We start from the raw sequence: 144,179 nt of genomic DNA, 5'->3' as shown, positions 1-144,179 counted from the left end.
GCACTGTGCCCGTCCTCCGCTTCCACGTCTGCGCCGGCCTGACGTCACACCGCATGGCCGCGCAGGAGGACGTGAGTTACGTCAATCGCACGGCGCCCGGTGAGAAGGAGCGCTGCGCTGGATGGGTGAGTGTGTATGTCTGTCTCTCTGTCTGTCTCTATCTATGCTTGTGTGTGACTGTGTGTGTTTGTGTGACTCTGTGTGTGTGTCTGTCTGAGTGTGTGTCTCTCTGACTGTGTGTGTGTGTGTGTGTGTGTGTGTGTGTGTGGGGGGGGGGGTGGTATAACCAGCAATCTATTGTGGGGAGACTTTGACCCATTGTGGGGAACCTGCAAGGGAACCTGTGGCCTAATGTGGGGAAACTACTACAAATGTGCGGAGTCTATGCTACCTAATGTGGGGAGTCTATGCTACCTTATGTGGGGAGTCTATGCTACCTTATGTGGGGAATCTGTGCTACCTAATGTGGGGAAATTGCTACCTAATGTGGGGTAACTGGTACCTACCTAATGTGGGGGAACTGGTACCAAATGTAGGGAATCTATGCTGCCTAATGTGGGGAATAGATGCTACCTAATGTGGGGAAACTGCGACCTACCTAATGTGGGGGCACTGCTGCCTACCTAATGCTCCCCCCCTGGCAGTAGCACCCTCATCATCCACCAGCAACACCCCCCCCCCAGCAGCACCTCCATCAACATATCCTGATGGTGGATGATGGCGGTGCTCCTGCCAGGAGGATGATCCTGCTGATGTATGATGGGGGTGATACTGCCAGGGGGGATGGCCAGTAGCACCCTCATCATCCTCCAGCAACACCTCCCCAGTAGTAGCACCCCCATCATCCACTAGCAACACCACCAATACCCCCCTCGTGTTGTAATAGCATCAGCTAACGGATGTTGAGGGGTGTTACTTTGGTTGTGGTATTATATTCAGAGGGTGCACTGTATGGCAACGTTATATTCAGAGGGCGCAGTTTGTGGTAGTATTATATTCAGAGGGCGCAGTTTGTGGTAGTATTATTAGAGATGAGCGAACTTACAGTAAATTCAATCCGTCACGAACTTCTCGGCTCGGCAGTTGATGACTTATCCTGCGTAAATTAGTTCAGCCTTCAGATGCTCCGGTGGGCTGGAAAAGGTGGATACATTCCTAGGAAAGAGTCTCCTAGGACTGTATCCACCTTTTCCAGCCCACGGGAGCACCGGAAAGCTGAACTCATTTATGCAGGAAGAGTCATCAACTGCCGTACAGAGAAGTTTGTGACAATTTGAATTTACTGTATTTTGCTCATCTCTAAGTATTATATTCAGAGGGCGCAGTGGGTGGCAGTATTATATTCAGAGGGTACAGTATGTGGCGGTATTATATTCAGAGAGTACAGTATGGCAGATTTATATTCAGGGGTACAGTCTGTGGCAGATTTATATTTAGAGGGTACAGTATGTGGCAGATTTATATTTAGAGGGTACAGTAGGTGGCAGATTTATATTTAGAGGGTACAGTAGGTGGCAGATTTATATTTAGAGGGTACAGTATGTGGCAGATTTATATTCAGAGGGCGCAGTTTGTGGTAGTATTATATTCAGAGGGCGCAGTTTGTGGTAGTATTATATTCAGAGGGTACAGTGTGTGGTAGTATATTCAGAGGGTACAGTATGTGTTGGTATTATATTCAGAATGTACAGTGTGTGGTAGTATTATATTCAGTGGGTATACTGTATGGAAGGTTTATAATCAAAGAGTATAGTGTATAGTAGTATTATATTTAGAGGATACAGTGTCTGTCAGGTTTATAATAATAATTGTTTTCATATAGAGGATGAGAATGCGCTGACATAGTGAGGAGACGTCTGGGCGTCACATTCTACAGACAGAAGTTTTAGCTGGACCAGGCGGTATGTACCATCTGAATTAGATAAGGGAAGACTATAGAGAAGACGTCACCTGTAGTCACTGATATCATTGTACATTCTCCTCTCTATGTCCTATCAGAGCTGTAGTCACTTGTCAGTTCTACAGTTAGGTCAGTGAAACTACAACTCCCAGCATAACCTCACCACTGCATAAAGGGGTACTCTACTGGAAAAAAAAATTTTTTAATCAGCTGGTGCTACAAAGTTAAACAGATTTGTAAATTACTTCTATTTAAAAATCTTAATCCTTCCAGTACTTATTAGCTGCTGTATAAGCGATTCACAGAAAGTTATTTTCTTTTTTAATTTCTTTTCTGTCTGACCACAGTGCTCTGTGCTGACACCTCTGTCCATGTCAAGAACTGTCCATAGTAGGAGCAAATCCCCATAGCAAACCTATCCTGCTCTGGACAGTTCCTGACATGGACAGAGGTGTCAGCAAATAGCACTGTGGTCAGACTGGAAAGAACTACACAACTTCCTGTGGAGCATACACCAGCTTATAAGTACTGTAAGTATTAAGATTTTAAATAGAAGTAATTTAAAAATCTGTTTAACTTTCTGGCACCAGTTGATATAAAAGAAAATGTTTTCCAGTGGAGTACCCCTTTAAGTAATTCTGGGAGCTGTATATTTCAATAGTGAAAACTTCTTTAACACTTTCCTATTCTGTGGCAACTGGTATATCTGATTATTATACTGGAATTTCTCACAATGCGCTACAACAGTGGTGTCTGTCACAACAGGCTAAAAACTTACTGGGGGGAGGGGGTAGGTATGGGGGTGACACCATTTTCTACCGCACCGGGTGACACCAACTCTAGCAACGCCACTGATCATTGGTAGGGGGAGTCTGCCGATTTTTCATCTTACAGTCAGTGTATGGGCCCTGACCTGGTGTCCGCTCGCTGTCTGTAAGTAGTGCTGCCAGATCTCTTGTAACTTGCAGATCATCAGTCGTTATACCCTGTTCTCTGGCTAATCTTCTGTCCCTTACTTTGAAAAATTTATGCCACGCCAATTTGCGTGCAAATAAGTGTATATCTTTTGTCCACACAAACGAATCATAATTTGTTGTCGGGACAAATGAAAGACCTCTACACAAAATGTTCAGTTCTGATGGTGTAAGGGTGTGATGAGACAGATTGATGACCTGTGAGGACTGTTCTAAGCTGGGTACCTGCCTCGATATGGTCGCTCTCTTAGTTGGTATGAATCCTTGGGTGGCTCTAAAAAACCCGATGAGGACGACTGTGATGAGTAGGGCTGTCCTGAATTTGTATAAGTTTGGGACGGTATCTGGTTTTGTGGTGGTGTACCCATGTTTCTTCCTCCTCCCCATGTTTGTTGTGGCTGGCCACGATACTCCTGTGGGGGGGGAGGTCTATGATAGGTGTTTCTGGGTTTATAATAGCCCCTTGGACGACGACCCCTTTGTGATGGACGCCCCCTATCTGTCCTTCCTATATTTCTTTCTGTCTCCGATACGGACATATCGGAGACAGAAAGAAATATAGGAAGGACAGATAGGGGGCGTCCATCACAAAGGGGTCGTCGTCCAAGGGGCTATTATAAACCCAGAAACACCTATCATAGACCTCCCCCCCCACAGGAGTATCGTGGCCAGCCACAACAAACATGGGGAGGAGGAAGAAACATGGGTACACCACCACAAAACCAGATACCGTCCCAAACTTATACAAATTCAGGACAGCCCTACTCATCACAGTCCTCCTCATCGGGTTTTTTAGAGCCACCCAAGGATTCATACCAACTAAGAGAGCGACCATATCGAGGCAGGTACCCAGCTTAGAACAGTCCTCACAGGTCATCAATCTGTCTCATCACACCCTTACACAATCAGAACTGAACATTTTGTGTAGAGGTCTTTCATTTGTCCCGACAACAAATTATGATTCGTTTGTGTGGACAAAAGATATACACTTATTTGCACGCAAATTGGCGTGGCATGAATTTTTCAAAGTAAGGGACAGAAGATTAGCCAGAGAACAGGGTATAACGACTGATGATCTGCAAGTTACAAGAGATCTGGCAGCACTACTTACAGACAGCGAGCGGACACCAGGTCAGGGCCCATACACTGACTGTAAGATGAAAAATCGGCAGACTCCCCCTACCAATGATCTTTCCTGTATCGATGTTTTTAAAGATTTGGTCGCCAGAGACCTTAGATCCATTTCCAGGCTGTCCATTCGACCACGATATAATCTCTCCTATTATGAGAGGAGGGCCCTGGACCACCTGGAAAGGGATAAAAATGTCATCATTAAACCCTCAGATAAAGGGGGAAACGTCGTACTCTTAGATCTTAACCAATATGAAGAGATGTGTTTTCGACTACTGAATGACACCCAGACGTATGAGATTCTTCCCAGTAATCCCACACGGATATACTATAATGAACTAAAACATCTTCTAGATGCAGCTAAATTTGCTAACATCATATCACAAGAGGAATATGACTTTATGCTGCCCAGAACCCCCACTATACCTACCTTCTATGCACTCCCAAAGATCCACAAGGGGGTAGTCCCCCTTCGGGGCCGCCCTATAGTGGCGGGAATTGGGGGCCTTGGGCAGAATATTGGTATATACCTTGACAAAATACTTAGGCAATTTGTCAGTTCTCTACCTTCTTACACTCGTGACACTCTTGACTTATTGGGTAAACTAGAAGATCTCACAGTAGAGGGGGAGACTTTATTGGCCTCAATTGATGTTGAGGCTTTATATTCTTCAATCCCCTACACTGTGGGATTGGGAGCGGTAGCCCACTTCTTGTCGTCACGTGGCCTACAACATCAGACACATAACCAATTTGTTCTTGATCTCCTCTCCTTCATACTCACCCACAATTATTTTTTATTTAAGGGGCGGTACTTCCACCAGCTTAGGGGCACTGCGATGGGGAGTCCATGTGCCCCATCGTATGCAAATTTGACCCTAGGCTGGTGGGAGGAAACCATCGCATTTGTGGGTGAGCAGGAGACCTTGTCAAATCAGGCCACTTTTTGGTCTAGATATATTGATGACATCCTTGTATTATGGTCTGACACTAAAGAAACTTTTGATAAATTTGTATGTCATCTTAACAAAAACCAAATCGGTTTGAGTTTTACGTATGAGATTCAGGAACAGAAACTAGCTTTTTTGGATGTCTTGATAAGTAAGAATTTACGAGGCAGTCTGGACACCACCGTATTTAGAAAAACTACCGCCACGAACAGCCTCCTGAGATGGGAGAGCTGCCACCCGGAGCCCCTCAAAAGAGGCATTCCGCGGGGGCAGTATCTCCGTCTCAGGAGGAATTGTTCCACTAGGGAAGAATTCCAACATCAGGCGAAAGACCTACGGAATCGATTCCATCAACGTGGTTATCCAGATCACATCCTGAGGAAAGCATACAAATATGCTCTATCCCAGGACAGAACATCCCTCTTGGTACCGAGACCCAAAAATGAGGGGAGCAATTTCACACGTATAATTGGCACCTTTGACCACATGTCCCAAGAAGTGAGAAACATCATAGAGCGACATTGGGATATATTAAAAATGGACCCTGACCTGAGAGAGGTGATAGGCCCAAGACCGTTGATTACTTACCGTAAGGGTCAAAGTGTAGGTGACAAAGTAGTTCATAGTCATCTTTCAACCATTACACCACAAACCTGGTTGGATGTAGGAAGAACAGTGGGATGTTATCAATGTGGCCACTGTCGAGCCTGTACTTTTGTACTGAAGACCAAAACCTTTGATGACACTATATCAGGGACACAGATGCCTATTAAACACTTTGTGAACTGCAGCTCAAAAGGGGTGATATATTTGGCAAAATGTATTTGTGGAGAGAGGTATGTGGGAAAGACAATAAGAGAGTTTAGACGCAGAGTATTGGAGCATGTGGGAGATGTCCGTAATAACAGGAATACCCCTGTAGCTAACCATATTAACCTAAGACACAATGGCGACGCATCAGTAATTAAATTTATTGGCATTGACTTGGTCAAACCATCACAGAGGGGTGGAGACTGGGATAGAGCCATTCTGCAACGTGAATGCAGATGGATCTATAGACTTCAAACTATGGCCCCAGGAGGTCTAAATGAGCAATTGTCCTATACCTGTTTTATTTAACTGCATGGAGGAACGGGCTTACTATCTATCAAAATCCCCGAGGTGGCAGCATTAGGTAGAGAGGGAAGGTCCCAGTGGGCCTTATGATTTAGAAGCCACCATTACAGCTAGCAGCTAGGGATAAGTAGGGCGTATAGGAGGTTCCTGACAATCCGGTACCGCCCTTTTTAGGGCGTCCATGCCGATTAGGCATAGGTTAAACAGACTAGATCATAATAGGGAACAGTTAGGTCTCACTAGGCCCTGTACTATACTCTTCTCACCTCCTGATAGGTCTCCCCACCCCCCTAATCTTTAGATAGTGAGCCACCTCTCTTAATTCCCCCTTCCCATATTTCCATCTAATCATAAGAGAGCTGAGATTATACCATGGGTAGTTATTATCACCGCTTGAACTCCTCTACTTATAATTTGGAATCTCAATATGCCTTTTACTGATGTCTCGTCATTCCCATACTAGGATCTAAAAAAGTAACGTCAGATGATACTCCAATTTTTGCCTTTCCCCCCTCCCCTCATTTCCAACCCCCCCTTTTTCCCCCCCCCCTTTTCTGTTTACGTGTTAGTACCACACCTGTGTCCCTACCTCCGGCCGTTATACACTAACAATTAGGTATCATACCAAGACTTCCGTTAGTTAAATGCTCCATAAACAAAAGAACAAATATAAGATCTAGATATAAGATATATTCCGTTCTATAAATAAAACAAAAGGAATTAGTGGTAGCTATACTACATAAAAGCTGGCACTTGAGTTCTGTTTGAGAAGGAGAAGGGTTTTTCATATGTATGTACTATCTACCCGACATATGCTTTTGCGGAGAATAGTTTGCCCATAGTTACTAGTCTAATGGTTAACCTAAGTCAGGATTGTGGCTAGTATAATAATTTATTCTACTTAACGTACCTCTGATACCTACCGCACCTGACGTCTGAACATGTTCCAATCGTAGGAACGGAGTTCTAATGATTGACAGGGAGGTAGCGCCCCTATTGACGGCGTCATGGGGAGCGCCCACCGCTGACGTATATAAGGTGCGCGCAGGCTTCAGGTAGACGCCGGCGTGTTCACCATACACGCACCAGCTCCGGACACAGCTCCGGCACTCGCTGCCATTGCAGCGTTTTATGCGTGCATCTCTATCAACAAACTGTAAGTGCGTCTGTAACTATATTATGGTCTCCTTACTATACACCTATGGCGTCTCTATAGTTATCTAACTTGGGCATATTGCCTTTACAGCACCCGGTGGTCTCTCAAATTAGCCCAGTATCCACACTTAATCGTGAGTACAAGCACTATATCCGTCAGGCACGATCCCTGGTGAGTTACAATATGTTGCTAAGGGAGAATTTTATGTTTATTCTAGGTTGCGTCCAGGACCCTGAGGGGAATGAATGGTGGATTACTGATCGCCTTAAGCTTCTAGAGAGACACGGGCAGTGATAGTCCATTTTCCTTTTTTTGCATATCATTTGGAGTACAATGTATCTGCTCTCCATTCTATTACTTGGATATATATGAACACAATAAGTTGATTTCTAGTCCCCTGATGAAGTGGTGGGAACAAATTTACTTATCAGTTCCACCCATGGAAACGCGTTGGGACAAGGGACTCTATAACAGTTATTCTAAATACAATTATTCTGTTCGTTCAGTAATAGTGTTGATATGGTGACATGTTGACAAGTACTAAGAAGCAATTTGACAAGTATCAATTAGCCTTGTAGTGACACGAGGCTGATACATGAGCGCCATACGCTAGTCAACTAGTTCTCTAGCGTTTTTTTCTTTTTTGGTTGCACTATTAGAGCACTATTATTTGGTTAAGATTTTTAAGCATATAACTATTAAAAGTTACATTTTAATAAGGCACCTCAATCCTTCACAGGGATCAATTTTTCTTCTTTATTCTTTTCTAGCATACTGAGATTCCATGTCGGAATTTCTTCCTCATCACTTCATCTTCCTGCCTCGCTTGGATACTTTCAAGATATGGACTTATGAAGACGTTCCCCTTACAGTTCCTATTTTATTGAACTTTAGACTTCGGTATATATTAACTACAGGATCACTGGTTCACATTTTATCCTCTCAACAACAAAGAAAGAGGAGGTGGACTTGAGTATCTCACCTTATATCACTTGTGTGGTTACCTGATTGGTGCTTGTAATGATAGCATGTTTGGCTGCACTGTTTCAAGTTCAGTTTTCTGTAACCTATTGTTATTAACCTTTTGTTTGCTGCTATTTAGTAAAAGAAAGAGTGCATGCATAATGTTCGTCTCCTGTCCTCAATAAAATCCATATTTTCTGTCATTAGGACTAGGAAAATCTACAATTTTTTAAACTAACATGCTAGTGTTGCCCCATACTTTTCATTTTCACAAGAGGTAAAAGGAAAAAAAAGACCCCCAAAATTTGTAACACAAATACCCCATATGCGGACATAAAATTCTCTGCGGGCGCACAACAAGGCTCAGGAGTGAGAGCACCATGTACATTTGAGGTGATTTGCACAGGGGTGGCTGATCGTTACAGCGGTTCTGACATAAACGCAAAAAAAGAAAAGAAAAAAACACCCACTGACATTTTGGAAACTACATCCCTCACGGAACGTAACAAAGGGTATAGTGAGCCTTAACACCCCACAAGAACATAACCCATATGTGGATGTAAGTGCTCTGGGGGCTAATTACAATGCTCAGAAGAGAAGGAGCACCATTTGGCTTTTGGAGAGAGAATGTGTCTGAAATTGAAGGCCACGTGTGTTTACAAAGCCCCCATGGTGCAAGAACAGTGGACCCCCCCCCCCCACATGTGACCCCATTATGGAAACTACACCCTTCACGTAATGTAATAAGGGGTTTGGGAGGATTCTTCTCCTATTACCTCTTGTGAAAATGAAAAAAATGGGGTAACACCAGCATTTTAGTGAATTTTTTTTTTATTTACACATCCAAAAGTCATCAAACACCTGTGGGGTGTTAAGGCTCACTGTACGGCTTGTTATGTTCCTTGAGGGGTGAAGTTTCCAAAATAGTATGCCATTTGTTGTTTGTTTGTTTTTTGCTGTTCTGGCACCATAGTGGCTTCCTAAATGTGACATGCCCTCCAAAAAACATTTCAGAAAAATTTGCTTTCCAAAAGCCAAATGTGACTCTTCTGAGCATTGTAGTGCGTCTGCAGTGGATTTGATGTCCACACATGGGGTGTTTCCATACTCAGAAGAGATGGGGTTACAAATTTTGGGCACATTTTCTCCTATTACCCCTTGTAAAAATGTAAAATTTGGGGAAAAAACTGCATTTTAGTGGGAAAAAAAATTCATTTACACATCCAACTTTAACGAAAAGTCCTCAAACACCTGTGGGGTGTTTAGGCTCACTGTACCCCTTGTTACATTCTTTGAGGGTGTAGTTTCCAAAATAGTATGCCATGTGTTTTTTTTTTTTTTGCTGTTCTGGCACCATGGGGGCTTCCTAAATGTGATGGCACACACCTGGCCGGAAGAAGCGTCGGCTGACGCGAAATTAGTTGCCACCTGTGGTGTGCCCCTGCATCTGAGAGCGGCTGCTCTCACTCCCCGCTACATGGATTATCATCATCCTGAAATGTCTGCGCCAGCACTTACTTTCAATAGATTTTTATTAAATAGGTTTTTTGGTATAGAAACAACATAAATCAGTCTGTGCACGCAGTGCACTCCATGCACCAGCACTTATGGAATAAAACATCCTATTTGAGCGGGACTTCAAACATGGTGAGTGCGATTCATTTCTCAACCTTGAGAGTTTTGCATGACATGCCCCCCAAAAACTATTTAAGAAAAACTCACTCTACAAAATCCCATTGTTGCTCCTACCCTTCTGAGCCCTCTAGTGCACCCACAGAGCACTTTACGTACACATATGAGGTATTTCCTTACTCAAGAGAAATTGGGTTATACATTTTAGGGAGATTTCTCTCCTTTTACCCCTTGTAAAAATTTTAAAACTGAGTCTACAAGAACATGCGAGTGTAGAAAATGAAGATTTTGAATTTTCTCCTTCACTTTGCTGCTATTCCTGTGAAACACCTAAAGAGTTAACACACTTTCTGAATGTCATTTTGAATACTTTGAAGGGTGCAGTTTTTATATTGGGGTCATTTATGGGGTATTTCTAATATGAAGACCCTTAAAATCCACTTCAAATGTGAACTGGTCCCCGAAAAATGCCGATTTTGAAAATTTTGTGAAAAATTGGAAAATTGCTGCGGAACTTTGAAGCCCTCTGATGTCTTCCAGAAGTAAAAACATGTCAACTTAATGATGCAAACATAAAGTAGACATAATGTATATGTGAATCAATATATTATTTATTTGGGATGTCCATTTTCCTTATAAGCAGAGAGCTTCAAAGTAAAAAAAAAATGCTAAGTTTTTCATACAATTTAGAAATTTTTCACCAAGAAATTATGCAAGTATCGACAAAAATTTACCTCTAACATAAAGTAGAATATGTCACGAAAAAGAATCTCGGAATCAAATTCAAAAGTAAAAGCATCCCAGAGTTATCAATGCTTAAAGTGAGTGGTCAGATGTGCAAAAAATGCTCTGGTCCTTAAGGTGAAAATGGGCTTGGTCCTTAAGTGGTTAAAAAGCTTGTTTGTTTGTTTTTAATGGACCCTCAGAATAAATAGTACATGTCATTTTTACCGTAAAGTGCACTGTGTAAAAACGAAACTCTCCAAAAGTTTCAAAATTTTGTTTTCCTGGGGCCGAGCCTGACCGCGGAGCTGGATGGTCGCTTGAGAGAGCGCCTCTACACAGCCGAGACCTAAACTTGCATAAAAGAGCCCTTTCCACCCCACAAAATTGCCAATAAAGACAGGAATCAGACAGGGGAAACCCCTGGCTCCGTGAAAATTAAACAAAAACCAATCTGATATATACGTTGGCAAAAAGCTTACTCAGAGCCCAGTGCGCGCTTCTAAGATGGCGCGGCTACAGCGAGTGAGGCTGAGCGTGAAGACGACTGATGTGGACAGCGTTCCTGCAGCCTCCTCTCCCGCTCGGTGATTAAGAAGACAGTCCATCAGGTGGTAGCGAAGGCGTTACAAGGTGCGTTGACCCGGTGCTTCAGGAGTTGGCTGAAAAAGCTTACTTAAAAGAGCTTTCCTGCTCCTGGAGGACCAAGAAAATCGCAGTAGAAGGAAAAATATGAGAATAAAGGACACCTGAAACCTACGCTGCCGAAGCTCTGCTTTCTGTGTCTCACCAGATCTTCGCTTCACTCCTCGGTGAGGACCGGGCTGCGGTCATTGTTGTGGATAGAGTCCACAGGGGCTAAGACCGAAGCCCTCTCCCAAGGACCCACCCCCAAGGACCCACCCCGTGATGTGATCTGCGGGCTTCTAAGCTATGTGGACACTGCAGCGGTGATGTCCGCTAACAGAGAGGCCAATGAAGTACGCTTCGAGAGTCACCCGCTACAGTTATTCCAAGACATCTCGCCGGCAACCCTGGCCAAACGCAGGATCTTAAACCCGCTTTTGCAGCAACTACGATACATGAAGATCTCCTACACCTTGCTTTATCCATTTGGCCTCTCCGTAGTGAAGGAGGGAAGACGCCTGGCTGTATGCTCACCAGATGATCTTAAGAAACTTTGGGACTTTCTCACCATTTCACCGATGGATATCCCCTCATGGGTACCTGTACAGATGAGCCTCCGTTCACCTATCGCTCTGAAAAATCACAGCTTGGTCTACAGCGGAGAAGCTGAAGTCGCCTAGGACCCGCAAGGCTGCTCAGAAGAATCAGGGATCGCAGGCGAAGGAGCTGACCTGAGGGGACTCTCCTGCTCTTTGTTTTTTGCACCCCTGACTAGGAGCTCTCGAGCTAGCCACAATCCCCTTACCGAGGATGTCCTAGACGAGGACTCATTTTGTTGCCTTCCCTCACTAGTGTTTTTATTTTTGGTTTTTGACCACCACTGTCATTCGCATGGACTGTCCCTTTTGCCCTTAACCCCTCGCCACTACCCTACCCCTTCTCCCCCCCCTTTTTTGTGTTTTTGATGTTTTTCGGGTCCCCATTTGTGCCATACTTAGCACGGGTGCTGGACTGCCAGATTTCTTCCAAGTACGCTGCCCCCCACCCCCACCCTTTCAGTGCCATCTGCACTCTCTGGTGTCGCAGTAGGACCCTCCTTGAGACACTGTTGCCCTGGCCGGCTGAGGCTGACGACTGGACTCTGCTGGACACTGTCATACACTGGTGTGGGAACCCAGAATTGGTGTGTCCGGGAGGTCCTTGGGGGGGATTACTGCTGCTGGGGAGGTGTTTATTATTTTCATGCTCAAATGTGAGGTATGTCATCTGTACTGCTTACACTGTAAGGCTCATGCAGTTATTTCCTGATAATGCATATTAGGGAGGGTGATGGGACTCGGGAGGTGGGCAGAGATGTTTGTCGTGGTTTTCCTGTGCATTTTCTTTCGCATCAATTGCCACACCACCGCCCCTTACTCCCCCCCACCTCTCCTAACCTCCCCCCCCCCTCCTACCTCTATCCCCCCCATTCCTTAGCCTGACCATGCGGCCTAATTGATTATCAGGGTGTTTTGGGCACACTATATCCTATGTTAGTTTTTTGTGATGATACTCTTGTAGCGTCTCCTTTATTGGTGCAGGTTGGGGCCGGCTGTCAGTTTGGGATTCTTGGCGTGCCCCGTTAATGCCTTTAGTCTCATTTGCACTTATTAGTTCTTTGTGTTGTACTTCCTCTTCCCTTTCCTGACTTGGCTTCCTTGCTGCAGGTTTTTCCTTACTGTTCTATTTCTGCACCCCTTCTTGCTTTGGTCTTCTCTCATTTGTTTTCCTTTTCATGACTCCTCTTCCCCTTTCTTACCCCCCCCCCCCCCCTCTGCTTCCCCCTCTTTCTTTCTTCTCTTTGGTCCGGCCCTCTTTTTCTTGTTATTTTGCTCCTCCAGTCCTGAGCTACCCCTTCTTTCTTCCTGCTTTCTTCTTGTGCTCTGATAAGGGTAGGTGGTTATTGGCGGTACCCGATATACATGTTCTATCATCTTGGGCCCTCTCTCTCTACTTGATCTATGGCCTTCCTGGATCTTTTGACGTACAAAGTGAAAGGCTTTAATTCACCTGCTAAGAGACACAGCATTCTCTCCTTACTGCAAAAGGATAAGCTATTAGTGGCCTTCCTGCAGGAGACACATTATAAACTAGGACGTATACCTAATTTGCCTACTAACTATTTTTCTCTTTGGTACTACGGTTGGAGCACGAACTCATCTTCTAAGGGCGTCTCAATTGCACTGCATAAGGATGTTCCCTTTCAAAGATCAACATGACACGGGTGATGGCAGGGCTCTGTTTCTAAAAGGTAAGATTGGCTCCAGGACATACACCCTTGCTTCGCTGTACCCCCCTAACAGACATCAGGTACACTGGCTGCTGTGGACCATTGAGGAGTTGAGGGCTTTTGCTGAGGGCCCCAGTCTTGTGGGGGCAGACCTCAATGTGGCACTTGACCCCAAGTGGGAGACGTCCCTGAGACGCTCAGCCGTCTCCTCGATGACCCTCCGCACCCTTCGAAATAAACTCAATTTCCTTGGCTTGGTGGACGTGTGGCGTAGCATGCACTCTGGTGACCGTACATATACATTTTTCTCTGCACCACACCGAAATGCACAGCGCCTGGATTATCTCCTCTGCGACTATAGCTTACTCCAATCTGTTACCGCCTCAGATATAGGCCCCCGCACGTTATCAGACCATGCACCCGTTCAGGCAACCCTCTCCTTTTTACAACTGCCCCTGAGGGATTGGACTTGGAGACTGAATGATTCCCTACTGGATCATGCCAGTGAGGTTACCACCCTGGATGACCAGCTTAGGACATTTTTTGACATTAATACAATGCCAGATGTCTCCCTCACCACTGTATGGGAGACTCACAAGTGTTATATGAGGGGTCTCCTGATAGCATTAGGAACTAAACTAAAAAAAGACAGGTCCATGGCTATTGATACGCTATTGGCTAAAATATCCTACTTGGAAAATAGGGATCATTCTTCGAGTCGGAGATTGCGGGGGAATTAACGAAGCTCAGGGAATATCTGAGGGACCTACTCCATAGCAAATATGCCACGAATGTCACTCGCTTCAAACAGAAACTTTTCCTTCATGGGGACAAGGGGGGCAGACTCATGTCTGCGATGATTAAGAAGCGGAAAGCTCAAACTTTCATACATGCAGTAAGGTCAGGGGATGGACGTCAGTGTTCAGACACAGCATCTATTGCATCGGCCTTCTCCGCATATTACACCACATTGTACAACCTATCCCCAACTAATACTACACCCATAGACTGGGGCCGGATGGCCTCAGCCTTCCATATTTCAAAGCCTTTAAACATACCCTGCTTCCACGTATGTGTAATAATGCACTACTCGCTGGGGTACCCTTGCCATCTCAGGCGCTTGAAGCGTATATCACTATCATCCCCAAAGAGGGTAAGGATACTACCCTTTGTTCTAACTACAGGCCCATTTCTTTGCTCAATTTGGACGTAAAGATCTGGGCTAAGCTGCTTTCACTCCGGATTGGGTGGCTCCTGCCGGGTCTTATCCACATTGATCAGACGGGGTTCGTCAAGGATAGAGAAGGAAAGGGACAATGCTCACCTGATTACACCTGATTTACCCCACTAGACATACTGACACGCCCTTTCTTCTCCTATGGAACGTATGCCAAGAAGTCGTTGATAGGGTTGCCTTGGATTACCTTCACCACACCACATGCTCAGATTAAATTTCCCTCCCCTTTGTACAGGCAAAACAGGATTAATGGCACGCTGTCTCCTCCCTTCTCAATTCGGAATGGGAGGAGGCAGGGGTGCCCTCTTTCTCCGACCCTGTACATTTTAGTTATGGAAACGCTTTAACAAGCCCACCGCCGGGATGACGATATACGTGGACTTACAGTGGGGGGGCGTACACACCTGACAGCAGCATTTGCAGATGACTTACTGATCATGACCATTAACCCGCAGCAATTGCTTCCTAAAATACAGTCCCTCATTGAGCAATATGGCACTTTGTCTAATTTCAAAGTAAACTACACCAAATCAGAGATTTTGAACGTCACGATTTCCCCATCCCTGGCTGCCTCCCTGTAATCTTCATCCCCATACTGCTGGCCGTCGAAGGGCATTAAATACTTGGGTGTCATTTTACCTAGCCTACTAGCTGACCTTTTTAGCATCAATTATCCCCCTCTATTTAATGGAATAAAAGCTCAGATTGAACAATATAAGTTACCCTATCTCTCAAGGATGGGACGTATGAACCTTCTGCAGACCTATATTATCTCGGGAGTGCTATACACCCTGAGGATGGTTCCTATAGTTTTACCTAACCATCACCTTCAACAATGGAAACGAATGTTCCACACGTTTTTGTGGTCCGGCAAGAAACCACGCTTGCCTTTACGCTCTCTTGACACGGGGAAGGGGGACAGGGGGATGGGGTCCCTGATGTATCCCAACTATACAGGGCCATACATTTACAGAGATGGGCGGAACTAGTGTCAGAGATGGGGTCATTACCGGAACACTCTCTAGAATATCATCACTTGACCCAGACAGTAGGTTTGGCCTCCAGAGCTCTCAGCCTCCCCTCGACACACTCTCTCCCCCTGACGAAAGCTACTTTGCTACTTAAACAGACTCATGACGACAAACGCACAGGCAGGGATACTGGACGTAGGGCTCTCTCCCAGCGATGCCTAGCTCACTTATACCCTACGTCAACACATCCTCAGTCGATCTAGGTATAGACGATATTTGGTTACAGTTGGACAGTGTCCCGCTTAAGGGCTTAATTTTTACCACTGCTATTTAATCAGGAGGGCTTGTGCTGCTATGCTAAAGGTGTGTGTCCTTGGGGCTGATCTTGATTGGCTGGAGAGGGTGGTGTTAGTTGCCCCCCCGATCAAAGCTCACTTTCTGCTTAGTGCATTCTAATATGGTACAGGAGGCTGAGTCCTCGGTCCCGCTGTTTTTACTTTCCTGGGAAAAAGAGTTAGATGTGTCGCTTACTAAGGAGGAACATAAGGAGGTGCAGAGACATTCCCACGGCTTCTCCAAATGTGTCAAACTGCAGGAGGGCCACTACAAACTTCTAACTAGATGGTACCATACACCGGAATTGCTCCATCATTGGGGCCTCGCCGCTACAGACAACTGCTGGCGGTGCCAGACCGGTAGGGGTTCTCTTTCGCATATATGGTGGTTCTGTCCAATCGTTGCCCCGTTTTGGACGGAAGTAGGTAAACTGATTTCTCTCATACTGGGCAAATAGATTAGGCTGACACCCCCGTTGGTGGTTTTGGGACTCTCCAATGCAGATTGTAACCTACATAAAAAGTCGTTGGTGGCCCCCTTACTCTCTGTGGCAAAGGCCCTGATACCCCTTTTTTTTTTTTTATAACAATAGTTTTTATTGAGTATAAAAACATCCAAAACATAGACATATTACATTCAATTGTGATGAAAGATGGTACATTCTTGAATGAAAAGTTGCAATACAGTGAATGACACCCAGAATGGATGTTCAGGAATCAAATCACAAATGGCCTATGTAGGAAAAGAACAGATTAACTTGTGAGGTAAACAATAAACCTAAACAATGCACCTAGAAAGCCAGTAAGGCATATTATAACAAGGTCATAGTTCAAAATCTAGTGGATGAGTGGGTTCACCAAATGAAAATATAGGAGGGTCATTACCCATACAGTTATGTCGCAACAAGTTGATCAATGCAAAATCCTGAACTATAAATCTAAAGTTGGACCGTATTGTAAGGACTTTGGAGCCATATATCCCATCTGGTGAGGAAACCCCTATCTGAGTTTAGGGCGCATGAAACTTTGTACTCGTGCCAGCAACTGGAATTCATTTCTTTTTTAATTTCTGTAATTGACGGCACCCTCTCAGTTCTCCAATTTCTAGGTATAATGGGGGACATTTACTAATCTAGTCTATTCTGGGTATGCTAATAGACCAGCGTATGTGGTAGTCTCCGGTCTATTGTGCTCCTAATTTATCAAAGGTCTCACAGCCCTTGATAAATTCTGTGCTCAGACTTCAGGGTCTACAGCTTAAACTGCATTTAGACCTGCTCCAACATGGTCTGACATTTCAGCGTATTTTGGGCAGATGCGACTTGTCGCACAAAAGTCGCACTTGATAAATTCAGCACCAATGCATTTTCCAATGCATTTCCGTCTAAAATAGACTTGCATGCATAATGTTCTAAAAATCCTCTAGAGCAAAAGTCGCAGAAAAGTCGCACATATTTAGACTGCGACTTTCTGTGCAACAAATTTAGACCGGAAAAACCAGTCTAAATCCTTTGATAAATCTCCCCCAATGTGTCTGGCTGCAATTAGAGAGTGTATTATAACAGTCCTATGAAAGTGAGAGTAGGCATGTAGTTCCATATTCAGAAGGGCCGTTGCAGGGCTAAGTATTATCGGGAACTTTTTTTGAGGTTTCTATGTGGCTGGCGCATTTAGTATGTTTGTGTATTTCTGAGAAAGCTTGATTCCATTGATGATTCGTAAAGTGGTTTTGGAGTTTGAGTTCCCACTTAGTAACATGTTGGTTGGGGGTAGGGGAAGAAGAAGTCACCAAGAATGCATAATTCCAAGTAATTCCTTTAAGCAAGGAGGAGGGATTAGAGAGCTAATTAAACAGTTCAGAGTTATTTACATTGTGACACTATTTTAAGGAATCAAGGGCATGGCGGATCTGGAGATACTTGTAGAAGTCCCTATTATTTATAGAGTGCTTACTGTGCAGTTCCTCAAAAGCTACACATGTTTTGCCGTCCCAGAAGTCTGACAGCGTGTGGATGCCCCTGTCAGACCAATGAGAAAAGTGAAGGTCAGGAATAGAAGCTTCCATTATGTTGATGGGTAAAGAAGGGAGATTGGTGTGACATAAGTTATTTGGAGAGAGATAAGACATGGTAGATCACCCTTGTAGTTGGGTGAGGACTTAAAATCGCAATATTAAATAAAGAGGCTGCCAAAAGAGTATTTTTAATCGGACCATTTTTCATGAGGGAGGTCTCAGTCGACACCCATAGTTTAGTGTCATCATGTAGCCACAGTGGTTTATCACTACAGCCCTGTAGTATTGAATAATGGAGGGGCATCCAATGCCTCCCTTTGTGAATGTAGGAAATAATGAGGTTGCTTTAGTTCTCAGTGTTTTATTGTGCCATATATATTTCATTACTACCGATTGTAATTTTTGGAGATACGAAATGGGTACATATATCGGGACATTTCTAAAGGTGTACAGGATCTTGGGTAGGATAATAATTTTAACGGCAGCGACTCTACCTAGCCAAGAGACTCCTATGGCAGGGATATTAGAGGTGATATGCTTTTTATTACGCAGGAGGGGGAGTAGTTTCCTTCAAATAAATTAGAACTAGGATAGGTCAACTTTATCCCCAAATATGTTATGGAGCCCTCAGCCCCTGGAAATGGGTAGCGGTATTTCAGTACCCTAACCGTTTTAGCAGGTAGCCCCAAATTGAGAATGTGGGATTTGTTACAGTTAATTTTGTAGTATGAGACATTACCAAACTTCTCAAGGTCCTGGCATATGTGGGGAAGAGAGGTTAAAGGATCTCTGCAAATCATGATCACGTCATCCGCAAAAAGGCCTATGCGATGTTCTATTCCTGCAGCCATAATTACTAAGATATAGGGGTTAGATAAAAAGTTTTTTTGCCAAAGGCTCCATTACCAGGGCAAATATCAGGGGGGACAAGGGACACCCCTGATGAGTGCCATTTGTAATTTGAAAATTGCTGGACAGGAACCCCGAGGGAAAAACTGAGACTGAGGGATGAGAGTATAAAGCCAACATTGCCTTTTTAATATTTTAGCACCAATATAGTGAGGGGATACATAAATAATGGACCTAGTAAAAAAGGTCCTGTGGTTCCAAGCCACAAACATACAACCTATCCAAAGAAAGGAACCACTACAGAAAGCGGACCAAGTAAAATTGATTATATTTTATTAGGTATACAAAAAACCAATGCAAACATTGGAAAAAATGAATAAAAAACACAAACGGCGTGGACACAGCCTGGCCTCCTGGACAAAGCCCCGCTTGGGCAAAACGCGTCGGAGGTGTAGTGGGTGACTGGGGAATCTACAGGGGGGTCTCACTTCTTACCTTTACCTCATCAGCAAGTCCGTTTCACGGTCCTTTGGGCCGGTGTTTACTTTTGTGCTTTTAATCCATCTTTATCCTGTTTGCATCTGTAACGCAGTATTTATACTGCTGTTTAACATATTGCATATTTGCACACTTGTGCTGGGTTACGCTCCCTTTTTGGAGGTTGCTGCTAGATACATCTTGCACTTTATATTAGACACGTTAGTGCCCATTCAATTCTTTGCATATTTTTACACGGTTTGTGTGTATATATATTTATATATTCTCTCTGTGTCTGCACTGTATTGCTGGATTTGCACTGGACTTTTTCTGCTTATACTTAATTCATTGTTTCCCCCCCCCCCCCCCTCTCCCCAGTCCCCCACCTTTTTGTCTGTGTCCACGCCGTTTGTGGTTTTTTTTATTCCTGTTTAATATTTTGCAAAAACCTGAATTTAGTGAGGACTGCATGTAGGTAATCCCAATGAACCCTGTCGAATGCCTTCTCCGCATCAAGAGTGAGAAGCAGAGAAGGCACCCGACAGGTCTCCACTTGATAAATTAAGTTGAGAAAATGCCTAGTACCATCAACCGTTTGCCGTTGTTTTTTGAAGCCCACCTGATCGTGGGAAGGATGTTGTTCATCCGATTAGCTAGTATTTTGGCATATAATTTAAAATCTATATTTAGTAGAGAGATCGGTCTGAAATTTTCAGGCCTGTCCGGGGATTTACCTGGCTTAGGTAGCGTGCTGATAATGGCCTTGAGCATCTCAGGGGGTATGGTGCCTGTATGGAATATTTCATTAAAAGTGGCCAATAAGTGGGGGGCAAGAATAGTTTGAAATTTTTTATAATTTTCCCCAGTAAACCCATCTGGGCCAGGGGATTTATTCGGTTTTAATGAAGATATTGTGTCAAATAGTTCCTCAACAGTTATAGGTGTATTTAATGATTGAAGCATGTCCGTGCCTATTTTGGGAAGGTGTAGATCAGCCAAGAAGTATTACATAGTTAGTATGGTTGAAAAAAGACATACATCCATCAAGTCCAACCAGGGAATTGAAGGGAAGGATGTAAGGGGATAAGGGGAAGGGATGTAGTTTTATAATTCTGCATAAGCATTAATGTTATTTTGTTCCAGGAATGTATCTAACCCTGTTTTAAAGCTGTTAATTGTTCCTACTGTGACCAGTTCCTAAGGTAGACCGTTCCATAAATTCACAGTCCTTATGGTAAAGAAGGCGTGTCGCCCCTTTAGACTAAACCTTTTCTTCTCCAGACGGAGGGAGTGCCCACTCATCCTTTGGGGGGGTTTAACCTGGAACAGTTTTTCTCCATATTTTTTGTATGGGCCATTTATATACTTATATACGTTTATCATATCCCACCTTAAACGTCTCTTCTCAAGACTAAACAATTGTAACTCCTTTAATCGCTCCTCATAGCTAAGATGTTCCATGCCCCATATTAGTTTAGTCGCGCGTCTCTGCACCCTTTCCAGCTCCGCAGTGTCCCTTTTATGAACAGGCGACCAAAACTGAACAGCATATTCCAGGTGAGGCCGTACCAATGCTTTATAAAGGGGGAGTATTATGTCCCTGTCCCTTGAGTCTATGCGTCTTTTGATACATGACAATATCCTGCTGGCCTTGGAAGCAGCAGCCTGACATTGCATGCTATTCTGTAGTCTGTGATCTACAAGTACACCCAGATCCTTCTCTACCAGTGACTCTGCCAGTTTAATCCCCCTTAAGACATACGACGCATGCAGGTTATTAGTACCCAGATGCATAACTTTACATTTATCCACATTGAACCTCATTTGCCAAGTGGATGCCCAGACACTTAGTCTATCCAAGTCATCTTGTAACTTATGCACATCCTCTATAGACTGTACTGTGCTACAAAGCTTGGTGTCATCTGCAAAGATAGAAACAGAGCTGTTAATACCATCCTCTATATCATTGATAAATAAATTAAACAACAGCGGGCCCAGTACAGAACCTTGGGGTACACCACTAACAACCGAGGACCAACCAGAGTACGAATCATTGACCACCACTCTCTGGGTACGATCCATGAGCCAGTGTTCAATCCAGTTACAAACTAAAGTTTCCAAGCCCAAAGACCTTAACTTACCTGTCAGACGTCTATGAGGGACAGTATCAAACGCTTTAGCAAAATCCAGAAACACTATATCCACAGCCATTCCTCTGTCAAGGCTTCTACTCACCTCTTCATAAAAGCAAATTAGATTGGTTTGACAACTTCTATCCTTAGTAAACCCATGCTGGCTATCACTTATAATACAATTATCCCCTATGTATTCCTGTATGTAATCCCGTATAAGTCCTTCAAACAATTTACCCACAATGCACGTTAGACTTACCGGTCTATAATTGCCTGGCGAAGACCTAGAACCCTTCTTGAAGATTGGTACCACATTCGCCTTGCGCCAGTCCCTTGGCACAATACCAGACACCAGAGAATCTCTAAATATCATGAACAAGGGTACAGATATTACTGAACTTACCTCTCTATGAACTCTTGGGTGTAGTCCATCCAGGTCCTGGAGATTTGCTTACATTTACTTTACTTAACTTACCTTGTACCATCTCTACATTAAGCCAGTTCAGTACATTACATGATGTGTTACCAGCACTGACCTGTCCAATGTCAGCTCCTTCTTCCATAGTATATACAGAACTAAAGAACCCATTCAGTAGCTCCGCCTTCTCTTGATCGCCCGTGACAACCTCCCCATTATCATTATTAAGGGGTCCTACATGCTCTGTCCTTGGTTTTTTTGTATTTATATATCTAAAAAAATATTTAGGATTAGTTTTGCTTTCTTTGGCCACCTGTCTCTCATTTTGAATTTTTGCTGTTTTTATTACATTTTTACAGATTTTATTAAGCTCCTTGTACTGTTTAAATGCTATAGCTGACCCATCAGATTAGAATTTTTTGAAGGCTATTTTTTTGTTGTTTATTGCTCTTTTAACCTCATTTGTCAGCCATGTAGGATTTAGTTTTAATCGTTTATATTTGTTCCCCATTGGTATATATTTAGCTGTATAGTTATTTAGAGTTGATTTAAAGATGTCCCATTTACCTTCTGTATCAGTATTTGAGAACACCTCCCCCCAGTCTATGTCCTGTAGTGCAGCTCTCAGCCCAGGGAAATTGGCCTTTTTAAAGTTATATGTTTTTGCCTTTCCCCGTCTGTCTTTGTTTTCTACATTTTAAGTCAAAAGTAACTATATTGTGGTCGCTATTACCAAGGTTTTCCCTCACAGTTACATTACCAACCAGCTCTGCGTTGTTGGAAATGATCAGATCCAACAAGGCATCACTTCTTGTTGGGTCCTCCACAAACTGGCCCATAAAATTATCCTGCAATAAATTTAGGAATTTTCTCCCCTTTGTAGTTTTAGCCAGCCCCCGGCCCCAATCTATATCTGGATAGTTAAAATCTCCCATTATTACCACTGTACCTGCCCGGGCGGCCCTCTCTATTTGTTTATACAGCCGACCTTCTATCTCTTCAGTGATATTAGGGGGTCTGTAGATTACACCAAATATTATTTTTTCAGTATTTCCCTCCTTTTGTAATTCTACCCACAGTGATTCCACCTCCTCAGAATCATCACACACTATGGCATCGTTCACACTGACTTTCATACCACTTCTAACATACAGACAGACTCCACCACCTTTTCTGTTCATTCTATCCTTGCGAAACAATGTAAACCCCTGCAGATTAACAGCCCAGTCATGCGAGGAGTCCAGCCATGTCTCAGTGACCCCAACTATATCAATATGTTCCTCCAGTATCAAGGCCTCAAGCTCCCCCATTTTATTTGCTAGGCTTCTGGCATTTGTGAACATACACTTTACATTTCCATTAAGTTTTACACATATAGTCTCACTAATGGGATTTTCTGAGTTATTGGGGTTGATGTTATTACTTGAGTTATAAGGGCTAATTGTACTATTTAAGTTATTGGGGCTAATGGGATTTTTTGAATTATTGGGTCTAACATTATTATTTAAGTTATTGGGGCTAATGGGATTTTTTGCGTTATTGGGTCTAACATTATTATTTAAGTTATTGGGGCTAATGGAATTTTTTTAATTATTGGGATTACAATTTTTCAGGCTACATTTATTTTTACGGCTGGTTAGTAACCCATGGATCTCCTTATCCACTGCTCTTAACCTCCCCCCACAGGACTCCTCTCCACCCACCATTATGTCCTGACCCCTCTCTAATCTATCCATCCCACTGTCTGCTTTCTTTGCTTTATTATCCTCCCCCCACTCACCTAGTTTAAATACTCAGCCACCCCTTCTAGGATTCTCTCCCCCAGCACAGCGGACCCCCTTCCATTCAGGTGCAAATTATCCGTAGAATAGAGTTTGTACCCCAATGAAAAGTCAGCCCAGTGCTCTAAAAACCCAAACCCTTCCCCCTCACACCACGACTTAAGCCATGCATTTAACTCCCTAAGCTCCCGCTGTCTTTCCTGCAATGTGCATGGCACAGGAAGTATTCCAGAGAACACAACCTTAGAGGTCCTTCCCTTCAGCTTGGCACCTAGTTCCTTGTAATTATTCTTCAAGGACCTCCACCTACCATGTATTCTGTCGTTGGTTCCCACATGGACCACGACAGCTGGGTCATCCCCAGCCCCCCCTAAGTAATTTGTCCACCCTTTCCACCACATGCCGAACCCTGGCACCAGGGAGACAGCAAACCATTCGGTTGAGGTGGTCTTGGTGACAAATTATTCTATCCGTCTTCCTGATTATAGAATCCCCTACCACAACTAACTGTCTTGGCCTACCTGCGTTACCATCCCCCACACTACTAGTTGAGCTGTTCCCCCGGCTGTTAGGGAGACCAGTATCCACTAGGGTTGCCATCTCTGATACTGAGGCCCTCGCATCATCGCCCAACTTGGCAATTTTACTTGGGAGATCAGAAGCAGAAGTGACCTTCCTTTTCCTTGCCCCCTTTCCAGTCCCTCTAACTACATTAACCCAGCTCCCTACTTGGGCCTCCTGGCTAGTTTCTCCAACCTCCATTTCTACCCCACTAACTGCTTGCTCTGTAAGATTGTCAATCGCCCTCAATGTTGCATTTTGCTCCTCTAGATCTCTAATACGAGCTTCCAGGTGGGCAACATGCTCACATTTGTCACAGCGGTATTCACCCTGAAGCTGCTGCTCCAGAGATGTAAACATGTGGCACAATGTGCACTGAAGAAAACCTCCAATCCTGCTGTCCATATCCTTGGTGACAAACAGCTGTTATTAACTATTAAGAAAAACTACTTTTATCAAGGGAGTGTAATACTTACAGTTACAGTGGGTCCTGCTTACAACTCCTGCTTTTTAAACTTCTGCATATAAAACTTCTCAGATGTTAACACTTAAGAATACAACACTTTAGAATACAAACCAAAGCTTCAGTGAGACTCAGCCATAGCAAGGCTCACAGAGTATCCCAGTTAGTTTTATACACCTGAGAGCAGATACTCAATTAACCCCTCCCCCAGGTGTGCTACAGACCAGAGGGGGGGGGGGGGGGGGAATGCAAGGGTTATGCAACTGCTGGAGACACCCTGGTTGGAAAACAATGATCCACAGTATCTGCACCAACCCAAACTTGTTTTAGACTAAATTCAAACACTCCAAGCTTACAGACTTACACTCAGCACATGTACTTCTGCGTATAAAACTTCTCAGATGTTAACACTTAAGAATACAACACTTTAGAATACAAACCAAAGCTTCAGTGAGACTCAGCCATATAGAGGGAATTTGGGGTTGAGGCATTGAAGTGTCCAACTTCAGGTTATATAACTTTCTGTAGTAGTCAGCGAAAACATTCGATATCAATTGGGGGGGGGGGGTTCATGACCTTTTCTCCTTTCTGATTAAGTAGAAAAGGGATCTTAGACCTAGCTAGCTTGGATTTGAATCTGTTTGCAAGAAGTTTGTCCGCCTTATTTCTTTGCCAATAGTATTTAGTGTTCGTTGTCACGATGCCGGCTGGCAGGTAGTGGATCCTCTGTGCCAGAGAGGGATTGGCGTGGACCGTGCTAGTGGACCGGTTCTAAGCCACTACTGGTTTTCACCAGAGCCCGCCGCAAAGCGGGATGGTCTTGCTGCGGCGGTAGTGACCAGGTCGTATCCACTAGCAACGGCTCACCTCTCTGGCTGCTGAAGATAGGCGCGGTACAAGGGAGTAGGCAAAAGCAAGGTCGGACGTAGCAGAAGGTCGGGGCAGGCAGCAAGGATCGTAGTCAGGGGCAACGGCAGAAGGTCTGGAAACACAGGCAAGGAACACACAAGGAACGCTTTCACTGGCACTAAGGCAACAAGATCCGGCGAGGGAGTGAAGGGGAAGTGAGGTGATATAGGGAAGTGCACAGGTGTAAACACTAATTGGAACCACTGCGCCAATCAGCGGCGCAGTGGCCCTTTAAATCGCAGAGACCCGGCGCGCGCGCGCCCTAGGGAGCGGGGCCGCGCGCGCCGGGACAGAACAGACGGAGAGCGAGTCAGGTAGGGGAGCCGGGGTGCGCATCGCGAGCGGGCGCTACCCGCATCGCGAATCGCATCCCGGCTGGCAGCGGAATCGCAGCGCCCCGGGTCAGAGGACGTGACCGGAGCGCTGCCGCGGGGAGAGTGAAGCGAGCGCTCCGGGGAGGAGCGGGGACCCGGAGCGCTCGGCGTAACATTCGTCTGTTTAAGAAGTTGGTACAACTGAAAGCGGATGGTAGTCAGGTCTTTCAATAATGTGGGGTCTCTCGTGGATTTGTACTCTTCTTCTAGGGCTTTGATTTTGTTGAGGAGGTCTGTCGTTTTGGCAAGCCTCATTTTTTGGGGGGCTGAAGCCAATTTAAGACATGTGCCTCTCAATACTGCTTTATGGGCACACCAGTTAGTGAATATATTAGTGTGACTGGATATGTTCAATGTAAAGAATAGTGTTGAGCATAGGCATAGGCCATATTCAAATTCGCGAATATTCGCGAATATATGGACGAATATTCGTCATATATTTGCGAATATTCGCATGTTCGTAATATTCTCGTTTTAACATATGCAAAAATTAGCATATATAAAAATTAACATAAGCAAAAATTCGCATATACGAAAATTAGCATATGCAAATTTTCGTATATGCGAAAATTCGCACACCAGTCTCACACAGTAGTATTAGAGCCTTCTTTACACCACTCAAGCTGGAAGCAGAGAGGGGTGATCACTGTGATGTGTACTGTGAATAAAAAAAAACAAAAAAACGAATATTCGTAATTACGAATATATAGCGCTATATTCGCAAATATTCACAAATTCGCGAATATGCGATATTCGCGAATAAAATTCGCATTGCGAATATTCGCAAGCAACACTAGTAAAGAATTCAACCAATTCCTTTTCGATAGTGCTATAAGTGGCTAGGTCAGAAAGGAGAGAGTAATTAATCCTCTACAATGAATTTGGAGGGACATTGAAGTCTTCCGTGATTGCAATAGTCACTGGTGCATGGTCAGACCAGGTTATTACTCCAACAGAGGAGGACGTCACCCTCTGAAGTAGCCACTTATCAACCACGATCATATTAATACTGGAATAAATATTGTGGGAATGGGAATAAAACGTGTAGTCCCTATCATTCGCATTTAAGGCCCTCCATGAATCATATAAGTCTTCCCTAAATAAAATGTTATGTATGTCGGTGTGTCTGTCATATGGCTTGTTTGGACTTTTATGCATTGAGGGGGACAATACTTCATTAAAATCCCCAGCTAGTACCAAGGCCCCGTAGCGATTTTTAGAGAATACCTGCAGTACATGGGAAGGAAATTTACCTTGTTTCTTATTAGGGGCATACAGTGCAACAACAGTGTATTTCACTGAATTGATTTTGCTGTTTAGCAATATATACCTAGAATAGGCATCACAAACAAAATTGATAAGTGTAAATGCCACTGTGTCCCTAATTGCTATAAGAACTCCTTTCTTCTTTTTACTGTTGGGAGTAAAATAAACATGAGGGAATCTCTTGTTCTTAACCCTATGAGTATCAGCCTCCAGCAGATGGGTCTCCTGCGCAAAAATGATGTTGCATTTTAGCTGGTGGCACTCTCTCCAGAACAGGCTACGCTTAAAAGGGCTATTAAGACCCTTTACATTTAAAGTAGAGATTTTAAAGACCATAATTTAAGTCCCCTTAACGCCGCTTCCATGCCAATGATTGTCCGAGACATACAACCCTGTGAATCCCTCCCATCCAACCAGCAGTCATCAGTAGTACAAAACAAATCATAAATAATAAACAAACAATAAACAATTGCATTCTGGTAGAACAGGCCCGAACCCAAGGGTTCACTGTGGCCAACGAGGGAATGGACATATGAGGTATAACCATAGTCACGGGAGGATAGAGAATACTAAGCATAGACCATTATCTCACCCTGACTTATATATCTACCCAATTCTAACTATATTGTGAGTTCTAGCAAGCACAAAATGAAACGGTACATTACATTTTTCACCCGACATTTGAAGATGTGCTGTCGGACAGTTCATAACACTGGGAGACTCATTGTGCCGAAGGTTGAGGAGTCTGAATCAGCAACCCTAGAAAGGGAATAGAAGAATTGCAAAAAGAGAGAGAAAAAAAAAAACGATGTCACAACCTCATTGCAGTTTCCCCTGCCAAGAGGGCTGGGACAAGTGGTGTCCATGGGAGGGATAAAGGGGGGAAGAGAAAAGGAAGGGAAAGAGGGGAAGGCAGGTGAAGAGATTTGAGTAGGGGATGGATAAGAGGAGGAAACTGAGGGGGGAAGAAGAAGAAAGAGGTAGGTAGTGAAGGGCAGAAGAGCTGCCACAGCAGCGTCTCATTCGGAAGTACATTACTACCATGTCAGTTGAAGTAGATCAGAACAGTCAGTCAGAAATAGGCGAGGATCTTCAGGTTGGTGATCTTGATCGGTGGTGAGAACCAATCGGAGTGCGGTTGAAAGATCTTGTCGGTTTAGCTCCCATGGTTGTCCATTCCTGATTCATGGTGGGGGGGGGGGGGGGGTGCTTATCTTTGGGAGAGTCCAGCATAGAAGCTTTGACCAGGTCAGGAAACCATTTGTTATGTTTAAACCTATTTCATATTTAGTACATTGTTGTATCTGCCATCTCCATTAGTGTCAACATATGGTCTTAATGTGTTCATGACAACTCTCATCTTTCTACTTTAAGAGTTATTCAGAAAACTTTATAGCTCTTATCATTAACTCTATTGCAGACAACAACTATATATATATATTTTTTTTAAATATTATTATTATTATTTTGTTCTTAAAACTTGTCACATTTGGCAACTTGGCACACTTGGCAACCCCCGTCTTGCTTCTATTAGTCCAATGAAACACCTTCCTCTCAAATTCTGTCAATTGGACAAAATGTCTTTGATTGTGTCGTAGAGGCATGTCTAGTAGGCAGCGTTCTCTCAGTAAGAGGTACACTATACAAAAGTAGTCCCTGATAGACTTTTAATAGGGCAGCAGGGGAAGCACTTTTAGGCCCTCTGGTGGCAAGGCCCAGTGTCTAATCAGACCTAAATCTGGGTGCAATATTTGTCAATATTTTTTTTGGGCAATAAGTGTATATTCTTATTTACTTACTATGTTCATGCTTATATGAGATATTTATCTACCTATCTATTGTTAGAATGAGTGACTTCTAAACCTATTCGAGTATCCAGTGGGAATATGTCCATGTGGTTTTGCAGCTTTAGGGCTTCAGAAAATAATTTCACACAACTGATATGTTTTACGTATTCTGCTTTAAATTATTAATGTAATAATCAGTATCTCCTCTAAAACTGTATCAGTTGATTATTCGTATTCATCGTAAGACAACTAAAGTCTAGCAAAGTATATACAGACAGTAAAAATATGTATTGTACATGCATGTGTGTCAATGCGTGCTCCCTCTTCACTATAGCTAATGTGTTGTGACAGCTGGACACTAGTAATTAAAGTTGCTTGGTTACTGGAAATGACAGGCAGTGTTAACAGCATGTATCCGAAAGATGGTCTCTACCCCCAGGTGATGAAGCTTGGTCTAGTTCTGAGCAGCAGGGTCATCTAATGGTGTCATGAATCAGATGTTTTATAGCATTTCTGCACTGATATTTAATACAATTACAATAAAGCATAACAAAATGTTAAAAAAGCAAAAACTAAATTTAAAGCAGCCGGTTATATTACAGTATATATAGTAGATTGATGTAACATTAAACCTAGAAATGAATGTGAAAGTGGACTGTAAATAAATCTGCCCAAATTGTCTACCAGTCTGCAGATGCAGCTGGAGGAGTGGGCGGTCTGGGCACCTGCTTGAAAATGCAAAAACTTGTTTTACATAAATTTGGAGTTCCCAAACATAAGTTTCCCTTCAGTTTTCTTTAGGTCTGGATGAAGAACCAACCAAGCAAGGTAAAAACTTTTAAGCCTGCTTAACTGTTTGGCAACTTTTATGTGATAGCTTTTTATATTTTTGTTTCTGGAATGTGACCAAAAATGTATTTTTTTTGTTTTTTGTTTTTTCATTTATGCCATTCACCATGTGGGATCAATAACATTACATTTTAAAGAAAATCTGTCTTCAGTGTTACCTGCATTAACCTGTCGGTACAGACATGTAGTGCAGGTGACACTGATGACAACCATACTTACCTTGTTCCGTGCTGTGGTTCTTCCGAAATCTTCCACCATATCTTCCACTCCGTGCCCGACTTGGAGCATGGGCGGAGCTTAATGACGTCACCGGTGCTGTTTGCTAGCAGCGGGACCCGGCAGACAACAGCAGCGGTGACGTCACTAAGCTCTGCCCATGCTGTATGTACCACCTGTATGTACCAACAGGTTAGTGCAGGTGACACTAATGTAATATGCTGGCTATATTACATAGGCTACATCTGCTTAAGGCTATGTTTACGGGACGGAATTTCCTGCGGTTGCGCACAAATTCAGTTCAGCAAAGCTTGCGGCTGAATTTTCACTGAATTTCTGTGTTCTTTAAACACAGAATTCTGCCGAAATTCAAGCCCCATTGAGTTCAATGGGATTCCACTTGTAATTCTGCAAATTTTGCGGAATTGGAAATTCTGCTGTGTGAATGGGACAGTATAATCCCATTAAATAATGTGCTGTAAATTCTGGCAAAATACTTCCACAGAAATACGCACGGAAATTCCACTGTGTGATTGAGCAGGTTTAAAGGAGAACTACGGGATTGAAAATTTTATCCCCTATCCTAAGGATAGGGGATAAGTTTCAGATCACGGGGGGTCCGACCTCTGGGGCCCCCCACAATCTCCCGTACGGGGCTGCGGCTCTCTGCATAGAGAGCGCGTGTCGACCACCGCACGAGGCGGCGGCTGACACGCGCCCTCCATTTACTGCTATGGGAGAGCCTTCGGCAATTTCCGGCTCTCCCATAGTAATGTATGGAGGGGGCGTGTCGGCCGCTGCTTCGTGCAGTGGTCAATACGCCCTCTCTAACCAGAGAGCCGGGGCCCCGTACGGGAGATCGCGGGGGGCCCCAGCAGTCGGACCCCCCGCGATCTAAAACTTATCCCCTATCCTTAGGATAGGGGATACATTTTTCAATCCCGTAGTTCTCCTTTAACAAAGATCTTAAATACAAAATATTGTTCAAACCATAGCTAGTATCAGAAATCGAAAGTAATAAAACAGTACATATGGCGTATTACCATACAGTCATTGATAACAACAATATATACATTTATTTCTATTATAAAAATGTATTTCTATAGGTAAATACTGGTGCACCAGTATAATAAAAATATATAAATCAAATAAAAGAAAAGAAAGTAGGAAATAAATATATAGAAAATGAATACGGTTTTATTTTACTCTGTGCTGAAACAAAGAATCATTCTAAAATCCTGTAAAACTCCTTTCAAATAAAAAAATATTAAATATAAACTGTGGAAGGAGGATACAAGTGACACAGGCATTCTGACTGCACCGATATTATATCTCATATACTGTTGCACTGTTTTTAATAGGCTGCACCTCATTTTTCAGTCTTGTCTTATTTGTCCTTGCTGTCACCACCTACCACCCCAGATACTGGCTGGAAGCCAGCATTTCACAGCAGAGCAAGGGGGCAGCCAAAACTCCGGAAAGAGCGCACACAGGATCTATCTGTGCGCATGGATGGATGAATCAAGCTCATGATCTGTGAACATTTTCCTCCCTCTCAGCAAAGAGACAACTCACTTCCAGAACCTTAGGAAAACTGGAAGCTCCAAGAAAAAAAGAGCAACTTGGTGATGGAAAAAGATGAAAGCCTCATAGAGGTAGATTACTCCGGGCTAAATTCTTAGTCTTTTTTTGGATAGAAGAATTGTTCTTGCAATAACTAGTCCATGTTTTTGGGTGATCCCACCCGTCCTGCTGGAAAACACTTGCATTACTAATTTGCTTCTGTGAACGAATCAGCCGCTTTGTCGCAAAAAGGTAGGACAGACAACGCTGTGCCTATAGATAGCAAAAGTGTCCTCTAAAGAAAGCCTCATATGATGGAGTGTTTTGTGTGGCTTGGGATATGCTGGCTCATGTTCCTACATCCCTGTTTGGTGCAAGCAAGGACCAAAAACACAAAAGCAGGTCTGGCTGAGAATCCAGTACCAGGAACCTCTAAACCTCCATTGCCTACAGAGACACCTGCAGAGGCCGACAGGTGTAGGGGCTACTATGATGTGATGGGTCAATGGGACCCACCATTTAACTGCAATGCCAGCAGTTATTTGTACTGCTGTGGAACCTGCGGATACCGTTTCTGCTGTCAGTTCAAGCATGGAAGACTGGACCAAAGTATGTGCTCCAACTATGACACTCCAAACTGGGCTAATCCGGGGAAACCACCTGCCCGAGGGGAAGACTCCAGTGAAGACCCCAGCAAAGACAAGACTAACATGATTGTGTACATCATTTGCGGTGTGGCGGCCCTAATGGTGCTTATAGGAATCTTCACTAAGTTGGCTGTGGAAAAGACTCAACGGCCCCAAACTGACATGAATGTATCTAGGTAAGGAAATTGTTAATGGTACATGTCAGCAGTTCTGTGTTTACACCTGTTTAGCCGAGTTGTGTAGGTTCGGGCTCATATAGACTTTGGTTAGTGTTTGGTGTGCGACTGATGGTTACATGGCAATAATGTGCTTTTAAGTCACATTTTGGCATAGGTAACACAAAAACTGTTTTGTAGGAGTATAGCTATGATAGCAACTAACTGGAAGGTAAGAGTTGCAATCGATTTAAATACAATGGTCATGTTAGAACAACATGGTGGCTTATTGTAAAATTGCGGCATTAGTGTGTAGGGTTTCCCTTTGCTAAACTAGGTCACAGGCGACTTTACATCTTTTGCAAAAAATACAGGGATATCATGGTGGAACTTTGAGGGGTCGTGTTGCAGTTCTCAGTGAAAATGCAAAATTGACAGAAGTTTTCGTGGTAACCAAGTGGTTAGCTGTACTGCAAAAAAACTGAGTGTGTTCTCAGCCTTAGGCTACGTTAACACAGGGAAAGTTCTGCTATTCCGCTCAAATTACGTTCTGCAAGACTTCCTGCGGATTATATGTCGTTTTGTGGGATTCTGGCGGAATTTCTGTGTGCTGAAAACGTTGAAAACACAGAATTCTGCCGAAATTTAAAGACCCATTAAGTGTAATGGGATTCCGCAGTGGAATTCCACAAAATTAAAGACATCTTCAATGTTTTTGCGGAATGTCTGCGGCAGAAATTTTGTAGCGGAAATTCCGCCGTGTGAGTGGGACAGCGGAATCCCCACTGAACATAATGTACAGTTCATTTTGCGTGTGTAAGGCCATAGCCTTGGGCCATGTTCACACGGCTTAAAATGTGTGGAATGTCTGCTCGGAAAACATTCTGCACATTTAAATAAACCGGCGGGCACTATGACCGCTCCGAAATGCGCAGGCTCATAGACAGCAATGCATTTACGAGCGAAATCCGCAAAAAAAAGAATAGACACGTCTATTCTTTTTGTAGACGCCGGAATTGGGATGTCACGGAAATTCCACCCTGTGAACAGTGCAGCAGAATCCCATTGTAATCAATGAGACTCTGCTGCAGCGGAATGTCCATGCAAAATATTCTGGAGGAATTCTGCACAGACATTCCGTCCTGAGAACATAGCCTGAGGCTGGCCATATCACTTCAGATAGCTGTCAGCCATCAGCTATCTTCTGATCCTCCCATATACATGCACACTCCGCTTAGCCAAGTGTGCATGTGTTCTGAAATAGGAAAGGGGAGATGGCGACTACATGATGTCGGAGATTCTAAGCTATTTCATGCAGGATTTTTGACAGAATCTGCTTCTAACAGATTTTAACATGTCCAATCCTTCTGTGTTCAGGATTGGACGTGTTAAAATCCGTTGGAAGCAGATTCTGTCAAAAATCCTGCACGAAATAACTTAGAATATCAGACATCATCATGGAAACCAAATGGACTCAATTAAAGTAAATGGGGGTCTGCCAGGTGCTGTTGATGTCTGGCATGTATGTGGGGATTTGCCCCCACTGTTATTTTTGTTGTTCTGATCAATGACAGAGCGGAACACTGGAGAAAAATACATTGGTGTGAACGCAGCCTATTTTGTATTAATACCTTTATAGTACTAGAACAGTGTTTTTCAAACGGTGTACCTCCAGCTGTTGCAAAACTACAACTCCGCATGCCCGGACAGCCGAAGGATGGGGTTGTAGTTTTGAAACAGCTGGAGACACACTGTTTGGAAAACACTGTCTTAGAGGGATATGAGTATTATACTGGCAACATTGTATATATTATAGTTTATATTATATCGGTACCTTTATAGTCCTAGAACAGTGTTTTCCAAACAGTGTGTCTCCAGCTGGTGCAAAACTACAACTCCCAGCATGCCTGGACGGCCGAAGGCTGGGGTTGTAGTTTTGAAACAGCTGGAGACAGATTGTTTGGAAAACACTGTCTTAGGCTGGGTTCACACCACGTTTTGTTAAATACGGTTCCCGTATACGGCCGGGAGGTGGGGGGGCGGGGCTTAATCACGGCGCCCGCACTCAACCGTATTTGGGAACCGTATTTAATGCATGTCTATGAGCCGACCGGAGTGAACCGCAGCCTCCTGTCGGCTTAGTTTTCGGCCGTATGCGGTTTCCCGACCGTAGGCCAAGAGGCGGTCGACCACGTTTTTGCCTGCGGTCGGGAAACCGCATACGGCCGAAAACGATGCCGACAGGAGGCTGCGGTTCACTCCGGTCGGCTCATAGACATGCATTAAATACGGTTCCCGAATACGGCTGAGTGCGGGTGCTGCGATTAAGCCCCGCCCCCCTCCTCCCAGCCGTATACGGGAACCGTATTTAACAAAACGTGATGTGAACCCAGCCTTAGAGGGAAATGAGTACTATACTGGCTACATTGTATTTATTATAATTTATATTATATCGGTACCTTTATAGTCCTAGAACAGTGTTTTTCAAACAGTGTGCCTCCAGCTGGTGCAAAACTACAACTCCCAGCATGCCCGGACAGCCTTTGGCTGTCCGGGCATGCTGGGAGTTGTAGTTTTGCAACAGCTGGAGACACTGTTTGGAAACCACTGTCATAGGGTGCATTCACACTGCGGAATCTCCGCTCGCTGAATTCCACAGAATTCCGCCGCCGTAGGTGCTTCGGCGCTAGGGCCGCGGGGCACTGAGACATCACCATTGACTGCTATGCAGTGCTCGCAGAATCCGCACAAAGAATGAACATGTTCTTTCTTTGCGCGGAACAATATCAGCGGTGGAAATTCCGCAGTGTGAACGGGTCTGGCGGAGACCCATTCACACCAATGTTAAGTTCACACCTCAGAATTCCGCTCGCGGAGTTCCACTCGTGGAATTCCGCGGGAATTCCGTAGTGTGAACGCACCCTTAGAGGGAAATGAGATTATGCTGGATACATTGTATACATTGTGCTTATTATATTTTACCAGGTGTCTGAATGTAGTCATTTTTGACCTATACATTTCTATTGATCGCCCTTATCGCATATTTTTACCATTTACCAAAATGATATCAAACAGTTGTAACATTTTCTTCTGCATGTGTGTTCATATTTAGCTGCAATTATTCATAGTTACCAGTCAAGGGACATTTGCATGTTATGGGGTTGTAAGATGTGGTCAAAGATGGCTGCATTATATGAAGATATGATGTATGTCAAACCACTATTGCTGTTACAGTATTGTCTTCTGATGACGTCTGGTTATTGTTAGTGTAAACGGTAATATATGTTTGTAAATAAAGCATTATTTTACTTATGTAAACTGTATACTATTTATAAAAATAATTTATAGTGTATCTCTTATTAACCAGCTCCAGTATGGAAGACTAGGACACAATGTACAGGAATGAGCAGTCCGGAGCAGGGACTGTGTTAGGAACCTGTTGTTAAAGGGGTACTCCACCCCTGGCATCTTATCCCCTATCCAAAGGATAGGGGATAAGATGTCAGATCGCCGGGGTCCCGCTGCTGGGGACCCCGGGGATTGCCGCTGCGGCACCCCGCCATCATTACTGCACAGAGCGAGTTCGCTCTGTGCGTAATGACGGGCGATACAGGGGCTGGAGCAGCGTGACGTCATGGCTCCGCCCCTCATGACATCACGGCCCATCCCCTTAAGGCAAGTCTATGGCAGGGGGCGTGACGACCGCCACGCCCCCTCCCATAGACTTGTATTGACGGGGGCGGGCCGTGACGTCACGAGGGGGTGGAGCCGTGACGCAACGATGCTCCGGACCCTGTATTGCCCGTCATTACGTGCAGAACGATCTCGCTCTGCGCAGTAATGATAGCAGGGGTGCTGCAGCAGCAATCCCCGGGGTCCCCAGCAGCGGGACCCCGGCGATCTGACATCTTATCCCCTATGCTTTGTATAGGGGATAAGATGTCTAGGGGCGGAGTACCCCTTTAAAGGGGTACTCCGGGGGGGATGTTTTCAAATCAACTGGTGGCAGAAAGTTAAACAGATTTGTAAATTACTTCTATTTAAAAATCTTAATCCTTCAAGTACTTATAAGCTGCTGTATGCTCCAGAGGAAGTTGTGTAGTTTGCTCCAGTCTGACCTCAGTGCTCTCTGCTGACACCTCTGTCCGTGTTAGGAACTGTTGAGAGTAGAAGCAAATTCCCATAGCAAACCTCTCCTTCTCCGGACAGTCCCTGACACGGACAGAGGTGTCAACAGAGAGCACCGTGCACAGACTGGAAAGAACTACACAACTTCCTCTGGAGCATACAACAGCTGATAAGTACTGGAAGGATTAAGATTTTTAAAGTCACACAAGTACACACAAAGTGTAATGTAACTGTGTCATTCCTATTGATGCAATATGCCGTCATTCTCCGTTCAGTGTTAAACAGAGCTTTTTACCAATCCCCCAGAACAAAAGAGCATCAGCTTTATGTAAAGCTCAGAAGTCCCTTTTCATATTCTTACATGTAGCTGCGTAGGAAATCCAGCACAGATCCATTAAAATCAATGTTGTAGCACAATACACAGCTCGCGCCCCTGCCCCAATAATAAGACGTTGATGGTATATAATTATGGCATCAATGTCTCTGGTGGGAAAAACCCTTCCAGGGTATTCTCATTTTACAAATAAAGTAGTGTGTTTTTTATTTTTTTTACTTACATTTTTAGACTTTTAACTTTCGATATATTACAGCAGTGTTTCCCAACCAGAGTGCCTCCAGCTGTTGCAAAACTACAACTTTTTTGCAACAGCTGGAGGCGCCCTGGTTGGGAAACACTGCATTACAGGCTCTCTTTACTCTTTTGGTGATTTAGCAATGCTTTGTGCCAGTTTTTTGGTTAAAAAAAAAAAAAAAAAAGTTGTACATTTTTGTGCAATACATTTCTACTTTTTTCCTTTCTAATGCTGCACTCATCACTTTTTTAGAAAGTGGGTGGGTCATGGTGTAAAGGGGTTGACGCCTCCCATGGCCCAGCAAATTTACTTGTATATTTACTTATTTGTAGTTTTGAAACAGCTGGAGACACATTGTTTGGAAAACACTGTCTTAGAGGGAAATGAGTACTATACTGGCTACATTGTATATATTATAATTTATATTATATCGGTACCTTTATAGCCCTAGAACAGTGTTTTCCAAACAGTGTGCCTCCAGCTGGTGCAAAACTACAACTCCTAGCATGCCCGGACAGCCTTTGGCTGTCCGGGCATGCTGGGAGTTGTAGTTGTGCAACAGCTGTAGGCACACTGGTTAGGAAACACTGCTGTAGACTGTCAAACAGGAACAGACATCAGAGGCCAAATTTGTATATCAGGGATATCTTAGACCGCATACTATTTAATGGCTGACAAGATTTCTTGTTTTACCAGGTTGAAAACAATGAATGCTGGGAAGTGTAGTCCAATAGTGGAATTATATGTGGGGAAGGGGTTGGTTCTAATTTCTTTTGCTGTCTGAGTTTCAATAGAAATTCGCTGGCAGCCTGGGCTATAAATGTACAGAAATTTTTTGGGCAGCAACAATCTCTAATAATTAACATACGTGAATCTTTTGTATAGTTATTTTAATGTTCGGGTGGCTTTGACGTATTATATTTTGAAAATGAATTTAAAAGGAATTCAAAATAAAAAGGGAATGTTTCTCTATTGTTTAATAAGTTCATTTTTTTTCTGTTAACCATATTTTTTTTTATATATATTATTTTAGTATAGTATTTTTTTTTCACATCTCCTCACATCTCCTCTGCCCATTGACTTTAATGTTATTTCCACTGTCCTGTTCACACTGCGGAAATTCTGCTAGCGGAATTCCCGCGCTGAATTCCGTTCCGCTTGATGAAAGAACATGTTCATTCTTCAAGCGGAATCCTCTAGCAGAAATCAGTACAAGTCAATGGTAAAAAAAAATTCCTCCCAACATCGTTTTCGTGCGGAATTTGTGCGAAAATGGCTGGAAAACCCTTCACTTCTTTCTCCCCCATTTCCGCGCGCAATTCTGCGCAAATTTCACACAAATTTTGCGCGAATTGTGTGCGGAAATAAAATTATTTTTTTCTGCCCGCAAATTTTTCGGCGTGAATTCCTCATGATTTACTCTGTGTGAACGAACCCTTAGTAAGATAATACTAGATCCACCACCATTCACAGCGATGATCTGCACCCCCCTCCCCTGTAGAATGATTTCTTAAAAGGTCACACACCGGGTATTGTCTGAAATTCACCTGAATGGCACAGCCTCTGTCCATTGTTGCCTATGATCATGGGTCCTGCCGTAAACCATATTAATAAATGCTGTTAAAAACAGCTATGGCATCATGGCAGCCCCTCAAAATAATGCACCAAAAATGTAACTAAAAAAATTTGTTTAGATTAAAACAGTTTAGAAAAAAAAAATGTTTCAGTACCTGACTCTAATCAGGAAAAAACTCTATGCCTAATACATCCTCCCCGCCCATCACCTGATAGTCACTCCCATTATTAAAGGGGTACTCCGCCCCTGGCATCTTATCCCCTATCCAAAGAATAGGGGATAAGATGTTAGATTGCCGGGGTCCCGCTGCTGGGGACCCCGGGGATCGCCGCTGCGGCACCCCGCCATCATTCGCTCTGTGCGTAATGACGGGCGATACAGGGGCCGGAGCAGCGTGACGTCACGGCTCCGCCCCTCATGACATCACGGCCTGTCCCCTTAATGCAAGTCTGCTCTGCTTCTTAAAATAGCACATTACAGAAAATATAAAATGAAAGTACAGATAACATTTACAAAAATAAGGATATTTATAGGCATAAAAATTAAAAAAGCTGAGTCGTCAGTGTACATTGTTCAATCTTGCCATTTTTCGTTCATTTTTCGTTCAAGTTTTCCCCTCATATGACCCTTTTAAAATAGGAAATGAGTGCATTGTGATAGCAATAATAGAAGTTTATAAATTGATTCCAGGACTATTCATTGTTTTTGCTTTTTTGTCCAATCCTTTATGCTGCTGGGACTGCATTTGGTTGCCTTTCATTTCTACATAATTTTTGTGATAGGAAAAACCCATTTTTTATACACTGGATAAAAGAATTCTTAACTTGAGGATCCTCATCTCTTATCCAAAGTGGAGAGTGCTTACAAGTAACATTTCTCTGAAGTGTAAGGACCCCTTATATAGGACCATATATAGTAGAAAGAGAAGGAGAGAACAGAGCTTACTACTGCCCCGTACCTCCACTTCTACAAAAAATCCCACATACGGTGACCATATAATGGTAGATATCAGCTGTACACAGGCTCTGAAGATCATACAAGTGATTACATACAGTTACATTGTATTCTCTGTTCAAAGTCATTTACTTTCCTTTTTCTTCTCCATCTGGTCCAGAATGTCATGACGATTAATTCCGGCCACAACTTATCTCCACAGAACCTGAAAGACAAACATTTTAAGCTCTGTGCTTTTCCAGCACCTATAGTGCTCCAAACAGTAATAATGCCCCCCTGTAGAGCTTACTAGCCCTCCTGTATAGCCCCTATATGGCAGAAGACCACGACCGAAGTTAGTTATCAACACAGTCCGACTCCCAGTGGTGGCTGTTCTGTTCTTCATTGGCGGGCAGCAGAGGATCAGGTGTATTCTAACAGACGTGACTTTGTAATGACATCACTCATTATATCATAAAATGTATGGCGCAACCAAAAAACACTATTTTTGTGGGGAAATTAAAAAGAAAAACGCAATTTTGCTAATTTTGGGAGGTTTCGTTTTCACGCCGTACAATTTACGGTAAAAATTACGTGTGTTCTTTATTCTGAGGGTCAATACGATTAAAATGATACCCATTATTACATACTTTTATATTATTGTTGTGCTTAAAAAAAATCACAAACTTTTTAACCAAATTAGTATGTTTATAATCCCTTTATTTTGATGACCTATAACTTTTTCATTTTTCCGTATAAGTGGCGGTATGGGGGCTCATTTTTTGCGCCATGATCTGTACTTTTTTTTGATACCACATTTGCATATAAAAAACTTTTAATACATTTTTTATAATTTTTTTAATAAAATGTATTAAAAAAGTAGCAATTTTGGACTTTTTATTTTGTTTTATTTTTTACGTTCACACCGTTCACCGTACGGGATCATTAACATTTTATTTTAACAGTTCGAACATTTAGGCACGCAGCGATACCAAATATGTCTATTAAATTTATTTTTTACGCTTTTTGGGGGTAAAATAGGAAAAAACGGACGTTTAACTTTTTTATTGGGGGAGGGGATTTTTCACTTTTTTTTTACTTTTAATTTGACATTTTTTTACACTTGAATAGTCCCCATAGGGGACTATTCATAGCAATACCATGATTGCTAATACTGATCTTCTCTATGTATAGGACATAGAACAGATCAGTGTTATCGGTCATCTTCTGCTCTGGTCTGCTCGATCTCAGACCAGAGCAGAAGACGCCGGGAGCCGGACAGAGGCAGGTGAGGGGACCTCCGTGCGGCGTTCTGAGTGATCGGATCCCCGCAGCAGCGCTGCGGGCGATCAGATCATTCATTGAAATCGTGTACTGCCGCAGATGCCGGGATCTGTATTGATCCCAGCATCTGAGGGGTTAATGGCAGACGCCCGCGCGATCAGCAGCCGGGATCAGCCGCGCATGACACGGGCATCGCTCCGATGCCCACGGTTATGTACAGGACGTAAATGTACGTCCTGGTGCGTTAAGTACCACCGCACCAGGACGTTGTACATTTACGTCCTGTGTCCTTAAGGGGTTAAGAGATATAACTCATTTTGCCATCCACAGACCTATATGACGATATGTTTTTGCAAGACCAATTGTACTTTGTAATGAAATCACTAATTTTACTATAAAATGTATGGCATAACCAAAAATATATAATTTATGAGGGAAACTGAAAAGAAAAACACAGTTTTGCAACTTTTGGGGGGATTTTTTTTTTATATGGAGTGCACTTTACAGTAAAAATGATATGCCATCTTTATTCTGTGGGTCAATATGATTAAAATGATACCCATGTTTACATGCTTTTCCATTATTGTACTGTTGTTTAAAAAAAAGTCAAGCCTTCTAAATAAATTGTATTCTGACCCCTACAACTTTTTTCATTTATACGGGGCTGTATGAGGGCTAATTATTTTTTTTTCCATGATCTGTAGTGTTCATCAGTACCACGTTTGCACACAAATTACTTTTTGATCGCTTTTATATTCAATTTATTCTGGGTTGTGATGTGGCCAAAAATGCGCAACTATTATTTTACATTTTTGATGTTCACCACATGGGATCATAAACATTACTGTAAATCTTAGTAGTTCGGACATTTTTACATGCAGTGATACCAAAAATGCATGTTTTTTATTTCTTTTTATTTTAAAAAAATTGAAAAAGGGAATGATTTAAATTATTAGTTTACTTTCACTTTTTTTTAGGTCCCCCATAGGGAACTTTTACATGCAATCATTAGATTGCTTACACTGTTATCTGCTGGTGATCTGCTAGTTGAGCCTGGCTCAGCAGGCTCTATCAGCAGATTGAAGCTGGGACCCACACGGAGCAGGTGAGAAGACCTCCAACAGGTGAGCAAACTGATTGGACCCCCACATACCTGTTGCAGGGTATCCAATCTAACCAAAGATATGTGACCAAAGTTGCTTTTCAACTCGAAAAGTAAATTGCGTTTGGTGCCAAACACTTTAGTATACCTCCTATCAAATAAATGCACCAGACGTGAAAATATAAATAAAATAACAAGCTTTATTAAACATTTATAATAATTGGATAAAAAACATAAATAATGAGAATCAGCAATAGCCAGAAAAATGTGCTATGATCTAATGAAGACTATTCTCTTAAAGGTTTGCCGTTACCAGTTAAACACATACTGCAGAACAGCACTGCGACATTAAGCACACATAGAAAAGGCAAACAAAAAAATAAATGATAATAAGAGAAGAGAGACAACGTATACAGGTGATCTATTGGTGCACTGTGGGAGCCTGAGAAACCTAGAGACAAAAGTGTGTTGGTATGAGGCCTGAAAAAATTAACAAGTACATCCACAGCAACATCACTGCACTAGAAAAATACACCAACCCACGGAAGGGAAGAGAGGATAAACACGCTGCCACAGTGCATCCGGAGTCACCACGTTATACTCACATAAGAGATCACACACAACCCCTACGCCGTTTCGCTACCCGCTTCGTCAGGGTATCCAATCTGTTTAGGGGGACAGTGATTGCGGCACTTAAGTGTCATGATTTTGGCAGCTAAGGGGTTGATGAAGGAGAACAGCAAGAACGTCGTTCTTTGTCATTGACTACAAATGCACGGCTGCTGACAGCTCCTGCACTCACTTCATAGTTGGTCTGCTGCTCAGGATGTAAATGTACTTCCTGGTGCAGTAAGTACCAGGGCACCAAGACATATATTTACGTCCAATGGGGGAGATTTATTAAACCCTGTGCAGAGGATAAGTGGACCAGTTGCCCATAACAACCAATCAGATTGCTTCTTTATTTTTTAAAAAGGCCTCTAAAAAATGCAATCTGATTGGTTGCAATGGGCAACTGTCCACTTTCCCTCTGCACAGGTCTTTATATATCTCCCCCAATGTCCTATAAGCCTACCTGTCATAGTGCAAAAAAAAAAAAAGTGATATGCTACTCAGTACCTAATTCTGATCATGTACGTATAATTTTTGTGTGTCTCCCTAACAAATAGCATTTATATCTTGCTCACTTGCTTTGTTATCTTGCCTTGTGGAGGGGGTGTGTCCGTCCGTCTCCCTCACTGTGGATGACTCACCTGCTCTGAGTCTGGGAGAAGCCAGACAGTCTGCAAATCATTGCACAGTAGTTTTTATGCATACATTTCCTATCTATTCCTAGTAAAGCTGGATGCTAATCAACATATTTGTCACTATGTTTCTCATTCAGCTTTCACAGACTCCTGAATGTCTGTTCAGCTTCTTTGTCACTCAGGAGTCAGAGAAAGTTTTGGCTGTTCAAGCATGCTGGGAGTTGTAGTTTTGCAACAGCTGGAGGCTACATAGCTGGAGAATACACAGTTCTAAAACAGAGTTTTACAAAGATTGTACCCCCAACTGTTGCAAAACTACAATTACCATCATAGGAGTTGTAGTTTAGGAACAGCTGAAGGCTGCAGTGGTGCAGCAGTGATCTCCTATACTGGACAGCAACACACTTTACAGCCGGATTCAGTATACCGCAAAATACAGAGTAGTCTGTCTGCATAAAGATAGATGACCCCTAGTGGCGGCTATTTTCATTTTTGACAAATATTTTTTTTTTTTAAATAAATGTACATAAAAAAAACCTCATCTAATCAGTAGTACTACAAAATATAAAAAGTTTTTCATAATGACAGTGACTCTTTAACCTGTTAATAGCCATGGACTTCTATGCCATTAACGGGGTATGGCGCGGGCTCCCGTCTCGTGCCCGCATCATACCGGCCCGCCCCTAGCTGATTCCTGTAGCTGGGGGCTGGCGTTAATAAGCGATACGGGGCAGTTGCTGACAGCGGCGTCTAAAGGTGCCTTTATCCCGTCCCTGGTAGTCCAATGGGGTAGATTGCCCCCCCTGCAGCGCGATCGCGTGGGGGGGGGGGGGCGGCGATCCACTTCGGAGGTAGCCTGAGGGCTTACCTCTCCTGTAGTGCTGACTCCTGCGCTGAGGATGATAAAGCCAGGGCAGGGGTCGATTGACAACTCATGGGGCCCCCGGTAAGAGGGGATCATGTGGGGCCTCTAGGGTTGCTACCTTTCTTGCGCAAAAATACCTGCCATTCTAATTTGCATAATTGATTATATATGCGTGACATCATATTAATCCCCCTCTGATCCCTCTGTGCCATTATCATTCCAGTCTTTTCCCCCCTGTGCCAGACTCTTTTACTCCTTTCAATTGATCCCCCCTCTGAACCCCATATCATAACCATTCCAATTGATTCATCCCCCCCACCTTTTCCACTGATCCCCTTGTGCCATATCCATTCCAATTGATTTATCCCCCCCTCCCATCAATCCCTTTGTACCATAACCATTTTGATCCCAACCCCCCCCCCCCCAACATGCCATACTCTTTTGCTGGGCCAGGGCAGTGGGGCTAAGAGCACATTATTTTATTCTGTCCGCAGTGGGCAGGGACTCTTTCCTAAAAAATACCGGCTATTGCCTATGTTTCCTACAAAAATGTTTTAATTAAATAGTTTAAGCCTAAATAAATATCTTTGTAATATATGTTAATTTTAAAAAATCTCGTTTTCACAGTTTATTTTACTTTTGAAAACCTGGCCACTAGGTGTCACCCTGTGGTCCAGGAATCATTCCCTACCCCCCCCCCCCCCCTCACGTTGAGCACATTCGGACCACTGCTGGCCGGGCAGCGTGGTCCAGCATGGTCCGAAATGCTCGTCCTCAGCTCGCTCTCTGCCTGTATATGAAACAGGCAGAGAGCGAGCACAGTGCTCGTGCGCTCGCGGCACGCGTTATTTAAATATCCCCGCCCCCTGCATCTCCCTCTTCTCCATTGAGCTTGTGCACGCGTGACGCCTGTTTTTTAAATTTCCCCACCCCTGCATCTCCCTCTTCTCAGTGCAGGAAGACGGGCGGAAGACGAACGGCCAGGCTTCAGATGACGCCACGCCGGCTGGCCACGCCCACTTCCTGCCCTCCGGAGAGAGCTCAACTCTGAGCTACCAAAGATGTTATTATAAAGGTATTTTAATGGGGATTTAAATAAAAATGAATGCGGGGATGGATGTAGTTAGTGTCAAGGAAAGATGGGGAGGGGGATTAGGGAAAGTTTAGTTAATGATAGCTACTCTTTAAAATACCGGCTGTGCCAGTAAAATGTCGGCTGGGTGGCAACTGTAACAAACCTCCTCCTCATGTAATCTCCTTACTACTGGGGTGACACACTGTAACAAACCTCCTCCTCGTGTAATCTCCTTACTGCTGGAGTGGCACAGGGTAACAAACCTCCTCCTTATGTAATTACCTTACTACTGGAGTGGCACACTATAGCAAACCCCCTCCTCATGTAATTACCTTACTACTGGAGTGGCACAGGGTAACAAACCTCCTCCTAATGTAATTACCTTACTACTTGGGGTGACACACTGTAACAAACCTCCTTCTCATGTAATTCCCTTATTTCTGTGGTGAAACACTGTAACAAACCTCCTCATGTAATCACCTTACTACTGTGGGGACACACTGTAACAAACCTCCTCCTCATGTAATTACCTTACTTGAGTGACATGTGACCTCTCCTCCCGCTCAGCCCCACCTCCTCCACAGCATCACACAGGTCCTTTAGCGACGATCTCTCTTCTCCACAGCTGAGCTCCGCCCCCAACATGTAATGGTGACATCATCACAGGTCCTACATCTCCTGCATCTTGCAGTATGGGCCAGTGAGGAGACGGAGGGAGGGTAAGAATAATCCAGAGGTCGGTCCTGCAGGACTAATGTAACAGGGATGGCGTTCCTCCTCTGGAAAAAGAAAACGAATGCCGTTCCTGTGCGTTCCTGCAGGACTCGAGCTCTGGGTCCTAGTGCAGACATGTTCTGCCAGCGCTCCACTGTCAGGTGAATTTTCCGTGCGGACATCCGCTCATGTGAACATAGCCTAAGGGTCTATTCACACAAGCAGAATTCCGCCTCAAATGGAAGCCCAATAGACTCCTATGGGATTTCACACTTCTGAATTTCCGCATGCTGAATTTCTGCACCAATTCCACACAAAATCCGCACAAGCCAGAAACACCAAAGGAAGCGAAAATGGAATTAGTGCGAAAATTTCGCCCGTGTGAATAGACCCTTTAAATGTCAACCTACTATGTGGCTCTGTGGTCTCTGTGAAATCTACAAGATTTCAGGATCAAATACATATAGCGATGTAGAAGGAATAAAAAAACAATGCTAATATATATGTTTAACATGTTTAACATAAAAAATGGGATTTGAACAATAAGTCATTTTATGCTGACACATTCTTATTAAGGGCACAAAAAAAGACAGTATGAGGCCTGGAAATAACTAAAGGTCAGAGGGGGAGTATAATAGATAATACAAAGAAAGAAATAACCATGTGAGAGGCGAGTTTATAAGAGACGTGGCTGAAACAGTGTAATTATTACCATCTGCATGACACTATGTAATCGAGGGGGAGAGGAGGACACGTTCTGGAGGGGGGCTCCTAGCAACAAAATGAAGACTTGTAATTTACCAGAAGGTTATACATTTAATATGTATTTATCTCACTTTACATCAAGTGCTACAAGAAATAAAGATACAAATGCGAAAAGAAGAAATTAATGGGTAAATAGTTATGACAAATAAATAACTCATTTAAGTTAACTCCGTGAGAACTCAGAAGTATTTGTTTTTCTATTTTCAATGATGACAGTTTATCAACTTGACAGAGTTAGGCTGGGTCCACACTACGTTTTGTCCCATACGGGAGCGCATACGGCAGGAGGGAGCTAAAACCTCGCGCTCCCGTATGTGACCGTATGCGCTCCCGTATGTCATTCATTTCAATGAGCCGACCGGAGTGAAACGTTCGGTCCGGTCGGCTCATTTTTGCGCCGTATGCGCTTTTACAACCGGACCTAAAACCGTGGTTGACCACGGTTTTAGGTCCGGTTGTAAAAGCGCATACGGCGCAAAAATGAGCCGACCGGACCGAACGTTTCACTCCGGTCGGCTCATTGAAGTGAATGACATACGGGAGCGCATACGGTCACATACGGGAGCGCGAGGTTTTAGCTCCCTCCTGCCGTATGCGCTCCCGTATGGGACAAAACGTAGTGTGGACCCAGCCTTACTGTGTATGCTGGAATAAAATAATTTGTACCCTTTTTAACCTTTTAAGGACTCGGGTTTTACCGTTTTTGCACTTTCGTTTTTTCCTCCTTACCTTCTAAAAATCATAATGCTTTCAGTTTTCCACCTACAGACCTATATAAGGGCTTGTTTTATGCGCTACCAATTTTACTTTGTAATGACATCAGTCATTTTACCAAAAAATCTACAGCACCACCCAAAAAAAAAAAATCATGACAGCTCAACCAGCTCGACCACCACACCTGTGCACGGACCCGCCACTCCCGTTCCCGGCTTCACTGTGGAACAATACCAGGAAGAAAGCGTCCAGCATCCAGGTTGGAGTAAAAACAGGGTATTCTTTATTGGATCACTAGCTGAGTTTTTCCTTCCTAATCCTTGTTGGGGAGAAAAATAAACAAAGGAGGAAGCTTTTGACTTCATATCCCGTCCTCATATATTGTTGTCATATCCCGACCTCCTATCCCGTCCTCCTATCCCGTCCTCCTATCTCGACCTCCTTTCCTGTCCTCCTATCTCGACCTCCTTTCCCATCCTCCTATCTCGACCTCCTTTCCCGTCCTCCTTTCCCGTCCTCCTTTCCCGTCCTCCTATCCCGTCCTCCTATCCCGTCCATCTATCCCATCCATCTATCCCGTCCATCTATCCCGTCCTCCTATCCCATCCTCCTATCCCGTCCTCCTATCCCATCCTCATATCCCATCCTCCTATCCCGTCCTCCTTTCCCGTCCTCATATCTCGACACCCTTTCCTGTCCTCCTTTCCCGTCCTCCTTTCCCGTCTTCCTTTCCCGTCTTCCTATCCAGCCCATCTATCCCGTCCTCCTATCCCATCCTCCTATCTCGACCTCCTATCCCGTCCTCCTATCATGACCTCCTATCCCGTCCTCCTATCTCGACCTCCTATCCCGACCTCCTATCCCGACCTCCTATCCTGACCTCCTATCCCGACCTCCTATCCCGTCCTCCTATCCTGTCCTCCTATCCTGCCTCCTATCCCATCCTCCAATCCCATCCTCCTATCCTGTCCTCCTATCCCATCCTCTTATCCCGACCTCCTATCCTGACCTCCTATGTCGAACTCCCATCCCGACCTGTAATATGTGTACCAGTTATTGAAATATCTCCAGCCGTACGGAAGTTATGTGGGAACATACATTTCCCCTTGATTTGCATGGGACTTTAAACAAAAACCCCGACCCTCACAAATGGGGGTAGTTAAGGGTTAACTTAACTATCCTATATTTTAAGTGGACATATAAGTAACATGTGACCAAGTATTATCGAAATATCTCCAGCCGTTTGGAAGTTATGCAGTAACATATATTTCCCATTGACTTGTATGGGACTTTAAACATAAGCCCCGCCCCTGGCAAAGGGGGGGTGAGTAAGGGTTAAATCACCTATCCTATGTTTGTTGTAGACATATAAGTAACATGTGTGCCAAGTTTCATGTTAATATCTTTAGCAGTTTGGACGTGATGCTGGAACATACACACATACATACATACACACACACGTTGAGTTTTATATATATAGATTTGCATGTACATGATAAGTTCTCTGACGTGTTTCACGCTTTTGCGCTTAGTCATAGAGTAACATATATTACGTTAAACACATATAAATACTAAAAATCCAAGTAACATGTCAGTGACATCAAAAATGGAAAAAGCCTGTCAGGATCCGGATAAACCGAATAGCTGAAACGTATTCACAGGCTAAGTTGCATGTTTTGCAGTACGATAACACAATTTGGAGATAAAATTGTTCACATGGAAAAACAGTATCTTCTTATGCCTGAGTACAAATATCTAATGTATAATTCTATCTACATAACTGTATTTCTCAAAATAGCAATACTTGAACCACAACGTGAACTATGCCAAAAGAATAAACTGATGTTGATGTTCATATTGCAATAGAAGGAGAGAAGGTTCTGTACATACTCTATTACACATTGTAATAAGTCATTATCAAATCTAATCTATGATTTAGGGTGTCTTGTATTTCGAACAAACATCCAGAAGGTTTCCCTATTCAATAGTCTTCTTTGTAGATCACCTCCTCTTATGTTGTCTCTTTTCTGTATGGACTAATCTTGACCTTGTTGTTTTGGGATGAAACTGTAATATCCAGAAAATCTACTGCCTCCTCACTAATATGAGATGTAAACTGTAAATTGAATTTGTTTGTATTAATGTAACTCATGAGGAATTTAACCTCCGTTCCCCTCCACACCAGTAGCAGTTCATCTATGAAATGACCTACCCACTGGATGTGGTGGGGAAAGGGTTTGTTGGGGGTGAAGATGCAGCAAATTTACCAAAATATCATATAAATATTTGCCAATGAAGGTGAATATTTTGCGCCCATGGGGGCTCCTCTGGCTTGGAAGAAAAATTGACTATCAAACATAAATAAATTATGTTGCAATAAAAATTTGAACCCTATGCAAATAAATTCTTTCAAGCCAGGGGAGTAACAACTAAAATGGTCAAGACAATATTTTATAGCCTTCATTCCCTATTCCCATGGTATGGATGGATAAAGCGCTACCACATCACACGTAGCCCATGCAAAGACAGGCTCCCATGCAATGTGATCTAGTACATTGATAACATGCTTTGTGTCACGAATATAGGTAGGGGTGATTTTGGTGATCGGTTGTAAAAAGTGGTCCACTGACTTACCCAATCTCTCCACAAGGGAGCCTATCCCTGCCACGTTTTTTCTCCTCACCTTTTAAAAATCATAACGCTTTCAGTTTTCCACCTACAGACCTATATGAGGGCTTATTTTATGCGCTAGCAATTTTACTTTGTAATGACACCAGTCATTTTACCAAAAAATCTACAGTGCAACCCCAAAAAATTATTTGTGGGACAAAATTGAAAAAAACAAAACAAGAAACACCATTTTGTAATTTTGTGGGCTTCCGTTTCTATGCACTTCACTTTTCGGTAAAAAATGACACTTTATCTTTGTTCTGTAGGTCCATACGATTAAAACGATACCCAACTTATATTGGTTTGATTTTGTTAACTACTGTTAAAAAATTTAAACTTTTTGCACGAAAACTAGTACGCTTAAAAATGTCCTGTTCTCACCCCTATAACTTTTTTATTTTTCGACATATGGGGCGGTATGAGGGCTCATTTTTTGCTCCATGATCTGTGATTTCCGTGATTTCCATTTTTCTTTTCAATGGGAAAAGAGGGGGGGGACTTTTATTAGGGAAGGGGTTAAATCACATTTGTTAACTTTTTTTTTAATACTTTTTTTTTACACATTTATAACCCCCATAGGGGGGGCATAGCATAGCAATGATCAGTGTTATGGGCGCTCTGCTGCTCCAACCTGGATCAAATGGAGCAATAGATTGCCGATCTTACAGCGAGGAGGAAGGTAGGGACCCTCCTCGCGTCCTGTCAGCTGATCAGGACACCGCGGTTTCACCGTGGTGATGCTGATCAGCCTGACTGAGCTGCCAGGAAGCATTTTCTTTCATTTTAGACGTGGCGATCAAAGTGGGTTAATCGGTGATGTCCGGTATTAGCCACGGGTCCTGGCCGTTGATACATAGTTACATAGTTACATAGTTACATAGTTAGTATGGTTGAAAAAAGACATACGTCCATCAAGTCCAACCAGGGGATTGAAGGGAAGGATGTAAGGGGATAAGGGAAAGGGATGTAGTTTTATAATTCTGCATAAGCATTAATGTTATTTTGTTCCAGGAATGTATCTAACCCTGTTTTAAAGCTGTTAATTGTTCCTGCTGTGACCAGTTCCTGAGTTAGACCGTTCCATAAATTCACAGTCCTCACGGTAAAGAAGGCGTGACGCCCCTTTAGACTAAACCTTTTCTTCTCCAGACGGAGGGAGTGCCCCCTCGTCCTTTGGGGGGGTTTAACCTGGAACAGTTTTTCTCCATATTTTTTGTATGGGCCATTTATATACTTATATAAGTTTATCATATCCCCCCTTAAACGTCTCTTCTCAAGACTAAACAATTGTAACTCCTTTAATCGCTCCTCATAGCTAAGATGTTCCATGCCCCATATTAGTTTAGTCGCGCGTCTCTGCACCCTTTCCAACTCCACAGTGTCCCTTTTATGAACAGGCGACCAAAACTGAACAGCATATTCCAGGTGAGGCCGTACCAATGCTTTATAAAGGGGGAGTATTATGTCCCTGTCCCTTGAGTCCATGCCTCTTTTGATACATGACAATATCCTGCCGGCTTTGGAAGCAGCAGCCTGACATTGCATGCTATTCTGTAGTCTGTGATCTACAAGTACACCCAGATCCTTCTATACCAGTGACTCTGCCAGTTTAATCCCCCCTAAGACATACGACGCATGCAGGTTATTAGTACCCAGATGCATAACTTTACATTTATCCACATTGAACCTCATTTGCCAAGTTGATGCCCAGACACTTAGTCTATCCAAGTCATCTTGTAACTTATGCACATCCTCTATAGACTGTACTGTGCTACAAAGCTTGGTGTCATCTGCAAAGATAGAAACAGAGCTGTTAATACCATCCTCTATATCATTGATAAATAAATTAAACAGCAGCGGGCCCAGTACTGAACCTTGGGGTACACCACTAATAACCGGGGACCAATCAGAGTACGAATCATTGACCACCACTCTCTGGGTACGATCCATGAGCCAGTGTTCAATCCAGTTACAAACTAAAGTTTCCAAGCCCAAGGACCTTAACTTACCTGTCAGACGTCTATGAGGGACAGTATCAAACGCTTTGGCAAAATCCAGAAACACTATATCCACAGCCATTCCTCTGTCAAGGCTTCTACTCACCTCTTCATAAAAGCAAATTAGATTGGTTTGACAACTTCTATCCTTAGTAAACCCATGCTGGCTATCACTTATAATACTATTATCCCCTATGTATTCCTGTATGTAATCCCTTATAAGTCCTTCAAACAATTTACCCACAATGCACGTTAGACTTACCGGTCTATAATTGCCTGGCGAAGACCTAGAGCCCTTCTTGAAGATTGGTACCACATTAGCCTTGCGCCAGTCCCTTGGCACAATACCAGACACCAGAGAATCTCTAAATATCATGAACAGGGGTACAGATATTACTGAACTTACCTCTCTAAGAACTCTTGGGTTCTCGTCCATCCAGGTCCTGGAGATTTGCTTACATTTACTTTACTTAACTTACCTTGTACCATCTCTACATTAAGCCAGTTCAGTACATTACATGATGTGTTACCAGCACTGACCTAGCCAATGTCAGCTCCTTCTTCCATAGTATATACAGAACTAAAGAACCCATTCAGTAGCTCCGCCTTCTCTTGATCGCCCGTGACAACCTCCCCATTATCATTATTAAGGGGTCATACATGCTCTGTTCTTGGTTTTTTTGCATTTATATATCTAAAAAAATATTTAGGATTAGTTTTGCTTTCTTTGGCCACCTGTCTCTCATTTTGAATTTTTGCTGTTTTTATTACATTTTTACAGATTTTATTAGGCTCCTTGTACTGTTTAAATGTTATCGCTGACCTATCAGATTTGTATTTTTTGAAGGCTATTTTTTTGTTGTTTATTGCTCTTTTAACATCATTTGTCAGCCATGTAGGATTTAGTTTTAGTCGCTTATATTTGTTCCCCTTTGGTATATATTTAGATGTATAGTTATTTAGAGTTGATTTAAAGATGTCCCATTTACCTTCTGTATCAGTATTTGACAACACCTCCCCCCAGTCTATGTCCTGTAGTGCAGCCCTCAGCCCAGGGAAGTTTGCCTTTTTAAAGTTATATGTTTTTGCTTTCCCCGTCTGTCTTTGTTTTCTACATTTTAAGTCAAAAGTAACTATATTGTGGTCGCTATTACCAAGGTTTTCCCTCACAGTTACATTACCAACCAGCTCTGCGTTGTTGGAAATGATCAGATCCAACAAGGCATCACTTCTTGTTGGGTCCTCCACAAACTGGCCCATAAAATTATCCTGCAATAAATTTAGGAATTTTCTCCCCTTTGTAGTTTTAGCCAACCCCCGGCCCCAATCTATATCTGGATAGTTAAAATCTCCCATTATTACCACTGTACCTGCCCGGGCGGCCCTCTCTATTTGTTTATGCAGCCGACCTTCTATCTCTTCAGTGATATTAGGGGGTCTGTAGATTACACCAAATATTATTTTTTCAGTATTTCCCTCCTTTTGTAATTCTACCCACAATGATTCCACATCCTCAGAATCATCACACACTATGGCATCGTTCACACTGACTTTCATACCACTTCTTACATACAGACAGACTCCACCACCTTTTCTGTTCATTCTATCCTTGCGAAACAATGTAAACCCCTGCAGATTAACGGCCCAGTCATGCGAGGAGTCCAGCCATGTCTCAGTGACCCCAACTATATCAATATGTTCCTCCAGTATCAAGGCCTCAAGCTCCCCCATTTTATTTGCTAGGCTTCTGGCATTTGTGAACATACACTTTACATTTCCATTAAGTTTTACACATATAGTCTCACTAATGGGATTTTCAGAGTTATTGGGGTTAATGTCATTTTTTGAGTTATAAGGGCTAATTGTACTATTTAAGTTATTGGGGCTAATGGGATTTTTTGAGTTATTGGGTCTAACGTTGTTGGGACCAACCCGCTATGAGGTGGGGTCAGCTCGTGACCCCTGCGTCCTTTAGAGGTTAAATATATACATATATTATATACATTATGAAAGGGTGAAAGGGGTACTCCCACAGAAAGTGTTGTTTTTTGTTTTTTTAAATATGCCCAGGCTGCTTGCTTAAAGGGGTACTCCGCCCCTGGCATCTTATCCCCTATCCAAAGGATAGGGGATAAGATGTTAGATCGCCACGGTCCCGCTGCTGGGGACCCCGGGGATCGCCGCTGCGGCACCCCGCCATCATTACTGCACAGAGCGAGTTCACTCTGTGCGTAATGACGGCCGACACAGGGGCCGGAGCAGCGTGACGTCATGGCTCCGCCCCTCATGACATCACGGCCCGTCCCCTTAAAGCAAGTCTATGGCAGGGGGCGTGATGACCGCCACGCCCCCTCCCATAGACTTGTATTGACGGGGGCGGGCCGTGACATCATGAGGGGCAGAGCCGTGACGTAACGATGCTCCGGCCCCTGTGTTGCCCGTCATTACGTGCAGAGCGATCTCGCTCTGCGCAGTAATGATAGCGGGGTGCTGCAGCAGCGATCCCCGGGGTCCTTTGGATAGGGGATAAGATGTCTAGGGGCGGAGTACCCCTTTAAATAAACAAAAACTGTACTTACCTCCTTCGGTCCCACGTAGCTCCAGTAATATTTGTCTTGGTTTATGTTCAGACACCATTGGATTTAAGTTGTGTCTGAACAGTTTAATGTTTCCTGGAATAGTTACAGCTTTTTTCTTTTTACCCAATGACATTGCAGGTGTGTCTAGATATCTCCAGCTCAGTCTAGGTTCTGAGCTGGTGATTGACATGCTGCTATGAAGTTGCTACTGTTTCTGCCTTAGCATTCACTAGCATTCTTTGAGATATTCTGGGTTTTTAGCCATGGTTAGATATCATGCTCGTAGTAGATTTTAATTTTTGTTAGTCGTTTTTTTTGGATTAGTATGTCCTTTCTGCTAAGTAGCTGTTCACACTGTGTGTTTTCTTGTATCCATTTTCTGAGTTTTTGTAACTAGAAATCCCTGTTACCTTTTCATGGGACTCTGGGGACTTGAGAATTAGTACAAGATATCTCTGTGCTCCATGATGGACTCTGGGAGATCTAGTATCAAGATATTCCCGTGTTACTGGAGGTTTTCTGGGGGATGGAGTTTTTGTTCCTGTTTGTTCATGGAGTCCATGCTGACTCATCCGTTTCCCAGTCTTGTGTTCTGGACTTAATCTATTTGTTAGTTATCTATGTCCAGTGTGAACAGTGTATATTTATATTTATATCATGTTTGGTTGATCTGATCTTTAGAGTTTGTTAGTACATGCACTGATCATAGAGTTCATGATCACTGAATTAGTGTTTCCTTTGGTCTACAGAGTCCTCTGTGCTTACTTACTGATCTGTGTCCTCTGAACTTTATCTGTTTATGTTAGTTATCTGAGTCCAGTATTTATAGTTTTCCTTGTTCCTGTAATGTTTCTGGTTCGTGACCGACTGTGTATTATTATGTGTTTTTATGCCACTGCACTTTAGCGCACGGAGGGACCGATGCCCAGTTGTCGATCCATCGGTTAGAATGGATGGGAGAGTGTTTTTAGGGTCAGTTTAGGACTCACTCTCCCTGTCTCCCCCAGTTGGTCCTAACAGCTCCCCTCCAGAATGTGTCCTCCTCTCCCCCTCAATTACATAGTGTCATGCAAATGGTAATAATTAATCTGTTTTAGCCACGTCTCTGATCAACTCACCTCTCACATAGTTATTGCTGCTCCTGGTCTCAGCTGCACTCCACTTTCTAATGCTGGGGATTCATATGTCACATTGCTGCTCAGCCAATCACTGGCCGCAGCAGTGATAGGCAGCAGCAGTGTACAGCCTCAGCAGCAGTGTTCCGCCAGTGACTGACTGTTCAGCAATGTGACAAACTGACCACAGCACCATAAAGTGGCGCACGTTGCAGACCACGGCTCTCAGGCACCGTTCACACTGCCTCCAGGTGTCAACAAGGCACTTTTTTTTTTTTGGTGCCTTAACGGGTGTTATTTTTGATGAGGCACAATGGGAAGCAATGAGTCCCAACAGATCCCATTTACTATAATGGGGTCCGTCGGGCAGCATTGTTTTATGATGGGAGTTGCGGGAGGAAAACGTGGCATGATGTATTTTTCCTTCGGTTATTCTCCCCGGGTTTCCCGACGGACGTCACACTGCCGTGTCACAACATTTCTGTCAGTCCAGAAATGAGCCGACCAGAGTCACTATCTGGCTCATTAAAGTGAATACGGTGTGGACGGGTGCGGTGGGTATATGGCATTATTTAAATTCCCCTGCCGGATCCACAAAATCTCGTGTGAATGCCCTTAGCTAGACTTTTATTATATAGGATCATTTTAAGCTAATTATGTTTTTTCAATCTTAGTATTTTAACCATTTCATGCTTAAGGATACCCTGGTATGTCCTGTCAGGTTAGGTTTCCACACATGTTTAAAGTGTATTCAAAAGGAATGGAAAATAGAAAGGACTTCTACTTCCTTCTGGATACACTTCTGACTTTGGCTCAAAAACTGCAGTGGTAGTTTTCCAAAAAATGCCAGAAAAAAAAACTGTGTGGAAACCTATCTTGAAAGGTATAGTGGGCTTGGAGCCAAGCTCTGTAGAGGGAAACATAAAAGAGCATAAAGGGTAAAAAGGAAAAGACAAAAATGCATAAACAAAAATTGTGGTTAATATGCTTCAGTTTTTTATTTACAGAAAAACTTTTAGGTGCCTATAAGTAAATGCTAAGAGTAAAGTGGCTCTAAAGCAGATCAATAAGTTCATAACAAGGAGAGAAGCATGATATGCTGATCAAATACAATCTATGTGATAGATATCCCTTCTAGATGCTCCCAAATATATTGTAAACTTTTAACTCACCATGTTTTACCTTTTGACATAACTATATGTGATCTGTTTTTCTTGGATGTTTTAAAAAACAATAAAAATATTGTTATAAAAAAAAAAAAAAGCATGGTGAATACTAAGTAAGAACACACTTGACAAATGTTGGGAAGGAGGATGATAAAAGAAGGCATAACAAAGTGGAGCATGGAGGCTTGACCCGATCTGGCATACCCCAACATGTTGGTTAAAAGGATTTTTCCACCTAACTAGGACTATTTTATAAGCTAAACTTAAAGGAGTACTCTGCCCCTAGACATCTTATTCCCTATCCATGCCGTCACGAGGGGGCAGGGCCATGATGTCACGATTCCCGCTGTATCGCCCGTCATCAGCCACAGAGCAAACATACCGTATTTTTCGTCCTATAGGACGCACCGGCGTATAAGACGCACCCAATTTTTAGGGGCAAAATCTTAAAAAATAAAGATTTTGAACCCAATAGTGGTCTTCAACCTGCGGACCTCCAGATGTTGCAAAACTACAACTCCCAGCATGCCCGGACAGCCGTTGGCTGTCCGGGCATGCTGGGAGTTGTAGTTGTGCAACATCTGGAGGTCCGCAGATTGAAGACCACTGCATAGGAGGTAATACTCACGTGTCCCCGCCGCTCCGGACCCGTGATGTCGCTCCATCGCTGTCGCCGTGTCCCCGTCGCTCTGGAACGTCTCTGCTGCCGGCCGGGTATCCTCGCTCTCTCCGTCGCCACCATCACGTTGTTACGCACGCCGACGCACGTAAGCGACGACGTGATGACGAGGAAGGAGAGCGCCGGCATACAGGGGATCCCTGAACGGAGAAGACACCGAGGAGGCAGGTAAGGTCCCCCCCGGTGTCCTGTAAGCACTAACCCGGCTATTCAGTCGGGCTGTTCGGGACCGCCGCGGTGAAATCGCGGCGGTCCCGAACAGCCCGACTGAACAGCCGGGTTAGTGTCACTTTCCCTTCAGATGCGGCGGTCAGCTTTGATCGCCGCGTCTGAAGGGTTAATACAGGGCATCACCGCGATCGGTGATGTCCTGTATTAGCCGCGGGTCCCGGCCGTTGATGGCCGCAGGGACCGCCGCGATAGGGGTGTATTCGCCGTATAAGACGCACCGACTTTTTCCCCCCAGTTTTGGGGAAGAAAAAGTGCGTCTTATACGGCGAAAAATACGGTAGCTCCATGCTGCTGATGTACGGGGGTCCTGCCTTTGGATAGGGGATAAGATGTCTAGGGGTGGAGTACCCCTGTAATGAGCAAGTCCAGTTTCGATCAGGTGCAGGATATGTGTTAAAATTTTCGTGACTCCCGAGCCTGAGACTTGCACAAGATTACAGCGTTCAAGATATGGACTTGGCGGAAGTCTCATGCAAGTGTCAGACACATATCCTGTCACTCAAGCGAAACTGGACTTGAACTTTAATGTGGGGAACACTCACCATGTCTCCCCTCACTCGCGCTCTTCTACCGCATTCCTGGCCAGTTAGTGCAGTCACGTGATCAGCTAGGCTCCTCCCCTTCATTGGTATTGTGAGGGGTAACCACTACCAGTTGATGACAGGGCCATGTGACCCCCTAACCTAATTCACTCTTTCCCCATCTTATCATTCTCATACCTTCATATTATACTCATATTCCCCTACCTCTATCAGTGTTGTATTAATGCTTAGTAGTACTGTTTAGTAATAATGTATTTTAAACTTCCATCATATCCACCTGTGTCATTATTCTCCCATTCTGCTAACTTTTTTTTGTCATTTTGTTTTGAAGTCCACATTAGGGTAATTGTGGTGTCCCTATGTGGAACAACCTTGTCCACCTGCCCTATCAGGTGAATGTCATTTTATGGTTTCTGCTCTTGACCACAGCTCCAGGTTCAAATTTAATATATTTTGTGATTTGTTCTGAATACATTTTTCATTGTTTGTTTTTGTTTGTTGTCCTTGCATTTTCTCTGTCAATTTTATATTTGAAGGAGAATGCACGGGGAATCACATGTGCGCTTTGGCTAATCAGGGCCTCCTGTCCTTCTTCACTAAGGTCTGTCTAGACAGTGAGGAGTTAGTTAGTAGTGTAGGGGAGAGGAGAGTGAGTGGAGGTCCTGTCAAGACCTCTGCTGTGTGACCTGTCCCTCACCACATAAGGACAGGCCCAAAGACCCATTTACTAGGATCCCTCCGAACAGGCCGTCAGTCCTGTCAAGTCTAAGTTTTGGAGAGAACAGAAGAGTCTCTTGGGCGCCATAGCCAAACCACGGATGAAGTGAGTCAAGATCCTCTGGCCACCTCTATCCACTAAAGTGAACCCTGGCGGAAAGCACCCACTTTGGATTTTACTCAGTGAAGCAGCACAAGGCAGTGATAGCTCCCAAGTCAAATCTAAGTCAGTCAAGTCTAGGTCAGTCAAGTCACATCAAGACTAACTAAAGCAAGTCTGTCCAAGTCAAGTTTAGAAAAGTCTAAGTCATGTTTCAGTTGAAAAGGACTACAAGCTACAGAGTGCTCATTGCTGCAACTATGGTTCCCTACTGCATCCTTCATCCAAATTGCACTACTACTGAACTGTACTGTCTGTACCATCTTGCTGCAATTCCTGAAGTTAAGTTACCTGTGGTTTCCTTAAAGTTTCATTAGAGGTATTCTTTACTTGGCACCGGCAACCGCTTTACCTTGGAGTTTGGTGGGTTAACACTTGTGGCGTCATGAACATTCACCTCAGTCACATCACCCTACAGTCTACATACTGTATGCGCCATTAACCCCAGCTCACAACATACTTACCTCCAGCATAAAAGAGTCTGTCTAGATCAAACAAGAAGCAATACAGAGAAAGGAACAAAAAAGGCCTATATCTGTAACTCAACCATAGTTGACTCCCACCCCCCACCCCGCCCCCATTTTATTGCCAAGAATAGTGTGAAGAGTACAGCAGAACGGTACCTCTGAGCCCCAGAGGGGTACGCATTGGTCAGTGTTACCCAAATTAAGTCTAGTTTATAAAAATGTGCTAGTTAGTTAGAAACCTCTTTTACTTTGTATGATGGGGGTGGGTGGGGGAAGTGTGAGTTCAGGGATAGTACTGTAAGCGTAGGGAAAGGATCTCAAATGTAACACCCGAAAAGCAGAAGAGTAGGGAGGTGATTTGTTAAAGGGGGATTCCGGGTCAATACATCTTATCTCCTATCCAAAGGATAGGGGATAAGATGTATGATCTCAGGGGTCGTGCCGCTGGAGACCCCCACGATCTCGGTGCAGCCTCCTGGGACCACGCCCCCTAGTGACATGAATGACATGAATGGAGGGGGCGTGGCATTACATCACTAGGGGCGAGGCCATGATGTCACGTCCCCAATCTTGGAGGCAGTGCCCAGCACAGAATGCCGGGGGCTGCACCGAGATCGTGGGGGTCCCCAGCAGCGGGACCCCTGCGATCATACGTCTTATCCCCTATCCTTTGGATAGGGGATAAGATGTATAAACCCAGAAACCCCTTTTATCGGTCAAGAAGACCACTTATTTTGTTCTTCGGGATCAGGACTGCATTTTATGATCACTACAGGTCCTAAAATAGATGTGGGCTTTACCTGAATTGGGAGTGTGCAGTTGTGCTTTGCCAGTAGATAGGTAGAAGGTTGGACAAGTGTTTCAATTAGGGATCAATGGGAAGGGAGGGTACCTATAAGAAAAGAGAAGATAGTCTAGATAGAGAACAGGGAGTTATGAATGGGGCTAATAAAACTCTTATGACATTATGAGTGGGGTTAAAATGAAAGGGGTTGTCCCATAAAAAAGTAGGTATCGGTATGTACAGATGCATGATGTGAAAATAACAATATTTTCCAATGTACCAGCATTTCTGAAATGTCCTTTTTGAAAGATATATATAAATTTTTGCGCAATAAGTAAACCATGAAAAATTGTGTATTCAAATGCACTGCAACCATTTAACCCCTTAATGACTCTGCGATTTTTCATTTTTTTTCTCCTCGCCTTTTAAAATCCATCACTTTACCAATTTTTCATCAATTTTCCATCTATAGGGTTTGTTGTTTGCGGGACATATTGTATACTTTAATGGGGTACTCCGGTGAAAAACTTTTTTTTTTTTTTTTTTAAATCAACTGGAGCCAGAAAGTTAAACAGATTTGTAAATTACTTCTATAAAAAAATCTTAATCCTTCCTGTACTTATTATCTCCTGAATACTACAGTGGAAATTATTTTCCGTTTGAAACACAGAGCTCTCTGCTGACATCATGAGCACAGTGCTCTCTGCTGACATCTCTGTCCATTTTAGGAACTGTCCAGGGTAAAAGGAAATCCCCATAGCAAACATATGCTGTTCTGGACAGTTCCTAAAATGGACAGAGATGTCAGCAGAGAGCACTGTGCTCGTGATGTCAGCAGACAGTTCTGTGTTTCAAAAAGAAAAGAATTTCCGCTGTAGTATTCAGCAGCTAATAAGTACAGGAAGGATTAAGATTTTTTAATAGAAGTCATTTACAAATCTGTTTAACTTTCTGGCACCAGTTGATTTAAAAAAAAAAAAAAAAAAAAAGTTTTTCACCGGAGTACCCCTTTAATGGACTTTTTTTAATCACTTTTCATGAATTCTTTTCTGCTATATGAAATGACCCAAAATGCGCAATTCTGGAATTAGCTTTTTTCCTGACTATGCAGTTTATTCAACATTATATTTTAATAATTCAGACATGTACGCATGAGGTGATACCATATATGTTTATTCATTTTTTTTTTACATTATTTTATTTATAAAATGGGAAAAGGGGGGTGATTCAAAATTTTATTAGGTGGAGGGGTTATACACATTTATTACTTTTTTACAATTTTTTTATTTTTTTTTAGTCCCCATAGGGTATTCATAGCTAGCCTGCCAAAACTGGCTGGACCCACAGAATAAGATCGGACGGCATAGAGGAAGGTAGGCAACCTCCCGCTGTCATTTAAGGTGATCAGGACTGCGCGATTACCCCGCAGTAATCCCGAACACCCATTTGAAGGTTTACAATCGTCGCTGCAGGCTATTAGCTGTGGCCCCGGGCTGTAAGGATTTGCTTTATCTATATTAGTTATCTACTTTTTTTTTTTTAATTCTAACTTTTTCCTATTTTTGGATGGCATTTTGGGGCTTTAGAACCAATTACCAGGTTTCCATAGAGTTATGGTCTCAACATACAATGGTTTCAACATACAATGGTCGTCCCGGAACCAATTAATATTGTAACTTGAGGGACCACTGTACAGGGATGTAAGTTACATTACTTAAAGGGTTACTATAATTCTGTGAAAATAAAAGTACAATCCTGTTGCCCGAGACTAGCGCTGAAACTCACATGTTCAGATGGACTGTATGATGTCCTATCCCAGAAGTCCCTTTCAAGTCTATGGGACTTCCGGGATGGGATATCCAGCAGTCTGATCATGTGAGTTTCGTCACAGGTCCTCAGTCAACAGGATTACACTTTTATTTTCACCGTATCCTGCTGCCGACCAGAATGATAGTAACCCTTTTAAAAACAGCACTTTTGTACTTTTTTTTTTTTTATAGAGATGTATGTGGCACACATTTCATTTTACCAACTTGCTTCGTGGGATAACCCCTTTAACAGTGTTTTTCTATGTCTCAACAAAGTAAATTTCTTAAAGGGCACCTTCTACACAGTATCATGTACACCATATTGGAGGATGTATGTTACGCCGAGCGCTCCGGGTCCCCGCTCCTCCCTGGAGCGCTCGCAGCGTTCTCCTGTTCGCAGTGCCCTGGTCAGACCTGCTGACCGGGTGCGTTGCGATAATGTCCCAAGCCGGGATGCGATTCGCGATGCGGGACGCGCCTGCTCGCGATTCGCGCCCACTCGCGATTCGCATCCCGGCCCGCTTACCAGACTCGTTCCCCGTTTGTTCTGTCCCGGCGCGCACGGCCCCGCTCCCTAGGGCGCGCGTGCCGGCTCTTTGCGATTTAAAGGGCCGGTGCGCCACTGATTGGCACCTGGTTCTAATTAGTGTCTTCACCTGTGCACTTCCCTATTTATACCTCACTTCCCCTGCACTTCCTCGTCGGATCTTGTTGCCATTGTGCCAGTGAAAGCGTTCTTTGTATGTCCCAAGCCAGTGTTCCAGACCTCTTGCCGTTGCCCCTGACTACGACCCTTGCTGCCTGCCCTGACCTTCTGCTACGTCCGACCTTGCTCTTGCCTACTCCCTTGTACCACGCCTTCTCAGCAGTCAGAAAGGTTGAGCCGTTGCCGGTGGATACGACCTGGTTGCTGCCGCCGCTGCAAGACCATCCCGCTTTGCGGTGGGCTCTGGTGAATACCAGTAGCAACTTAGAACCGGTCCACCGGCACGGTCCACGCCAATCCCTCTCTGACACAGAGGATGCACATCCAGCCTGCCGAATCCTGACAATGTACATGGGAATGCATCAATGATATTGTTGGCCCATTGTGTGTTGTGTATGTGAGCTGTCTGTTTTAGCATGATAGAGACAGATCTGGAATTTTTTACTGTTACAATGGAACAATGTCAGTCTCTGTTAGTGATGACCGGTCAGCAACTAAACAGGGGTAAAAATAAGCCTGTGTATCAGGATTGTGGGCATACCTTTTTATCTCCATAACACTTTCCAGTGTAGAGCTTTTCATAATTGTCTCCAGAAGGAATGGTGAAGACTGTGCCGGAGGCGGCCCCCAATATTCATTATCTACAGGACCACCGAACATTTCAAGGTTCAGTGCTCGGGTATGTTCAGCAGCCCCATTGACAGTGAATGGAGCTGTGGCCACGCAGGTGCGGTCCGTACCATTCATTCCAATAAAAATTACGCCCCCCCCCCCCCTTCTCGAGATTGGCAGGGGTCACAGTGGTCAGACAATCAGTGATCTGCTTGTTATCCCTTATCCTGTGGATTGAGATGGGGGGAAAAAACCTCTATGTTAAGTGGCTTTGTGATAGAAGAGGCAAATCTGGAAATTCTTTTAGTCTAGTGTTTTTTTTTTGTGTTTTTTTTTTATATTTAAATGTAGATCAGTGGCAATTTTTCTCAATATGTTTATATGGAGGTTGACTACTAGAGGCACCCTTCTCTTATCCCTCTGTAATCCAAGAAGCTAGCGTATTTTTCGTCCTATAGGACGAATCGGCATATAAGACGCACCCAATTTTTAGGGGCAAAATCTTTAAAAAATTAAGATTTTTAACCAAATAGTGATCTTCAACCTGCGGACCTCCAGATGTTGCAAAGCTACAACTCCCAGCATGCCCGGACAGCCGTTGGCTGTCCGGGCATGCTGGGAGTTGTAGTTTTGCAACATCTGAAGGTCCGCAGATTGAAGACCACTGCATAGGAGGTAATACTCACATGTCCCCGCTGCTCCGGACCCGTCACCGCTGCCCTGGATGTCGCTCCATCGCTGTCGCCGTGTCCCCGTCGCTCCGGAACGTCTCTGCTGCCGGCCGGGTATCCTCGCTCTCCGTCGCCGCCATCACGTCGTTGCGCATGCCGACGCACGTACGCGACGACGTGATGACGGGGAAGGAGAGCGCCGGCCATACAGGGGATCCCTGAACGGAGAAGACACCGAGGAGGCAGGTAAGGTCCCTCCCGGTGTCCTGTAAGCACTAACCCGGCTATTCAGTCGGGCTGTTTGGGACCGCCGCGGTGAAATCGCGGCGGTCCCGAACAGCCTGACTGAACAGCCGGGTTAGTGTCACTTTCCCTTCAGACGTGGCGGTCAGCTTTGATCGCCGCGTCTGAAGGGTTAATACAGGACATCACCGCGATCGGTGATGTCCTGTATTAGCCGCGGGTCCCGGCCGTTGATGGCAGCAGGGACCGCCGCGATAGGGGGGTATTCGCCGTATAAGACGCACCGACCTTTTTCCCCCCAGTTTTGGGGAAGAAAAAGTGCGTCTTATATGGCGAAAAATACGGTAATTCTTTATGTATCTGTTCATCTCTATTTAGTGGATTGTATTCTTATTGTAAGAATGTATTTCCCATTTATAGCAGGTGTTGGTTTCTATCTTTACTCTTTGAACACATATCATCAGATATGGATCAGATATGGCTATCTTTCTCTCTTAGCAGCCAGGGCCTTAAAAACAAGACTGCAAAGGTCCACTTAGATTGCACCATGACTAAGGGCATCAATAGCCTAAAACGCGTTGGAGTCTGTATCTTGTATCTATTTTATGGAAACAGGCTAATTTTATTTTATCTTGAGAGATACTAAAGATTCTATAGATTGTTTCCTGCACCTCCGTGAACCCACTTGACACAAACTGCCTTATGTTGAAATTGGAATTGTATCAAATTTAAACTGGAGCAGTCACAATTGTATTAATCTAAATTTGTTCCCAGCTGAAAACCTGTGAGCAACATAGCAGGAGCTTGTGAGCCATGGGATGGGGACCCCTGCCATAGATCAATATTGAAGTAGAATAGATTGAAGTAGATCAATGTGTTTGCTACTACAGTATGTATATTACAATATTACAATCTTTTTTGGTTATCTATATGGCTGAAAAAATATAAAACATTTACTTAAGCCAACACTGTTTAAAATTTTCCATTGTCTTTAACAATTCCTTTTTGACTAGTCCCTGGAACTCATCCCAAGGTCAATAATTACAACTTAATTAGAACTATTGTTTTTGTCACTTTTATCTTCTGCCTAATAATGATATGTATGTGGTACATGTGATCTACTTTAACTATAGCCTGTAATTATGGTGTCATATATTGTTCCTCACTTGACTGCACCGTTACATAACACGTTGCACCTAGTAACACCACCTACATTCTACATAGGTCTCCTTGCAGTGGTACTGGTTCCCATGTTACTAGGTGACAGCTGCCCACATACCGCCAAGTGATATTTGTTGGATATAGCACGATTTTTTTACAGCTGACTGCCTGTGTTACAACTTAAAGGGGTATTCCAGGAAAAAACTATATATATATGAACTGGCTCCAGAAAGTTAAACAGATTTGTAAATTACTTCTATTAAAAAATCTTAATCCTATCAGTACTTATGAGCTTCTAAAGTTAAGGTTGTTCTTTTCTGTCTAAGTGCTCTCTGATGACATGTGTTTCGGGAAACACCCAGTTTAGAAGAGGTTTGCTATGGGGATTTGCTTCTAAACTGGGCGTTTCCTGAGACACATATCATCAGAGAGCACTTAGACAGAAAAGAACAACCTTAACTTCAGAAGGTCATAAGTACTGAAAGGATTATGATTTTTTTAAAAGAAGTAATTTACAAATCTGTTTAACTTTCTGGAGCCAGTTGATGTATATAAAAAAAAAGTTTTTTCCTGGAATACCCCTTTAATACTAGGTAATACAGCTACAGTTACCTTTTATGCGCTGCACCATGACAGTGGCAATATCCTCGACATTCATCTGCATTTTCTATATTAGTAACGTTATGGATTCACTTCACTCATGCTTTGTATTGTTTACTAAGAGGTTACATACTAATTAGAAATATGTATTGAGGATCTGAGATCAGTGGTTCTTCCCATTTCAAGAACTAGTTCCTCTTAGTGAAAAATATTTTAAGTACTCCTATGGTTATACAGTATATAGTGGATGTTTAAACAGTTTTTGTTAGTTTGTACTTACCATATGTATAAAAGAAAACTGATCATGTACAGTATTGTTGCACCAATGCAGGTTTCTTTTGTATTTTTTTTAAATGTTGCTATGTTAACTAGTTCCTGTCCTTAAACTTGGAACTGTAAGTATGTAAGGGTAAGGGTGCACTGTAAAGGTGGTGACTAAATGGGGTACAGTAGTATAGATGTTAAATTAGCATGTAGATAAGGTGTTTTCATCCACAGACCCACCAGTCCCTGTTGAAGATTTCTCAAGAGAAACGTGCGTCGGGTTTCATGGGTCTCCTGACATTACTTTCCTCTGTGGTAGGGTATCTTTTTTTTTTTTTTATTGGCACATGTGCGTATTTGTATTTATTCATGTGTATTTATGTCCACATTAGCTAAGGGTTTCGTGCTTATTTTTACGGCATGGGCACATCGCTTTTTTGACTTAACATCTTATTATATATACATATATAATTTCTATGATGTTTAATGTTCTCTTGTTTGTATAGGGACTGTATTTAAGTGTTTACCCTTTGTAACATTTGTCACAGGACATTGTTGCCCCACATGGGTTCCTGCCATTTTCTTCCCTTTGTCTATTTTCATTATATTGGTCTCTTTTTCCATGACCATTATGTTTTATCCATGAATTTATAAAAGTCATTTTATTTTTATGTAATTACTTAGTCCGTTTTTTTTTTTTTTTTGCTCTTTGGTTTAAATTTGAGATATTTTGTGTATTGGACGTTTATTAATTTGTACCCTTTTTATAGGGATTATAGTATATGCTCCTTTTACAGCCCAAGGTTGCTGACTAGGTCTATGTGGTTCTGGGCAAATTTTTTTATCCAAACTGTACCCATAAACTGGGGTACAAGTTCATGTGCTGCACCTCAGGGATATAGTACTCACTACTCTTCTCTAATGAGATCTAGAGAGAGGGAGGAAGGCGCCTCATGTGCGGGATCAGTAGATCTTGTAGGTGGGGGTAGGGGACGGTAATTCCCAAGCCGCTTACCAAAGTTGGTTGTGCGCCCACACACAACAAGGTAAAGAGCAGAAGAGATGTAGAAGAAGGTCCACTGCAGCCCTCCTGGGTAAGAGTAAAATCAAAACTGAATGACCAGGGAGTCAGGAGTTTGTCTGGTGCAGAGAGGAACCATCAGGCAGCCAAGTAAAATCAATGGATTTATTAGATGCAATGCGTTTCGCTGCGCATGCGCAGCTTCATCAGGCATGACAAGGGAAGGCTGGTAACAGATATATATACCTCTAGGAATTAACCATTAGAGTACTTTTTGAAAGAGTTGTTACATAAAATTACATATCCACATATGGATGTGACAATGTATGAAAAATGTATAAATAGATATAAATAAATATAAATAGGCAGACAAAAGTCACAAAAATAATAATGAAACAATAATGTAAAAGCACAATGGAATCATATAAACATATATATATAAAATATAATTATCGCATGTGGTGTGAATATACCACCACAAGCGATTCAAGCAATCACACCGCTTAGTCACCGGTGCGGCATTCAACAACGCAAGTTGGAAATTATTTCAAAAAATATATATAATATAAAGAGATGTGGACCTATAAGGTGCTATGTATGTTAATTCAAAGAAAGAAAATTGATTTGTATATCGCTGCATTATTAAATAAAAAATAATAAATAATAAACAGTGCGGTAGACCAAATCGCAACTGACCAGAAAATGATGTATGAACACTACTTAGAGAAAGTGAAAAAAATGAACTGGAATGACTAGTGCGGTATTGAATACAGCACCCGGCGAAAACGCAGGGTGTGAATATTCGTAAAGAGATCCAAATTCACAAACATTAAATAAATAAATAAATAAATAAAAAATACAGAAGTTTCTATATGCAGAAAGAAAGAGAAGAACAAAAAACGGAACTTAAATAATAAACCATAAGGAATAATAAATACACAGTGGGGCGCTCCAGGGTGAACAGCACAGAAGCAGCAACAAAAAAAATAGATCGAGATATAATATTTTGGAGATTAATCCATTGAAAGAAATGGAAAGTTTTTAAACCCTAATTTATCAGATCATTTAACTGTATCGATACATTCATTAAAACCTTGAGGGTGCAAAGTATGTAGTTTGTGTGTAAAAAAGGAAGAAAAAGTATCAGTTTGGATAATCCATTCACAACAAAGGCAGCGACTTTTTTTTACAAGGAAAACAATATGGTTTGATGGAACAGGTATTCTGTGGAGTAAGATGTTCGGAAAATCTACTGGGGGCTAATAAATTGCTGAGATTTTTAGAACGTCTGTAGGTGACATTAGGAACTGGGGGAATTATTTGGTTTAGAATTTTATCATTTTGAATAATGGGCCAGTTTTTAGTTTTTAGTTAGTATTTTTCTGATATCAGAAAAATACTAACTAAAAACTGGCCCATTATTCAAAATGATAAAATTCTAAACCAAATAATTCCCCCAGTTCCTAATGTCACCTACAGACGTTCTAAAAATCTCAGCAATTTATTAGCCCCCAGTAGATTTTCCGAACATCTTACTCCACAGAATACCTGTTCCATCAAACCATATTGTTTTCCTTGTAATAAAAAGTCGCTGCCTTTGTTGTGAATGGATCATCCAAACTGATACTTTTTCTTCCTTTTTTACACAACAAACATTTAAAATAAAAGACTCACTAAATTGCGACACCACTTTTGGTATCTATCTATTAACCTGTGGTTGCGACCGCCAATACGTTGGCCGCACCACACAAACGGTGCGCTCCAGGATGAACAAACACAGATGGAACATAAAACATGGTTTTTTGTTGCATAGTTTGTCCCGACACTTCACTCTTCATCATCAAAAAAATACCGAAACTTTGAAATTAATTATTCTAGAAACTATCCCCATTCATTTACCTAACAGAATACAAAGATTAAATAATCGTGAATCCTTCTGGATTCACAAACTACATACTTTGCACCCTCAAGGTTTTAATGAATGTATCGATACAGTTAAATGATCTGATAAATTAGGGTTTAAAAACTTTCCATTTCTTTCAATGGATTAATCTCCAAAATATGATATCTCGATCTATTTTTTTTGTTGCTGCTTCTGTGCTGTTCACCTTCGAGCGCCCCACTGTGTATTTATTATTCCTTATGGTTTATTATTTAAGTTCCGTTTTTTGTTCTTCTCTTTCTTTCTGCATACAGAAACTTCTGTATTTTTTATTTATTTATTTAATGTTTGTAAATTTGGATCTCTTTACGAATATTCACACCCTGCGTTTTTGCCGGGTGCTGTATTCAATACCGCACTAGTCATTCCAGTTCATTTTTTTCACTTTCTCTAAGTAGTGTTCATACATCATTTTCTGGTCAGTTGCGATTTGGTCTACCGCACTGTTTATTATTTATTATTTTTTATTTAATAATGCAGCCATATACAAATCAATTTTTCATTCTTTGAATTAACATACATAGCACCTTATAGGTCCACATCTCTTTATATTATATATATTTTTTGAAATAATTTCCAACTTGCGTTGTTGAATGCCGCATCGGTGACTAAGCGGTGTGATTGCTTGAATCACTTGTGGTGGTATATTCACACCACATGCGATAATTATATTTTATATATATATGTTTATATGATTCCATTGTGCTTTTACATTATTGTTTCATTATTATTTTTGTGACTTTTGTCTGCCTATTTATATTTATTTATATCTATTTATACATTTTTCATACATTGTCACATCCATATGTGGATATGTAATTTTATGTAACAACTCTTTCAAAAAGTACTCTAATGGTTAATTCCTGGAGGTATATGTATCTGTTACCAGCCTTCCCTTGTCATGCCTGATGAAGCTGCGCATGCGCAGCGAAACGCGTTGCATCTAATAAATCCATTGATTTTACTTGGCTGCCTGATGGTTCCTCTCTGCGCCAGACAAACTCCTGACTCCCTGGTCATTCGGTTTTGATTCTTCTCTAATGAGAACAGTGTTCGGCAAATGTGCAACTGGGAAAATACGCTGCAAATTCTGCACCGAGCATACACACATGGGTAGCTGGTGCCAGCTCTGTTTGTTGAGTGAGATTTGAGGGCGGCAAGCATGTGTTTTAAAGTCATTTATTTTTGTTTTGAATTTGCGTATATGCAACATATTAACATACACTGCTCAAAAAAATAAAGGTAACACTAAACAACACAATGTAACTCCAAGTCAATGACACTTCTGTGAAATCACACTGTCCACTCAGGAAGCAACACTGATTGACAATCAATTTCACATGCTGTTGTGCAAATGGAACAGACAACAGGTGGAAATTATAGACAATTAGCAAGACACCCCAATAAAGGAGTGGTTCTGCAGGTGGTGACCACAGACCACTTTTTTTCCACTTTGATTTTGAGTGGGACTCCATATCCAGACCTCCATGGGTTGATAAATTTGATTTCCATTGATAATTTTTGTGTGATTTTGTTGTCAGCGCATTCAACTATGTAAAGACGAAAGTATTTCATACGATTAGTTAATTTATTCATTAATTCAGATCTAGGATCTGTTATCTTAGTGTTCCCTTTATTTTTTGAGCAGTGTATTATTTCACATTTATTTATTATTAATGACCTTTTTTTTTAAAATTTTTCTTTTTTCACATTTATTTATTTTTTATTTTTCCACTTTTTATACACATATAATACAGTGCAGTACACTTCTATACTGCACTGTATTATGCCTATGTTTGTTACACTGACAGGCATAGTACAGCTGATCAGACTTTACTTCAGCTAGAGTCTGATCAGCTACTCATTGGCGCCCCGCAATCACTTTGGGAGGCGTTGATGAAGAGCTGAGAAAGACCCCTTCCTCTATCACCCTATAGATACTGTGGTCACACTGACCGCAGCACCTATAGCACACGTTTTTAAGTGCCAAGATGGGGGAAGGAGAGGCAGGGAATATAAGCTAACAGAAGGTTGGTACGAGCTCCAGGGTGATCTGTACTGTCTCTTACACCTTTATCTTCTGGGCCACTGAAGGCCAGATTGGCCTGGAAGCACAATGATTCAGTATGATTGTGAATATCAGCTGTCTATGACAGCAGATGTCATCTTTAGCTCCAGGAAGAGCCGGCTCTGCCTAATGTGGTAAGTACCCCCGCTAATTAGGATGAGCAGTCTTGTCCAGGGGCAGCAGCATATTAAAGGGGTACTCCGGTGGAAAATATATATATTTTTTTAAATCAACTGGTACCAGAAAGTTAAATAGATTTGTAAATTACTTCTATTTAAAAATCTTAGTCCTTCCAGTACTTATCAGCTGCTGTATAATACAGAGGAAGTTTTTTATTTTTAAATTTCTTTTCTGTTTGACCACAGTGCTCTCTACTGACACCTCTGTTCATGTCAGGAACTAACCAGAGCGGAAGCAAATGCCCATAGCAAACCTCTCCTGCTCTGCACAGTTCCTGACATGGACAGAGGTGTCGGCAGAGAGCACTGTGGTCAGACAGAAAAGAAATTCAAAAAGAAAATGACTTCCTGTGGAGCATACAGCAGCTGATAAATACTGGAAGGATTAAGATTGTTAAATAGAAGTAAATTACAAATCTGTTTAACTTTCTGGCACCAGTTGATTAAAAAAAAAAAATGTTTTCCACCGGAGTACCACTTTAACCCCTTAACGACGCAGGACGTATATTTACGTCCTGCGCCGGCTCCCGCGATATGAAGCGGGATCGCGCCGCGATCCCGCATCATATCGCGTCGGTCCCGGCGCTAATCAACGGGAATAGCCGGGACCCGCGGCTAATACCACACATCGCCGATCGCGGCGATGTGCGGTATTAACCCTTTAGAACCGGCGGTCAAAGCTGACCGCCGCTTCTAAAGTGAAAGTGAAAGTGACCCAGCTGCTCAGTCGGGCTGTTCGGGACCGCCGCGGTGAAATCGCGGCGTCCCGAACAGCTGATCGGACACCGGGAGGGCTCTTACCTGCCTCCCCGGTGTCCGATCGACGAATGACTGCTCCGTGCCTGAGATCCAGGCAGGAGCAGTCAAGCGCCGATAATGCTGATCACAGGCGTGTTAATGCACGCCAGTGATCAGCATAGGAGATCAGTCCCTATGGGACCTATAACACTGCAAAAAAAATGTAAAAAAAAGTGTTAATAAAGGTCATTTAACCCCTTCCCTAATAAAAGTTTGAATCACCCCCCTTTTCCCATAAAAAAAATAAAACAGTGTAAAAAAAATAAAAAATAAACATATGTGGTATCGCCGCGTGCGTAAATGTCCGAACTATAAAAATATATCATTAATTAAGCCGTACGGTCAATGGCGTATGCGCAAAAAAATTCCAAAGTCCAAAAAAGCGTATTTTGGTCACTTTTTATACCATTAAAAAATGAATAAAAAGTGATCAAAAAGTCCGATCAAAACAAAAATCATACCAATAAAAACTTCAGATCACGGCGCAAAAAAGGAGTCCTCATACCACCCCATACGTGGAAAAATAAAAAAGTTATAGGGGTCAGAAGATGACATTTTTAAACGTATAAATTTTCCTGCATGTAGTTATGATTTTTTCCAGAAGTGCGACAAAATCAAACCTATATAAGTAGGGTATCATTTTAACCGTATGGACCTACAGAATAATGATAAGGTGTAATTTTTACCGAAATATGCACTGCGTAGAAACGAAAGCCCCCAAAATTACAAAATGGCGTTTTTTTTTCGATTTTGTCGCACAATGATTTTTTTTTCCGTTTCGCCGTGCATTTTTGGGTAAAATTACTAATGTCACTGCAAAGTAGAATTGGCGACGCAAAAAATAAGCCATAATATGGATTTTTAGGTGGAAAATTGAAAGGGTTATGATTTTTAAAAGGTAAGGAGGAAAAAACGAAAGTGCAAAAACGGAAAAACCCTGAGTCCTTAAGGGGTTAAACATGATGCCCAAAGGGAGTTTATAAGCCAGGTCTGGGTTTGTGTAGATTTGTGGTGTTTAAGAGGGGTTTGCAACAGTTTGCAACAAAGCATCTAGCCGATATCTGTTACACAGCACCAGTACAAAGAGGCCGCACTGACTCACTAGCGCCATCCACCTCCACCTGCAGAATACCATTGCACGCATACCACACGAGGACGCCGCTGAGCGTCCAGCGGAGTTCCGCCTGCAGGATCGTCTTTACGCTCACAACACACGAGGATGCCGCCAAGCATCCAGCTGAGTTCAGCAACTAACAGCAAGTCCTCCAGAATACAGCCGCAGACCTCTCCCTCCCCGGACTTGTCGTCCCCGGACTTGTCGTCAACCTCCAGTGTTCCAGCCTACTGCCGTGAGTCTTACAATCGCTTTATTTTCAGGATACCTACTTATTGCTATCAGTCACCAATGGCACATAGTGCCTATATGATATGGACAGAGCTCTCGTTACAGATGTAAAATAGAGTTTTCCCCACATGTATATTATGATATAAACTGAGCACATATAAGATTGTACCATTTGTTTTTGTTTATTTCCAACAATTATAATCCAAATACTAGCTATCACTAAGTCGCCCTGTGCTACTAGTTACTGTTACAGTTTTAATTCCTATTTTTGGTCATTTTATATTTTGCGATATTTTTAGCATTGTTTATTGTATTTTATATTGCATATACCTAGTGCCTGTGACCCAACAAGATCATTGCGTGGTAGAGGTAGGCTACAAGGGCCCTGCAGCCACCTCCAGCTACGCAACAACTGTATAAACACTCTTTCCATATATACCATATATATATTTTATATTTCAATAAATCTATTTTAATAAAATCATACAGATATCCACCCTATCATATTCTTATAAAGGACTCCACTACATAGCACCTACACATCTATATCACAGCCTAGGCCTTACTAGAGGACAGCTATACCCAGTATCTAAACCCCTTTAAACATGCTGCCCAAAGGCAATTTCTAAGTCAGGTCTGGGCTTGTGTAGATTTGTGGTGTTTAAGAGGGGTTTACAACTTTTTGTGCAACATTTGCTCTTGATAAATCTGTAACCACTGCAAATTGAAAACTGAAATTGATTTCACAAGATCGTTTGTAGTTTTTTGATCACTGCCTAAAGTCACAAAAAAAAGTGTTTTGCGCTCTTTGATGCGCCAAATATAGGCAAAAAAAAAACAACAACAGCATATATATAAGTGAAAAATAATAACACATAGCAGAAATTCCAATGATACCTAGGATTTCGGTCACATATTTTCCTAGATGCAGATGAGTCCCGTTAAATGGAACTTATCGGCAGCTGACATTTGACTAGTGACATGTTTAGAAGAATTGACATGTTATTCTACCCCTTCCCAATAGTATAGCCTATAATAATGCCTCTAGGAAGCATGGGCTCGGCAACCCCGTATTTATTCTTTGTACCATGTGGTAGATTGGAAGCAGATTTGCCTTTTGTGTCTTATGTGGGTGAGAGAAATAAATAAAATAAAAAGTCAGACTTTTTGTTCTTTTTGGATAGTCTCAGCGGAAAGCAATTCACTGAAAAGAAAATCAAATTCAGAACATGGCACATGAAAAGGCCATATTTACTGATACCAGTTACCTCTAGGGTGCGGAGTCCACAATTCTATGAGAAAGGTCGCGCAGGTGCAAAATCCTGATAAACACTGAGTCACAAACATTCGGGAGGATAGTTCATGCTTAGAATTCTAAAGACACATAAATAAGACTTCTACAAGGTGCCAGTCATACGGTTACATTTAGTGCACTATGCAAGTTCTCTACATGTCACATATGTATTATTATTTTCTACCCCTTCATGGATGTAATTGCATAAGTAGATGCTCCTCAGTATTTTGCACTTGTGGAACCTCTTTCTCTGATTGCTTTGTGGTCACATCCTATAAGTAGCTAATGATTTACCCTTATATCAGTAAGAATGGGTGTGGGCTCTTTCGTGTGGGCTCTTTCGTGTGGGCTCTGTCGTGACCTGCAGTCTCATTTCTCTTATTTCCAGCACAAATGGGAAAAAAATGATATATATTGTGGGAGATTAGCTCAGTAGAACCAGATAATAGCGGCAAAATAGCAGTCAGAGACAGGGACATGGCAGTAATGTTTAAACAGGGTTTCTCCTCTCTTTCTTTTTCCGTAACAAAACAAATTCAGCCTTCAACTACAGGTACAAACAAATACAAAATAAATCCTCCTTGTCCAGCACAAAATTACACAGAAATCATCCCTCTCTATACACGTGGCTTACTGACCGCCAGCCAACGCAACAGTAATCATACTGACACACAGTGTTAAGTATGGCGGCCAATTTAATTTTAAAGGGGTACTCCGGCCCTGAGACATCTTATCCCCTATCCGCCACCCACCTTGTATTCGCCACCCACCTGTTTGAGCTGCACGCCGCAGTGCCAGTTCACAAACAGCTGGGTGGCGACCACAGGGCCGGAGTATCGTGACTTCACGACTCCGCCCCCGTGTGACGTCACCCCCGCTATGCAAGTCTATGGGATGGGGCGTGACGCCCCCTCCCATAGACTTGCATAGCGGGGCGGGGGGGGGGGGGTGACGTCACAAGGGGGCGGATTCGTGATGTTACAATACTGCCATCATGATACGGCCGTCCCGCCCCCTCCCATAGACTTGCATAGCAGGGGTGACGTCACACGGGGGCGGATTCATGATGTCACAATACTGCCATCATGATACGGCCGTCACACCCCCTCCCATAGACTTGCATAGCGGGGGCGGGAGGTGACGTCACCTGGGGGCGATACTCCGGCCCCGTGGTCGCCACCCGGCTGTTTGTGAGCTGGCACCGCGGCGTGCAGCTCAAACAGGTGGGTGGCGAATACAAGATTGCGGGGGTCCCCAGCGGCGGGACCCCCGCGGTGAGACATCTTATCCCCTATCCTTTGAATAGGGGATAAGATGTCTCAGGGCCGGAATACCCCTTTAAGTTTAGTTGTAGTCTAAATTCCATTTTAGTTCTATTCTAGTTCTAGTCGTATTTTAATCAACAGATTTTCGGCAAGTTTAATGGGTTTAGAAACTATTTAACCCCTTCCCTTCTACTCAATTTAGATTTGTGGATTACATTTTCTTCCTCCTCACCTTCTAAAACCCATTACCTTTTTTTCACTGATAAAGTGTTTGTATATGTATTTAATGAGAATAAATAAAGATTTTTTTTTTAAAAAATGTATTACGAAGCCAGAAAAGATTATTTTTAGGACAAAATCGAAAAAATATGGAATTACACAATAATTTTGCGCAAAATTTTTTATGGAGTTTTAAATATGGTAAAAATGAGATGACAACTTTATTCTATGGGTCAGTACGATTCCAGTGATACCAAACTTGCATAAATTATGTTTCATTTTATGATTTTAAAAAATAGAGTAGTTTTGGCTTTTTGATCACTTTTTCTTAAATTTTTATTTTATGTTTAAGCCATTGATCATGTTGGATCAGGAATTTAATAATTGAATGGTTCAGAAAATTACGCACTCGGTAATATCAAATAGTTTTTTTTTATTTTTTTTATAGTATTTTATTTGAAAAAATGGGTAACTGGGGGTGACTTAAATTTTTATTAGGGGAAGGTTATATTATAAAATTAATTATTTACACACTTTTGGCACCCCTAGAGGCCTTTTATAAGCTATTGCATTACATTGATCTATGTAATCAGCACTTTATTGCTAAAGCCTTTCATAGGCTGGCTTTAAAGGGGTACTCTGGCCCTAGACATCTTATCCCCTATCCAAAGGATAGGGGATAAGATGTCTGATCGTGGGGGTCCCGCCGATAGGGACCCCCACGATCTCCCTGCTGCACCCGGCGTTCATTTAGAGCGTCGGGTGCAGCGCCAGAGGCTCTTGACGTCATGGCTGTGCCCTACTCGTGACGTCACGGCCACGCCCCCTCAATGCAAGTCTATGGGAGGGGGCGTGACAGACCTTCTAGTATATATACATATATATTTGTATTTATATATACATATATATATATTTGTTTTAATGATTGTAACAAACTATAAATCCTGTGCAACTGTGGCGGTTCAAAAATACTTGTGTGGATTAAGGAGGAGCGCTCGATCCAGACCCTATTTCTCTGTTGCCGAAACGTGCAGTGAGCGCGTTGATGCACATCTCAGGTAAAGTCCCCTGACATGCGCAATGAGAGAAATTTCGGGCACGGGAGCTATGTTTAGCTGAGGCTCCGATGTGCTTGCGTGGCACCAGATAATGATGAAAGCACTTACCCTCACACAGATTTATGACACTGAGATGGATTGCGTCCACCCTCTAGGTGATTTGTTATTGGAGGCTGAAATCTTTTGGCTCCAGAAGCAATTAAGAATGCCCAGGTTTGATTTGGAGAATATAATGTTTATGCTGTAATAGACATATGGATTGGTGGTTATTGTGGGCAATTGGTAATGATGTCAAGAGGGGTGATTATAAATACCCCTGCCGACAATCATTGGCAGCCATTGCCAAACATAGGCTTCTTGACATGCCGTTTTATGGTGAAACATGTTAGAAGAAGGCATGACAGTTTCTTTTTTTAAATGCATACCGTGATGAAGTGCTAATGTGGTATACTGCAGCACCATAAACCTGTTACAGACAGGAAACATATCGTGTGTACTATATTGTGTACTTTAGTGACATACCATCACGGTATTAGTTTTATTATATCATTCAGGGATATACATTTTTAATGAACATAATAAAAGTTACATTTTAGGGGGGGAAAGCTAAGAGGCATGTTAGTGACTCCGGGCTTCGGCCATGGGGTTTTGTGGTGTTCTGGTTTAAGGGCCCCTTACTCTCCTTTGTGGATTGTTTGTGGTTTTGTATTAGGAACTGTTCACAATCCTCCATCCTGACTAAGGCCCCGTTTCCAGCTGAAGAAAAAACAGCCCAAAGCATGATGCTGCCACCACTATGCTTTACTGTGGGTATGGTGTTCTTTGGGTGATATGCAGTGTTACCGTATGTCCCACCAGCAGCACAGATGGGGATATTTGTGTGCTGCTGTTAGGACTAAGGGAAAACAAATTATCATTAGATATTCATGAATGTTTTTGAGCCAAACATACCTTTTGGAATTATTGCCAAAAAGTGCCTTGGTTTTATCAGACCATAACACATTTTCCCATCATGATTTTCGTGGACTTGAATCTAAGGGCACTGACATAATCAGTCATATAGGGTACCATATTTAAAGGAAACTTGTGATCATGCAGCCCAAACCATAAGTCATTAGGGCAATCCATGGAAGCTTCTTCCCACTCCATCAGCCTCGATTGATAGATTACTTTCTTTTTGGGTATAGGGATTGATCTGTCAATCTAGGTTGGCATTAGAGTTGAGTGAGCCAAGCTCCCTGAACATGGATTCGATTCAAACTTGGGGGGAACTTCTGAAAATGTTGGATCTGAGCTGTACCCGCAGCTGCAAGTACAGCTCATGCTTTAACCACTTGCTGAGCAGAGCGCTATACTCTCAACCCAGCAAGGAGTTAGGGCTACTGCAATTTAAACTACTTTTGACATGTCAATCAAAAGATAAAAAGTTGTTGATCGCAGAGGGTGTCACTCCTGAGACCCGCTGCGATCTTGAATTACAGGCTAGGGTAGCGAGCGGCCTTGCACTTGGCTCCCAAGCTGGCAGATCGGAGAGGTTCTCAGGAGTGACAAGAAATGAGAGAAGAATCACTTACCAAGCTTGTTCTTGGTCCGTTGGTCTTCTTCTGTAGCTCCGCCTCTAATGATGTCATCATTAGTAGCGGGGCTACAGGAGAAGATCACTAGACCAAGGACAAGGCTGTTAAGTATGGGTCTTTTCGCTTTGTGCATTTTAGCATTACTTTTAAAAAGGCATGTTAAAAATGTATAATGTGAACAGACCCTTGTGTTCCCAAACAAGGAGCCTCCAGCTGTTTTTAAACTTCAACCTCCATTATTCTCGGACAGTAAAAGACTGTCAGAGAATGATTGGAGTAGTAGTTTAGCAACAGCGAGCCTGGGTGGGGGGGGGAACTGGGAACCACACGTTATTTTTAATAAATAAATAGCTAAATAAAAAACATTGTGTGTGGTTCCCCATATTTCCACCATGAGCAAGTGAGCATGATGTTACCAAGGTTGATGAGGACCATTGTTACTTACCATGAAGACCCCCTAGCCTAAATAAGGTCAGCCTGTTTCGGCCTAGGCCAAGGAGCGCCATTTCTGACGCTCTGGGCCTGTTGGTATCGGCTCTTATTATTTTTACCTGGGTAATAATTAGGGGTTAGCTTAGCGCTAGCTGTTTTTAGGGCCAATGATAAGCCCCAGCTTAGTATTTTATTCAGTCTTTAAGATGACTTCCACTACTAAGCCTGTAAAACTAAGCCTGTAAAGCTGTCTGAGAATAATGGTGGTTGTAGTTTAAAAACAGCTTGAGGCTCCCTGCTTGGGAACACAAAGGTCTGTTCACATTATACATCTTAAACATACTCTTTAAAAAAAAAAAAGCATGAAAAAAACACATGTGAACAGACCCATATTTACCAACCTTGTTCTTGGTCCAGCGATCTTCTTCTGTACCCCCGCCTCTAATTATGACATCTTTAGAGGTGAGGCTACAGAAGAAGACCAATGGACCAAGAACAGAGGCTGTATACTGTATACAACCTCCCCCAAGGGTTAATTAGTGCTCATTAGCGCTAATTTACCCTTTTATTGCTGGACTGGTGCATATCGCTCAGACCAGCAAGAAACACCTTGTCAAATTTGTTAAACGGGTACTCCGCCCCCATTGTAATAATTGAAATTCATGTTTCATATATTTTGTGCCTTATGGGGAGGGTGTTAGTATAGAAAACGTACTGGATCACTTCTGGTCCAACAGATTTTGGAGTATGTTATGTTTATGTATACAGTGGTCCCTCAACATACGATGGTAATCCGTTCCAAACGGACCATCGTTTGTTGAAACCATTGCATGTTGAGGGATCCGTGCAATGCAATGTATAGGACAGTGGTCTACAACCTGCGGACCTCCAGATGTTGCAAAACTACAACACCCAGCATGCCCGGACAGCCGTTGGCTGTCCGGGCATGCTGGGTGTTGTAGTTTTGCAACATCTGGAGGTCCGCAGGTTGTAGACCACTGTTAGAGGAAGTTGTACTCACCTGTCCCCGCCGTTCCGGACCGTCACCGCTTGTCACCGCTGCCCGGGATGTCGCCATTGATCCCTGTCGCCGCGTCCCCGAGGTGTCCCCGACGCTCCGGCAAGGCCTCTGCTTCCCCGGCATCCGCGCTCTCCGTCGCCGCCATCACGTCGCTCCTATTGGATGACGGGACGGCGTGCGCAGCGACATGATGATGACGATGGAGAGAGTCGAGGATGCAAGGATCCCGAAGAGGAGCGACCGAGCCCAGAGGACAGGTAAGTGATCGTCAGCGGACCACACGGGGCACCGTAAACGGCTATCCGGTGGCTGAAGCAGTCTGCGCTGCCGGATAGCTGTTTATGCGATGGCCCCGACATACAAAAGCATCGTATGTTGATGCTGCTTTCAACATGCCATGGCCTCTGAGAGACCATCGCATGTTGAAATGATCGTATGTCGGGGCCATCGTAGGTCGGGGGGGTCACTGTATTATAAGATAGGAACATATACGGCTGGGCTGGGTATGTTTGCAGAAGATATTAAATGGTGTATGTTGGTAAGTCCTATGCCTTCAGAGGTGAAAACACAAAGGAGGAGAGACATTGGCAAAAACTGGCTGCCATGCATTGTTATCTTCTCTTGTTTTTGGTTGAGGCAGTTGTTGGCTGCAGTTTTTATTTTTAATGGAGAAATGGCTCCATGCATGATTTTTGCTGTATATGGCTTGAGGTGTTGCTGCTGCCCCTTAAAGCGGCACTCCGATGCTCAGCATTTGGAACAAACTGCTCCGAACACTGTAGACGGCGCCAGGAGCATGTGACGTCATAGCCCCTCCCCCTCAATGCAAGTCTATGGGAGGGGGCATGATGGCTGTATATGATGAAGTAACATCTAAGGTACACAGGATCCAGCGGGGCTGCAAGGACAGCCCTTCCATCCATCCTATGAACTTTGTGGAATCCCTCAAGTAGCACGGGGTCTCTTTATCATAAGATTGTAAATGTTGGACAATAAATTGAGACAGGTTTGACATTATTGACCCTATCTCTGACACAATCAGACACACATCCTGGCGGCTCGACTGGATCCTTATGCACCTTTGGTAAATAGTATAAATGAAAACCTATTGAGAAGACAGAAACAAGTGGCACTGCTAGCAACCACAGGGTCTAATTATAAAGGATACACATCGGAGGTTTACAACAGATAGGTACTTGTACAAGGGGCCCCATCGGCGGTGCTAGGTGAAACAGATAGTAGTCAATAATAGAACAAACAAAGAACAAAATCACACCTGTACTTACCGCAAGGGTACCGCAACTCCGGCCTCACTCGAACGGTGCCTCCAATCAACGATCGGGCATATCAGATGTGGAGCGCTCAGAAAAGGCGACTGCCGGCGGTTTCACGCAATCACTATGCGCTTCATCCGGCCTCCTGGAGGCCGGATGAAGTGCATAGTGATTGCGTGAAACCGCCGGCAGTCGCCTTTTCTGAGCGCTCCACATCTGATATGCCCATTCGTTGATTGGAGGCACCGTTCGAGTGAGGTCGGAGTTGCGGTACCCTTGCGGTAAGTACAGGTGTGATTTTGTTCTTTGTTTGTAAATAGTATAAAGCTGATATCCTCTGGGAGGTATCCATAATCAAATGGAATTCTTGTTTGTTTAATATCCCTTTTGTTCGTGCATCATTGCACATGTCCTTTAACATCATTGCATAATATTTGGTTGAAACCATTTTTAACAATTCATAGGTTGTTATGTCATTCAAGTGTTTCAAGCATTCTTGGTTATATTCTGCTTTACCTAAAATAACTATAGCCCCACCCGTATCTGCTGGTCTGATTAATATTGCTTCTATTTCTCATTGTGTTACAGTTCTCTCTATTTTTTCTGATCTATCTTTTTGATCTCCTTTCCAACTAAATGTCTTAAACTGTCCATTTCAGTACTAATGTCTTGTTTTGATTTCTTATTCACCGGAACACGTTTGAACTGTTGTTCTGTCATTATTTCCCTATTTACTGGACTATTAATAAAGTATTTTTAGGCACAGATTCCTTATATACACTGCTCAAAAAAATAAAGGGAACACTTTAACACATCCTAGATCTGAATGAATCAACTAAGCGTATGAAATACTTTCGTCTTTACATAGTTGAATGTGCTGACAACAAAATCACACAAAAATTATAAATGGAAATCAAATTTATCAACCCATGGAGGTCTGGATATGGAGTCACACTCACATTAAAAGTGGAAAACCCCACTACAGGCTGATCCAACTTTATGTAATATCCTTAAAACAAGTCACAATGAGGCTCAGTAGTGTGTGTGGCCTCCACGTGCCCGTATGACCTCCCTACAATGCCTGGGCATGCTCCTGATGAGGTGGCGGATGGTCTCCTGAGGGATGTCCTCCCAGACCTGGACTAAAGCATCCGCCAACTCCTGGACAGTCTGTTGGTGGATGGAGCTAGACATGATGTCCCAGATGTGCTCAATCAGATTCAGGTCTGGGGAACGGGCGGGCCAGTCCATAGCATCAATGCCTTCCTCTTACAGGAACTGCTGACACTCCAGCCACATGAGGTCTAGCATTGTCTTGTATTAGGAGGAACTCAGGGCCAACCGCACCAGCATATGGTCTCACAAGGGGTCTGAGGATCTCATCTTGGTACCTAATGGCAGTTAGGCTACCTTTGGCAAGCACATGGAGGGCTGTGCGGCCCCCCAAAGAAATGCCACCCCACACCATTACTGACCCACTGCCAAACCGGTCATACTGGAGGATGTTGCAGGCAGCAACATTCTCCACGGCATCTCCAGACTCACATCTACCACATGTGCTCTGTGTGAACCTGCTTTCATCTGTGAAGAGCACAGGGCGCCAGTGTTGAATTTGCCAATCTTGGTGTTTTCTGGCAAATGCCAAACGTCCTGCACGGTGTTGGGCTGTAAGCACAACCCCCACCTGTGGACGTCGGGCCCTCATACCAACCTCATGGGGTCTGTTTCTGACCGTCTGAGTGGACACATGCACATTTTTGGCCTGCTGGAGGTCATTTTGCAGGGCTCTGGCAGTCCTTCTCCTGCTCCTCCTCGCACAAAGGTGGAGGTATCGGTCCTGCTGCTGGGCCTGCTCCACGTCTCATTATGTACTGGCCTGTTTCCTGGTAGCGCCTCCATGCTCTGGACACTATGCTGACAGACACAGCAAACCTTCTTGCCACAGTTCGCATTGATGTGCCATCCTGGATGAGCTGCACTAACTGAACCACTTGTGTGGGTTGTAAACTCTGTCTCATGCTACCACTAGAGTGAAAGCACCGCCAGCATTCAAAAGTGACCAAAACATCAACCAGGAAGCATAGGAACTGAGCAGTGGTCTGTGGTCACCACCTGCAGAACCAATCCTTTATTGGGGGTGTCTTGCTAATTCCCTATAATTTTCAACTGTTGTCTGTTCCATTTGCACAACATCATGTGAAATTGATTGTCAATCAGTATTGCTTCCTGAGTGGACAGTGTGATTTCACAGAAGTGTGATTGACTTGGAGTTACATTGTGTTGTTTAAGTGTTCCCTTTATTTTTTTTGAGCAGTGTATTTCTCAATCCCTACATATGTGGTAGCCCTTGGGGGGTGTTGGTAGTGGGGGTATTGTTTTGGTAAATGAGGGGTTAATGTTAACCCTATAGTTCGTGATGCCAGGCTGAGGGCTAGTATGCTGAGGTAATTCTCCGGCCTATCGCCGCCCTTCCCAGTAACGATAGGTGCATGTAATAAAATGACTGAAGATCCACAAAGTAGTTGAACTTTAACTTGAAGAACTTTACTTAGATGTTTGCGGTACATCCAATGAACAATAACTCAGGCAAACAGTCTCTATATATCTCAATATGAAGGAAAAAAGCGGAGGTGGCGCCAGGTGCGATGTAGGTCTTGAGCCGGTGTAGGTGGGTACCCAAGTGGGGGTAGCGTATCCCTTTGCCGGTGATGGTAGCTTGGTATGCAGGCCAGCAGCATATGGATGGAGCCCAGGGGAGAGTCCGTAGAGAAATGCAAAAGTGTAGGAAAAAAAGCTGCGGTGGCGCTCCCAAGGAAGTAGCCCGAAGTCGTGGGTATTGATGAAAAGTTTTGGAGTCACAGCTCCCTTTCTCAATTGCAGGTGGTTGCTGTATGGCAAGGTGACATGTATACATATTTAAATACAAGAAAATGGCGCCAAAACCAGGTGAGCTGGTGACGTCATGAGGGGTGGGTGCCGGGGCCAGGTGAGGGCCGGGCACTAGAGACCTACATAATAAAACATTATCAATGAAGGAGCCTGAAAACCACATAAAACCTGAAAAAATGTAAGAATGCATAGGTATAGTCTTTTACAGGTGTATTTTGGAGGTTCAAAAAGAACCGCGAGAATTGTCCATGATGGCGACCAATCAGGGAGCTGCCTGCGTCCGTGGGACCAATCAGGAGGCAGTGGGAGGAGGCTGTCATCGGAGTGCAGGGTGGCCGCTGTGGGAAATGAATGGAGAAGGGCTTCTCGAAGCTGATTGGTCGCCTGCTGTGGGATGGTGAAGGTGGGGCCAATCAGGAGCGAGCCGTACTGGGCTGTGTACAGTTACGCTGTCAAAGGGGACATAGGCCGTGTGGGGATATAGTCCGAAGATGCTGATCGGCTGTCCATGGTGTTGGGTGAGCCAATCAGAGGGAGGGCGTATAAGTCCGGGTAGTAAGTCTTTGCCGCTGGTGGCGGTAGAAAATAGTTCAAAGGTGCCAGCCAATCGCTGCTGGGCATCTGGTGCGGCTGTCACCGGGACCTTGTGCTGTCATAGGCAGGCATCAGTAGGTGGACTAGGGGTATGAATTAGGTGACGTTTTCGATGTATTCATTCAGACCCGACGGTGTCAAAGTTTTGAGGGTGAAGATCCAGAAGTTTTCACGTTTTCTCAGTGTTGCGAAGCGGTGGGCGGTGTCAGCGGAGATGTGTTCGATAGGTGTGATGGTGTGACACCTAAAATCGCTGCTGTGCTTTTCCGCTGCATGTCTGGAGACACTGTGAAGTTGGTACCCCTTGGTGACATTGGATCTGTGCTTGTTGATGCGCTGATTTCAGAGGTTGGATGGTACGTCTGACGTACTGAAAACCACAGGGACACTCGAGGAGGTAGATCACGTAGGAGGTGCTGCAGTTGATGAAGCTCTTGATGGGGTAGGTGATGTTGGTAATCCTGCAGGTAAATTTGGTGCATTTGTTCGCAATGTTGTTGCAACATTTGCAGAGGGGTTTGCTGCACTTGTATGAGCCGGTGACAGGTGGGGTGTCCAGTAGAGTAGTCTGTTTTCATGTTACCCACGACTTCGGGCTACTTCCTTGGGAGCGCCACCACAGCTTTCCTACACTTTTATATATCTCAATGACTGACAATTGTTGCGGACCATGAATGAAATGAAAGTCTCTGAATTTAGGGTAATTACTGCAGATCCGTCCGGATTTAGGGGATAGATAAGGTCCGGTGATCCTGCAGAGTGCTTAGGGATTGATACACTCTCGATCCTGAATATATCAGCCGTTGCCGCAAGGCTCAGGTCTAACTCACTGCGATAGACAGCTGCGCAGATCCTGCTCGTTTGACAGCCCGGGAACAAGAGAGATGCTTACTGCTTGGCTGCGCAGGAACAAGAGAGAGAACAATGGCCACCGCTCCCTTATATGGGCAGGGGCGGGTGAATCTGATTGGTCCGAACATCTGTCACTCACTGTTACACAGTGTGATGGGATTGACTACGTCACAGGGACCTCCAAAGGTCCTTAAGCAGAAATACCATAGAGTTCACCTGACCACGTGACCCGCAGGTCCTGCTACGCCATAGACAGGTAATTAACTATCTGGATGAGAGGTAACCAGGGGTGAACTAGACAATGGGAACCCTGACGTCCTAGGGACTCTGGCTAAGGGGACCCACATACGCAGGTACCGGATAGGATACGGTACCGGGACACCACACATATATTGAGAATTTATCCAGAGGTTTGCTAGGAGCAAATGTTAGCCCTTTACATTGTAATTTCTGCTGTTTGTTATTTAAAGTAGTTTGACCTAAATTACTTATGGGTTTGTAATAAAGATGTTGGCCATTAGAGAAGATTCCATGGACCTTTTCTACAAAGTCTGGCACCCGTGGTTGGACTCTCTACACTCCGTGATATGACTTATTACTTGTCTTTGTAATGGTATCTATATTATCTTCTTTACTGCATATTTCTCATTCCACCATGTGTTGTATGACTACGCCACCGATCCCTCTCCCGCCTTATGTTTTCTAATCTATTGTTCTTGATTTGTACTATGTTTCTGCTATACCATTGTTTATGGTGTCCCCGATTGGAGACATTCATTTGCATACCAGTTTTGTATCCTGTTTATTATTCAATAAAATTGATATGTTTGATACTAAATTAATTATGGGGTCTTCCTCTCCACTGATACATTAACCCTGTGTTGTTTTTTTTGTCTTCCAGCTCCTCTATGATATTTCCTAATTATAATCCTCTTTTTCTTGCATTTTTGTTTGTTTGTACCTCTATGCAATGTGTTTGTGTAAGATTGTGATGTAGTTCAGCTGTTGTGGGTATAATCTTTCGTGCCTAATTAATCTTGGATTCTAATTGTGTGATTTTGTGCACAATTTCAACAAATATGGAAATTATTGTCTCATAGGGGAACTTCCAAGTGTGTAATGTTGATCCCGGTTGAGGATATATTTTGGACAGTTTACGGAGCAGTTGAGAATTTAATGCACTAGTTTCTTATGTATATTTTGGGGTCTGAAATCATTAAAAGAAGATCTTTGGCAAAGACTGCAAGTCTCCAAAGTTGCAGTCTTTCCACTACCTGCCAATTTGTCCTTTTGGTATAGAATTGAAATAGAACAGAAGGGAGTCAGGGAAAATGTTAAGAAGGGGAGAAACATAGAAACATGTGTGGTGGCGGAATTGGGATAAAGCCTTGTGGGGGTGTAGGGTAGTTAGGGTGTTGCTGTTCAGGATAGTTAAGGGTGCTGTTAACCCCTGTCACTCGTGACACCAGGGTGAGGGTTAAATGCTGTATTCTTGATAGGCCTATTGCCACCCTTCCCAAGAGCAATAGGTGATGCAGAAAGAGAGGATTGTCCACAACCACTGTTAACTGAAAACTTGCAGGAACTTTTACTGAAGAATTTCTGTACATGCAGCAATAGTAACAGTCCAGATAACAGAGTCTCTATAGATATAGCTGAGCAGCGATTGACAGTCGGTTGGGAACAGATAAGCTCAATTTAGCTTCTTAGGGATTGTATAGCAGAGATCCGCTGGATTTAAGGGTGCGTTTAGGTCCAGTGATCTTGCGATGAGTAGCGGGGAATTGCTTAGTCTATCCGCTATGTTAGAGGCCGAGGCCGCAAGGCTTTGGCCTAGTTATCATCTTGCAAGCTGCGGAGGTCTTACCTCTTCCAGAGTCAGCAACCCAAGAGAGGGATCAAGATGGCGCGGGTCCCTTATATGGGCAGGGGCTGGCCGTTTTGGATTGGTCCGTAACAACTGTCACTCACCGTTACAGTGCATTGTGGGTGAACACGTCACGGGAACCTCCAAAGGTCCTGTAGCAAAACCATAGAGTTCTAAGTTCATCACGGGACAAGCAGGTCCTGCTACACTGAACAGGTAGACAACTAAATATATACATATATCTATACTTATACTTATATTGATAAGAACTTCTATATAGTCATTGACTAACTGAGGGGTGACAAAGGGAAAACTACAGAAGAGGGACCCCGACGTCCTAGGGACTCTGACTACGGGGACCTCTATAAAGGTAACGTATACTATACGGTACTGGGACACCACACATAGAATGTGTCAGCAGATGAGAACCATTTGGGTCATCTAGTCTGCCCAATAATCTGAATCCTATGAATAGTCCCTGGCCCTATCTTATATGAAGGATAGCCTTATGCTTATCCCGATCTTATATGAAGGATAGCCTTATTCTTATCCCATTCATGTTTAAACTCCTTCACTGTATTTGCAGCGACCACTTCTGCAGGAAGGCTATTCCATGCATCCACTACTCTCTCAGTAAAGTAATACTTCCTGATATTACTGCAGAAACCTTTGCCCCTCTAATATAAAACTATGTCCTCTTGTGGTAGTTTTTCTTCTTTTAAATCTCCTCTCCTCCTTTATTGTTCTGATTCCCTTTATGTATATAAAAGCCTCTATCATATCCCCTCTGTCTCTTCCTTCTTCTATACATGTTAAAATCCTTTAACCTTTTCTGGTAAGTTTTATCCCTCAATCCATGTACTAGTTTAGTATCTTCTCTGAACTCTCTCTAGAGTATCTATATCCTTCTGGAGATACGGCCTCCAGTACTGCGCACAATACTCCAAGTGAGGTTTCACCAGTGTTCTGTACAGCGGCATGATCACTTCTCTCTTTCTACTGCTTATACCTCTCCCTATACATCCATGAGCACTTCTCTCTTTCTACTGCTTATACCTCTCCCTATACATCCAAGCATTCTGCTAGCATTTTCAGCTGCTCTATTACATTGTCTTCTTACCTTAAAGTCTTCTGAAATAATTTCTCCTAAATCCCTTTCCTCAGATACTGAGAAAGAAAGAATATTTTGCTAAGTAACTCTAAAAGTCATGACTATCACAATCTAACTTCCAAATCGACCCATCAATATGTTTTGTAATGTGGGAGGAGATCAGAATACCAAAAAGAACCCAAACAAACATGGGGAGAACATAAAAACTCCTTGAAGATGTTGCTCTTGGTTGGATTGCTAGCCACTCAACCACCGTGCTACCCGTTGTGTTTTGTTTAGGGATGTCCCAATACCATTTTGTCCCAAGACCGAGTATGAGTACCAAGACTTTTGAGTACCAAGTACTCACGGATACCGATTACCAATCCTTTTTTTTAATTGTCATGTGACATTGTTTTAAAAAAATTTTTTTATGGGAAAACGGTGTGTTTTATTTTTTTATGTGAGGAAAGGCTTTGTTATATATATATATAAAAAAAAAATACAAAACAAAACTTATTTTTTATTTAAACTTTTTGACTCCCCACATGGCACTCTTTACTGCATGTTTCCCAGCTTTCCCAATCTCCTATCATATAGTTTCTACAGGAAACTGGGAAAGCTGGGTGACAGGTATGTATTATTGTAGTATGTGGGGGTGGACAGGGAGATTACCTGCCTATCAATAGGACATGCTGATCGGCGAGATGCGACCTCCTGCATCCTTCGTCCTCTGCTTTGGTGCAGGCAGAGTGAAGTCACTTCCCCTGTGCCAGGGCAGAGGTCAGGCGCCGATCCTGATGTAGGCTGCCGCCTGAAACTGCGGCCTACATTGAGAGCTCGCTGGCCGGGGAATGCGGGACAAGTGTCCTGCGGCTTACGAGTGGATTAGAAAGTGGGCAGCTCTTCATGACCCAGCATTTTTTTATTTATTTTTTGCTCACATTTTTTTCCTCGTCACATTCTAAGACCCATTACTTTATTTTTTCACTGACAAAGTTTTATTATGGACAAGTTGTAATTTTCATTGACATACTTTATCTTATCGTATAATGTATCACAGAGTCAGAAAAAGTATATATGTAAGGCAAAATTGAATAAAAAATGTGGAATTGCGCATTTTTGTGGAGCAATAATTTTTTTTGAAGTTCACAATATGGTAAAACTTTATTCTATGAGTCAGTACGATTGCAATTATACCAAACTTGATTTTTTTTAAATTTAAGTTCTATAGTAAAGAAAAATGGACATAACTCTATAACTTTTTTATTTTCCCACCGAATGAGTTGTGTAAGGTTTATTTTTTATAGCAAAGAAAGAAAAAAAAACTGAAAATTTTCTTTTTTTACATGTTTATTTTTTATGCCTCATGAGCTGTAGTTTTTAACGGTACCACGTTTGCGTATATGGGACTTTTTTTTTTTATCACTTTTTATTATGTTTTGTCTGGGACACGATGTGACCAAAAAGCAGCAATTTTGGTGTTTGGAATTTTTTGGGTTTACACCATTCCCTGTGCAGGATCAATAAGGTCATAATATAATAGATTGAACAATTACGTCCGCGGCCACACCAAATATGTTTTTATGTTTGTTTTTAAGTTTTATTTGAAAAATGGGAAAAGGGGGGGGGGGATAAAAAATTTTTATTGTGGGGGGGATTTTTTTAAAATATTTTTAAAAACATTTTTATTGCTTATAACTCTCAGGGAGCTCTTAGATAGAATATGGCACGTTTCATTTAACACAAGATCACATCTGTCATGATATTGCATCATGAAACGTCACATTATGAGGTAGTAATCTTACCCACAGCCCCTGTCCCTTCCCATTGCGTATGTTAACCTAGAAATTATATACAGTGATCCCTCAACTTACAATGGCCTCAACATACAATAGTTTCAACATACAATGGTCTTTTCTGGACCATCGTAAGTTGAAACCAGACTCAACATACAATATACGGACAATCCAGATCTGTGAAACGTGTCAATGGCCGGAAGAACCGACCAATCAGAATGGGCATTCACTGGTAAAACCCCTGTATTACTGAAGTGTATGCACTTTCTGGTGTCTGGTAGCGCCCCCTACAGTACAGGCAGGTATTACATGTTCTGTACACTTTACCTGTATTACTGAAGTGTATGCACTTTCTGATGTCTGGTAGCGCCCCCTACAGTACAGGGAGGTATTACATGTTCTGTACTCTTTACCTGTATTACTGAAGTGCATGCACTGACTGGTGTCTGGTAGCGCCCCCTACAGTACAGGGAGGTATTACATGTTCTGTACACTTTACCTGTATTACTGAAGCGTATGCACTGACTGGTGTCTGGTAGCGCCCCCTACAGTACAGGGTGGTATTACATGTTCTGTACACTTTACCTGTCCCAGGGTTAGCTGCTTCTTTGGACACAAGGTGAGGGAGACTCCATTACTTTTTTAGGACAGTGTGTGTACTGTACAGGACCCTGAAGAAGCTCCTGTCCTCTACATAGACCAGTTTCCCAAGCAGGGTGCCCCAGCTGTTGCAAAACTACAGCTCCCAGCATGCCCGGACAGCCTTTGGCTGTCCGGGCATGCTGGGAGTTGTAGTTTTGCAACATCTGGAGGCTCCCTGCTTGCGAAACACTGACATAGACAGTGATTACAGCTCCCAGCAGATCTTTCTTACTTTTATATGTAATATATGCTTTATCTATATTAGGTATCTACTTTAATCTATGACATAAATTGCACACCAATAAGGTCCTGTACACGACCGATTTAATAAACCTCTAAGCCAAGTATCAATGTAACTAATAATCACCAACTGACCAACACCAGTGAATAGAGGTGGCTTAAAACATCACTTTTAATATATACTCAATAAAAGTAGAAAGTACAATCAGTGCCGTTCCGTGCATGTACTCGATAATCTTTGAGAACCATGGGAGAGATTTATCAAAACCTGTGCAAAGGAAAAGTTGTCTAGTTGCCCATGGCAACCAATCAGATCGCTTCTTTCATTTTTAACAAGGCCTCTGCAAAATGAAAGAAGGGATCTGATTGGTTGCTATGGGCAACTGGGCAACTTTTCCTTTGCACAGGTTATGATAAATCTCCCCCCATATGATTATGTTACTTGAAGTCCAGCACCAACAGAGGCCTTTCCTGTAAAAGAAAAGAACATATATGTAGACAAGTGGCCATATGAAGCTGATCTTGTTTATAAGTCAGCATTGCATTGCTTACTCACTTAACCACCTCCGATTGGCTGCCCTGCAAAACAAGAGAAACACAACCCCATTCAGTATTCCCTGCGTTGAATCCACCTGTAGGGAAGGAATACTCCATATGGAGTGTACTCACTATTGTGTGACTTCAAGAAGAATTACCGGTGGCGCGCACTCCCGCAGTGACGAAGAGGCCGGCTGACATCCAGCCCAGCGCGCTGCCGGGGAAGCCGGCGTCTGACGTTATATCCTGTGCGACCATTACCTCACGTCCGGCGCATCCGCCCCGCTTCCCAGGGCGACGCGTCCTAGGGCGTTGCTAAGTTATCTGCACTCGCCGAACGTGTTAACCATTTATGGTCCATACAGGACGTTCACTCTCTTTATAACAGGTCAGTAAACTAACTTTGCTGGTATCTCTTAACATAGAACAATGCAATTATCCCGGTTGTCACTAAGGTCTGCCTATATATGAATGGGCGTGTAATAATAAGTAGGTGACAAGATTACTACAATTCCCAGAGAGTTTGGAAAAAAGGTTGGGGGGGCTGCACCTATTCCCCTAAAAGGGGAGGGGCAACTGGTTAAAGTGGCGTGTGGGGCAATCCTATTTTTCATATAGAGAATTAGGGTAATCGAGTACATGCACGGAACGGCACTGATTGTACTTTCTACTTTTATTGAGTATATATTAAAAGTGATGTTTTAAGCCACCTCTATTCACTGGTGTTGGTCAGTTTGTGATTATTAGTTACGTATCTGCTTTAATCCTCACTTTTTCCTATTTTTGGATGACATTTTGGTGCCTTTAGAACCAATTACCAGGTTTCCATAGAGTTCTGGTCTCAACATACAATGGTTTCAACATACAATGGTCGTCCTGGAACCAATTAATATTGTAACTTGAGGGACCACTGTATAGCGAGAAATATCCAGGGATGCAGGGGATGAACAAGGTTATACTGAAGACAGACACTATCATTCAAAATATGCAAAAAAACACACAAGAACAAATGCTCATAGCCCACCACTGGTCTGAACACGGACTATGAAAGGTATCCACAGAACTAATATACAACTAGATGCAAAACAAACTGACTCCTATGTTAGTGAAAAGGCAAAGCTCGGGAAACAGATCTAACCATAGGAGAAACCAAATAACACCACAAACCCAAACTCGAATCATGGAGGACATAAATACCAAAGACTCCAAGCTAGAGGGGCACTCCACTGTGTGAACAGGAACTATCCTTGGAGGAAACTCAAATACCAAAACATATTTAAAGGGGTTATCCATGAAAAAACTTTTTTTTATGTATCAACTGGCTTCAGAAAGTTAAACAGATTTGTAAACTATTTCTATTAAAAAATGTCAATACTTTCAGTACTTATGAGCTTCAGAAGTTGAGTTGTTCTTTTCTGTCTAAGTGCTCTCTGATGACACAGGAACCGCCCAGTTTAGAAGCAAATCCCCATAGCAAACCTCTTCTACTCTAAACAGTTCCCAAGACAATCAGAGGTGTCAGCAGAGAGCACTGTTGCCAGACAGAAAACAGCAACTCAACTTCAGCAGCTGATAATTATTGAAAGGAATTAGATTTTTTAATAGAAGTAATTTACAAATTTGTTTAACTTTCTGGAGCCAGTTGATATATATATATATATATATATATATATATATATATATATAAAGTTTTTTCCTGGATAACCCCTTTAAACATGGGTATAGATACTAGACTTACAGAAACAGGTGTGAACACACACCAACAGAGAATACTGAACTAGACACTAACAGGACAGGCTAAAACTGACTAGTCCCACATAATAACAAGAATTGCAGAATATCAAACAGGCCTAAAAGCAATAGCATAACAGGCCTAAAAGCCATGGCTAATACAACGTGCATGTGTACACACAGAGACAAAGCCCTCATTTACTAAGAGTGGAGTGTCGGTTTGTGTTTAAAGGGGTATTCCAGGATTTTTTTTTATTTGACTATGCTACAGGGGCTGTAAAGTTAGTGTAGTTCATAATATAGTGTCTGTACCTGTGTGTGACGGTTTTCTCACAATTCTTCTGTGATTTTCACCCCAATATTTATTTCTACCAGCATACAAAATGACTGCTGTCTCTATGTTTCAATGGGTGGGGTGGCTGATGTGTGGGAGGGAGGAAAATGGAATCTTGTGATTTGTAGGCAAACAAGAAAACTGAAAACAGGAAATACAAGTTCACACAAATCTAGCCACAGTGTTATGGTAATCTCACAGCATAGCCATTTATCCCCCAAGACAAGCGCAGATCCTTCCTAAGCATGTACTGTCTGCCAGGTACGTCAGTGGTCTTCAAACTGTGGCCATCCAGATGTTGCAAAACTACAATTCCCAGCATGCCCGGACAGCCGTTGGCTGTCCGGGCATGCTGGGAGTTGTAGTTTTGCAACAGCTGGAGGGCCACAGTTTGAAGACCGCTGAGGTACGTACTAAAATCACCCTTATTACTGTACGGTATTATAGAAGAATAAATGGCGCCGGTTCATCTATGCACTCCGGTGATACGGACAGCCAGCACCTACAGCAAGCACTAGCTCTCTTTCTGCTAGTACTATAGCCCAATGCGCGGCGTAATGACGTAGCGGAATACAGCATTGCGCCGCGCATTGGGCTATAGGGAGCAAGTACTAGCAAAAAGAGAGCTAGTGCTTGCTGTAGGTGCTGGCTGCCCGCATCACCGGAGTGCATAGATGAACCGGCGCCATTTATTCTTCTACAGTACAGTACAGTAATAAGGGCTCTCAGTGCTGGGACCCGTGGACCAATCACACAGCGTCCCCAGCACTGACATACAGGGGATAGGTGTGGCGGCTGTGGGCATAGCCACGCCTATCCGACTGTTGCTGACTCTCGTTAAAAGCATTTTTTTATGCATCATTAAAGGAGTACTCTAGTGCAGAGTACTACTGCTCTGTCCTGCCCGGGCTGCAAAATAAATGAAAATGAACCCTCACTCCCCTCCCTGGGTTCCCGCGGAGCGCCACTACAGCTGATCGGTCCTCCGGTGCATCTCCTTCATACTTCCGGGTGTAACGAAGCGTCACATGGCGCTCAGCCTATCGCCGGCCGCCGCGATGTTCAGCCTCGGCCGGCGATAGGCTGAGCGCCATGTGACGCTTCGTTACACCAGGAAGTATGAAGAGGATGGACCGGAGGACCGATCAGCTGTAGTGGCGCTCCGCGGGAACCCAGGGAGGTGAGTGAGGGTTCATTTTCATTTATTTTGCAGCCCGGGCAGAACGGAGCAGTAGTACTCTGCACTAGAGTACTCCTTTAAAGCTGCTAGAAAGCAGCAAAAGGTATGATTTACCTGTTATTTGTCAAGCTGGGGCTGGTTTATTGGGGTTAAAACTCAGGACAGTTGCGCTTTAGGGTACGTTCCCACACGGCGTATTTTGCTGCGTATTTGCTGCGTATTTGGTGCTGCGTATTTTCCTACCCATTGACTTCAACAGAGAAAATAAAATACGCAGCAGCAAATACGCAGCAATTACGCCGTGTGGGAATGTACCCTTAAAGTGTAGGGTTTTCTTCTCAGAAAATTAACATGATTTTCAGAGTGGTTTTCAGAAAAGACGAGTGATTTTGGATGAAAGGTAGGGAACACTCCCCTTTTCCCGAAAACAATGCCCATTTTGTAGTTTTTTTTTCCCACTCAGAGTGTTTCAGATTCTGTCGGGTTTTTTCAGTCGCACATTCTGTCGCACGGAATTTAGGTGGAAAACCTGACAAAAAGAGTCGAATCCTGTTAGTAAATGAGGGCCAAAGTGCATAGTGAATTCAATCAACAGCACCAGCCACCAAAGCTGGAGGACAGAAATAACCCCACCTAGGTTCTGAATGGCTATAATCAATAGTAGAGATGAGCGAACTTACAGTAAATTCGATTCGTCACGAACTTCACGGCTCGGCGGTTGCTGACTTTTATTGCATAAATTAGTTCAGCTTTCCGGTGCTCCGGTGGGCTGGAAAAGGTGGATACATTCCTAGGAAAGAGTCTCCTAGGACTGTATCCACCTTTTCCAGCCCACGGGAGCACCTGAAAGCTGAACTAAATTTATGCAGGAAAAGTTATCAACTGCCGAGCCGAGAAGTTCGTGATGAATCGAATTTACTGTAAGTTTGCTCATCTCTAATCAATAGCAATAACTGGCCAGAGAGCAGCATGAACAAACTAGCCAAAGGAGACCTTACAACACCTCAGGATTTAGAAATGTGTGTGGTTACAATAGGAAGATGAAGCCAATGAGATTTAGGGTCTATTTACATGTACTGTATTCTGCGTAGATTTGATGCGCAGGATTTTCTGCTGCAGATTTTATTGTAAACTAAATGACTGAACACAGCTTGAGATCCTGTGCATCAAATCTGCGCAGAATACTGTACTTGTGAATAGACCCTTAAAGGGTAAATTATGTTCCCTCATTTAATGCATTTCATGTAACAAGATCATGTTCCTTCTGCTGTTTAAGGTAGTACTATTGTGTTTTTTGTGTTTTGTCAATTCTAGGGAATACCGTATTTTTCGCCGTATAAGACGCACTTTTTCTTCCCCAAAACTGGGGGGGAAAGAGTCGGTGCGTCTTATACGGCGAATACACCCCTATCGCGGCGGTCCCTGCGGCCATCAACGGCCGGGACCCGCGGCTAATACAGGACATCACCGATCGCGGTGATGCCCTGTATTAACCCTTCAGACGCGGCGATCAAAGCTGACCGCCGCCTCTGAAGGGAAAGTGACACTAACCCGGCTGTTCAGTCGGGCTGTTTGGGACCGCCGCGATTTCACCGCCCAACTGAATAGCCGGGTTAGTGCTTACAGGACACCGGGGGGGACCTTACCTGCCTACTCGGTGTCTTCTCCGTTCAGGGATCCCCTGTATGGCCGGCGCTCACCTTCCTCATCATCACGTCGTCGCGTACGTGCGTCGGCGTGCGTAACAACGTGATGACAGCGACGGAGAGCGAGGATACCCGGCCGGCAGCAGAGACGTTCCGGAGCGACGGGGACACGGCGACAGCGATGGAGCGACATCCAGGGCAGCGGTGACGGGTCCGGAGCGGCGGGGACACGTGAGTATTACCTCCTATGCAGTGGTCTTCAATCTGCGGACCTCCAGATGTTGCAAAACTACAACTCCCAGCATGCCCGGACAGCCGTTGGCTGTCCGGGCATGCTGGGAGTTGTAGTTTTGCAACATCTGGAGGTCCGCAGGTTGAAGACCACTATTGGGTTCAAAATCTTTATTTTTTTAGATTTTGCACCTATAAATTGGGTGCGTCTTATACGCCGGTGCGTCCTATAGGGCGAAAAATACGGTATCTTGAGCAGCCTTGTGCTACTGGGGAGGTATTTTGTGCCACACTGTGGTGTTATTGGTGTTAGGTATTCAGAGTGCCACAGAGCACCACACAATACACTGTCAACAAAGGATCCATCCTAAACTAACTCATACTATGTTCCCTGACTACTCCTAACACCCCCCGCCCTTAAAAAAAAAATTCGGAGCTTTAAACAACTCTGTAACATACCTTTACTCTTGCTGCGATACTGTGTTCTCCAGGCAGGAGGAAGTGGGCATTCCCCAGCAGGTGCAATGTCGCTGAAGCCTGCTGGGGGACTGCTTCTGCCCTCTCTGCTGCGCTGCACTGAGCTTCGGCCGGCCGTGCTCCTTTAGAGGGGCGGAACATGGTGACGTGGCCTTGTCTGGGGGAGCACATTGCGGGGCGGGCACAGCGTTCGCTCTCATCTGTCTGATTGACAGGCAGTAAGCGAGAACTATGCCTCTCTATGTGCCCAAGCACTTCCTGAGTTTGGTCTCCTGCCAGGCTGGGAGGAGACCAAAGTAACAGTATTAGTTGCGGCCGGGAACAGAACAGAGCCATCTCGTGGCCTTTTTTCATATGCATTTAAAACATATAAAAGTTAAAAATTATAGAGAGTGATTGCCAAAGTGTCTTCTAATTACATGAGCAACGATATAGTAAAAGTTTCATTTGTTGACAGGTACTCTTTAGAAACAGATAAAGTCATTTTATACTCAGTACAAGCATGCAATGGCGTCTTGGGGGGGGGGGGGGGGGGGAATTAAAATGCACTCTTCAAGGGCCGCAAAGGGTGACAGAGTGCTGCTGTCGGGACCAGACATAATTAAAAGAATGAGGTTTCAACTACTACCACCTCCAGCCTGCAGGGGGCAACAATTTGACTGGGAGCCAGCAGTCCTGTACTGTCTTACACTGTGCTGGACGTTACATATAGTGTTGAGCGGCATAGGCCATATTCGAATTCGCGAATATTCGCGAATATATGGACGAATATTCGCGAATATTCGCATATTCGTAATATTCTCGTTGTATTTTCGCATATGTAAATATTCGCGTGTGCGAAAATTAACATATGCGAAAATTAGCATATGGGAAAATTAGCATATACACAGTAGTATTAGAGCCTTCTTTTCACCACACAAGCTGGAAGCAGAGAGGGGTGATCACTGTGATGTGTACTGTGAAAAAAAAACAAAAAAAAAAAACGAATATTCGTAATTACGAATATATAGCGCTATATTCGCGAATATTCGCGTATTCGCGAATATGCGATATTCGCGAATAAAATTCGAATTGCGAATATTCGCGAGCAACACTAGTTACATATGTGGAGAGGAGTATGAGAGGCAGAATGAAACGTCCAGAGGTAAGATAGGGAGGGATCGAGGGGAAGAGCTGAGGATTCAGCAGTTTGCTTCTCCACTGAACTAGACTCCAGGGTAGAGCAGAGTTGTCTTATAGGTGAGGGCTCCCAGGTCAATTCTCCTATAACATTGGCCCTTATTTACTAAGAGTGTTGTGTAGGATTCTTTGTGGGTTTTCATTCACAACAATTTATTTTCCACGGTATTTACTAAGGTTTCCCTACATTTTCCACTTTTCTCTACATTTTGCTTTTTTACACATGCTCTGATCTGTCGGGTTTTCCTCAGATCAAATCCACCACATTTTCTGTGGAAACCTTAGTAAATATGTTGGTTTTTTTTGTGACCGCGCCCCTTTCCCTAATTGCCATGCCCCTTTTCCGGGTTTTCTTAGCACAATGGAGAGTTAGTTGGGGTTTTTTCAATTCTGGTGCAAATTCTGGCGCTCAGCATGACAATGTCGGGTTTGCAATAGTAAATAAGGGTCATTGTCACCTGTGTGTCCTCATCTGCTTCCACTTCCTTTCAGCCATCCATATGGTACTATATCCAGGCAGCGCAGTGTGCGGAACTACTATATCCAAGACAGCGCTGTGTGTGGAACTACTATATCCAAGACAGCGCTGTGTGTGGAACTACTATATCCAGGCAGCGCAGTGTGCGGAACTACTATATCCAAGACAGCGCTGTGTGTGGAACTACTATATCCAGGCAGCGCAGTGTGCGGAACTACTATATCCAGGCAGCGCAGTGTGCGGGACTACTATATCCAAGACAGCGCTGTGTGTGGAACTACTATATCCAGGCAGCGCAGTGTGTGGAACTACTATATCCAAGACAGCGCTGTGTGTGGAACTACTGTATCCAGGCAGCGCAGTGTGCGGAACTACTATATCCAAGACAGCGCAGTGTGCGGAACTACTATATCCAAGACAGCGCTGTGTGTGGAACTACTATATCCAGGCAGCGCAGTGTGCGGAACTACTATATCCAAGACAGCGCTGTGTGCGAAACTACTATATCCAAGACAGCGCTGTGTGTGGAACTACTATATCCAGGCAGCGCAGTGTGCGGAACTACTATATCCAAGACAGCGCTGTGTGTGGAACTACTATATCCAGGCAGCAGTGTGCGGAACTACTATATCCAGGCAGCGCAGTGTGTGGAACTACCATATCCAAGACAGCGCAGTGTGTGGAACTACTATATCCAAGACAGCGCAGTGTGTGGAACTACTATATCCAAGACAGCGGTGTGTGTGGAACTACTATATCCAAGACAGCGCAGTGTGTGGAACTACTATATCCAAGACAGCGCAGTGTGTGGAACTACTATATCCAGGCAGCAGTGTGCGGAACTACTATATCCAGGCAGCGCAGTGTGTGGAACTACTATATCCAAGACAGCAGTGTGCGGAACTACCATATCCAAGGCAGCGCAGTGTGCGGAACTACCATATCTAAGACAGCGCAGTGTGTGGAACTACTATATCCAAGACAGCGCAGTGTGGGGAACTACTATATCCAAGACAGCGCAGTGTGTGGAACTACTATATCCAGGCAGCAGTGTGTGCGGAACTACTATATCCAAGATAGCTCAGTGTGTGGAACTACTATATCCAAGATAGCTCAGTGTGTGGAACTACTATATCCAAGATAGCTCAGTGTGTGGAACTACTATATCCAAGACAGCGCAGTGTGTGGAACTACTATATCCAGGCAGCAGTGTGTGCGGAACTACTATATCCAAGATAGCTCAGTGTGTGGAACTACTATATCCAAGACAGCGCAGTGTGTGGAACTACTATATCCAGGCAGCAGTGTGTGCGGAACTACTATATCCAAGATAGCTCAGTGTGTGGAACTACTATATCCAAGACAGCGCAGTGTGTGGAACTACTATATCCAAGACAGCGCAGTGTGTGGATCTACTATATCCAGACAGTGCAGTGTGGGGAACTACTATATCCAGGCAGCGCAGTGTGCGGAACTACTTTATCCAGGCAGCGCAGTGTGGGGAACTACTATATCCAAGACAGCGCAGTGTGTGGAACTACTATATCCAGACAGTGCAGTGTGTGGAACTACTTTATCCAGGCAGCGCAGTGTGGGGAACTACTATATCCAAACAGCGCTGTGTGTGGAACTACTATATCCAGGCAGCAGTGTGTGCGGAACTACTATATCCAAGACAGCGCAGTGTGCGGAACTACTATATCCAAGACAGCGCAGTGTGTGGAACTACTATATCCAGACAGTGCAGTGTGTGGAACTACTTTATCCAGGCAGCGCAGTGTGGGGAACTACTATATCCAAGACAGCGCTGTGTGTGGAACTACTATATCCAGGCAGCGCAGTGTGCGGAACTACCATATCCAAGGCAGCGCAGTGTGCGGAACTACTATATCCAGGCAGCGCAGTGTGTGGAACTATTATATGTAGGCAGTGCAGTGTGGGAAATTACTATATCCAGGCAGCGCAGTGTAAGGAACTATTATATGTAGGCAGTGCAGTGTGGGAAACTACTATATCCAGGCAGCGCAGTGTGTGGAACTATTACATGTAGGCAGTGCAGTGTGGGAAACTACTATATCCAGGCAGCGCTGTGTGTGGAACTATTATATCCAGGCAGCGCAGTGTGTGGAACTATTATATCCAGGCAGTGCAGTGTGTGGAACTACTTTATCCAGGCAGCGCAGTGTCGGGAACTACTATATCCAGGCAGCGCAGTGTGTGGAACTATTATATCCAGGCAGCGCAGTGTGTTGAACTATTATATCCAGGCACAGCAGTGTGTGGAACTACTATTTTCAGGCAGTGCAGTGTGGGGGACTGCTATATCCAGGCAGTGCAGTGTGTGGAACTATGATATCCAGGCAGCACAGTGTGTGAAACTATTGTATCCATTGGGCACTGTTATATCCAGGCAGCACAGTGTGTGTGTGGCACTATTATGTCCTGGCAACACAATATTTGGCACTATTCTATCCAGGAGGCACAGCGTGTGGCACTATTATATCCATGGGGCACTAATGTATCCTGGCAATATAGTGTATGACATTATTATATCCTGGTGGCACAGTGTGTGGCACTATTATGTGCTGGAGGCACAGTGTGTGACACTATTTTATCCTGGCGGCACAGTGTCTGGCACTATTATGTCCTGGTGGCACAGTGTCTGGCACATTATATCCTGGTGGCACTGTGTGGCACCATTATATCTTTGCTGTACTCTTCTGTCCTTGTAGCACCATGTATGACACCATGTATGACACCATTATATTCTGGCAGCACATTGTGTGGTACTATTATGTCCTGGCAACACAGTGCGTTGCACTCTAAAGTCCTGGCAGCATAGTGTATGGTGCTATTATATCCTGGTGGCACAGTGTGTGTGTGTGGCACCATTAAATCCTGGCGGTATATACAGTATGTAGCGTTTATAATTGCCATCCTTCCTTCTGTCCTGGCCCCCAGTGCGCCCCCCCCCCCCCACAAAAAAAAATCAAAACATTCAGATGCTTTATTCAAGTTCAACAAGTGGTATAACAGGTATAGAGAGAAACATAAATTCATCTATTAAAAACCCAAACCAGAGGAGACAAAATAAAAAAAATCTCTGAAATCAATAATAATAATCACTGATTTGATCCGATCCTGGCAAATAGGCGTTGGTTCCTGAAGGCTACAATAGTAATGGTTAAGACCCATAACTTTTTCATTTTTCCACTGACAAAGTTGTATTAGAGCTTATTTTTTGTGGGCTAAGGCTTTTTCCACCTACAGAGCTGTGTTTGTGTTTTGTGTTTTTGTTTTTTTGCACCGTGAACTTATGTGTATGTCTGGCTTTTTGATAATTTTTTTATTTTTTTTTTTCTGGGATGTGATGTAACCAAAAGTCTGCAATTTTGGCATTTGGAATGTTTTTTGTGTTTACACCGTTGACTGTGCAGCATATGTAATGTAATTGTAGTACCACGTGTAGTGTAGGGAAATACCTTATCACTTTGTGACGCCATGACACCATTATCCTATACACGGTCCGAGGTTCGAGACAGCTTCTCCTGGGCCAGACAAAGGGAGTAAAGTAATACACCAAAGTCAGGTAACTTTACTGACAGAAACTGATAACTTCACTGAGCAGGATGCAGATGGTATTACACAGACAATCTGCTGCAAAGTGGGAGGATGCAGCATAACCTCTTGGGAGCCCTGTTGCCTTGCTGGGACATGTGGTGCTTTCACCCAATAAATTGATACAGACTTGAGAGAATTGTAGATTGATCCAGGTAGCTAGGGTTCTGTCAAGGTCTTGTAGCTTTCTCTGCCAGGGCATAAACTTCCACCGTGCAGGTGATCCCTGCAGGATGACCGGATAAGATAGTCTTGATCTGGGCCTTCCCTTGAGGCTTCTCCACACACCTCACACCTTTACCACACTTGTGCTCTGCTCACAGCGCTAGGCTGAACTGGGGTAACTCCTCCCCCACTACACTATATGGACAAGAATTTTGAGGTCCCCATTGGCAGACAGGGTCACATGTGGGTTTACGCTGCTCTCTGCTTAAAGGTACAATAACACATAAATAACATAGATAGAAATAACATGATAATTATAAAAATATATTAACTTTTGGCAAAGTGCTAGGACCAAATAAACACAGTAATAAGTCCCTCAGTGGGCCCAACACCTGTACCACAGGTCTGCCTGAGGAAGTCGGAAGCCACAGGACAGCCTTTGGTGCTGGGACACCACATGATAATTTGATAATTCAGACAATTACACAAGGCAATAGCAAATATATGTGTATTTATTTATTTTTACAGTGTTTATTTGAAAAATGGAGGGCGTTATAAGAAAAAAATAACGGTTGGGTGAAGGCATTTGTGTATGCCGAAACGCATTGTCCCTGCTATACCAATAAAGTTTTTATTGTCCTGTGCTACTCAAGTCCTTCTTTCCTGACCGAAAACTGAGCAGCGCCTCACCCAACCGTTTTTTTATCTTATAACTCCCTCCATTGCTCCCCATCGGTCACCATTATTGGGGCCCGATACCAGCAAGAGAGCACCTGCAACCACAACCATCTCCACAGTCCAGCGCAGATACCTACAAGGTCGGTATATCACCTAGGTGTGGTGAAGGGTACACACCAGTGGATACAGCTTATCAGGGAGCACCCCCTGTGGTTTTTAACCCCTCTCTCAAGCTTTATTTGAAAAATGGGAAGTGGTGAGTGATTTTAAGTTTTAAAATTTTTTTGTTTACACATTTTTGGCCCCCTAGGGGCCTAGTATAAGCCATCGGTAGATGTCTTACATAGATCAATGTAATGCTAATAAATTACATTGATTCATTTTATCAGCGCTCAATTTTTAAGGGCTGCCAAAGGCAACCTTCAGCAATCGCCGATCCATGGAGGCCCGAGGAGCACAGGTAAGTCCCCTGGCTTCGACAACAACCCATCGTCACCCTAAGGTTACATCGCAGGGATGCTGATGGGATCATTAGACACCAGGGATTACCGACATTTAGTATTTAAATGCCATGATCGCTATTGATCACAGCATGAAACCATTTAAATGATGTACATCAGAGTGATCTCCGTGTCCATCATTAACAGCAGATTTCAGCTGCTGATAGCAGACCCGCGCCATATTTCCCATACTTGACCCATGGCATACATGTATGTCATGAGTCGGGAAGATATTAATATGTGAGTAGTTAATAATATTACAGATCATGTAACAAAAGTTGTTGTGACTGGTGAACCACAGGGCCCTTGTGGTCAGTTTAGTCACTATTGAATCTATATTATGGACTTACCTGTGCTCCTCAGGCTTCCACAGATGGGCGATTGCTAAGGGCTGCTAAAGGCAACCTTCAACAATCGAGCGCTGATAAAATGGATCAATGTAATGTAATACATTGATCTATGTAAGACATCTACTGATGGCCTGTGGTTCACCAGTTGCAAAATCTGTAAAATTATTACTCACTAAATAATTACAAATGTTTTATCATATGACTTTGAGGACTGTGGTTTTGTTTATTGTATAGTTATTGTGTATTCTAAGGTTTAGGAGATTTTACGGTAACCTCAGTTTTATAAAGTTAAAGTGAGCTACACTCTGCTTTTGAAATTCACAACATATTAGACACTAAAATGACATATCTGTGGGGAAAATTTTCACTCCGGAAAATCCAGTCCATACTAATGTATTGAAAAAAACATCTGTGGGGCGGAACGGCAGTGGAACAATGAATCCGCTGAACCTGTGTGGATGATGGCGTGGGCCGTACCAGGGAGCGGAGTCTAAGGTGCAGCTGGTTTTCACCAGAGCACGCCGCAAGAGGTCAGGGCAGGCGGCACAGGAGCAAGGTCAGCTTACAAAGCAAGAGGTCTGGAACACTGTAGACAACACACAACTGAAATACTTTCTCTAGGGCTAGTGAGCACAAAGATCCGGCAAGGGGAAACAGGAAGTGTTGACACTTATAGTGTCAGCGAGCAGCAGTAACCAGTTAAGGGCGTACTGGCCCTTTAAATTGCAGAAAGCTGGCGCACGTGCACCCTAGAGGACAGGTACCAACTCGCCAGTGACCTGGGACAGCGGAGGAAGCGGGAGGTGAGTAATGGCCCAGAGTTCGCATGCCAGTGCGTCCCACGATGCGAACCGCGGCACCGCCGGCAGAGGAGGTAGGGCAGGAGACTGCTCGCGGCCAGCGTGTCTGGCCGGAGCACTAGTTGTAACATGGGAATGAAATTCACACTAAAGCCATAAATGAATACTTTGAGGTGTGCAATTTATTTTGTTTTCATTTATGGTGATTTTTTTTTTACTATATTAATACTTTAGGGGCTCTGCAAAAAAATATAAATATATATAAAATGTTCTATTATTTATTTATTTTTTATTGATAGCAAACAATAGTTTCTTTCAGTTTTAGAACATGCAGTAACAAAACAGATTTTAGATTTTTTTCTTTACCTGAATAAACCCTGAAAAGTGTTACTGACATTTAAATAAACTTTTGTCACATAGACAAAAGTTCAGATCAGTCGAGGTCTCAGTTCTAAGACCCCCTCTGATAATGTTCAGATAGCCAGGTGTCTGAACGAAGATCGCGGGGGGGGGGGGGGGTCCCATTGGCCTCACCCCCACGATCAGAAATGTTATCCTCTATCCTTTGGATGGGAATAAGAGGTCTAGCAATGGAGTACCCCTTTAAAGGGTAAGGGGATTTAGGGGATAAGATGCCTGATCGCGAGAGTCCCACCGCTGGGGACCCCGGGATCATCCACGCGGCACCCAGTTTGTAATCAGTCCCCGGAGCGTGTTCGCTCCGGGACTGATTACAGGCGACCACCGAGCCGGCGGCGTGTGACGTCATGCCTCCGCCCCTGTGTGATGTCACGCTCCGCCCCTCAATGCAAGCCTACAGGAGGGGGGAGTGATAGCTATCATGCCCCCTCCAGTAGGCTTGCATTGAGGGGCAGAGCGTGATGTCACACGGGGGCGGAGTTGTGACATCACACGCCGCCGTCCTGGTGGTTGCCTGTAATCAGTCCCGGAGTGAACACGCTCCGGGGACTGATTACAAACGGGGTCCCCAGTGGCGGGACTCCCGCAATCAGGCATCTTATCCCCTATCCTTTGGATAGGGGAAAAGATGTGTAAGCACCGGAGAACCCCTTTAAGGGGCCAAAGAGTTTTTTTTTTGTTTTTTTTTTATAAAAAAAACTATTGATGGCCTATCTATAGGATACTTCTGGCTCCTTACACAATGTATTGCGGGTACCAAACAGCTGACATCCTGCACCCTGCTGATCAATAGTTTCTTTCTGGAAAACCTCTTTAATTAATATAGCATGTATGTCTTTTATATATGTGCTTCGCCTCAGTGCAGTATTCTGCACAAACCCAATGAACAGAATTTCTTTAGTGCTGAAGCACATGGATCATAGAAAGCGTCTGTCCTCAGATGTATTATTTACTACTGGGCTTGAAAATGTCCCTGGAATCATTATGAGAACTGTTCATTGCGCATTCAATTGATTTGTCATATATGGCTGAGCAGTTATACATGAGCAATACCAAGTGTCAGAGGAAAAGTGTTCTCTGGGGCGACACATTGTACGCCATTATGTTGCACACTGATAAAGGAATTGGGGACTGTGCAGATGCAAGAAGAAGGCATAATGCATATTGAAAAGTTAAACATGTCAATGTCTACGTAGACAACGCAAGGTTCATAATAAAGTTGATTTGAAAAAAAAATTGATTTGTCAAAAGCTCTTATACAACCCCCTAGTGTACAGCCTTAACAATGCTTTTAAAGGGGACCTGTGGTCGGTCAAAATTTTTTTTTTTTTTTTAATAATAATAGTAACCTTGGGTGCCCTGATTCTAACACTATCCAGAAGAGATAAAACCTTAGACTCTCTATCTAACCTCTCCTTTTTCTGTAACATAAAATATCTTAACATATTTTATACCCATTGAGAAATTTAAATGGGTTATCCAGGAAAAAACTTTTTTTTTATATATCAACTGGCTCCAGAAAGTTAAACAGATTTGTAAATTACTTCTATTTAAAAATCTTAATCCTTTCAGTACTTATGAGCTTTTGAAGTTAAGGTTGTTCTTTTCTGTCTAAGTCCTCTCTGATGACACGTGTCTCGGGAAACGCCCAGTTTAGAAGTAAATCCCCATAGCAAACCTCTTCTAAACTGGGCGTTTCCCGAGACAGGTGTCATCAGAGAGGACTTAGACAGAAAAGAACAACCTTAACTTCAGAAGCTCATAAGTACTGAAAGGATTAAGATTTTTTAATAGAAGTAATTTACAAATCTGTAAAGCCAGTTGATATATAAAAAAAAGTTTTTTCCTGGAATACCCCTTTAAGTCCTCTTCAAAAAAAATTGTAAATATATAATATTCTTTTCCTACTCCTATTCGTCAATTCTTGATCACTTTGTTAGGGAGGCCCTTTACTCCTACTCTCTATCCACATACCCCAGATCCTATTATATTCTCGGAGTTTGTCTGAAGTTTTTGCCAGTATCTGTTCATATGTGCAAACAGTGACAGCCAGTGTTGGACCTGCGGAGGGTTTATATCGAACCAATTCCTAACTATCAATAATTTAGCATATGAAAAAAGTCTAATTAGAGTTTTGTTATGTAGTGTCTCGCCGACATCCCCCAATAGAATCTTCGTAGGGTCCCCGGCTATTTTAATTTTGAGTGTTTTTCTCTATGGCTTCAATGATACCCTCCCAGAAGGACTGTATCTTAGGACAATTCCAGACAAGGTGCAGAAAATCAGAGTCCTCCATCTTACATTTTGGGCAATTAGCGTCCCGTCTAATTCCCATTCTACATAGACCATGTGGAGTATGATAGAGTCTTTACAAAATCTTTACTTGAACCATGTTGTGGGACCTGCAATAGGATGAAAACCTCAAATTTTCAATAATTTTATTTCAAGCCACCCTTGAAATACTAACCAGATCCCTTTCCCGTCTTCCCCTAATATGTTGTTGAAAATTTCTTGATATCTCTGCTCCAAGCATTTTATAAATTTTAGACAGAGGTCTGGGCACCATAGGGCCCCTCAGAAATATGGGTGAGAGAATATGGGGTGAGAGAATACCCTCCTATAGTCCCCTTTAACTGATTTACGATCTGCATTAATTTGTTGAAGAAACCATAATTTCTGTGCCTCTGAAACCCCAAATCTACCACGAGCTTGTTCAAACGAGATCAACTGCCTGTCTTGATAAAGCTGGTTTACATATGTTAAAGGGGTACTCCCGTGGAAAACTTTTTTTTTTTTTTTTAAATCAACTGGTGCCAGAAAGTTAAACAGATTTGTAAATCACTTCTATTATAAAATCTTAATCCTTCCAGTACTTTTTAGGGGCTGTATACTAAAGAGAAATCCAAAAAAGAAATGCATTTCCTCTGATGTCATGACCCCAGTGCTCTCTGCTGACCTCTGCTGTCCATTTTAGGAACTGTCCAGAGCAGCATATGTTTGCTATGGGGATTTTCTCCAGCTCTGGACAGTTCCTAAAATGGACAGCAGAGGTCAGCAGAGAGCACTGTGGTCATGACATCAGAGGAAATGCATTTCTTTTTTGGATTTCTCTGTAGTATACAGCCCCTAAAAAGTATTGGAAGGATTAAGATTTTTTTAATAGAAGTGATTTACAAATCTGTTTAACTTTCTGGCACCGGTTGATTTAAAAAATAAAAAAAATTTTTCCATGGGAGTACCCCTTTAAGCCTTTAACTCAAAACTGTGAATCTTAATTATCACATTTTGCCAAAGTTGCGTACACTCAAAACTAACTTTAATTTTTACATTTTTTTCATATTCCCCCAAACTTTGTTGTATAAATGTGCATAAGTGTTCTTCCTAACTATGTGAAGTTTCAAAAATCCTGCCTCTAACATCTCAAATATATCCAGTGATAGAGAAATAATGGATTAATACACCACTGTTTCTCCATCTCATAATATCCTGTAATTTCAGTGCTAAAAAATACCCAAAAAATCTGGAAGTGCCCAACCTCCTTCGTGTTCCATGAGTCTCATAGACGTGTATTTTATTCTTATGCGCTTCCTGCCCATAGTAACGTGTTTAATATGGAAACAAATGCTTGAAACCACTTATCAGTAATCCAGACTGGGGATGCGATTAAATCAAAAAGAATTTGTTATAAGTCCTTTAATATCAATGCAGGTATGGCCTCTATTGCTGTAATATGGTGTTATGGTACATAATGAAGACCTTTAGGAAAAGTCATTATTAAAGGGGTACTCCGGTGGAAAACATATTTTTTTTTAATCTACTGGTGCCAGAAAGTTAAACAGGTTTGTAAATTACTTCTATTTAACCCCTTAAGGACTCAGGGTTTTTCTGTTTTTGCAATTCGTTTTTTCCTCCTCACCTTTTCAAAATCATACCCCTTTCAATTTTGCACCTACAGACTCATATGATGGCTTTTTTTTTTTTGCGCCATCAATTCTACTTTGTAATGACATCAGTCATTTTACCCAAAAATCTATGGTGAAACAAAAAAAAAAATCATTGTGCGACAAGATTGAAAAAAAAAATAAATCGTCTTGTAAATTTTGGGGGCTTCCATTTCTACGCAGTGCATTTTCCGGTAAAAATGACACCTTATCTCTATTCTGTAGGTCCATACGATTAAAATGATCCCCTACTTATATAGGTTTGATTTTGTTTTACTTCTGGAAAAATCATAACTACAAGGACAAAAATTAATACAATAAAAAATGTCCTCTTCTGACCCCTATAACTTTTTATTTTTCCGCATACAGGGATGTATGAGGGCTCATTTTTTGCTCCGTGATCTAAAGTCTTTATCGGTACCATTTTAGCTTTGATCAGACTTTTTGTTTGCTTTTTATTAATTTTTTTATGATATAAAAAGTTACCAAAAATATGCTATTTTGTACATTGGAATTTTTTACACATGTACGTCATTGACCGTGAGGTTTAACCCCTTAAGGACTCAGGGTTTTTCTGTTTTTGCACTTTCGTTTTTTCCTCCTTACCTTTTAAAAATCATAACCCTTTCAATTTTCCACCTAAAAATCCATATTATGGCTTATTTTTTGCGTCGCCAATTCTACTTTGCAGTGACATTGGTCATTTTACCCAAAAATGCATGGCGAAACGGAAAAAAGAATCATTGTGCGACAAAATCGAAAAAAAAACGCCATTTTGTAACTTTTGGGGGCTTCAGTTTCTATGCAGTGCATATTTCAGTAAAAATTACACCTTATCATTATTCTGTAGGTCCATACGGTTAAAATGATACCCTACTTATATAGGTTTGATTTTGTCGCACTTCTGCAAAAAATCATAACTACATGCAGGAAAATTTATACGTTTAAAAATGTCATCTTCTGACCCCTATAACTTTTTTATTTTTCCACGTACGGGGCGGTATGAGGACTCATTTTTTGCGCCGTGATCTGAAGTTTTTATTCATTTTTTAATGTTATAAAAAGTTACCAAAATACGCTTTTTTGGACTTTGGAATTTTTTTGCGCGTACGCCATTGACCGTACGGCTTAATTAATGATATATTTTTATAGTTCGGACATTTATGCACGCGGCGATACCACATATGTTTATTTATTTTTTTTTTTACACTGTTTTATTTTTTTATGGGAAAAGGGGGGTGATTCAAACTTTTATTAGGGAAGGGGTTAAATGACCTTTATTAACACATTTTTTTTTTTTTTGCAGTGTTATAGGTCCCATAGGGACCTATAACACTGCACACACTGATCTCTCATCCTGATCACAGGCGTGTATTAACACGCCTGTGATCAGCATTATCGGCGCTTGACTGCTCCTGCCTGGATCTCAGGCACGGAGCAGTCATTTGTCGATCGGACACCTAGGAGGCAGGTAAGAGCCCTCTCGGTGTCCGATCAGCTGTTAGGGACGCTGCGATTTCACCGCGGCGGTCCCGAACAGCCCGACTGAGCAGCCGGGATACTTTCAGTTTCACTTTAGAAGCGGCGGTCAGCTTTGACCGCCGCTTCTAAAGGGTTAATACCGCACATCGCCGCGATCGGCGATGTGTGGTATTACCCGTGGGTCCCGGTCGTTGATTAGCGTCGGGACCCACGCGATATGATGCGGGATCGCGGCGCGATCCTGCTTCATATCGCGGGAGTCGGCGCAGGACGTAAATATACGTCCTGCGTCGTTAAGGGGTTAATTAATGATATATTTTTATAGTTTGGACATTTACGCATGCGGCGATACCACATATGTTTATATTTATTTTTATTTACATAGTTTTTTTTTATGGGAAAAGGGGGGTGATTATAACTTTTATTAAAGGAGTACTCTGATGCAAATCTTTTCTGGGGCAAAAGAAGCATCAAGCAAAGTTATATAGCATTCTAATATACTTGCGCTTTCCATATGACCCTTTTCCCGGTCTTCTCCTGCATTTTTCCGCCGACCGGAAGCTGGGTCCTTTACCTGCATTTGATGACGCTCGACCGCTTATTCCGAGCGCTCCGCCCGCAATTTAGCCCGGGGACTCATACCTCCCATGAGACATTGCGGGCTCTGCCGGCCTCCCAGCCCGGAGTCGGCTACTCCTCACTAATATATTCATATATGCGCTGAGCTGAGCTGCCATAGGCTCAGCTCAGCAAATGCAGAGGGGGCGTGATTTATTATAATTTCTGGAGGGGGCCGAGCAGGGGAGATACAGACAGGAGCTGGCCGCATGTGACGAGCGGGCATGCTGGGAGATGTAGTTTTTACAGCACGGGCCAGGCACATAACGCGAAAACGGCTGGGCCCTTCTACACGATTGAGGGCTCCATCAAAAAGTATTTTAATGGGCTACATTATGGCATTAATTTTTTTTGGGGGGGGGCTGCATCAGAGTTTTCCTTTAAGGAAGGGGTTAAATCACATTTATGAACTATTTGTTTACACTTTTTTTTTCAATGTTATAGCCCCCAAAGGGGACTATAACATGCATTACATTGATTGCAGGCACTGATCAATGCTATGCCATAGCATTGCATTGATCAGTGTTATCGGTGGTCGATTGCTCAAGCCTGGATCTCAGGCTTGGAGCAAACAATCGCCAATCGAACGCAGAGGAGGCAGATAAGGGACCCTCCTCATGCGTCCTAGCTGATCGGGACACCGCGGTTTCACCGTGCTTGTCCCGATCAGCCCAACTGAGCTGCCGGGAAGGTTTTACTTTCACTTTAGACGCGGCAATCAACTTTGGGGATGGGGAGAGTCCTACAATCTACAATGGAGGAGACCAAGTGTAGGTTCACTAGGGACCTGAATTTATGATACTAGAAAGAAGCGTAGAACTTACATCAAGCACATTGCTTGGAGGTGACTGAGTATGAAGTTTTTGTTTTTACTCAGCTGAGATACTTTGAGGACTGAGAGGGTGTTAGCTACCTTCTTGCAACAATAGTATAGGCTCAAAGAGACAAATCCCGTATCTCAACTTTAAAAAGAGAGTATGGTTCTGAAGTGGCATTTTATTTTCTCGATCAGAGAAGGATAGGAAGATGTTGGAGCAACCTATTAGTCTTGAGAAAATAATAAAGTACTTCTCCAACCCCAGGAGGTTTTCAGCTAGCTTACTTTCCCAATTTATTTGCAAAAGTTTGAGTCCTCCCTAAAAAGGGGAAAGACTGACATTAACCCCTTAACGACGCAGCGATATTTCGTTTTTTGCGTTTCCATGTTTTCCTCCTCACCTTTTAAAATCCATAACTCTTCCAGTTTTTCATCAATGTTCCATCTATAGGGCTTGTTGTTTGTGGGACTTATCGTACTTTGTAATGACATCACTCATTTTACCATGAAATGTATGGTGAAGCCCAAAAAAATTTTTTGTGGCGCAAAATGGTAAAAAAAAATGTCATCATGCAAATTTTAGGGCGTTGCATTTCTACATAGTGCACTTTTCGGTAAAAATTACACATTATCTTTATTCTGTAGGTCCATATGATTACAGCAAAATATTACTTTTTGTAAAAAAAATTAGTAGGCTTAAAATTGTCATCTTTTGACCCCTATAACGTTTTTTATTTTTCTGTATACAGGGACGTATGAGAGCTCATTTTTTACGACGTGATCTGTTTATCTTTTCTTAGGTTATTCTATGCCAAAATACATTATTGTGACATATGGTAAAATGTATTATTGTCAGTTACCTATGTAAAGCACAAGCTTATGTAATGCAAATGTTTACCAATTAAATCAATATCTGATTACTTCTGTAACTGCATGTTATTGTGGAAATGTCTGTGAAACATGCATGTAACAATGTACAAAAGGGCGTAGATGAGTTTTTGGGGCTGTTAGTTTTTGTACTTTTAGAAGATGAAAAATATTTAAATGGGCAGTGTTGTTAAAACAAAAACTTTTTATATATCAGAGACATGTCAAAAGTTTTGATTGCTTAGGTTCTGAGCTTTCAGGGAATAAGGAGTGTGTACTTAGTGCGTTCTTTCCTGGCTCTGTGTCATGTAACTGAGACGACCAACCGTCTGGCCCCCCCATCTCCCCGATGGAATTCAAGACAGGTTGGCAGTGGAGCCTTTCATTCCCTTATTGGAAAGTCTAGGTTTTCAGTAAAGCTTTAGAGTATGTTCACAATGCAGAATGTCTGCAGAATTTCACCAAAATGTTCTGCACAGACATTCCGCTGAGTCCAATTGATTTCAATGGGATTCTGCTGCACTGTTCACACAGTGGAATTTCCGGATTCCAATTCCAGCGTCCACAGAAAGAATAGACCTGTCTATTAGACAGCACATTTCCGAGTGGTTCTAGCACCCGCTGGATCGTGCTAATTTGTGGAATGTCTGCCCAGCTGGTTAATTGGAATTAAAACAATGTACAACTGAGTGTGTGGGCTGAAACGGGGAGAAATCTCTGATGGAAATTGGAGTCCTTTGGTTCACAGTCTCAAAGGGGACATTTGGCTTGTGTGAGCAGCACATTTTGAGGACTATTTTGTTTAGTGGCTGATAGCAAGCCACCAGTATAGATAGGGAAAATGTATACACGTTAGTGCTTGGTCAAGCAGGATTTAATTACCTAAATGTAAAGGCTTTATTTTTGTTATGCTAAAAAATTCAACCAGGAGAAGCCCCGATTAAACTTTACTTCCATGTCACTGTCTCTGACTGCTGTATGCCATTATTTCCCTGGCTCTATGGAGCAAATCTCCCACAAACTGTTTATGTTTTAAGACCAATAATGCTGTTAGTTTAGGTCAACATTTCCAAGAAGTATATATGGGAAACAGAAATGTTTACAATTTGCAGATGTAAAATGTATTGAAATGCTTAATGCTGGTGATTGACGTAACCTGTTACTGGACCACTGCTCAGGGTGCTTGGTTTAATGTTAGTTTGAACGCTTACAACTCTGATGTCCTGGCGCTACCATTGTTTTGCGTGGTGTCATGCAAAAACACCCCTCGCCTGTTGTTGCACTTGTTTCTACCTGCTAATGTTATGTCTAATTTTGTGTGATAAAGTGCAGCTATAATCAGCTTGGGGAGTGCTGCCTTTTCAATCTTACCAGTTGTTTATAGACTCTTGTTGCAACTTTGTTCTCATCGTAATACAGTCCTGGTTTAAAGGGGTACTCCGCCCCTAGACATCTTATCCTCTATCCAAAAGGATAGGGGATAAGATGTCAGATCGCGGGGGTCCCGCCGCTGGGGACCCCCGGGATCTCGGCTGCAGCACCCACCTGTTGCGGCTTCCGGAAACGCTGGAGGCTTCGGCTCCCGACCACTGTGACGTGAGATCGTGACGTCACGACTCCGCCCCCATGTGACATCACGCCCCGCCGCTCAATGCAAGTCTATGGGAGGGGGCGTGACAGTGTAACGCCCCCTCCCATAGACTTGCATTGAGGGGGCGGGGCGTGACATCACACGGGGGCGGAGTCGTGACATCACGATCTCACGTCACCGTGGTCGTGAGGTGTTAGGATGAGAGCCTCCAGCGCTGCCGGAAGCAGCAACAGGTGGGTGCTGCAGCCGAGATCCCGAGGGTCCCCAGTGGTGGGACCCCCGCCATCCGACATCTTATCCCCTATCCTTTCGATAGGGGATAAGATGTCTAGAGGCAGATTACCCCTTTAAGATTGTAATGGCAGAGCAGTGTCACTTCAATAATATGTGTGGTACCAGGATATACTCCCAAATCACTAATAAAAAATTGGGCTACTGACATAACATAGTAAAGGATACTGACATAGTATAAATACCAATATCATCTAAGTGGTGTGCCACCTCCACCCCAAAGACATCTGTCCACTTAGGGATTTTAGTCTTTCATATTTATCCCCTTCCCAACATCTAATGTACATGTACTGCAAAAAGATGGGATGGATTGTAAAGAGCGGGTTTATGTTCTTAGCCTGTCTGCTCCAAACAGCCCAGCCTAACTCTGTCAGTGCTGGCTGCTATCTGCAGCTGACACCTGCCATGAAAGATAACACCAATGCTGCCTGTTAGATGTGGTTAGGCAGTCAGATGATGGGTGCCACTTCAGTGCAGCCTCTAAATGCCCCCTCACCACGAGCGATAATTGGGGGTTTCAATCGGTTGTCATGGTAGCCTGGGACATTCTGAAGGCCTTGCTGACAGCCATGTGTGTAGACCTATTACATCCCATACAGGGTGTAATAGGAGATACTAAAAATGAAAGTACAGTGAAAGCCTTTAATAAGTCTTTATAGCAAAATGATCTCCTCAATGAAAAAAAGTACCCACTTTCCTGACCTTTATAGGAAATAAAAGTAGACTAAAATTGGCACTAAAGGTAGACTAAAATTGGCATCTTTAAAAGGGGGTATTCCAGTGGAAAACATGACCCATGACGTCATAGCCGGGTGGTCCAGGCGGCTATCAGATGCCAGGACCAGTGTCTAATGCCGGACATCACCGCTCACTGTGATGCCTGGCATTAACCCCTTAGCAGTGCTGATCAAAGTTGATTGCCGCATCTAAAACAAAAGTAAACGGTTCCCGGCAGCTCAGTCGGGCTGTTTGGGACTGCCGCAGTGAAATCGCAGCGTCCCAAACAGCTGAGAGGATGGGGGGACAGTCCCTACCTGCCTCCTCTCCGTCCGATGATCTGCTGCTCCATGCCTGAGATCCAGGCTGGAGCAGCAGAGCACCAATAACACTGATCAATGCTATGCTATGGCATAGCAATGAACAGTATATGCAATCAGAAGATTGCATGTTATAGTCCCCTACGGGGACTAAATAATGGTGTGAAAAAGCAATTTTAAAAAATGTTAATAAATGTGATTTAAAGGGGTTATCCAGGCAAAAATATCTTATCCCCTATCCAAAGATGTCTGTTCATGGGTGGGCCCGCCGCTGGGACCCCTTGTGATCTCTCTGCAGCACCCACATTCTATGTGGGGCTGCGTCTCCAGGCTCGGAAACCCGGAGGTTTCTGGAACTGGAGACATGACATAATGCTACGCCCCCATTTTCCCATTAAAAAAAAAAATGTAAACAAAAATAAACATATGTGGTATCGCCGTGCGCGTAAATGTCCGAACTATAAAAATATCCTGTTAATTATACTAATGTTAATTAAACTGCACGGTCAATGGCGTATTTGTAAAAAATTTCCAAAGTCCAAAATTGCGTATTTTTGGTAATTTTGTATACCCTAAAAAACTAATAATAAGTGATCAAAAAGTCCCATCAAAACAAAAATAGTAACGATAAAAATTCAGATCACAGCGCAAAAAATTTGCCCTCATATATCCCCATATGCAGAAAAATAAAAAAAAGTTATAGGTGTCAGAAGATGACAATTTTTAACATACTAATTTTGGCACATGTAGTTATAATTTTTTTAAAGTAGTAAAATAAAATAAAATCTATATCAATTAGGGATCCTAAATTAGGACTGTATGGACCTACAGAATAAAGATAAGGTGTCATTTTTTACCAAAAAGTGCACTGCATTGAATTGGAAGCCCCCAAAAGTTACAAAATGGCGTTTTTTTTTGTCCAATTGCGCCCCACAAATTTTTTTTCTGGTTTTGCCATAGATTTTGTGTTAAAATTATTGATGTCATTACAAAGTAAAATTGGTGGCGCAGATTTTTTTTTTTTTTTTTAAACCCTCATATGGGTCTGTAGGTGGAAAATTTTAAGCGTTATGATTTTTAGAAGGTGAGGCGGAAAAATGTCCCGGTCCTTAAGGTTAAATCAACTGGTGCCAGAGAGTTAAACAGATTAGTAAATTACTTCTATTTAAAAATCTTAATCCTTCAAGTACTTATCATCTGCTGTATGTTCCAGAGGAAGTTCTTTTCTTTTTTAATTTCTTTTCTGTCTGACCACAGTGCTCTCTGCTGACACCTCTGTTGATTTCAGGAACTGTCCAATGCAGGAGAGGTTTGCTATGGAGATTTATTCCTGTTCTGAACAGTTCCTGACATGGACAGAGGTGTCAGCAGAGAGCTCTGTGGTCAGACTGGAAAGGAATTCACAAAGAAAAGAACGTCCTGTAGAACACACAGCAGCTGATAAGTACTGGAAGGATTAAGATTTTTAAGTAGAAGTAATTTACAAATCTTTTCTTTTTCTTTTTGTTTAATTTACAAATCTGTTTAATTTTCTGGCACCAGTGGATTTAAAAAAAAAAAAATGTTTTCCACTGGAGTACCCCTTTAAGATGTGTATGCTTTTTTTTGTTCTGTTTGAATAATGCTATTTATTATTAATTATTATTATCTTTAAAATGATCTTTAATTTTTTTGGATCTTTCTGATTTCAGGACTCTGACAGACCTACTAAAACAGCCAGCCCAGCTCGACCTTGTAAATGACAGGCACAGAGGCAGTATACAGGTTCAAATAACAGAGGTTTTACCAAGATTATCACCACGAAACAGCATAGGTAAGATATATGAAAAATCCTGGACCATGTTTGTATTGATCATGTACTATTCTGTACTGTTTTTTTTTTTATTTATTATTCAAATAAGAAATCTATGGATTCTAACTCCTCACTATTCTCTGTCTGGCTATAAGATAGGTAGCCCAATAAGGATTATTAAGGGGGAAACTGGAGTTATGCTTGGAGTTGCTGTTTCACAAGCAAAAATTGTGCCACATCATGTCTCACAGACCAGATAAGTGAGCACAGCAGTGATCCGACACGTTCACAGGCAGAGTAAACAGCAAATAAATCAATAGACTCCCAGTTGACCATTGCTTTCTCTTTTATGTGCATTTGGCCTAGATATTCATGAAGATAACTAGAAGAACCTCTTCCATTCAGCTGCTCACAAAATGTGTCACTCTACTGATGCGAGTGTAAAAAAAATCTATGCACAATGCCTCCTAAAAATAGTACCGTACATAGTACCTGCCAAACAAAGTGCCACACATTTTAAATAAAATAGTGGCATGTAGACAAAGACCTCAGAAACAAAGTCATATGATTGGTGTTCCCAAAAACAGGACCACACTTTGTGACTGGAATAACAGTGCCATACATTGGGCACCCAAAAACAACCATTACTCCACATAAAACAAGAAACATGTGGAGCATCACACGTGCTGGAGTGGAAGGGATATCGGAGGGGAAGTGTACCTACACACACAACAATGGACAGCACGTAGTGAAATATAAGAAGTACTCAGTCTGCAGTCTTCCTGATGTATCTTAGAAATCAAAGCCAGACTTCAGGAGTATCAGGAATTCCGTGGCACTGACCGGGACAGACAGAATGCAGATGCGGTGACTTGAGACTTGAAGTAAAATACTTTATTTACCAAGATGAAACACGTTTCACTACGCAAGTGCAGCTTCCTCAGGCATAGCAAGTATGGGCAATTCACATGGTTATATACCGAAGGATTAACCCCCAGTCACCATCCGACTGGATCAATATAGGGATATTTCAGCACTTCTGTGGACTCTACGGTGGTGCAGGTGGTAGGGTAGAGTAACAGGTAGAAGAAAGATAATACCAGGCACTCACCAGTGATGCACAGTGAAGATGTATTACGCCATAGTGTAGTACAAGGACACGTTTCAAAGCAGGAGCCTTCCTCAGCTGTCTACCTATTAGAGTTAGGTAGACAGCTGAGGAAGGCTCCTGGGCTGAAATGTGTCCTTGTACTACACTATGGCATAATACATCTTCACTGTGCATCACTGGTGAGTGCCGGGTATTATTTTTCTTCTACCTGTTACTTTACCCTACCACCTGCACCACCATAGATTCCACCAAAGTGCTGAAATATCCCTATATTGATCCAGTCAGATGGTGACTGTGGGTTAATCCTTCGGTATATAACCTTGTGAATTGCCCATACTTGCTATGCCTGAGGAAGCTGGCTTGTGCAGTGAAACGTGTTGCATCTTGGTAAATAAAGTATTTTACTTCAAGTCACCGCACCTGCATTGTGTCTGTCCCGGTCAGCACTATGGAATTCCTGTTACTCCTGAAGTCCGGCATTACTCCACATAGGCAGGTTGCAGTTACATCATGCATTGTGCAGGCTTGTGTAGATAATGCCTCCTGGAAGGCTGCAAATTAAAATGATCGTAGAAGAATGGTTAGGCTGGCTCTTATACGGTGGTAACATATGGTGAGATATGGTCACAGCTGGCTCAAAAGAACTGGTCTGTGTTAAGAGGATGTGTGATGGGGATCCTGGGCCCTTAAGTGTACCGCATTTTTCGCCGTATAAGACGCACTTTTTCTTCCCCAAAACTGGGGGGGGGAAAGTTGGTGCGTCTTATATGGCGAATACACAGCTATCGCGGCGTTCCCTGCGGCCATCAACCGCCGGGACCCGCGGCTAATACAGGACATCACTGATCGCGGTGATGCCCTGTATTAACCCTTCAGACGCGGTGATCAAAGCTGACCCCCGTGTCTGAAGGGAAAGTGACACTAACCCGGCTGCTTAGTCGGACTGTTCGGGACACCTTAGTCAAACAGCTTACAGGACACCGGGAGGGACCTAACCTGCCTCCTCGGTGTCTGCTCCGTGCCGGGATCACCTGCATGGCGGCGCTCTCCTTTGACGTCGTCACGCACGCCATCCCGTCATCCAATAGGAGCGGCGTGTGTAGCGACGTGATGACGGCGAAGGAGAGCGTGGATCCCGAGGAAGCGCCGGGGACGTGGCGACAGCGATGGAGCGACATCCAGGGCAGCGGTGACGGGTCCGGAGCGGCGGGGACATGTGAGTATTACCTCCTATCCAGTGGTCTTCAACCTGCGTACCTCCAGATGTTGCAAAACTACAACTCCCAGCATGCCCGGACAGCCAACGGCTGTCCGGGCATGCTGGGAGTTGTAGTTTTGCAACATCTGGAGGTCCGCAGGTTGAAGATTACTGTCGGGTGCAGAATCTTTTTTTTCTAGATTTTGCACCTTTAAAATTGGGTGCGTCTTATATGCCGGTGCGTCCTATAGGGCGAAAAATACGGTAATTCCTATAATTAAACCCTGGCCTTACTCATCAACAATGAATGTAGAAGGGATCAAAAGGTAATTAACACCAGTGTCTATGGTAATAAACAGAAAACCTAAGGCCCATACAATTTATGCTGGGATGCAGTGTTTTCCTTCTCAAATTTGATGCTTCTTATTTAAAGTGTACATGTAAAAAACAAACAACTTTTGACACGTCCTAGGGATAACAAGATCGAGCGTGATAACCAGACCAATAATGGGAACTAATGGGGAGAAAGCCATGCTACTGTACACTCCTCTCCCTGTTCTGTGTCTATGAAACCTGGACATCCCCATACACTTACATTGTAAGTCAGTCCAGGTCAAGTGACAAAGAGAGAACACGCTAAATGCAGACTTCTCTCGGGTGGTTTTCATGATCGGTCGGGGTCTGAAAACTCACTCCGAGTGATAAAAACTTTTAAAATGTCTTTTTGACATATCAAAAGTTTTTATAAATGACAGGTGCCATTTAAACCAAAATGCTCTGTTTGGTCACATCTGTCTACCTGTCTACAAAACAAGTCATTTGGCTGGTCCAGGTAATCTAAACAAACTGCATGGGTAGCAATGTTCTTTTGGAAAGTAGCAGCTTTTTCCTTGCAACTTTGCCATGCATGTGTTGTTTAGTGTCTCCTTATGGTGGAATTATGAACATTAGCTGAATAGTGAAAGGTCTTTCAGTCCAAACCTTTTCCAGCCTGATGAGCAGCAGCAACTCATCTTTAGACTTTGATAGATCCCTATTCTTTAAGGGAAAAATCATCAGTTTCACCCACACCTGTTTGTGCAGGCGTGTAGTGCGGGGGACACTGATGATTACGTTACTTACAAACCCCAATCAGTGTGTCACATTGGGCAGGGATAGAGTGAAGCCCTAATCTTCAGTGGCGTTGCTCGGGCTGGTGTCACCCTCAACAAAAAAAACGCCCCCCGCACAGTCATTTTTTTTTGTAGCCTTATAACACTAAAGAACAACTATATTGAAATAATTCTTCATCATGCATCACCCCCCACTGCTGTGCCTTGTCATACATCAACCCCTCCCCAGCAGTGCCACCTCACCATTCATCACCCCCTACCCCACTGCTGTGCCTCCTAATGTTTCAACCCCCCCCCCTCCTCCCGCTGTGCCTCCTTATCTATCATCATTCTCCCACTGCTGTGCCTGCCTCATCATTCATCAGCCCCCCACACTGCTGTACCCCCTCATCATGCATCACACCTCAACCCCCCTCTTGTGCATCCTCATCATCCCCCTCTGCTATGCCTCCTCAATACATTCATCACCTCCACCACACATTGCTGTCCCCCCTCATCATACCCCAATCCCCCCTGCCTCATCATTCATCAGCCCCCCCACTGCTGTACCCCCTCATCATTCATTCAAACACCCTCCCTTGCTGTGTCTCCTCAACATTCATCACCCACCCCCACACATACATTGCTGTACCCCCTCAGCATACCCTAATCAGCCCCCAAACGTAACCTCCCCCCTTGCCTCCTCATCACCCCCCCCCCACTGTGCCTCCTCAACACATTCATCACCCCCTCATTTTCCAATACCCCCGTTCATCCAAACAACTCCCTTCTTCTGTGCCTCCCCAACATTTATCACCCCCCCCCCACTGCTGTACCCCCTTTTCATACCCTAATCAGCCCCCCGGTCCCTCTTCATTATTCATCCAAACATCCCCCCCTTGCTGTGCCTCCTAAACATTCATGACACCCACACACACTGCTGTACCCTCTCATCATACCCCAATCATCCCCCAAATGCTATACCCCCTCCTCATCATTCATCAAAACACATTCCTAATGGCCCCCGCCACCACTGTCCCCGCTTACCAAATTAATGTGCACCCCCAAGGCTGATGGCATGTGACGTGCATCTTCTGTCCTGCACCTATTGTGTACTGTAATTGTCCGGCTTGGACCAGCTTGGACGACTGTGCAGTGTAGCTCCATCACGCTCTGCCCACTGCGAGAGACGTCGCATCACACAGACACAGGAGCGCTGCCCACAGCCCAGCAAGTACTGTCACGTTAACCCCATCCTCTCCAGACAGTGAGCAAGGTAGACGGCGAGGGGCTGCAATGCAGGGGCACATTTTTGTATATTTTACAACCGCGGAAGTGCAGTGTTTATGACAGGGCACAGTCACTAGGGTGGTGCTGCTAGTGGACGTGACGCAGCTGATGGGGGGGGCGGTGCTAAGTGGTCATGGTGTTACCCCTTCAGGCTGGTATCACCCGGTGCAGCCCCCACCCCCTGCACTCCGGTCGCTAAGCCACTGCTAATCTTGCCCACATTCTCTGTCCCTGCCTACTTGTGTACCCGTCCTAAACAACGGGTCCACAACCATGAGGACGGTCCCTTCCTAACTACATACAGGGACAGACAGAGTCGAAACAATAAACTACAAACCAGTATGATTTGGGGAAAAGCTGGAGGCAAACAAAACTAACAGAGATACACTAAGACAAACACGCAGTCAAATCGTAGTCAATCTAGCCAAGGTCAGTAACAAGAGATAGCAAAGTAACAATGCAAATACAAGAAGAGACGTCAAGAACCAAGCTAAAAGATCAGAGTACCAAAATAGACAAAATAGAAATACAGGGAGTGCTAGCTTCAGTCAACTAGAAACCCCAACTACACCCAAGCAGCTCAGGGCATTGTCCAAGTAACCAACATAAACAACAGAGCTATGCAGAATTAACCCAACTGGTACAGAAAGAACCAGTCATTATACAGTGGTCCTGCTTGCCTGTTATCCTTCCACTTCTGGCGGCAGGCTTGGTGCGTGGACAGAGCTTCAGGGGCACTCTGATGTCACCACTGTTGCATCTTTACACGACGTGGCTGTGAGCAGGTTAAGGAAGAAGCAGTGGTAATGCAAGCATACTCCTAAAGCTCCGCCCACGCACCAAGCCTGCCATCCGAAAGAGGAGGATAATGGGCGAACAGGACCATGGATCGAAGGTTTGCAAAAACTTCAGACAATCAAAAAAAATTGGACAAAAACCTATCATCAGCATCTGATAAAAAAGAGGAACAATTGATTGAGTACCCTTGTCCAAACGCGTTTCACCCATAATATTCTGTACGGGATCCTCAGGGGACACAAATCCGCGATAATACACAAATTAATCAAAAGCAAAACTTATAACTGCAATCGGATTACATGTGTTGAGTACATATAATATAGATAAAGATGCAGTAATGCAATGATCATTAGGGTATAGCTGATGTCCAACTGTGATATATCTATTCCACATCAGTGAAGACACTGCATCTTAGCAAAGAGATAAACACCAAATCATATCCATGATCAACGGACAAGAAAAATAATAACATAATAAATGCATAAGGTCACAGAGAAGTAAAAAAACACCATGGCCTATGATTAGGCCACTCACTGCACCCCGCAGGGATGGATAGATGTGCATCTACAGACCACCAGCATAACACTGCTATATATATATATATGGTATACTATGTGCTGATTACTATCACGAGTGCGCCTACCTGTGTAGTTCCCCGAGACGCATATGCGACCACGCATTCATGATGACATATTTCCGGCAATGACATGTTTCCATCTAAACTAATATCTATCAAAGAATTAGAATTTCTATTACCACAATCACCCCAGATTGCCACCTTCTATGGGCTCCTAAAGGTTCACAAGGGAATTCATCCCCTGAAATGGAGACCCATAGTCTCTGGGGTGGATTCCCTCACACAGAATGTGAGCACATACGTTGATATGGTGTTGAGGGATTTTGTCATAGCGCTTCCCTCATATACAAGGGATAGTCTTGACCTGCCACTTAAGATTGAATCTTTGGAAATAGATGATAGTTTTTTTGTTAGCAAGCATACAGTAGATGTAGAGTCACTCTACAGTGCTATCCCGCATAGGCTTGGGCTTGTGGCAATTGAATATTTCCTGAGTACCCGCGGCAGCCAATTTTAAACACATAATCGGTTCATTATACAATTTATGGAATTTATTTTACAGCATAACTTTTTCCTCTTTGACTCTAAATCAGGGGTCTCAAACTCAAATTATCCGGGGGCCACTGGAGGTAGCATCTGGGTGAGGCTGGGCCGCATGCGCCCCTTACATAAAATGCTCCCATCATGCGCCCCTCACATATAATGCCCCCCATCATCCACCAGCAAACCCCCCCCCCATTCCCCCTACCTCGTGTGGTAATAGCATGAGCTGATGGATGATGGGGGTGCTACTTCTGGGGGTTCCCCACATGAGGTAGTAGCAGGTTCCCCACATTAGGTAGAAGCAGGTTCCCCACATTAGGTAGAAGCAGGTTCCCCACATTAGGTAGTAGCAGGTTCCCCACATTAGGTAGTAGCAGGTTCCCCACATTAGGTAGAAGAAGGTTCCCCACATTAGGTAGTAGCAGGCTCCCCACATTAGGTAGTAGCAGGTTCCCCACATTAGGTAGAAGCAGGTCCCCCACATTAGGTAGTAGCAGGTCCCCCACATTAGGTAGTGGCAGGTCCCCCACATTAGGTAGTGGCAGGTCCCCCACATTAGGTAGTGGCAGTTTCCCCACATTAGGTAGTGGTAGGTTCCCCACATTAGGTAGTAGCAGGCCCCCCACATTAGGTAGTAGCAGGCTCCCCACATTAGGTAGCATTGTCATTTCCCCCCCTCCTGACTCTCACACACACACACACACACACACACACGCTCACACAGACAGACAGACACCCACACATGCACACACACAGACAACCTTACCTGTCCTGGGCTGCGCTTCCCCGGCGGCGGCCTGACAAGTGACATCACTGACGCCCTCCTGTGCTGGTCTGCGGAGGGACGTCACACGCACGACATCCCTCATCGGACTCGGGCCGGTGTCAGCCAACCAGATACGCGGAGGAGTAAGTGCAGCCTTCTGATGTAGTGAAGAAAATGTTCTGTGTCCCGAACAGCTTCAAGACACAGTTTTCTTCACTACACCGGCCGTCGTGCAATACAAATTACATATACCTGGTGCGGGCCACAAACTTTCGTTCCGCGGGCCGCGAGTTTGAGACCCCTGCTCTAAATACTACCACCAGCTCAGGGGTCCGGCCATGGGGAGCCCATGTGCCCCCACATACGCCAACTTATACCTGGGCTGGTGGGAGGATACCATCATTTTTTCGGAAGAGTCAAATGAGTGGATTCAAAACATTATTTTTTGGTCAAGATATATTGACGACGTGTTTTTGTTATGGTCCGGTACTCAGTCTCAGTTCAAGAGAATTATGGAATTTATAAACAACAACTTAATTGGATCATCATTTACATCTGAGATACATGTGGATTCCATAAACTTCTTGAACTTAGAAATCTCTAAACATGATAATACACTGCATCAACACTATCACAAACCTACCGCCACCAATAGCCTGCTTGCATGGTCCAGCTTCCATCCTCCAGCATTATGTAGAGGCATCCCGAAGGGCCAGTACCTTCGGGTGCACCATAATTGTTCTTCACAGGAAGAATTTTATAATCAGACAAGAGACCTGAGGGCGAGGTTTGACGAGAGAGGCTATCCTTCATCATTACTCAGTCGGTCATTTAAACATGCTCTCTCCAAAGACAGACAAAAACTTCTTATGCCCCAGCCAAAACAAACTGAGAGAGCTTTTTAACATCTTGAGTAAATACTGGCCAATTTTAAAAGCAGATGGGGATATTGCTCCTTTTATCTCATCACACCCTTCTGTCACTTATCGGAGGGGTAAAAGTTTAAATGACTGACTGGTTCATAGCCATTACACCCGCCCGGAGTCTACCATTTGACTTAATCGAAGTATTGCTGGCATGTTCAGATGTGGTAACTGCAGGGCGTGCCCCTATATTAAAGTTGGTTCACAGATTACATTATCAGTGACTGGTAGATCTTATACAGTTAGGGAATCGGTTAATTGTAAATGAAGAGGGGTGGTTTACATTTGTCAGTGTACTTGCCCATTGGATTATATAGGTAAAATGAAGCATGAACTTCGTCGCAGGATTCTTGAACATCTTAATGATGTACAACATGAGAGGGATACGCCAGGTGCACATCATGTTAACACAGCACACCATGGTAACCTTAAAGGAGTTCTCCAACTGAAATCTTTTATCCCCCGCTGTGCCCGGGCTGTAAAACTATACATAATAACCTTTCACTTACCTGCCTACGATCCCCCGTTGTTCCGATATCGCCGTCCCATTCTCCGGTTCCGGTCTCTTCCACTTCCAGCGGGTCGGTGACTTCACTCTGCGCTCAGCCTATCAGTGGCCGCGACGGGACATTGCTGCGGCCGCTGATAGGCTGAGCGCAGAGTGAAGTCACCAACCCACAGGAGGTGGAAGAGACCGGGACCGGAGAACGGGACGGCGATATCGGAACAACGGGGGATCGTAGGCAGGTAAGTGAAAGGTTATTATGTATAGTTTTACAGCCCCAGCACAGCGTGGGTTAAAAGCTTAGAGAACTCCTTTAAGGTACTTAAGTTTTCTGTAATTGAATATGTACAACCATCCATGCGAGACAAGAGGATCCTCTGTAAAGAGGCAGCATGGATTTATCACTTTGGGTCTCAACAACCGGCTGGTCTGAATGAGAGATTAACATTTTCTTGCTTTTTATGATTTGTGGTAGCAGTGATATAAAGGTTTAATCTGTCAGAAACTACAGTTATCATCACGGGAAGTGATTTACCGATTACATATGTTACTATGGGATATTACTCTTCATTGTTTATCAGTCCTTTATGGATTACTTGGGTTTGTCCCCCCTTCTTCCCTCCACTACTAATTGTCGTGTACCCTGTATGTTACTATATCACCCTTTCCTGTACCTTTCCTTTATTTAGCGGTCCCTATCCCAGTGCCCTTTTATATAGTTTAGGGACTACTAGAATGAGATAGGGATAGGTTCCGGGTGGGGTCGCCCCCTACTTTTTCCCTAATTTAGGCTCTTATTCTCTATATTATAGACTAGTCATATCTACTGTTTTACGTAATTTTAATTAATATGAGTTTGAGTCAGGAGGCACAATAGACTAGGACCACCGTGTATATTTTGTATTAATACTATTACTATCATGATTATTTACTGTCTTTAGTGTATTATTATTATTATCATGATTATGTACTGTCTTTAGTGTATTAATACTATTATCTTGATAATGTGCTGTTTTCATTATAATGTTCTATCATTTAGTTTTAAGCTGGCCGATCCTTATCACGGATGTGCTCTCAAATTGTTTTTTGTCTGGTGTGAGCACAATTGCGGGTGACGTATTTTGTGCTCTTTGCGCATGCGCCTCCATCACTGGCCGCTTATCCACATCCAGTGCGCACGCGCCTCAGGCCCGGCGATACGCGATGAATGCGCGGTCGCATATGCGTCTCCGGAACTACACAGGTAGGCACACATGATAGTAATCAGCACATAGTATACCATATATATATATAGCAGTGTTATGCTGGTGGTCTGTAGATGCACATCTATGCTATCATCCGTGCAGGGTGCAGTGAGTGGCCTAATCATGGGCTGGGGTGGTTTTTTACTTCTTTGTGACCTTGTGCATTGATTATGTTATTATTTTTTCTCTTGTCCTTTGATCATGGATATGATTTGGTTTTTATCACTTTGCTAATATGCAGTGTCTTCACAGATGTGGAATAGATATATCACAGTGCTGCATCAGCTATGCCCTAATGATCATTGCATTACTGCATCTTTATCTATTTACATCTATATTATATTTACTCAACACATGTAATCCGATTGCGGATATAAGTTTTGCTTTTGATTCATTTGTATATTATCCAGGATTTGTGTCCCCTGAGGATCCCGTACAGAATATAATGGGTGAAACACGTTGAGACGAGGGTACTCAACAAAGTGTTCCTCTTTTTTTTTAATTAGAGGCTGATGATAAGTTTTTGTCCGGGTCTGTCCTTTGATTTTTGATTGATTTTTCACTGAGAAATTGTGGTCACATTTATGTTTAGTGTCATTAATTATATCTATTCTTTTAAAATAATTATTAAATGTTAAGTTTTAATTGCTTGTTTAGCTACTGTGAAAACTATGTTGTGAGATTACCATAAAGCTGTGGCTTTTTGTGAACTGGCTATTTCCTGTTAGAGTTCGTTCCCTTTAACTACAAGTCCCATGATTACTTGTTTGTAAGTGTGAGGTCACTTTTCTCTCTCCCACACATCAGCCACCCCACCTTTTGAAACACACCTCTGATCCTTTCCATGCAACAGACCAGTGTTTTCTGAACATGTGCCTCCAGCTGTTGCAAAACTACAATTCTTGAATAATGATTGCTCTCCCACCCAGTGGTCGCTCCACCCATTGAACACCTGACTACTGATGTAATGTCTCAGGCTGCACTGCAACCAGGGAACATTTGAAACGTCAGTAATTTTGTATGCTGTTAAAAATGGCGAGACCACCATCAAACACAGGTACAGACACTATATTATGAAATAATAAAAATCCTGGAATACCCCTTTAAATAACTGCACTGTCCTCTCCTGTCCCCTATAACTTTTTTATTTTTTCATTTACAGTCATGGCCGTAAATGTTAGCACCCCTGCATTTTTTAAAGAAAATGAAGTATTTCTCACAGAAAAGGATTGCAGTAACACGTTTTGCTATACACATGTTTATTCCCTTTGTGTGTAGTGGAAATAAACCAAAAAAGGGAGGGAAAAAAAGCAAATTGGACATAATGTCACACCAAACTCCAAAAATGGGCTGGACAAAATTATTGGCACCCTTAACTTAATATTTGGTTGCACACCCTATGGAAAAAATAACTGAAATCAGTCGCTTCCTATAACCATCAATAAGCTTTTTACACCTCTCAGATGGAATTTTGGACCACTCTTTCTTTGCAAACTACTCCAGGTCTCTCTTATTGGAAGGCGCCTTTTCTCAACAGCAATTTTAAGATCTCTCCACAGGTGTGCAATGGGATTTAGATCTGGACTCATTGCTGCCACTTCAGAACTCTCCAGAGCTTTGTTGCCATTCATTTCTGGGTGCTTTATGACATATGCTTGGGTTCATTGTCCTGTTGGAAGACCCAAGATCTTGGATGCAAAGCCAGCTTTCTGACACTGGGCTGTACAGTGCGACCCAAAATCGGTTGGTAATCCTCAGATTTCATGATGCCTTGCACATATTCAAGGCACCCAGTACCAGAGGCAGCAAAACAACCCCAAAACATCATTGAACCTCCACCATATTTCACTGTAGGTATTGTGTTCTTTTCTTTTAGGCCTCATTCCGTTTTCGGAGAATGATGTGCTTTACCAAAAAGCTCTATCTTGGTCTCATCTGTCCAAAAGACGTTTTCCCAGAAGGATTTTGGCTTACTCAAGTTCATTTTGGCAAAATGTAGTCTTGCTTTTTTATGTCTCTGTGTCAGCAGTGGGGTCCTCCTGGGTCTCGTGCCATAGCGTTTCATTTCATTTAAATGTTGATGGATAGATCGGGCTGACCCTTATGCTCCCTGAGCCTGCAGGACAGCTTGAATATCTTTGGAACTTGTTTGGGGCTGCTTATCCACCATCCGGACTATCCTACGTTTACACCTTTCATCAATTTTTCTCTTCTGTCCACGCCCAGGGAGATTAGCTACAGTGCCATGGGTTGCAAACTTCTTGATAATGCTGCACACTATGGACAAAGGCAAATCTAGATCTCTGGAGATGGACTTGTAACCTTGAGATTGTTGTTATTTTTCCACAGTTTTTGTTCTCAAGTCCTCAGAAAGTTCTCTTCTCCTCTTTCTGTTGTCCATGCTTAGTGTGGCACACACACACACACACACACACACAATGCAAAGACTAAGTGAACTTCTCTCGTTTTTTTTATATGCTTTAAGGTGTGATTTGTATATTGCCCACCACCTGTTACTTGCCCCAGGTGAGTTTAAAGGAGCATCACATGCTTGAAACAATCTTCTTTATCCACAATTTTGAAAGGGTGCCAATAATTTTGTCCAGACCATTTTTGGAGTTAGTTGTGACATTATGTCCAATTTGCTTTTTTTTCCTCCCTTTTTTGGTTTAGTTCCAATACACACAAAGGGAATAAACACGTGTATAGCAAAACATGTGTTACTGCAATCCTTTTCTGTGAGAAATACTTCATTGTCCGGAAAAATTTCAGGGGTGCCAACATTTACGGACATGACTGTATAGGGGGATGTGTGAGGGCCTATTTTTGTGCCATGATCTGTAGTTTTAATTGGTACCATTTTGTTTTGATGGGACTTTTTGATCGCTTTTTATACATTACATTAACAAAAATAAGCAATTTTGGAAACTTTTTTTTCACATATACGCCATTGACCGTGCGGTTAAAGTAACATATTTTGATAGATCGGACATTTATGCATGCGGCGATACCACATATGTTTATTTTTGTTAACATTTTTTTTTTTATGGGAAAAGGGGGGTAATTTAAACTTTTATTAGGGAAGGTTTCACCTCGGTGATCCTGATCATCCCAACTGAGCAGTTTTTTTTTTTTTTTTTTTTTTACAATATTAGACGCTGCGATTGACTTTGATTGCGGCATCTAAAGGGTTATTTACACGGATCACCAAGATCGGTGATGTCTGGCATTAGCCACGGGTCACGACGGCTATCATCTCGCTATGATGCGTGCTCAGGAGCATCATAGAAGGGGAGCAGGACAAGGGCGTACATGTACGCCCTTCGTCTTTAAGAGGTTAATAGGGTGTAACACTATACCCTACTTGCAACAAGAACTACATCCCAGATCTTAACTTAAAGAATATGGACTATTAAAAATTCACAGAGTCATGCCCTTCAGCACAACTGGCAAAGATTCACACAACAGAAGCACTTTTAGTAACATCACTGAAATCCTACACAAGCTCCGGAACAAGAAAACAAAGGAAGAGGAGAAACACTACAGGTCCCAGACTTCAATTCCCTCCTGGAAATGTTTTCAGTAGAAACTGAAACCAGGAAGATCTAGATATATTTTTATAGCCTTCTCCTACTTTGTGAGAATAAATCACCTTTATTTTCAGATCTTTATCTGCCTAGAGGAGCTTGTGGTTGTCGAGTATGAACACAACATTGAGTTACAGATTTTTTAAAGTTATGTAAAAAGTCGTGAAAACCTGACCGAGATAAACTCTAAACTAAATATTATGCCATTCGAGCAATTGAAGAGGTACCTAGCTTGTTCCTATGCAAATTTTATGTTTATTTTTTTATTTTTTTTACCATTATAATAAAAATGCAAATGTTATATCACCATTCATGTTTACTTTTGGATAACATTGATCTGCATAGAAATTATGTTAAACCAACTTTGTATAAAACTCTAATGCATTTTGCTAGTTCAGCCTTGACGTTTAAATATTTTCTCTAAAAAAGGTTTTTAATTATAAAGCTCCAAAGCAATCGATTTGATTTCTAGTCATTCTTTTCATTAATAGTAACATGCTGCTCACCATTTCGGGGACAATTTGTTCCCATTCTCGTGACCAGTGGGGGTCCCACTGGTTGGACTGTCACAGATGAGCTTGTTATAATAACTTTATAAGATAAAAATACCCCTTCAACTACATTAGGCAATGACAATGGTATTGCAGGCCTATTACCACTAACACTGTGTAATGTCACTAAATAAATAAATAAAGGCTCATTAGTAAATGCATTCAGGAAAACTATGAAAGGAAGACATTTTACTGTATTAAGATAAAAGTTTACATTATTTATTGTTTCTTTTTGACAGATCACACAAATTTCAACAACATGGGCTTGACTTCGCCACTGATTCCCCAAGTCGGTATGTCACTAGGTCATAACAGCCGAGGGCAGCTGGTTCCTGGGATCTCTTTGCAAGATCAAGAGATCTCTAAATATGCCTCATTAAAAATGTCTGGTAAGTCATGAACAGAATAAGTAAATTATTAAAGCACTCAGGAAATAAAATTTATATACAATGCTAATTCATCAGCAATATTCCTGTAGTGTAATTAGTTTCATCCAAGCTCAGCTTCAATCTTACATTTTGAGCCCTTTTTATTGCAAATGGCCAAGGGATTCTCACTCACACCACCAATAAATTGCATGCTGTACTCTGTAGATTGGATACTAGTCTCTCTGTGTGGCAGACTTTCTCTGAACAATAGTATCACAACAGCTATCAAATTCCTCCAGCAGCTCACAGATTCCACTCCTCCCCACCATGCTCTGCTTTCCTGGTTCCTCTCTATGCCCCCTCCATGTATAGAGTGCTGCTAAAGAGATCATTTTATCAATTAACAGAGACCAAAGTTGCAGTGTTATAGAAAGTGAGTCCATACAATAAATATATATGTCCAGTATATTTTTTATAAAATGTAGGTAGACACTGCTCTCCTCTGTCTACTGCTTGTAAGAGTTGACAGGATGATACGTATAACTTACCGTATTTTTCGCCGTATAAGACGCACTTTTTCTTCCCCAAAACCGGGGGGGGGGGAAAGTCGGTGCGTCTTATACGGCGAATACACCCCTATCGCGGCGGTCCCTGCGACCATCAGCGGCCGGGACCCGCGGCTAATACAGGACATCACCGATCGCGGTGATGCCCTGTATTAACCCTTCAAAGCTGACCGCCGCGTCTGAAGGAAAAGTGACACTAACCCGGCTGTTCAGTCGGGCTGTTCGAGACCGCCGCGATTTCACCACGGCAGTCCCGAACAGCCCGACTGAATAGCCGGGTTAGTGCTTACAGGACACCGGGGGGGGGGACCTTACCTGCCTCCTCGGTGTCTTCTCCGTTCAGGGATCCCCTGTATGGCCGGCGCTCTCCTTCCTCATCATCACGTCGTCGCGTACGTGCATCGGCGTGCGTAACGACGTGATGGCGGCGACGGAGAGTGAGGATACTCGGCCGGCAGCAGAGACGTTCCGGAGCGACGGGGACACGGCGACAGCGATGGAGCGACATCCAGGGCAGCGGTGACGGGTCCGGAGCGGCAGGGACACGTGAGTATTACCTCCTATGCAGTGGTCTTCAATCTGCGGACCTCCAGATGTTGCAAAACTACAACTCCCAGCATGCCCGGACAGCCAACGGCTGTCCGGGCATGCTGGGAGTTGTAGTTTTGCAACATCTGGAGGTCCGCAGGTTGAAGACCACTATTGGGTTCAAAATCTTAATTTTTTTAGATTTTGCACCTATAAATTGGGTGCGTCTTATATGCCGGTGCGTCCTATAGGGCGAAAAATACGGTAAATACAGGCTGCATCTCATAGGAATACACAGACTGTGAGTTAGAGGTTAAAAGTGCTATGTCACTGATCTATTATTTGCTGCACCTAGGACTTGAGTAAGTGCAATGATGAGACTCCACCCCTTCGGTCTCTGCAAAGCAATATCAGAGGAGAAGGAATCAAGATGATAGACAACCCACACCAAGCACATAAAATAAACTAAGTATTCCCCAAGCATACATAAGAGCCTCTACATAATTTTTAATAAAGACCTATATTGCAACATATAACCTAAAAAATTAAATTTGTGCGTGCTCCTTTTAAAGGAAATAATCTTTGAATCTCAATCATAGTTATACTGTAATCAGGGCCGATTCTAGCTTTTCTGCTGCCTGAAGCAGAAATTGCAATGGGAACCCTCTCCATGTCTCTATTGGAAACGTGAGTAAAGGTTTGTGTGTAGAAAATATGTGGCATAAAGCAGTACTGACAAATAGGGCTATTTAGCTTTACATAATACTCAAATTACCAAATAAAACCACTATAGAAAGAACCAAAATCACTATACATATGACCATCATACTGGTACTTTACAAAACTCACTGTACTAAAATCAACATTATATAAAAGCCAAATAATATCACCAGACTATGAGCACATATTACTATTACATACTAACAAAATAGTATCACCATACTTTTACTGCATAAAACCCAGTATACCAAGGGAAACATTACCAGTAATAACACTATACAAGGGGCAAAAAAAAACAACAACATACTGCCACCTACTGACCACATATTACCTCTACTAAATTATTGAAACAAACCACCATACTGTTAATTAAAAACCACTATAGACAGACCAGTATTACCCTCAAATTTACCACAGTATGGGGGAAATTACAGTTCAGTTATATCTAGAGCTGAGCGAATTTTTGAAAAATTTGATTCTGCCGATTAGCCGAATTTTCCCCCAAAATTAGTTTTGCCCCGAATTTATTTGCAGCGAATTGCTATTAAAAATGGCTATTTCTGGCCTACAGAGAGCCCCAATAGGGGGTGTAGAACACTTTGCCTTGCTGTAACACGCATAGGGTGTGTGCTGGGTTAGTGAAATTCAGTATGAAATGCAGATCCAAGGCGTCATTATTAGAATCACTGTCGCAATGACAGAGCCTGGAGGTGGCATCAGTATGAGGAGACCATATAGTGGCTGAATGACACAGCATGGAGGTGGCGTCAGCATGAGGAGACCATATAGTGGCTGAATGACACAGCCTTCCACTTTTTCGAGGAAAACGTTAATAGTCTTAAAAGGGCGGCCCCACACAGGAACATCTCCCTATTTCCACCTACAAACACTGCCATTTTCCATGGTTTTTAGGTGGAAATATGGATTGGTTCCTGTGTGGGGCCGCCCTTTTTAACCCCTTAAGGACTCAGCCCATTTTGGCCTTAAGGACTCAGACAATTTAATTTTTACGTTTTCATTTTTTCCTCCTCGCCTTCTAAAAATCATAACTCTTTTATATTTTCATCCACAGACTAGTATGAGGGCTTGTTTTTTGCGCGACCAGTTGTCCTTTGTAATGACATCACTCATTATATCATAAAATGTATGGCGCAACCAAAAAACACTATTTTTGTGGGGAAATTAAAACGAAAAACGCAATTTTGCTAATTTTGGAAGGTTTCGTTTTCACGCCGTACAATTTATGGTAAAAATGACGTGTGTTCTTTATTCTGAGGGTCAATACGATTAAAATGATACCCATTATTATATACTTTTATATTATTGTTGCGCTTAAAAAAAATCACAAACTTTTTAACCAAATTAGTACGTTTATAATCCCTTTATTTTGATGACCTATAACTTTTTTATTTTTCCATATAAGCGGCGGTATGGGGGCTCATTTTTTGCGCCATGATCTGTACTTTTTTTTGATACCACACTTGCATATAAAAAACTTTTAATACATTTTTTATAATTTTTTTTTTAATAAAATGTATTAAAAAAGTAGGAATTTTGGACTTTAAAAATTTTTTTTCGTTCACGCCGTTCACCGTACGGGATCATTAACATTTTATTTTAATAGTTCGGACATTTACGCACGCGGCGATACCAAATATGTCTATAAAAAATGTTTTTTACGCTTTTTGGGGGTAAAATAGGAAAAACGGACGTTTTACTTTTTTATTGGGGGAGGGGATTTTTCACTGCTGCGGGCGATCCGATCGTTCATTTTAATCGCGAACTGCCGCAGATGCTGGGATCTGTATTGATCCCGGCACCTGAGGGGTTAATGGCGGCCGCCCGCGAGATCGCGGGCGTCGGCCATTGCCGGCGGGTCCCTGGCTGCGATCAGCAGCCGGGATCAGCCGCGCATGACACGGGCATCGCTCCGATGCCCGCGGTTATGCTTAGGACGTAAATGTACGTCCTGGTGCGTTAAGTACCACCTCACCAGGACGTACATTTACGTCCTGCGTCCTTAAGGGGTTAAGAAGAGTAACACTTTCCTCAAAAAGGTGGAAGGGAACAACATATTGTTCATTGTAGCAGGTGGGGCTAAAAACTTCCCCTGTAAGGCCCTACCCTCGCCCTATTAATTCCCTTATTGGCAAGTGTTACTCACCCTAAAAAGGATGGCCCCACACAGGTAACTCTCTATTTCCACCTAAAAACCCTGGGATGGCAGTGTTTGTAGGGGGAAATAGGGAAAGGTTCCTGTATGGGGGCCGCCCTTTTTTAGGGCGAGTAACACTTGCCAAGAATGGAATTAATAATGCGAGAGTAGGGCCTTACAGGGGAAGTTTTTACCCCCACCGGTTACAATGGACCATACATTGTTCCCTTCCACCTTTTAGAGGTCTTTGCATCACATCAATATTTGGTGGTGAAGGTGGCACATGGTGTTTTTTTGCACACCTTTCCTATTGTTTCATTTCAAAAAATGTTTGACTACATGCATTTTATCCTAAGAAAAGTAAAGTTTTAGCTAATGCATATCCTCAATACTTGAGGTCTGATGCAGAGGAATTCCTGTAACTGGGGAGCAACGCCTTAAATATGTTTAGCACTAGCCATATTTGTGAAGTGTCGGTGTGGCACCATGGTCAATTTATTCTGATGCATCAGGCATTGGTGGGTGAAAATCCTGGCTGATCCATGCCTGATTCATCTTCACAAAGGTCAGTCTCTCCACATTTTTTGTGGACAAAAGAGTTCTTCTTGGGGTTACTATGGCCCCCGCCGCACTAAGCACCCGCTCTGATGGCACACTACTGGCCGGGTAGGACAACTTTTCCAGGGCAAACTCTGCTAGTTGCAGCCACAAATCAAGTTTGGCTGCCCAGAAGTCCAGCGGATCTTCAAGGTGTGTTGGCATGATCATGTCAAGGTATGCCACCACCTGCTGGTTCAGGTCCTGCTCCAGGTCTACCTGCTGCTGAGGAGTTGCTTCACTATGCGGGTGAAGAAAGCTACTCATCAGCCACTGTAGACTCAAGCTGCTGATGATGGAGCTGGTACTGCTCCTGACACCCCTCCCCAGAAGCCATGGCAGTGGAAGGTGAGCGCAGAGGGCCCCCGAGTCAGACCTGCGAAAGGATGGCGATGGCGCAGATAGGCATTGGCCAACTGACTACGTAGGATGTCTCTGTAGTAGGTCAGTTTGTCCTCCTTCTCAGTGGGTGTAAAAAAGGCCCCCCATTTTGTGCTGATAGAGAGGGTCCAATAAGGTGGAAAGCCAATTCGGCGGTCACTATGCAAGCAAGTGAGCATGCATTGTGCCATTTGTGCAAGTGACTCGGAGGGACTACCTGCCTCAATCTCCACTGCATACTGCCACGGTGTGTCTGGGTCCTCTGTCTCGCCTTCCTCATAACCCTCTAGCTGCTCCTCTTCTCCTGTCAGATGACTAGAAAAACCACCCATTTCGTGAAACCTAAACTGTGCTTGACTGTGTCCCTCCCCCTCCAGTTCAGCCCCCACAGGGCTCATGTGGCCGTGAGATGTAGGCACCACGTCTCCAGTGCCCTGACCAGCCATTGTTTCCAACACGTGTTGTAGTAGATGAAGCAGTGGAATGATGTTGTCCATCCTGTAACCCTGGCGAATTACTAATAATATTCCTTCATCAAAGGGCCTGAGCAAATGGCAGGTGTCACGTATGAGCTGCCACTGGTTGACATTGAAGTTACACAGGGGAGTCCCACTATCCGCTTGGATCATCAAAAAATCGGTGATGGCTTTTCTCTGTTCGTATAGTCGGTCCAACATATGGAGGGTGGAATTCCAACGTGTGGCAACGTCACAAATCAGACTATGTTGGGAGATACCATGTGCTTTGCGGTGTACGAGTGGCTGAAGTGCATGCAAAGTTTCCTTCCCATTGTTAGGATGTCTTGCAGATGGGGGGAATAATTCAGGAACTGCTTGACAACCAGATTGAACACTTGTGCCATGCAGGGCGCATGTCTTAGGCTTCCTTGTCGCAGTGCAGACAAGATGTTCTTCCCGTTGTCGGTTACCATGATTCCCATTTCCAGTTTTTGTGGAGTAAGCCATGATTCGATTTGTTGATGAATGAATTTTAGCAGTTCCACCCCTGTGTGACTCCATTCGCCAAGGCAAACCATGTGAAGAACAGCGTGACACTGCCGTGCCCTGCACACATGGTATGCTGGAGGGGCACTGAGAGGCTGAGGACAAGGTGGAGGCTGAGAACAAGGTGGAGGATGGCCTGAGAGCATGGAGGCAGAAGTGGCGTGACCTGTCCAAGTTGCTGTTGTGGCTGTGCAGGAACCACATTCACCCAGTGGGCCGTAAAGGACATATATTGTCCCTGACCGTAGTTACAGCTCCAGATGTCGGCGCTGCTGTGCACTTTGGTACACACCGACAAGCTCAAGGACTGGCCCACCTTCTGTTCCACAAAATTGTGTAGGGCTGGTACAAGAAATGACGGCTTGGGACTCTCCACCTCAAATCGTCACAAGCCATCAGTTCTCTAAAAGGTGCAGAGTCCACCACTTGAAAAGGGAGGGACTGCAGCACCAGCAACTTGGACAGAATTGCTGGCAGAATGACTGACTCGAAGTAGGAGCAGGAGCATCTGGAGCGACAGAAGATGGGTATGACACACAGCTTCTTTCGGCTGAGGTGGTGGAGCTTTGGCTGGCTCAAACAGGGAGCGGCATGCCTCCGGGCGATGCAGTAGGCTGAACCACCACATCGGAGCCACGGTTCTCCCAGGCCGCTTTATGGTGATGCTGCATATGTTGACGCAGGGATATGTGCATGGAAAATCCACAGCAGATTACAAAACTAGCTCTGTGGAAGAGATTTTTATCTTATCAAAATTTTCCAGGCAAAAATTGACCTACATTTGAGGCTTAATATCTGGTTAATGTTAATATATTGAGTTTCACAATTTGCTGAAAGAATGGGCAAGTAAAAGATAATAGGCAACTTGTAATATTTAATCAATTGTATGTCACTGAACTGTATTTCACTTTAGTGTGTAGCTACACAGTAAAAAAAAAAAAACAATCCGTATGCCTGATGCACCCAACCCATGGAATCTGTGCACCAGCCCAAGGGTACGGTATGTTCTTATGTATCGTATATGGTGAAGATTTTGTGCTGTGTAAATCAATGTGAGCAAAAAATGAAAACACAGCATACACTCTATAGGATATACGCTATATACACTGTGTGAACACACCCCAATAGTAGAAGAGAGTCTGTAGAGTACATCAATGCAGATAGACTGTGTCTGTATGCTCACGCCTGATACAGACACAGAGCCTGATGGATAGTAGGGGCAAACAGCCTAATGTGGAATAAAATATATTATTAGTGATAGAAACAGCTTTATGTGGAATATATTGCATTATTAATGATAAAAACAGCTTCATGTGAAATATTTTGTATTATTAATAATGTTTATGCCTCAAAAAATTCAAGACATTTTTTTTCTACTTTTTATTTAATAACTATTTTTCTACAATTTGCGTTTGTCATTTATTTCCTTATATTAAAGGTTCAACAATAATGATATGGACATTATGAGGACATTTACTAAGTGCAGCATTTTTATGTGCTGCACTGATATAAAGTTCGGCATAAAAACATTGGGCTCTCATTATAGACTTATTAAAAATTCCACACCCCTGAATATTTATACTTTATTTCCATAATATTGGAAAAATTTGTTGGGATTAAAACGCAGAATAGAATACACTGGTCCCTCAACATACGATGGTAATCCGTTCCAAACGGACCATTGTTTGTTGAAACCATCGCATGTGGAGGGATCCGTGCAATGTAAAGTATAGGACAGTGGTCTACAACCTGCAGACCTCCAGATGTTTCAAAACTACAACACCCAGCATGCTGGGTGTTGTAGTTTTGCAACATCTGGAGGTCCGCAGGTTGTAGACCACTGTTAGAAGAAGTTGTACTCACCTGTCCCCGCCGCTCCGGACCGTCACCGCTCGTCACCGCTGCCTGGGATGTCGCCGCCCATCGCTGTCGCCGCGTCCCCGACGCTCCGGCAAGGCCTCTGCTTCCCCGGCATCCTCGCTCTCCATCGCCGCCATCAAGTCGCACGCCGCTCCTATTGGATGACGGGATGGCGTGCGCAGCGATGTGATGACGTCGATGGAGAGCGCCGACGATGCAGGGGATCCCGCCGGAGCCCCGAGGACAGGTAAGAGACATCAGCGGAGCTCACGGGGCACCTTAGACGGCTATCCGGTGGCAGCTGAAGCAGTCTGCCCTGCCGGATAGCCGTTTATGCGATGGCCCCGACATACAAAAGCATCGTATGTTGATGCTGCCTTCAACATGCGATGGCCTCTGAGAGGCCATCGTATGTTGAAATGATCTTATGTCGGGGCCATCGTAGGTCGGGGGGGGATCACTGTACATTTTTTTTCTAAAACATCTTACAAGCACAATGAATTTTTGTTATTTTTCTTCGCAGAAAACCCAACTGATGACTATTACAAGAGGTTTCCAGTCTTGGATGTTGCTGACGGTTCTCCATGCTATCAGCCTGGTGGGCTGATTACTCAGGAAAGTTCTTTACCTGAAAACTCCCCCCAGATACAAACCAAGTCAAGTCACAAGATTAAGGTCACTAAGACCAACACTCACCCTTTAGCAGGGGCATCATTTCAAGGATGGGACCCAAATCATCATGACATGCGAAGACAAGTTTATGCCAACAAAAGGCAATTCAGTATCGAAAAGCTTCCTGAATTATTTAGCCATCAGAATCACTATTCCAATATCCCCCAACGGCACAGCAACAGCAAGACAGAGGTGACTGTCTGAACACTATGTATCTACATCTCATTACTACCATGAGGAATATGTGAATGCCAATGATAGCACTGTGATATCTCAATGTTTCTCCATTACTTTTTTGTGAGAACAGTGGAAAAAAAAGTATAAATACAAAGTGAGGCAACAATAAAGATGATATACATAATCCTAAATGTCAATGCTGGGCATACTTATTCTAGTACACAAAAAAAAAAACTGCTTAACGAGAAAATTAGGAATAAAAACAAGACTACAACAATTAAGAACACAGACTTATTCATATGAAAACTAAAATCAGGTTGTACGAAAGATCATTCATCCTTCCCACTGCTAACCGGTATAATAACAACACTATTTTTTGCCAGATATGTAGGTATATTCCTATGATTTCCAATCCTATTGCCTGTGTAACTAAATTGGTTGCTGTTAACAATGTAATTTTAAGCTTTTTTTTTATCCATTTGATTAAACATTTTATGTTAATCAGGGGTCTTACCAAATACGATTGTTACATAGTACAACTGAATCTATCACCATGGCTCAAAATCTATAAAATGTTTATAAAATATTATTTCTAAGAGAATGTATTTTAATCTATCGTCCATCTAGTCTCTCTCTCATTAGCCATCTATGTCTTTCTATCTTACTCTCTATCGTCTAATGTACTTGTCTATTTTTCATTTTCTCACATAGTCATAAATGTTAGTTAGATATACTTTAAGTGTATAAGTATATACTTTAACTGTAAAAGTATGTGGTCAACTCACCATTTCATCTGGATATGCTTATTGGACATCCCATTCCAAAACCATGAGAGGTAAATGAAGTTGTGCCCCCTTTTGTGGCTTTCAATAGATCCACTCTTCTGGGAATTCCATCCAAAAGATTTTCCAATTTGTCCATGGGAATTTGCCCAGAATATTCTTGCATGGTAGCATTAACATTACACTTTAGCAAATATAAACAGACTTGGCCAAGTCCTTGAAAAAAATAAAAACAAAATGGCTCTATACCATAATCTCTTTGTCACCAACTTTTTAATAGGCACCTAAAAGGTAACCTACTGTATTTTGCACAGTGGCAGCAGAATTCTCAAAGTACATTTGGTAAACTGTTTTAAGTACAGGTAAGCACACTGGATGTTAAATTATAAGAAAGAGATGTGAAGCAATGTAAACAATAAATAAATAGATAAATAAATAAATAAATAGAAACATCAGAATTCCAATACTGTATTCAAATGCACAAAAATATTGTATTCAGCAAAAATATCTCAACAATCATTATGAAATGTAAGAAAATAACTGACTACAAAATTTAAAAAAATTAAAGTATACTGCATAGTTTACTACACTGCTCAAAAAAATAAAGGGGACACTTAAACAACGCAATGTAACTCTAAGTCAATGACACTTCTGTGAAATCCCACTGTCCACTCAGGAAGCAACACTGATTGACAATCAATTTCACATGCTGTTGTGCAAATGGAACAGACAACAGGTGGAAATTATAGGCAATTAGCAAGACACTCCCAACAAAGGAGTAGTTCAGCAGGTGGTGGCTACAGACCACTCCTCAGTTCCTTTGCTTCCTGGTTGATGTTTTGGTCACTTTTGAATGCTGGTGGTGCTTTCACTCTAGAGGTAGCATGAGACGGAGTCTACAACCCACACAAATGGCTCAGGTAGTGCAGCTCATCCAGGATGGCACATCAATGCGAGCTGTGGCAAGGTTTGTTGGGTCTGTCAGCGTAGTGTCCAGAGCATGGAGGCGCTACCAGGAGACAGGCCAGTAACATCAGGAGATGTGGAGGAGGCCGTAGGAGGGCAACAACCCAGCAGCAGGACCGATACCTCTGCCTTTGTGCAAGGAGGAGCACTGCCAGAGCCCTGCAAAATGACCTCCAGCAGGCCACAAATGTGCATGTGTCCACTCAAACGGTCAGAAACAGACTCCATGAGGGTGGTATGAGGGCCTGACATTCACAGGTGGGGTTTGTGCTTACAGCCCAAAACCGTGCATGACGTTTGGCATTTGCCAGAGAACACCAACATTGGCAAATTCGCCACTGGCGCCCTGTGCTCTTCACAAATGAAAGCAGGTTCACACTGAGCACATGTAACAGACGTGA

The 144,179-nt window shown here is 43.1% G+C and overlaps 1 protein-coding gene across 1 annotated transcript; it reads left to right on the top strand.

The window, feature by feature from the left end:
* Positions 1–31,583: 31,583 nt before the first annotated feature.
* On the top strand, positions 31,584–142,567 carry SHISA8 (shisa family member 8). The gene is made up of 4 exons (XM_056523712.1): positions 31,584–32,466; positions 118,718–118,839; positions 133,242–133,391; positions 141,705–142,567. Exons 1-4 carry the CDS (start codon positions 31,955–31,957, stop codon positions 142,055–142,057), a joined length of 1,137 nt encoding a protein of 378 aa, XP_056379687.1. The 5' UTR covers positions 31,584–31,954; the 3' UTR covers positions 142,058–142,567.
* Positions 142,568–144,179: the final 1,612 nt, after the last annotated feature.

Source organism: Hyla sarda, chromosome 6 (genome assembly GCF_029499605.1).
Source record: "Hyla sarda isolate aHylSar1 chromosome 6, aHylSar1.hap1, whole genome shotgun sequence".
NCBI classification, from domain to species: Eukaryota; Metazoa; Chordata; class Amphibia; order Anura; family Hylidae; genus Hyla; species Hyla sarda.
This window is presented reverse-complemented; position numbering and strand designations above follow the sequence as displayed.

Excerpts from the sequence above, each read along its gene's own strand:
- SHISA8 (XM_056523712.1), top strand. The coding sequence starts at position 31,955 with ATGATGGAGTGTTTTGTGTGGCTTGGGATATGCTGGCTCATGTTCCTA. Across the intron at positions 32,467-118,717 it reads ACTGACATGAATGTATCTAG|GACTCTGACAGACCTACTAA; the intron begins GTAAGGAAATTG and ends TTCTGATTTCAG. Across the intron at positions 133,392-141,704 it reads TGCCTCATTAAAAATGTCTG|AAAACCCAACTGATGACTAT; the intron begins GTAAGTCATGAA and ends TTTTCTTCGCAG.